At 43.0% G+C, this 144,179-nt stretch overlaps 1 protein-coding gene and 2 long non-coding RNA genes across 5 annotated transcripts; 2 read left to right on the top strand and 1 right to left on the bottom strand.

Moving 5' to 3' along the window:
- The first annotated feature begins 37,473 nt into the window (after positions 1-37,473).
- GADL1 (glutamate decarboxylase like 1) lies at positions 37,474-141,007 on the top strand. Of its 3 annotated transcripts, none has more exons than XM_079947345.1 (15): positions 37,474-37,681; positions 53,608-53,783; positions 54,300-54,426; positions 57,614-57,704; positions 58,607-58,713; positions 59,799-59,914; positions 64,656-64,735; positions 64,850-64,904; positions 75,036-75,152; positions 79,749-79,813; positions 80,067-80,148; positions 93,699-93,898; positions 100,903-100,954; positions 102,381-102,470; positions 139,253-141,007. In XM_079947345.1, exons 1-15 carry the CDS (start codon positions 37,633-37,635, stop codon positions 139,424-139,426), a joined length of 1,581 nt encoding a protein of 526 aa, XP_079803471.1. In that variant the 5' UTR covers positions 37,474-37,632; the 3' UTR covers positions 139,427-141,007. The 3 variants fall into 3 exon arrangements, with proteins under 3 accessions (XP_079803471.1, XP_079803470.1, XP_079803472.1); XM_079947344.1 differs by lacking the exon at positions 37,474-37,681 and adding an exon at positions 49,750-49,792; XM_079947346.1 differs by lacking the exon at positions 37,474-37,681 and adding an exon at positions 52,138-52,260.
- Positions 64,912-71,397, top strand: LOC307199579. The gene is made up of 3 exons (XR_013832079.1): positions 64,912-66,634; positions 66,668-69,801; positions 70,416-71,397. It is a non-coding gene; the product is annotated as an uncharacterized lncRNA (long non-coding RNA).
- Positions 75,606-87,082, bottom strand: LOC307199562. The gene is made up of 3 exons (XR_013832061.1): positions 86,317-87,082; positions 79,927-79,980; positions 75,606-76,239 (listed from the first exon to the last, which is right to left on the bottom strand). It is a non-coding gene; the product is annotated as an uncharacterized lncRNA (long non-coding RNA).
- Positions 141,008-144,179: the final 3,172 nt, after the last annotated feature.

The following is a 144,179-nucleotide window of genomic DNA, read 5'->3' as shown; positions in this document are numbered from 1 at the left end:
TGGCACCTCTTTTTCTAGAAAAATAAAACTGGTACCAGCACTGTATATCCCAGAGCCAGCCAAAACGCCCAGGGAAGTTTAGGCCAACAGAGAAGTGCAGTCCTTGAACTAGCATTGCGTTAGAAAAAGAGCAAAGAACACAGATTCTGCTCACTCAAAGGAGAAACTTTCCCAGAACTGATAAGTTCTGAGTCACTTGTAGCATTTTTATGCCATTTGGCATTCAGGCAGGGTCAAATCCAAAACTGGTGAGCTGTACAAACTAGCAAAGGACTTCAAAGAGATAGAATGTGACCTTGCTTTTTTCTTTGGAGAAAGTTTAGCCTTTTGAGAGACTGCTCTTCACTTCTGAAAAGGCCTCCCATTTAATGAATCACCAGGAAGCTGTGAATATCTCAAGTGACTAGATGCAAACTCATAATTCATCAAAGGCATGGAGCCCTGTACTTGGATAACACAAAAAGAGGCAGGTGTAGAAAGGGCAGGGACTCAGCATAAAGTATATAAGGCAGCCTGAGTGCAAAAATGTTCATCAGCAACAAATAATAATAATAATAATAATAATAATAATAATAATAATAATTTTATTTATACCCCGTCCTCCCCAGCCAGGGCCGGGCTTAGGGCAGCTAACACCAAATATGAATTACAATAAATGTAATGGGGGGCTGGGGACAACAACAACAACCAGTTAATTAAAATACGGCTTAAAATGCAGCCTCATTTTAGTAGTAGCCCATAAATCAAGACCATAAAGGGAGGAAACATCAGATATTCACCCAAGCCAGCTATCCATGCTGGTCCTACATGGGCCAGCAAAAAAGCCAAGGGAAAATTTATATACCAAATAAGGGTTCAGAGTGAGTCTAAGCTGAAGGCCAGGCAGAACAGCTCCGTCTTGCAGGCCCTGTGGAAAGATGTCAAATACCTATATGCAGAATTTGACTCTCTTCTCCCATAAATTGGGAACTTGATTGGCAGGAGGTGAGGTGCAGGAAAAGGAAACAGGCGAGGTGGAATAATATTGATAGCAAAGTAACAAAGACAAAAGGTTCTAAAGAGCAGTGAGGCTGACTTGCTGGAGCTTAACTGTTATCACCAATGTTCATGGGAAACAGTAGTATAGCATGTTCTGGAGGACAGAGGTGGAGGTGGAAGTAGGCAACTTTAAACTCTGAACTGAATGGTCTTACTGAATGAGGCATCTTAACTGGTAACGTATATTACTTCACATATTCCTTCAGCTTATTGCATGCCAGATCCATGCTGTGTCTTGGGTGAAAACTATTTCCTGGATCCATTTCATTTGGGGCTTAGATCCAGTTTTGGTAATGCTGCATGATAACCTTTGTTGGGAGAGAGACAGAGGAGTGTGTCCTCCTTAATTCTCCTTGAACTCTTACCTGCTCTCAATCTCAATGACCACGGTATTCTTCTGGAGTAGCACCCTTTGGTGGTTTCCACACCTCATCAGATGGTCATTTTCAGAGTGTGGTGCTTATAGAATATTGTTTGATCCCATAGAGCCTTCAGTGAGGTGTTCCACAGGGTTCAATTTTATCACCCATGCTGTTTTAACATCTACAGTGGTACCTTGGTTCTCAAACGCCTTGGTTCTCAAATGCCTTGGTTCCCAAACGCCGAAAACCTGGAAGTAAGTGTTCTGGTTTTCGAACATTTTTCGGAAGCCAAACATCCAATGTGGCTGTCAACTATTGTTTCTGGGGCGCCTGCACCACTCAGAAGTGTGCCTTAGTTTTCGAACATTTCGGAAGTCAAACGGACTTCTGGAACTGATTAAGTTTGGTGCTTTTGTTTTTGCTATTTATTTTGCGTTTTTGTTTTTGATGCTTTTTCGGTTAATTTGTTTTTGTGACTGTGTGAAACCCAGTTCAGTTAGTGATTAATTGATTGTGTGACTGTGGAAATGGATAAAAGCCCCCACCCATCCAAACAATGACTATCATCAGTGCAGGTAAGAAAAAAAATTATTTTAATTTTTATCATCTACAATACTGTCTTATTTATTTTATAGTATAGTACATTGATTATTGCTATCATTTTATGGATTAATGGTCTTGTTAGGAAAATTCATGTTAAATTGTTGTTTTAGGGGTTGTTTTTAAAAGTCTGGAGTGGATTAATCCATTTTGCATTACTTGGGAAAGCACACCTTGGTTTTGGAACGCTTTGGTTTTGGAATGGACTTCCGGAACAGATTAAGTTTGAGAACCAAGGTACCACTGTACATGATACCACTGAGTAGGGTAATCTGAACAACTGATTGGTTCAAAATTGGGAAAGGAGTACGGCAAGGCTGTATATTGTCTCCCTGCTTATTTAACTTATATGCAGAATTCATCATGCGAAAGGCTGGGCTGGATGAATCCCAAGCCGGAAGAAATATCAACAACCTCAGATATGCAGATGATACAACCTTGATGGCAGAAAGTGAAGAGGAATTAAAGAACCTTTTAATGAGGGTGAAAGAGGAGAGCGCAAAATATGGTCTGAAGCTCAACATCAAAAAAATGAAGATCATGGCCACTGGGCCCATCACCTCCTGGCAAATAGAAGGGGAAGAAATGGAGGCAGTGAGAGATTTTACTTTCTTGGGCTCCATGATCACTGCAGATGGTGACAGCAGTCACAAAATTAAAAGACGCCTGTTCCTTGGGAGAAAGGCGATGGCAAACGGACTGCAAGAAGATCAAACACATCCATTCTTAAGGAAATCAGCCCTGAGTGGTCACTGGAAGGACAAATCCTGAAGCTGAGGCTCCAATACTTTGGCCACCTCATGAGAAGAGAAGACTCCCTGGAAAAGACCCTGATGTTGGGAAAGATTGAGGGCACAAGGAGAAGGGGACAACAGAGGACGAGATGGTTGGACAGTGTTCTCAAAGCCACAAACATGAGTCTGACCAAACTGTGGGAGGCAGTGGAAGACAGGAGTGCCTGGTATGCTCTGGTCCATGGGGTCACGAAGAGTCGGACACGACTAAACAACTAAACAACATGTGTAAGACCTGCCTTCATCTGCATAGATATGTTTTAAGGTTTTTATTAGTTTTGTTTGTTATAATTGGCTTTAATGTTTTCATAATTCACTTTGGGTTACTTTTGTGAGGAATAAAACTAATAAATATAATGAGGAAGAAGAAGAAGAAGAAGAAGAAGAAGAAGAAGAAGAAGAAGAAGAAAGAAGTAATAAAAAATCACCACACATGAGTGTAACAAGAAATGGACATAAAAATCCTTGATCCTTAATCAATGGGGGGTCACCAGGAATGGAGAATGTCTTTACACTCGATGTCAATGGTGACTCAAGTGCCCGTCTTCTGTGGGAATGAGAGTGCTGCGCATGGCTTTGTGGGACGGAGGGGAATGCAGGGGAATATTTAAGAAAGGACAAAAAATACCTAGATTTTCCCATGTATTGAATTTCACGTGCTTTTAGTTTGTGGACTATAATCCTCAACACCCTTCCTAAGGAATTCGATGGGATTTTCTTCTGATGATACCTGCTCTGTGAAACAAATGCCACTGCAATTGTGCTCCTTGATTAATTACTGGTCGTGAGAACTAGCTCTTGAATATTTGCTTGTTTCATGCACCAGTGGGTGCTTCTCTTTCAGCTTGCAAGTGATATTGCTTGCTCCCCTCCCTTTCGCAGTACAGTGGTACCTCTAGTTACGAACTTAATTCACTCCAGAGGTCCATTCGTAACCTGAAACTGTTCTTAACTAGAGGCATGATTTCGCTAATGGGGCCTCTTGCTGCTGCAGCGCCGCCGGCACACAATTTCCATTCTCATCCTGGGGCAAAGTTCTCCCCAAATACATTTTTATTGAGGTTATACACATAACAAACATACAAACAGATACAAAAGAAAAAATTATAACCAAAAAAAAAAAAAAAAAGCGTCAAGATATACAAGCCAACTTTTTCCTCTCTCTAACTATACAAAGATAGATTAATCTGGCTGTTTCACAAAACAGTAAACGATTAAAAAAAAACAAACACACACAAACGCAAAAACCACCTCCTGGACTTCCTTCCATCCTTTTGGTAAGTATCGAATATCTGCTTCCATTACGTATTTGATTTTTAATCTATAGGCCTAAATTCACACACTGGTAGTATTGTTCTTACCCCGCCAATCACATTAAGCATTTATTCCAATATAGTTCCAGTATTTACTCCAATTTTTCAGTGTATTTAAATATTCTTTTAAGCTCATTGTAAACCGATTCCCAAAAGCCTTTCACCTTTTTGCATGTCCACCATAGATGATATAGGTCACCCTCCACCTCCCCACATTTCCAGCATTTCTTATCTTTTAGTCTATACATTTTGGCCAACTTCACAGGGGTGTGGTACCACCTATATAGCATCTTCCAAACATTTTCTCTCAGAGACATACATGCTGTAAACTTTATATTACAATTCCACACTTCCAGCCACCTTTCAAAATCGATATTATAACCAAAGTCAATTGCCCATTTAATCATTGCCTCCTTCACCTCCTCGTCCTTTGTATACCACTCTAAAAGTATGTCATAGATTCTAGATAGGGTTTTGTTTTTACCTTCTATTACTTCTACATTGAATTTTGATTTTTTGTCATCAAAACCCAACTTCTTCTTGTCCTCTTTTAGCAAATCATTCACCTGGTGGTATTGCAACCACCCAGTGAATAGATTTTTTATCTCTTCATAAGGTCTAAGTCTTGGCCCTTGGTCTGTTTTTCTTAACATTTCCTCATAGGTGGCGTTTTTTTCCTCCATGTTTGTTTTCTTCACCGTTAAAGCCTCAATTGGTGAGATCCACCATGGGGTCTTTCTTTCAAGGAGATTTTTATTCCTTTCCCATGATTGGTATAAAGGTCCTCTAAAAATATGATTTAGAAAGCTCTTGTGGACCTTCACTTTCCCATACCAAAGGTACGAATGCCATCCGTACCAATTATTAAAGCCTTCTAAATCCAGTAGATCTCTATAAAACTGGAGAATAGAGATCCTGGGGCAAAGTTCTCAACTCGAGGGAACTCTTCCAGGTTAGCGGAGTTTGTAACCTGAAGCGTTTGTAACCTGAGGCGTTTGTAACTTGAGGTACCACTGTATTGAAATGTGGACAATTCTCTTGTCTTCAAGGCAGAGCTCCAAGTTCAAGTGAGCTTTTGACTTCTAGTTTTCAAAGCTGTCTATTCTTCTTTCCTGAGATTTCCCTTCAGCCCAGCTGCCAGAAAAGAGCTGTGTTTAACTTTCTCTTTCCTCCCTCCTCTCTCTCTCTCTCTCTCTCTCTCTCTCTCTCTCTCAGATTTACCGGGACTGCAGTTTGATTCTCCCCACTGTTAAGGTCGCACAGGTCTCAACAAATGGGATTTTTGTAAACCCCCGGCCCTTTCAAGACTTCTTTCCTTTTTTTGCATTTTCCAAATGGAGGATCCCATGTCTCTTAGTAACCTTGACATTTTCATGAGCCCGCATCTGCTCACTAGTTCCTGGTGATTCACTAAACGTAGGGCCTTCCAAGCAGTCAATTATCTTTTTAAAAATATGATAAATGTGCTGTTGCTTCTCAATTGCTGCAGGCAAATGCAATTTACACATAACTCCAAATGCAATATTCTATCACTGGGCGAAATTCAATTCCCTTCTCCGTCTGGGTGTTGATTGCAATAGTTTATTCAGTTCAAGGCCAAACTAGGCAGCACTTTCAATGCATCTTTGCATCTAGCTTGCAGGTTTTAAAAATGCAATTTGCATCTACTGTGGGGGGTGATAATTAATGGGATTTTTAGCTAGCACAGAGAGGGAATCCCGAGGAATATCCTTCCTCTGAAGCTAGGATTTGCATATATATTTTTAATTATTTTTTTCCAACACTTAACAGAATCAAAAATGAAAATATAATCTCATACAACATTAAAGGGTATTCCAGGTGGAACACAACAGAGATGGGCACATAACACTGACAATTTCTGACTGCACAGAAATCGCAGTCATACATTCCAAATGCCTATATATGCTTTCTGAACCTCCCTGCTGTTGCTAGATTTGTATACAATAAAGTCATACCAGTGAATGTGTTTCTGTGTTTCTTTCTGTTCAGTATGGGAAACTTTAGGGTGAGTATTTCATTCAAGGCAATGTGCCATAATTTGACAGATTGCATATTAGCTACCTTTAGGCTACCATCATTCTCACTGTTTTTAACACATACCTTATTAAATTATTAAAGAGGAAGCTTTTCTTTTCCTGCATATATGTTCAGTAAAGCTAGCTGAGGCATTTTCGCAATGGCTTTTACATATTCTAATCATTTCCAGAAATATGGTGTCCTAGAATTCTGATACCTTAACACATGGCCACCACATGTGTTGGCATGGCCCTCTTTTTTTGCACACTTTTCAGCATCATTTTGAGTATGTTTTACTTATATATAAAAGCATCAGGAAGCCCAATCTCCCTTGCCCCCAACCTTTGCTGAAATTTATAGACTCCTGTGGTTTGGTTTAAAAAGAAATTGGATAAAACAAAACAACAACATCTGTAATTGACAGCTGTGTTTAGTTTGGGCCTCAGAATTGTAAGCACTTTCCTCTGGTCACAACCATTATTTATTTAGTCAATTTATATCCCGTTCTTCCATCCAAAGGAACCCAGGATGCTACAGGTGAAAGCCTTATTTCCCCCTCTGTGTCTCTGTGTGCCAATATATAAATTGTAGATTTTGAAGCAAGGAAGTAAAAATGGACCGTGACAATTTGGTTCCCTGCATAGACACCCCCCCCCAAAGACATTGCAAAAAGGGAGTGTGCACCTTCCTCAATTTTAACCTATTTTGGTGCTATCTATACAAGTTCAAACTAAAGGTTTTCAATTGTTATTTACAGGAAATATTGTGGGTTATAGCAAGCTAAGTTATACGCAGAGCAGACCCACTGAAATCAATGAACTCAACTTAGATGAATAGCATCCTTTATTTTTATTTTTATTTTCAGCATCTCTTAGTTCCCACTGCTGACAAGTGACCCTGTGAGAGTGGCTTTGCTGTTGCCTGCTTGGAATCAAGGCCATCATTTTTTGTGGGGAAGCCACTACCACATAAATAGATATGGATTAAGTGTAAGGTATTGGTTGTGTTTTTTTAAAGGGATGCAGGTGGCACTGTGGGTTAAACCACAGAGCCTAGGATTTGCCGATCAGAAGGTCGGCGGTTCAAATCCCCGCGACGGGGTGAGCTCCCATTGTTTAGTCCCTGCTCCTGCTAACCTAGCAGTTCAAAAGCACGTCAAAGTGCAAGTAGATAAATAGGGACCACTCCGGCGGGAAGGTAAACGGCATTTCCGTGCGCTGCGCTGCTTCGGCAGATGCTGGCCACATGACCCGGAAGCTGTACGCCGGCTCCCTCGGCCTATAGAGCGAGATGAGCGCGCAACCCCAGAATCGGTCACAACTGGACCTAATGGTCAGGGGTCCCTTTACCTTTTTATTGGTTGTGTTTAGAATAGATTTATGAAAGATTTAGAAAACTTATTGATTAGAATATATGTATGAGATTGTATGGAGAAAATACGGAATAACAGATACAAATTTGCTTAAAATGTTTATAGGAAGTGCAGTGTAAGCGATGGAAGTCAATCAATGAAATTTTATTATTGCGATATTTGTAGAATGAACTTGGAAGAAATTCTTCCAATTTTTCTTCTTATTTTTTCATTTTCTTTTTTCTTTTCTTCCTTTTTTCTTTTTCTTTTTATGTGTGTGCTTATCTGAAAAATATATGCATATACGTATTTTGCTTGTATTTTGTAATAATTATGTTAAATAAAATTTAATAATTAAAAAAAAAAAAGATATGAAGTTTCTGGTGGTAGGCTGGAAGACAAGCTGAGGTTTAAAGGGAATAATACTGAATAAAGAAAAAAAATGTATTGTGACCCAAATGTCAATTCAGAACCACACATTTCATCCTGGAACGGACTCTTCCAAATCCAAAGGACAGCTTGCGTGGTTCTGAACTTGGAGCCCTTTCAAGTATTAAGACTCCCCAGCATAAACAACCGACAGAAGTACATGGCATTTCCAGAGACTATTAAGCAGTGAATACCTACAGTAAACCTGCAGGGGAATATTTAAGAAGTCTGTGGTGCGTTCAGAAACAGTCATCAGTTTGACAGCTGCAGCTGCCCTGGAGACATACTTGCAAGAAGAACTAATCTGAGGCCTCCTCAGATAAAACTATGCCAGTCGTTAAAGTAAAGAGCTCATCTAAAACACAACAATTACCCAACTTCAAAGGCACTCAAGGAACTTAAAACCACAGTGTGGAACGTACCTACATATGACCTGCGCAAATCGTGCCAGACCTAGGGAGACTTTATGTCATGCTTGGTAGGATTAAGAAAGACCTTCTCCCCACTGCTCGACAGTTTGATGGCAAGGAGATCACCAGTGGAAACAAGTACGTCATGCTGGGTGGTGCACTGTTTTGAATTTTATTCTTGTGGAACAAACGTTTCCAGATAGCACTTGATGTACTGCTGTGTGGACGTGAAATGGAGCCCAGGGCTGGCCCATGATATATTGCTGCCTGAGGCAAACGTCAAATTGGATCCTTTCCTTTACAATACATATAGGGAACTGATGGTTGAATCTTACTTCAAAATGGATGGTGCATTCTCCACGGCAAGCTGAGGGACACATACAGCTCAGACTGAGGGCTTTTCAGCCCTCAGAATCTGCCACCTGATCTGGCTGCCTCATTCTGTCTAATAGTAGGGCTAGCCTTGATGGAGTCCACATTACAACAGCCGAGCCGAGCTATGTTTTTTTGCTTGTATGTTACATTTATGCCCCACCTGCAGTGCAGGGGGGTGGACCCTCGTGGTTGTGCTGTGGGTTAAACCACAGAGCCTAGGACTTGCCGATCAGAAGGTTGGCGGTTCAAATCCCCGTGACGGGGTGAGCTCCTGTTGCTCGGTCCCTGCTCCTGCCAACCTAGCAGTTCGAAAGCATGTCAAAGTGCAAGTAGATAAATTGGTATCGCTCTGGCGGGAAGGTAAATGGCGTTTCCGTGCACTGCTCTGGTTTGCCAGAAGCGGCTTAGTCATGCTGGCCACATGACCCAGAAGCTGTACGCCGGCTCCCTCGGCCAATAAAGCGAGATGAGTGCCGCAACCCCAGAGTCGGCCACGACTGGACCTAATGGTCAGGGGTCCCTTTATCTTTACCTTTTTATTATTCTTTCCACACACAAAAAATGCCTGGGGTGACTGACGATAATATCTCATACATAATAAACAAGCAGTATTGCAACAAATATCACAAAATTAGAATTTTTAAAATTTAAAAAGAGGCAGCCAGTTAAAAACACAAAGCAGGAATATGGAACACATGGAACAGCAGAGAAAAATAAATCACCTCAGTGGTCCATGGCTTGTTTAAAGAAAAAGAGCTGAGGGCCGTTGATATCCCCTCAGCCGGGAGCTCCAAAGGCAGCGGGAAGAAACCTAGAAGGATGGCGCTGCAGCTGAAATGCTTAAATCTGGAATGTCTAGCCAGTATGTACACCTCTATTACCTTCTTCCAACTGGAAGGGAAGAGAGATAGTATAGGATGTACATAAACATGACACAGACAACTGGAGACTATAACAGCTATTGTGGAAGAATCCCCCTTCTGGCACCATTAGAGACGGCATTTGCCTGGGTATTTTGGTTGATGTCCAATTGAGTAGACCCTGAAACGCTGTGTAGCTTTAGAGTGGAGAGATTCAACAGTGGGTATGATTTTTTCTCTCAGTGCCAATATGCCCTGCAGAGAGTAGAGCAAGCTGGTTGGGAATTCCAGGAGCTTCAGGCAAAGATTCAGCCTGTGTGCTCCTGCCAAGTTCTGGTCAGAGCAGTGGATTACAGCAAAGAAGCCTCTTGCAGATTAATATTAAGAAAGAGCATGTAATATGGTAAAGCAGAGCCACAGCTTCTGGAGGCAGGCTTTCTCTTTAATCTAAGTATGGGGAACTTGGTTTCAGTTGCTGCTGATATTTGGCTAGAGACACCTAGAAATCTGCCACCCCTCATGGAAGATCCATGTACCACACTTGCAACAATGAGGAATGAAATTCCGAGATAAGGGTGTGGTCATGCATCCTATTTTGCAGAGGACAGTCCTCTGTCTGAAGAGCTTTCCGAGGGCAGTCACCCTTTGGAAGATGTATTCTCTGTGAAGGGCTGTCTGGACCAATGCTGGTTTAAAGAGCCATTAGAAGGGAGATAAGGAGCGCCCTTGACGTTGTCCATTGACAGTGAGCAGCAGCTGGAGAGCAGACTGAGCAGATCATCTGGCCACCATCTTCTACAGCATGGTGGCAAAATGTACTGTATTTTTCCATGTATAAGATGCCCCCATGTATAAGACAACCCCTACTTTTTGAGCCCAAAATTAAGAAATAATTACAGTGGTACCTCGGGTTACAGACGCTTCAGGTTACAGATGCTTCAGATTACAGACTCCGCTAACCCAGAAATAGTGCTTCAGGTTAAGAACTTTGCTTCAGGATGAGAACAGAAATCATGCTCCGGCGGCGCGACAGCAGCAGGACGCCCCATTAGCTAAAGTGGTGCTTCAGGTTAAGAACAGTTTCAGGTTAAGAACGGACCTCCGGAAAGAATTAAGTACTTAACCCGAGGTACCACTGTAATTGCAACATTCTGTGTATAAGACGACCCCCAATTTTAAACTTCAAAAAAAATTGGGGAAAACTATAGTCTAACACGGAAAAATACTGTATTTCTATTTAAATAATAGCAATTCTTTATGAATATGTATCTATATACATAAATTAGCACATATGTGTGTTATGCAAACCAGTATCCTCTATTGTCCTCTTCTAAAGCGATGCGTTTCCTCCCTTTGGGCAATGTGCGATTGGCCACTCGTATTGCTGATCCACCAGACCTTTCTTCTCGTTTCCTTGCCATATGACACTGAGCCATGACTCATACTTAACCGCTTCAGAGTTCATGCCACACCCTTGCCACTTGCTGGCAAGGTAAGTTCACTGCTGTGGATGTCCTTGCATCAAACCAGCCTACTCAGCACTGGGACAAATTTTCAAACAGAAACAGCTGCGTTCGCCTGGATACGTGCACAAGATGCAAAATGGATCCATCCCAAAAAGTGAAATAGCCAATTCTAGGAGACCCAGAGGTCGCTCAAAGCTCTGATGTAAGAATGTTTGAGTAAGAGGCTTTGACGTGAATGAGTGGAAAACTCTGGCAAATGATAGGAACATCTGGTGCCACAGAATGTAGGCTGGCACAACACTGTGATGAGATATGGCCCCTACAGCTCCAGAACAAACACAACCATCAGATGCAAAGAGTCAACTAAGACCTTCCTACTGAAGCCTTGCCAATCTGGTATTGGCCTCTTCACACAACAGAGGGAATTTAATTCAAATCATCCATAGAGGTGCTGCAAGACTTTCATCTTGCAAAGATGGACAGCTGCAACAGGAGTATCTCACAGAGTTGATTTGAGAAGAAGCAAGTGCTAGATAATTTACCCTTAATAATATTACAATAAGCAAGCTGGTATTGCAAACTACTGCTATGGCTGGTTATTGGTTCCAGTTATGTCAAATATATGAAGCTGGCTTTGAACTACAGTACCAGGTAATGAAGGTTATACCTTGAGTTTTTGTTGAGGATGCAAAAATCATATTGTGATCTGCTCAGTTGTGTGTGTGTGTGTGTGTGTGTTTTCATATGGAAATAACAATTTGGGACCGGGCCATTGCAACTGATCATAATGTGCCTCTTTGCACCAGATCAAATGTATTTATGCAAACTACAAAATTGAAATCCAAGAAAATTGCCTTCATTAAGTTATAAATGAAACCATTTGCTGTACTGACAAAGACATTTCCAACCTGCTTTTGGCATAAAAATTTGTCTTTTATAGCCCATATTGGCATGCATGACTCCTGCCTTTCAATTATGAATGCCTTGGGGTGACCAGCAAGCAATAACTCCAGCTGCTGCTGACAGAAGACACCGCTGCTCTGCTGCATTATATTGCTCTGATGGATGTATATTCCCAATATGCTAAACACCCTGTGTGTCAGTGGCATCTGCAACAGCAGGGATTTTGAAATTAGGTCAGGTATATTGATGGGCTGCAGGATAAAAATGATGGATTAAGTAATATGTAAATACGCATTAGCGTATGTATGCAAGAACAGGCCTCAGTACTTCCAGGGTATGTGAAGTCTGTCGCAGCAAAAAACAAACAAACAACCCAAAGGTGCTACAATAATCCTAATTTTTTGATTAATACCGCACTGCTGTTATCATTTGGACACTGGGCTGTGCCTGAATATGCAGATTTTTCAAACATTTGATTCTTTTAAGATATGCATTGGACTTACGGAAGGTTAGTCCCTTACACATATTGTATCATTATGAACAATCCAGGGTTGGATCTACACAGACCTGTTTCAGGTTATTTCCCCCTCTTAGAACGATATTAGAGACATTGTTCTAAAACGTCACAGGGCATAACTGTTAGTTAAAACATTTTTTACCTTGGTTTCCCCCCCCCCATCAAATGTGAGTACAGTGGTACCTCAGGTTAAGAACTTAATTCGTTCCGGAGGTCCGTTCTTAACCTGAAACTGTTCTTAACCTGAGGTAACACTTTAGCTAATGGGGCCTCCTGCTGCCGCCGCCGCCACGTGATTTCTGTTCTCATCCTGAAGCAAAGTTCTTAACCCAAGGTACTATTTCTGGGTTAGCGGAGTCTGTAACCTGAAGCGTCTGTAACCTGAAGTGTCTGTAACCCGAGGTACCACTGTACCTGGCCACACCATTTTCCAAGATGCTGTTGCTTCCACTGCTGCTGGTTGCTTTGCTCTCCCCTCTGGTGTCACATTTTAGCTCTTCCTCCCTCCCTCTCCTTTGTTATCTGCCCCTCAAGTACCATTGGAGGGGAGTCGGAGCTTGAATGCAGTAAAAAAAAGGGAGGGGACAACACTACATAAGGACATATGAGCAGTGTTTCACCAGCAAAGCAGCATAAAATGATTAAAAATTAAGTGATGACAAAGACAAGGTAATAATGCATTATGAACGTAAAGAGTAGGACGTCATGTGTTTATCAACGATATCAAAACCATACCTTAATCCAGGCATAGGCAAACTCTGCCCTCCAGATGTTTTGGCCTCGGTCCAGTATATCTGAAGGAGCGTCTCCACCCCTATCGTTCTACCCGGGCGCTGAGGTCCAGCTTCAAGGGCCTTCTGGCAGTTCCCTCACTGCAAGAAGCCAAGTTACAGGGAACCAGGCAGAGGGCCTTCTCGGTAGTGGCACCCACCCTGTGGAACGCCCTCCCACCAGATGTCAAAGAGGAGAACAACTACCAGACTTTTAGAAGACATCTGAAGGCAGCCCTCTTTAGGGAAGCTTTTAATGTTTGATGCATTACTGTATTTTAATACTTTGTTGGAAGCCGCCCAGAGTGGCTGGGGAAGCCCAGCCAGATGGATGGGGTATAAATAATAAATTATTATTATTATTATTATTATTATTATTATTATTGGGACTACAACTCCTGTCATACCTAGCTAACAGGACCAGTGGTCAGGGATGATGGGAGTTGTAGTCCCAAAACATCTGGAGGGCCGAGTTTGCCTATGCCCGCCTTAATCCTTCCTTAACATTTAAAAACTATGAGTCTAGAGGACCATTAAGGTAAAGGTAAAGGGACCCCTGACCATTAGGTCTAGTCATGGCCGACTCTGGGGTTGCGACGTTCATCTCGCTTTATTGGCCGAGGGAGCCGGCGTACAGCTCGTCCGGGTCATGTGACCAGCACGACTAAGCTGCTTCTGGCGAACCAGAGCAGCGCACGGAAACGCCGTTTACCTTCCCACCGCAATGGTACCTATTTATCTACTTGCACTTTGACGTGCTTTCGAACTGCTAGGTTGGCAGGAGCAGGGATCGAGCAACGGGAGCTCACCCTGTCACAGGGATTCGAACCGCTGACCTTCTGATCAGCAAGTCCTAGGCTCTGTGGTTTAACCCACAGCGCCACCATTAAAGGGCAGCAAATGGCCTGTTGGTTATTGCCACCACAGTCAGGAGATCTGTTTGTGTTCTGTGTCCCAGGCATCGCAATGTTGGGCTTGTCTTTGACCTGATGCCCGTTTCATTTATTGCAGTGTTTCTCAGAATTTAAAACATTAATGTGTGTGGTTTTCTGGGGGTTTTCTTTTTCTTTTCTTTTTCTTTGGCATGTTCAGGATGCTGACTTTGTTTCTAATTCCAAGCCTACAAATGAAACCACTTGGCATTTATCATTTCTTAATCCTTATTCCCAGCTTCCAGCACCCTAGAAAAACCATGGAAATGCTTATCTCCTTCCCACCCAAACCCTGGAAGAGCTCCAACTCACCACTTTCGAAATAGCTTGGTTTTGGAAAACTCGAATAATGATCCTTTCCCAAACTGGCTCATCCATCTTGCTCTGATATCATGCATTGTTGCTTTTTTGCTAATTGCAATGCTACTGTGGAAATTGGTTTGGTGCCTGTTATCCATAAGAAAGCAATGGGCTAAAAACCATCAGATAACTTATTTTCTTAATGGTCCTACATGTCGGAGCTTCAACCCATGCTGTCACCCAACTGTCCCCACTGCCACACAGCTGCCATTCTGCGTGGCGAGACATTTTGCTGCCTGGGGTGAAGGACAAGAGGGAACCCCCAATCGTTTCAGGTTCAGACTGGACTGGCAATTGAATCTTCTCCACCACTCTCAGAGGCAGAAGGCTAGTACTGAGGGTATAAAGATTTACATCGAGATCAGCCGCCCCTGTGGGTCCTGCCGCCTGAGGTGGTCACCTCACCTTGCCTCATGGGTGGACCAGCCCTGAATAAAGACCATGAAGGATATGGAGCTTTGTTCTTCAACAGAAAGGTACAAGAAGACCAGCCCTCTGCTGCACCCCAGCTTCTACTGCCTAATGATAGGGCTGGTCCCATGCTCAGTGGTTAGGTTACTGACAGCATCTAATCAGGTTTGTGAGCAGCTGCTCTCTAGATGTTACTGCTGTCCCTTGCTTTATTTTGGAAGCGTTGTAAACGTGTAAGCCCTTTATGTTTGGGCTGGCTTTTGGAAAATCAGGGGCATAGTACATAGGAGATTTGTTATAATTCCCTTAATTCAGATATATATAGATGATAGATAGATAGATGATAGAGATAGATAGATGATAGATAGATAGATAGATAGATAGATAGATAGATAGATGATAGATAGATAGATGATAGATAGATAGATAGATAGATAGATAGATAGATAGATAGATAGATATAGATGATAGATTAGATACCAGTTTGCAGAATACTATTACCTTCCATCAACATGTGAAATGGGACTCCTAGAATAAATCGCCTAGAATATGTAAATCTGTAGACATTTTGGTTCAAAAATTGGGCTGGGTGGTTATAGGGAGAGGCAAAATGTGCCCTATTCTGTGCGACTGCCATAAAACCTAGGGAACAAGCTGCACTACCAAAATGATTAAGGTTTTAAATGACAATTTTAGGTTATATTTTAGTGATCAAGATTTAATATATATTTTTAACTGCCGCTATATCTGAATTTTCTGTGTTATGCCCAATTGCAATTCAATGTATTCCTGTTGTGTTTTGTGATTTTCCTGATATTGTAAGTGAGCCGGAACTGGTCTGTGACCGTAATAATAAAATTCATTCAATGTGCCCTGAAAGTGTTCTCAGATCTCCACTGGTTTGAATCAGCATGTCAACTTCCCATGCTCCTAAATGGAGGGTTGGGATTTTGACTCAAACTACAATTTGCAATCCTATGGACACACACCTGGGAGTAATTCTTGCTGAACTGACGAGGCTTACTTCTGAATAGACATAGGTACATACCTTCCTATTTAAGTTAATTGGTGTCTGAATTGAGCCCAGCAAGATACAAATCCAGCACTGCTTTCCCTTCCAATCATGTCCGATGTAGCTTATTAAGTAAAATCTTTGACTACCTATGGCTTTCAGAAATGTTTAATCCATGTTGGGGAGGTTGATATAAATCCCTTAACATTTCCCACTTCAGCAATAACGTTCAGGTTAAATAAATCACACACACACACGGAAACTAGAAAGTAAGATCGTAATGATCAGTTTTTTCTCCAGTTTGCTAGCTTCTCTTATAAACCTAATTAGCATCAGCCTCTTCTTGCTGCCGTAATAATTAGAATATTACTTTGGAAAATCCCTTGGAGGAACGAAATTGTGAGTATTATTTTTTTAATTACTATTCTGTGTCAGGTTGCTTATATGAGGATGCATTTCTGCCACTAAACTTCCTCCCTTCATTGGAGTCTATTTAATACTCTTCTCTGGAGGGTGAAAACAGATAACCACTTAATGCATGGTTAATGTTTCGAAATGTTCTGAACTCAGCATTTCAGTGCTCCCGCAATTGTAGGTAGCTATGGACATAGTAATGGTAAACTCAGCACATGACTAGAGTCTGCTGGCGAATTATTCCTCATACAGTTAGAGCTTCCATATGGAATGTTTTGGGGCCATGATCCTATGGGGTAAACAGCATTCTGTTTTCATACCAAGGACCTGTGGGAACGAGATACTTTCAATTCCTACATCATTAATGAGCATAGCAGTTATCATGAGCTCTTACCCTTGAGGGCTAATTGCAATGAGGAGACTGGAAATTTCCAAACAGCTATTTGGAAGGTCTGTTCTTGGTTCTGATGGACTCTTATATTCTTGAAATCTGTTTGTTTAGGGCAGGTTCTAGCTCTAGGTTCAAGCAGTAAGCGGAGAGGTTGCTCAGGCTATATATATCTATTGTCCTACAGAATCTGAACCAGACCCTGTGATTGTCCTCTGAGGCCCTTCCTCATGGGCAAAAGGTTTGGAGGATGGCAACACAAGGAATGGCCTTTTCAGTGGTGGCTTCCCACTTGTGGGATGCTCTCCCTAGGGAGGCTCCCCTGGCACCTTCATTACAGTACATATATTTAGGTGCCCAGGCAAAACTTTCCTCTTCTCCCAGGTCTTTGGCTAATTAAACAAAGCCTTTTAAATTGTGTGTGTGGTGGTGGAAGGTTACCGTATTGTTTTGTTTGCTACTATCTTGTGTATTTTCATGTTTTTATGTTGCAAACCACCCTGTGATCCTCTGATGAAGGACAGGATAGGGATTTAATAACTAACAATAATAAGTAATACACCGCTTGTATGCCAAAATGGCTTCTAAGCGCTTTACAACTATAAAATCAATACATAACTAAAATGGACTGACCCCTGAGTGCTTAATACATCCTTAATCAAAATATACAACAAAGCAATCTATAACAATGAAAACCAATAAAAAACAGTTAAAACAATAGGATCAGAAATTCAGTCTAGGAGGTGTTCATTCCCAGAAGCCCATGAGAAAATTCTGACCATGTATTTTCTTTCTTTCCTTCCTTTCCCTGCCTCCACCTTTCCTAGTTTTATCTGATTCAACTTTTAGAGAGACCTGCCTGTCTTATATTAATGTTTTCACTTGGTGGTTTGTCTGACGGTTGGCAAAAGTTCCAGTTACAGATAGGTAGCCGTGTTGGTCTGCCATAGTCAAAACAAAAAAAATTCCTTCCAGTAGCACCTTAAAGACCAACTAAGTTAGTTCTTGGTATGAGCTTTCGTGTGCATGCACACTTCTTCAGATACACAAAAGGTTGGCAAAAGTGTGTGTCTTTTGTAGAATGGAGCTGTGCGTTTTCATTTTTCACCAGTTTCCAGTGCTCTTCCCTGTTGTATATGGACGAGAATGCGATTCCACAGAAAAGGGGCAGCCACACAAAAGGCGCTGCTGCAATATACTGCAGAGCAGGCTTCTGATATCTTTGCAAGAGAAACTCTCTCCCAGAAGACTGGTCTGTCTGTCTGTCTGTCTGTCTGTCTGTCTCTCTCTCTCTCTCTCTGTGTGTGTGTGTGTGTGTGTGTTAGTTAATGTGACCTTTCAGTATACTTTAACATATTATAACAATACAGTGGTACCTCGGGTTACATACGCTTCAGGTTACAAACGCTTCAGGTTACAGACTCCGCTAACCCAGAAATAGTACCTCAGGTTAAGAACTTTGTTTCAGGATGAGAACAGAAATCCTGCAGCAGTGGCGCAGCAGCAGCAGCAGGAGGCCCCATTAGCTAAAGTGGTGCTTCAGGTTAAGAACAGTTTCAGTTTAAGAACAGACCTCCGGAACGAATTAAGTACTTAACCTGAGATACCACTGTATACTTATGTACTTGTCCTAAGGTAAGTATTGTGCACTTTGACCTGGGCAGGGTGGTGTCCTGCTTTCCCCTTTCCAGCTAATAGTCCTGATGCAAATCACTCCATCCCTAGTGGTTTTTAGGCACCCATTTACTCTAACGTCAAATCTAATTTGGCATTTTGGGCATTGTTCCAACACAAGGGCACTTAAACTCAGACCTCTCACATTCCTGTCATCCTTGGCTGAGAACTGGATTGTTCCATTACACGTATTGATACATTTTTCATGCATTTTAAGTTATTTTAACACACGTACAATATCTTCCCTCCGTTTGAGTTTGCTTTACAGAACGATGCCAGCAACCGTGTTACTCTGAATGTTTATTGCATCCCTGGCAAGCTCTGCTCTTAAGTAATCAGCACTTTCCTTCCTCATTTGTTGTGCAGAGTAATTGTGTTTATTCTGCCTACACTGATTCTCTGACCTGTGGACATAGTTATCAGTTTTACCTCCTTGTAAATAAGCCTAGTTCAGTTGGTGATGAATGATTGTGTCTTTCGCTCTGTGCTTATTCAATCCAGAGTGTCCCAAAGAGCAACAAAGCGGTAGAATTCTTTAAACTCTGAATCGCAAGCCCCCCTGGAGCGAAACAAAGAGATTGCAGAACTGAAGTCACTTCGAGTTTTTGATCTATGGAAAAGCACATTTTTTTGAATACTACGTTCTGCCCTGGCCCTACTATTCCCATTACACTTTATCAGAAAGAATCTGCATAATTCATCTGAAAGATGCTATAATTTGAACTGCAGCTTTCAAGTCTTAATTGTTAGCACGCAAGTGGCTATTAGCAGCTGTCTAATTTTCTGCGGAAAGGTGGTGTTACTTGGGTGGTGGTTGTATTTTTTAAAAAGTTTAAAAGATTGGAATAAAGATGTGATGCATTTCTTTTTATTTATTTATTTCCAGCATTTATAAACTGCACACACGCACACACGCGCACACACACACACACACACACACACACACGAAGCTACAAAGATATTTCCAGCACAATCAACAAAATGGTTTTGCTGGTTTATTTATTCTTGATTAAATCATGTTGTAAGCTGCGTTGAGCATGGTTTTAACTATGGAAAGGCGGCATACAAATATAATTTTGTACGTATATATATGAAATATACTCGGTCGAGTGTGAATTTCATGCTCTTTATTCAGCTCATAGTAGCAATGAATAAATTTTTCCCCAAAACGTCTAGCTATATATACATTATTTACACAATGGGCCCCGCATGATTGGCTAATTCCGGGCTGCTCCTGTAGGCCAATCAGGTTGCTGGTTCACTTCATCCAGGAGCCTGATTGGCTGTTTCTGCAGGCCAATCAGGTCGCTGATTCACTTCCACCTGGAGCTGGATTGGGTAGCTCCTGTGGACCAATCAGACTGCTGCATTCTGGATCCTATTGTTCTAGGATTCAGCTCAGTACATAACAATATATGATAACAAATATTCAAATGTCTAAAGGGCTATCACAAGGAAGATGGAGCAAGCTTGTTTTCTCCTGCTCCTGAGGCTAGGACCTGAACCTATGGGTTCAAGTTACAAGAAACGAGATTCCTACTAAACATCAGGAAGAATGGTAAAAGCTGATGGTAAGAGCTGTTGGATAGTTGAATAGTCTCGCTCGGAAGGTAGTGGCCTATCCTTCCTTGAAGATTTTTAGGCCAGAGATTGGATGGCCATCTGTCATGGATGCTTTAGTTTGGATTCTGCGTTGCAGGCTGTTGGACCCCCTCGGGGTCATTTTCAACTCTACAATTCTATGATTGTATGTCTGTATGCAAAATGACATGACATTTAAGACAATAAAACACAATTAAGAGCACCGTAGTTTAAACAGCAACAATGCAGAAATACAAGCCAATCTAGAGATCCAGAGCAGGCTTAATCAAATCCACCGTAAGATTAGATTAAGAGGGCTTTTTTATTTAAGAAAAGCACAATAGTTCTGTGTGAAATAATGCTCTTTAGGCAGATGTAGAAGTTGGAAAAGGAAAACAGAGATTCTCCTGAATGTGCTCTTCACTGTGAGGCTTGCTCAATGTATCTGCTTCTGTGTGTCCACCTCTTGTTGTAGCACTGTGACAAGCCAGGGTAGGAAATTCTGTTGTTTGTACTGAAGCGCCTCTCCTTTTGCCATGACCTTAAGGCAGACCTGATCAACTTGTGACCGTCAAGTCAAGAACTGTCTATCAACCATGTATGGCTAAGTACACCTCTCCACCTGGTTTCATAGTTTGGGAGAATTATTGAGAGCTTACATGGCCAATGGGCTGTCTTTGTACAAAGGTCTGGTTTAATGACACAACATAACTCTGTTCCTTTTGCCCTGCTTAACTCTCTCGGGTCAGGACACGGCCTGAGAAACATGTCTCAGCTGTGCGTTACTGAATCTTAGACCCTTACTGTTTTAACTTACGGAGTCTCACTAAGGCAGTTTGAGAATCCCTGGTCTAGCTACAACAATAATGTGAAAACAAACTGACGGCCTGATGCAGAAAGCAAATAAACTTCTCGGACTCTCATTCCTAGTGCTAAAATATACATTAGATTGTGAATGGAAGATTCTAGGCACACCTGTTTTCCCCTAATGTATTACAACACTTTGCCCCCTAGAGAATTGTGACTGCAGAAGTCTCTATAATATTCTTTGGAACAGAGCTGCTACAACAGAGCCTGATTATTATTTGCATAAATAACACATCTAAATCTCGTGAATGAAACCTTCCATTATGTATTTCAAAAAGGGCATAACAATGTATTCTTGGTCTATTTTTCTCCTGCAGATCCAAATAAATAATGTGTTGTTTTTGATCAGCTTCTGTAGGTTAAAGAATTGCCATTTATCTAAATAATGCATTTTGCATTTACACAATGGAATAATTAACCAGCTTTTCTTCTGCTACTGGTTTTTATTTTATCACAGTGGCACCTACTGACTCAAAATATGATTATTTTCTACAACGTACCCAAGTGCAAACACCCCCATCTGGAGTCTCATGTGCGCTCAAGTGATTATATCCAGCTTTTACAAATGCAAATGTGCCCATTCATCTCAGTAGAGAATGTGGATGATTCTAAAGGAATGTGTTCATGGCATTGCCAACTTCCATTGAGGTTAATGGAGCTTTGTTGGTCTGATAGAGATGAGAGAGAGGTGGGGTATTGGAGGTGCTGTAGCTGTAAATTTGCTTACTTTTTTATTACTGTTCTTCATTTGCCATCATAATTAGGATGGTTTTCTTATGTTGTAAAGGGGTGATCGACAGATGAGCAAAATATACTTTGAATTTTAGCTGGCTCCAGCTATCGCCTCACTTACTGAATGTGGCAGCACTTCAGTTTTGAATCTTTCATCCCAAGGAAGTGAGCCGCAACCCATAGTTTGGAAACGGGATAAGACATTTTATTTGGACTGGCTTTTGATAATTAGGGGTAAAGGTAAAGGTAAAGGGACCCCTGACTATTAGGTCCAGTTGTGGCCCACTCTGGGGTTGCAGCGCTCATCTCGTTTTATTGGCCGAGGGAGCCGGCGTACAGCTTCCGGGACATGTGGCCAGCATGACTAAGCCGCTTCTGGTGAACCAGAGCAGCACACGGAAACGCCGTTTACCTTCCCGCTGGGGCGGTACCTATTTATCTACTTGCACTTTGATGTGCTTTCAAACTGCTAGGTTGGTAGTATTGGAAGACACAAGAGTTACCCACGCTGGAGGAATGGCAGGCGAAAGTGATTGACTTTATGGGACTGGCAGAAATGACCGGCAGAATCCGCGACCAAGAGAAAGAGACTGTGGAAGAAGACTGGAAGAAGTTTAAGACGTATCTTAAGAATCATTATAAAATTGAGGAGTGCTAAAATGCCGTGGGAAAGGAAGACGTAGAATTGCAGCGGTAAACTGTGTTTGATTTTAGGGTGGAATTGAAAAGGAGAATGAATTTATATTTAATTGGCTAAGAAGGGTTGCTGAATAATTGTTTAAAATTAAGGATGCAAAAAGGGGAAGGTATGGGGAAGTCCGGGAAAAGAGGTTTATGGAAATAAGGTAAAGAAAATATGACTTTTTGTGTTTGTTTTTATGTTGTTTTTGTGTATGTTAAAAATTTGGAAATTAATAAAAAAATTATTTTAAAAAAAACAACAAACTGCTAGGTTGGCAGGAGCAGGGACTGAGCAACGGGAGCTCACCCCGTCGCGGGGATTCAAACCGCCAACCTTCTGATCGGCAAATCCTAGGCTCTGTGGTTTAACCCACAGTGCCACCTGCGTCCCATAATTAGGGGTATGACTGGTCTAATGTTTTAATATAAATAATAATAATAATAATAATAATAATAATAATAATAATATGCCATATCCAAAAAGGTGCTTCTGCTAATGCAAGAATAGTGGCTTGTGTAATGGGACTTCTCCTCCCCACGAAACAATATGCCTTGGAGGGTTGGGCAAACCCTCAGAACAAATTTAAGGAGCATGCAATGACCAGAGAGAGAAGGGAAGTTCTGTTGAACAGCCCAAAGTCCTGGTGCTCGGCAAGGCACTTCTCTAGACCAATCAACACCATCACCTTAATTTGTATAGCGCTCTGTTTGTAATATACTGTTAACCTGTCCCAAGTCTGTGAAATGAAGCTGCTAAGATGAACAGTTTCTTTTCCAAACGGAATGTATTGAAAATAAGACATCTTGCTTATGAATGGGTGTGGCGTATACCCTCCTAGGTGACATCATGCTGGGTCATAAGGAAAGGGTTAAATGAGTGTGAAGTGATTGGCAAGTGGGAACCCAAGGGGAGGAGTTAGAGTTAGAGTTGTTGATGAGTCAGTCGGGTGTTAGAGAAGAGAGAGGGAGGATAAGTCTGTGGGTTGGGATAGTTTGATGTGAGAGAGTGAGAGAATCTGTTAAGAGGAGTCAGATAGACAGTTGGGATAATCAGTTAGAAGTTATTAGGAAGGTATAGGCCAGTAAAGAAACTAAGATTAAGAAACTGACAAGAAAAATTATCTGAAACCATAAACTTGTTAATGCTTATAAAATAAACTTGTTTATTTGGTTTAATGTTAACAACTGTCTGGACTCCGTGTGTGCCCAAGAGAAACGGGTTGGTGGCAGCGGGGAAGCAATCACAGTGGCGGCACAGGGATCAGTAGACCGTCAAACGTCCGGGGACCCTGTATGTTCGCTACAACGGGTATTTAGGATTGGGCCCTATATAGGTGCGGCAGACGAAGCTGAATAATTTTAAAATGTGCCCTCAGGAGTAAGCCCGTCCACAGAGCACTCCCAATTTGTAAACCCAGATTGCTGCTTTGAAATGCACCGAATTTTGCATTGCTTAAGTTGCATGCATTAACTGGGAAAATACAGCCATGTACCAGCATACCATAAACTGGTTAAGTTGGCTATTGCCATTGTTCTACTCGTCTGCTAATGGAATTTTTTAAACCAGACATCTATGACCAACAGAAGTCCAGGGAATCAGATATGGTGAAGTTCTCATCGCTTGTGACACGTGACCAGCTTGCCAAGTGTTTATGCTCACACCATGATAAGTGTACCTGGAGCAACCAGATACCCACATCCCATGCTCTAATAGGCAATTGGGAACACAGTGCTCATCATGTTAACTCGTGGCATTCAGATCAGTATATGTGATCTCCGCTGTTCTTGAGGCACAAGCTTCCTGGTACTTTTCCGACAGCTTCCTGGTACTTTTCCGACAGAGATGCGCTCTTTCAGATTCAACAGCAGAAGTAAGTAAGAGGAACCAAAGGTGCCAAAGGAACTTGATAGCCATTTATTCGGTTTACGGTGCACCGTGAGCTACCTTCACCTTTAGTTGACCTTCATTGTCATAACAACACAGCTGCTTTTGGCACAAGAAGATACTCCTATCCTTGGCTCTCTCTGGCTTGTCCTCTTTCTGTTACTTGCTTTCGTCTGTGAACTTCGTACAGGATGATTTGTTGGAGAAAATTACAGTGAGCAAATATCTGAGACGTGACAAAATAAGGTATTATGGCCAGATATGAAAAGTGATTGTTACAAGGTGCCTTTACTGTAGGAATCCTAGAATCGTTTCACACATGACACTTTCCCTGTCTGCTCAGATAATCTCCACAAAAAGGACGAACAATCTTATTACACATCATTTGTGAAAACAATAAAGGGTCTTGTGGCACCTTAAAGCAAGCTTGTGCCATAATAAATTTGCTCCTCTCTAAGCAGGGGTTGCCCATGCAACATCTGTGGATACCAATGTTTCTGCTGGGACCTCCTGTGGTACCTGGGAAAGTAAATGTATTCTAAAATATCCACAATGCATGAGACATTGTTTGCTCTTCCTCCTTCACCTCCTCTTTGTACTGCTTCACTCTCCCTCATTGAACAGGCTTCCTTAAAAATGCCCACATTTCACTGAGTGTGTTAAACACCCTCACATATGTTTTGAGGAGATGTACAAATACAGTAGAACCTTGGCTTACAGACGCTTCAGGTTACAGACCCTTCAGGTTACAGACTCCGCTAACCCAGAAATAGCACCTCGGGTTAAGAACTTTGCTTCAGGGTGAGAACATAAATTGTGTGCCAGCGGCATGGCGGCAATGGGAGGCCCTATTAGCTAAAGTGGTACCTCAGGTTAAGAACAGTTTCAGGTTAAGAATGGACCTCCAGAACAAATTAAGTTCTTAACCCAAGGTACCACTGTAATTCCTTCCTTCCTTCTTTCCTTCCTTTCTTCTTTTAAATTAATCTTTATCAAAATTTAAAATACATAAAAAGAAAAAATATATAATGGCTGTCAAAACAAATATTATACACTACGTCCAAGCCTCATCTTATTTGTTAATTTTTCTAATAGCACCATTTCCAGGGCTTTTTTTCAGCCGGAACTCACTGGCACCTCTCAGGTAGGCACCATTGCCATTATAAGAGAACAAAGGAGGCATTCATGGTGAGTTCTGGCACCTCTTTTTTCTGGAAAAATAGCACTGACCATATCTCATACCACTTGGTAGTGCAGCAGTGGCTGGTGCAGATAACCTTTCCCCAACTGATGGTGGGCCCAGGGCTTCTTTTTCAGCCAGAAACTCAGTTCCGGCACCTCTCAGGTAGGTGCCATTGTCCTTATAAGAGAACGAGGGAGGTGTTCATGGAGAGTTCAAGCACCTCTTTTTCTGGAAAAACAGCGCTGGGTGGGCCCATGTCTTATTTTCTGACATTTTAGGTAAACCAGCTACTTTGTGTCATGCCACTCCTGCATGGCAGTCATTTAGCAACTGGTACCCATGGCATTGGGGACGCAGGTGGCGCTGTGGGTTAAAGCCTCAGCGCCTAGGACTTGCCGATCGAAAGGTCGGCGGTTCGAATCCCTGCGGCGGGGTGCGCTCCCGCTGCTCGGTCCCAGCGCCTGCCAACCTAGCAGTTCGAAAGCACCTCCGGGTGCAAGTAGATAAATAGGGACCGCTTAGCAGCGGGAAGGTAAACGGCGTTTCCGTGTGCGGCTCTGGCTCGCCAGAGCAGCGATGTCACGCTGGCCACGTGACCCGGAAGTGTCTCCGGACAGCGCTGGCCCCTGGCCTCTTAAGTGAGATGGGCGCACAACCCCAGAGTCTGTCAAGACTGGCCCGTACGGGCAGGGGTACCTTTACCTTTACCTTTACCCATGGCATTATGGGACACGGGTGGCACTGTGGGTTAAACCACAGAGCCTAGGACTTGCCGATCAGAAGGTTGGCGGTTCAAATCCCTGCGACGGGGTGAGCTCCCGTTGCTCGGTGCCTGCTCCTGCCAATCTAGCAGTTCAAAAGCATGAAGTGCAAGTAGATAAATAGGTACCGCTCGGGCGGGAAGGTAAATGTCGTTTCCGTGTGCTGCTCTGGTTCGCCAGAAGCGGCTTAGTCATGCTGGCCACATGACCCAGAAGCTGTATGCCGGCTCCCTAAGCCAATAAAGCGAGATGAGTGCTGCAATCCCAGAGTCGGTCACGACTGGACCTAATGGTCAGGGGTCCCTTTACCTTTACCTTTACCTATGGCATTTCCCCCGAATCCCACCAGCCCCCCCCCCCCAAGGTGGCCAATGCCTGCTTTTAAAAGTACTACAGGATTCCTTCTTGCTTTTAGTGCAACAGATTAGCTCAGCTACCGCCTTGGAAATAAATTGCCAAGTGCAGCCGGAGTGTTTATTATTTTGCCAGCGTTATTTTACATAGCAGCAACATAATTCAGCTGGGCAGCGCCGTTTGTTTCCCAGCAGTAAGGTATTACTTCTCAGAGTCAACCCCTGTTAAGTCTCTGTTGCATAGCTGATCTCATTATGCAGGATCACAGCTAAAGCAGCAGCAGTAACTCAATCCATTAATGCACAAGTTAAGCAAGCTGCACATAAATATTTTAAATAGGTGCTTATTTGCTTGTGTAATATTGCATTATAGAATTAACTATCAGCTTCTGTCTAGCAGCACTCGTGAAGGTTGGGGCTGCATCTCCTTAATTCTGCTTTGTGCTACCAACCACCTCCTACAGCTCCTCCTTAAGCTCTTCCAGCCAAAGTGAAATCCAGCCAGCTTAGCATAATGAGACAAAACTACGCGATTGTCTTGACTCGGGTTTCGTAATAGTAATTTTAAAAGTCCGCAACAACACTCCATTTATTCCTTAATGTTCTTAATTGGCCCTTGATTCTAGTGCTTTAACCCTATTTTAATATGTGCTCACAGTGAAGATTTATTCTAAACGCCTTTTCAGAAAAGAATTAACAATTGCTATAGTATCTTTAAAGCGCAGCATCTGGCTGCAAGGATTCTGACTCTAGATGGAGCTTGTTATGTCAGTTCCAAAGGAACAACGTTGACTGCCTATACACTGTCAAGCCCAGTTCAAGGTGCTTTAAAGCCATAAATGGTTTGGACGCCACATATCTGAAAGACTGTGCCGTTCCACATCAATCTTCCCGTATAGTATGATGAAGGGAGTCCTTTCTCTATGCTTTATCTATTGGAAAATTGCATTGTACGTGCACAAAATAGGCTCTTCTCTGGGCTGGAACCTGATCTGTGGAACGCCCTTCCAAGGAAATTACGCATTACACTAATGTTGTGTATTATTATTAATAATAATAATAATAATAATAATAATAATACCCCGCCCATCTGGTTTCCCCAGCCACTCTGGGCAGCTCCCAACAGAATATTAAAAATACGATAAAACATCAAACATTAAAAACTTCCCTAAACAGGGCTGCCTTCAGATGTCTTCTAAAAGTCAGATAGTTGTTTATTTCCTTGACATCTAATGGGAGGGTGTTCCACAGGGTGGGCGCCACTACCGAGAAGGCCCTCTGCCTGGTTTCCTGTAACCTCACTCCTCACGGTAAGGGAACCACCAGAACGTCCTCAGAGCTGGACCTCAGTGTCTGGGCTGAACAATGGGGGTGGAGATGCTTTTTCAGGCACCAGGTTAAAACTTTTTTAAAAAAACAACAACACCTCCAGGCATTTTAAATTATTGTATTTTTAACTAATTAACTAGCTTTATTCCTCTCATTTTTACCGTATGCTTGCATAATCTTTTGTATTGCTTCAAAATTACTTTGTAGATTTTAAATTCTTGAGCATACCGCCCTGAAATCCATTTTTGGATGAAGGAACAGTCTGTACATTTTCTAAATAAATAAAATGTAAGGTATTTACAGCCTTCCAGTCTTTCATAGATCAAAATGGTGAGATAATTATTATTTCCATTTTACAGATATAAAACTAATGTTCATAATGTACAAAATTTAGCCTCGGCAATGACAGCAGCAGCAGCAGAATGTAGCTATTATTCCTGGGTGCCACTGGGAAGTGAAAGGCACGGATGGAGTTAATAGTGTGCAGCTACCTTGGGTGGTAGAATGCCTTAGGGTAGGGGCTCCATGCCACCTGCCACCCCTTCCACCTCTGGGGTTGTGTGGCTGCAGCAGTGGTAGCTTCCAAGGAGATCTTGCAGAATTTTCACACGATTTTTTTCCTTTAAAAATGGATTTTTGCATTTTTATATTCATCACAATCTTATCATCTCAAATATACACACAGACCCAATTACCCCCTACGACTTCCCTCAACTTCCTCTTCTAGTTTGTTGTATAGTGATTTCCCTGCTTTTTAGTTATACCTTAATACTGTATTCTCTAAACTGAGTCCTTTCTCTTTTCTGTTTTGTAATTGTAAGTGTCAAATCCTGCTAGTGAGTTCATTTCTTTACAATATTTCTGTAAATACATCATAAATGGTTCCCATTCTTTTTTAAAGTCCCTGTTGTCTTTAACTCTTAGTCTCTCAGTCAATTTGGCCATTTCGGCGTAGTCCATCAATTTGTCTTGCCATTACAGGTCAAGATCTCCCAAAAGAGGAGAAGAAAAATTTCATGTATGCTACAATGGCGGCCAGGATACTTGTAGCCCAAAAGTGAAAAAGTGACAAGACACCAACTAGAGAACTTTCGCATGGTTTAACTGGAAGCCATCACCGCACAAGCCTGGTAAGTGAGTCTTCAGTGAGGGCGTCCCCTTCCCATTTCATCTCAGGCAGCGAAAATAGGACAGGCCACCCCAGAAGGAAATGTCCCATTTGCCCTCAGGGTCACCTAGCCTTGAATATGATTATTAGTTCTGAAATATACTCGTAGTCGAGAGTGAATTTCATGCTCTTTACTCAGCTCATAGTGGTGAGGAGGAATGGAAGTTCCCCCAGAATGTCTGCTTTATATACATTATTTACACAATGGGCCCCACGTGATTGGCTTATTCCGGGATACTCCTGCAGGCCAATCAGATTGCGGATTCACTTCCACCTGGAGCTGGATTGGGTGGCTCCTGTGGACCAATCAGACTGCTGCATTCTAGATCCTATTGTTCTAGGACCAATCAGACTGCTGCATTCTGAATCCTATTGTTCTAGGACCAATCAGACTGCTGCATTTTGGATCCTATTCAGCTCAGTACATAAGTTCTTTCATGCTCAACCTATTTTGTAATGATAAAAAGTAAGAACCCCTGCTGATGGAATATAATACTATTATAAAAGGCGTCGCACACAAGAATTATGTACAACCTGAATAGCAGAAGATTGATCAGGTAGCCAGATGGATTTGGTTGTTTTTTTCCTTACTATACTTTCACATGGTGGAGGCTGTCTGTTTTTGATTACTCCAGAAAGGTAGCAACTGCCTGGGAGTAAATGCTGCAGACTCAATACTAGCATGTGAGAAAATAAAATGAGGGGGGGAAATGTGGCTAATTGCTTAGAAAGAACTACAGAGGCCAGAACATAGCTGTCAATGTTTTCCTTTTTTTAAGGGAAATTCACTTATTCCGAATAGGATTACTCGCAAGAAAAGGGAAAAGTTGACAGCTATGGGCCAGAGACACTCATCCTGTAACCAATCTATCCTAAATAGCCCTTTCTCCTGTTTACAGGCCAGTATGGCAACTTTCCCTTCTCTCTTGTCTGTAGACATTTTGCTAAAGCGTATCCGTATTTATCTCACTCTGCTATAAAATAATACAATAGCGCTGTTCACACTAAACCCACTCTTTATTTTAAATTCCATTTCTTTGATTCCACTGCCAAGCTACCGTTATAAAAGAATGTTTTCATAAAGTATCTTCTGCCTTCAAAACACCATCAACACCCACGTCCGGTTATCTTCATCCCCTGCTAGCAAAATACAGTAATCTCCGAATGCTTTGGCACTGTAATTCCCTAACATTTTACCAACAGGTCTTCACTAACATTATCATCGTTTGTTTAGGACCCAGCTGCTAGCCATTATTCCTTCTCTCTGTCCCCCTCGTTCTGCACTGCCCTCCCTCCACCCTCTAGCAATAACGGCTATAGAGTTCAGAACACTCTCACTGCTGAAGGGGATACGGAAATGTTGTTGGCAACCTTTATGAGGGAAGTGCATTGTCGGCTTTGCTGGGAGAAAACCTCTCACCATAGCTGTCAAGCATCCCTTATTTGGCGGGACAGTCCCTTATCCCAACGCCATGTCCCGCTGCTGTCCCTTATTGATGATGTCCCTTAAATTTCCCGAGTTTCAAAGGAAGCAGCTCCTCTCCCTCCCCCCTTGCCGGTCAGGGAGGAGGGAGGCTCCAACTGTGTTGCTTGGCTGCTTTGCTCACCCAATAAGAAGTCTAAGAACGACTGGGGGGTGGAGCTTGCATACCTTGTGCTGATCAAATCGGCTGCGTTGCCTGGGAACTCGCCTTTGCTCAGCGCTTCCCAGCGGAGAGGTGACGGCGTTTTTCCTTGAGGCTTGTGGCTTCGTTTGGCTGCTGGCTGGGCTTTTTGCCTTTGGCTCAGAGGGGCTCAGAAGTTGAACATACCTGTGCTTGGAAAATCCCTTATTTTGGCTGCTGATCCCTTATTTTTGAGGCTGCTGGTCCCTTATTTTCAAATCTGTAAGTTGACAGCTATGCCTCTCACACAGGATCGAAGTGCAATCGGGGTGATATACTGCAGGAGTGCTAGGCCTGCGTGCCATGATCTGGGGAGAGATCTTGGGGAGTAGGGAGTGGAAGAGGCAATGAAGATAAATTTCAACACAGAATAGGGACAGGAGGCAATATATGATCAGTGAAGGAGGCTGAGCGCTAGGGAACTGAGGAGGCAGACGAAGGATGGGGAAATATCTTCCCCAATGCCTAAGGAAAGAATGGAATGTATCCTTCATAGGCTAGGTGGGTGGGGAGATTGAGTTGTTCGAATAGGGAAGGGACGAAAGAAACTTGTGTAGATTCGAAGGCTGTGTTCTGTTGATGAGAAAGGATTAGAAGAGTGAGCAAGAGAACCCGATTTCCTTTGTGACATTAAACAGTCCACTAAATGTTCAGCCCAGGGCTTTTTTCCAGCCGGCGCCTGCAGGAGCTCAGCTCTGGCACCTCTCAAGTGGGCGCCATTGCCATCCTAAGAGAACAAAGGAGAAGTTTGTGGTGAGCTCCAGCATCTCTTTTACTAGAGAAGCAGCACTGGTTTGGCCAAAGATGGCTGCTTAAGAACATTTGTCTCTGAAATAGGAGCCAACTCTTAGAGTCTGAGGTGTCTTCACGTGCGCCCCCTAACATAATTGAGGGACCTGAGGAGCCCTAAAAGTTGGTGGGCATTGCCATTTAAATGGTGTGTGTGCTCTGCATCTTGTGGTCAGTTATGTGGGGTGGCGCTCACCAGCCTCCCTGTCAATATTTTATTCAAGTTGACCCCCTTGGCTCTGATACAGGGAACATAACCCATAGTGTCATTGCCTTATTTTAATTAAACTTTGGACTGGCGGAACTAATCATAGTTTTTTTAAAATAAACAAACAAACAAACATAAACATATAAACCTGGTTCAGCCTGGTATGTTGTTATGTGTGGATGAACTGTAGCAAGCCTTGGGCTCATGTGCCCCTTGTTCTGCATGTAGGGGTGCCATGACTAGCAGGTGCAGGTATGGGGCCTTATGAAGCTGAGGTCTTTGGGCTGGCCAGTGCTGTATTGAACACCCCAGCAGTGCCACGACCGAGGAGGTCTTCGTTATATAAAAGCACCATGCTCACTTGCAGCATGGAGTGTTCATGCAAGCTTCCCAGCTCAGAAGCGTTTTTCCTGAGATGCCTTTAGGACTGCACAACATTGCACAGTCCCATGGGCATCCCAGGAAGTGCTGCTGCGCTGGAAGCTTGCATGACTGCTGTGTATAAAAAAGAAAATGAACCCCCTATTGTGCGGTGAAATAAAGTAAGTAGCGTAGGCCCTCCCTCACCTTAGCTGCAAGGAGGGAGAAGAGTAGAGCAGCTGGTGTATATACGAATGGGGGACTCCAATAAGGGGTCTGAAGACCTCCTCCCCACCACAACCTGGCAAAGGCATAAGGCAAGTACAATCGTACCTCGGAACTCGTCCTCGTATGTTTTGGCTCCCAAACAATCAAAAACCAGAAGTGATTGTTCCTGTTTTCAAACGTTCTTTGGAACCCGAACACCCGATGTGGCTTCCGCAGCTTCCGATTGCCAATCGGAAGCCACACCTTGGTTTCTGAACATTTTGGAAGTCAAATGGACTTCTGGAACGGATTCCGTTTGACTTCCGAGGTACCGCTGTATATTGACTGTTTTCATTTGCAGTTTGTAACAAGGTGCAATTTAGTTTGTCAAGCTGGTGGCGCTGTAGGTTAAACCACAGAGCCTACGACTTGCCGATCAGAAGGTTGGCGGTTCGAATCCCCACGATGGGGTGAGCTCCCGTTGCTCAGTTCCTGCTCCTGCCAACCTAGCAGTTCGAAAGCACGTCAAAGTGCAAGTAGATAAATAGGTACTGCTCTGGCGGGAAGGAAAACGGCGTTTCCGTGTGCTGCTCTGGTTTGCCAGAAGCGGCTTAGCCATGCTGGCCACATGACCCAGAAGCTTGTATGCCGGCTCCCTCGGCCAATAAAGCGAGATGGGCGCCACAACCCCAGAGTCGGTCACGACTGGACCTAATGGTCAGGGGTCCCTTTACCTTTACCATAATTTGTCAATAGCTTCTCCCCTATTTGTTTGCAAAACAACAACAGAGAATCTTCTAATTTCCTGGCCTTAAAAGAAAAGGAGGTGGAGAGAGAACATGTTTCAAAGGCTTGCCATGGCTTGTATATGTAACACAAACCATGGTTTATTGTTATGTCCAAAAGGACCAGAGTGTTAAAAATGTGGCAAGCAAGCATTTAGTATACACATAAAAGCAACTCAGAGTTCTTTTGTTACATATTAGTGAAATGAGTTGACTGAGGGGGAGTCAGTAAAATTAAGGAAGAAGGCATTTTCTGAAATATTTGGTGAATCAATCAGCAGGGAAGAACTAAGTACTTTGGGGTAAGAAACCGTTGGCAAAGAACTTTCTAGCCTAGATCAGTGTGCTTGCCTCCCAAAGCCGTAAAATCCTCAACCCCTTTCTCTGATAAGAAAAGAGCAATATCTATAATCTGCAATGTGGTTTTTTAAGCTGGTTTAAGAGGGAAAACAGCATCAGTTATGCTGAAGGATGTTGCTGCTGCATTTTCCTGAGGCAGTTACCAGCTAGCTCAGAGGGAGGTAGAATGTCTCATCTGGGATTAATTTAAAGGCAAGCTTTCTTCCCTGGTGATGAAGGACTTTTGCTTTGTGTGTGTTTTCAATCACTCAGCTGCAATCACACTCTTTGTCCCCCCCCCTTCTTCTTCTTCTTTCATTTCCACAGGCCCTCATTTAAGTTGCTTTGAGACTGTTGTTACCTACTAATTTAGCTGCAAATTCTACAAACATCCTCGCAAAGAATGCCACACTTGTTTCTTCAATGCCCACTCACAAAAGGGTGGAATGCAAACTGCCCCCTCCAGAATATTTGTTTGAAGAGCTCATGGAGGATCAGTGGGCGGGGGGGGGGGGGGCAAGTGTCTGTGAACAATTGCTGTTTGGTCACAGAGTGCCCGACACTGAAATCTCATGTATGTCTACTCAGACATACTGAATTCAGTGGGATTTGCTCATGTGTAGGAGACTGCAGCTCTGCCATTGTTACTACGGAAGGAAAATAGTATCGGGCAGGCATCTTGAGCAAGTCATTCCAGTTCAATCTCAGTTTCCGAGCCATAAAATGAGATTAGTGACTTAAACCTTACTTTATATTTGATTGAGCCATTGTTATTATAAGATTTGGACTTGCAATATTTTTTTGCTTGCAGCGGCAAAAGTTTACACACATGCGGAACATTAAAGGAGTAGCATGCTGTGGTAAGATGCTCCGAACCACTATAGTCCACAAATGAAAGATCACATTAATGCCAGCCCCTGTGTCAGGGGTGAGGAACCTGTAGTCCGCCACATGTGATTGGACTCCATTTCCCATCAGTCCATGCCACTAGGGTCAAATTTTCAGGGGTGGTGGGAGTTGCAGTTTAGCCCTGCATTAACTCCATCACAACAAACAGCCTGCACAGTAGTAGTAATAATAATAATAAATAATAATAATAATTTCTTATTTATATCCCGCCCTTCCTGGTTCAGAAAACCGGGCTCAGGGCAGCTAAGAACAAATTTAAAACACTTAATTGTAGAAGCAGCATAAAATACAGTATAAAAACATGAATAACAATAAAATTCAAAGTGCAGAAATCAATTTGGGGGAAATCCATCTAATAAGCATTAGATAGTCACCAGGGCTAGCTGGCTGAATTAGTCCTACTTGGGCCAGCGAGGAGGCCAGGGGAGAATTAGCTGTGGGGTCTCAGAGCGGGTAATCTTTGTAAAAGGGGAAGGGGAGGGAAGGGAAATAAAAGATCAGGCTGAATTCAAATTAAAGGCCAGGCGGAATAGCTCTGTCTCACAGGCCTGACAGAAGGAGGTTAAATCCTGAAGGGCCCTAGTCTCATGGGATAGAGCATTCCACCAGGTCGGATCCAGTGAAGTGCTGGCTTGCAACCTTTCTCTCGGACGTTAATTTTTTCTGTTTGCAGGGATTTAAAGCAAACAAACATGGAGGAGCATTAGGGGTTATCCTACGTCTTCTGCCTGAAGAGTTATGGTCCATTTCACCATCTCAGCATTCTTCCACCTAATTTATCTGCATGTGTGCACCCAGCCTTGAGGGGAAAAATACTGGTTGGCGGATCAGTCACACTTATTTAGTCTTGACAATCTTATCCACTCAAAAGAGACAAGTGGGGTACATCTCCCCATCACATTTCCTTGAGTGTTAAGATAGTAATCATTCTTACCCACATGGCAGTTCTGCAACAGGGGGACTGGACGGCTTTGAGCAAGTTACTATTTTAGCATTTTAGGCCCCTGCCTCTAAAATATAAATGAGAGCAATTCATCTTTTAGGATTCAAGTTCACCCCATCCCACCAACTGAGCTGCACGGCAGAACTTGCAGCTTCAGAAGCAATCAGGTTGTTCCACACACCCCAGCTCTGTTTCAATTTGCATTTGCACATTGCTGTACACACCAGAAAAGGGCAGCGGTGTATTCATGCAAAGCATGTTACCTGTTGGTTTCCCTGCACCTGCAACCCTCTCTCTCCTTATTTGTGAAATTACCATCTAAACATGTGTTGTCATCAAGGCCGGCCCAATACATTTTGGCACCTGAGGCGAACCACAAAATGGCATTCCCTCCCTGCCAGGAAAGAAGGGATGAGTGAGGATTTACATCAGTAACAAGGGTGTGTGTGTGTGTGTGTGGTAAAGATCTACATCAGGATCTGCTGCCCTTGTGGATCCTGCTGCCTGAGGTGGTCTCCTCAGCTTGCCTCATGTGGGGGCTGGCCCCGGTTGTCATTTGCGCATGCGCAGCAGCTGTCTGAAATGTATACACCCCACCTTAACTGCAAAGTGAATGTGGCTTACATCTTCAAATTGAATGGAAGGTGGTTTCAGGTGTATGTTTCCAACAGGTTGATATGGATTGTGGCTAACATCATGTGTGCATGGCTTCCAACACTAGGAGTGGGAGTGCACTGGAGCTGGAGTAAATGATAATGTGCACACAACCTTCATTTCTAGTCACAGGGGTCATGCTGCAAACAACAACAACAACCAGTGAAAGCCTTTGGTTATAAAACAAATCTATTAAAATACAGATAGTAAAATGAAGCTGTAGCAGGCAAGAAGTGCTTCATTTCAGAAGTGGCATTCTGTGCTCTGGTAACCTCTAGGTTAGATTACAGTACTGCAATGCGTTATACAGTAGGGTTGCCCTCTGAAGATGATTTGGAAACTTCAGCTAATGCAGAATTCAGCAGCCAGGTTGCTCACCGGGCAAGATGGTTTGAGCATATTAGACCAATCCTGGTCTGACTGCACTGGCTACCAATTAGTTTCCTGGCCCAATTCAAATTGCTGGTTTGGACCTATAAAGCCTTAAATGGCTTGGGACTGCAAGGACTGCCTCTCTCCGTATGAACCTAGCCGGTCTCTAAGATCATCCTCTGAGGCCCTTCTTCGGGTGCCTCCTCCACGAGAGATCCAGAGGGTGGCAACACGAGACCAGGCCTTTTCTGCAGTGGCCCCCCCATTTGTGGAATGCTCTCCCTGGGGAGGTTCAATTAGTGCCTTCATTATACACATTTAGGCCTTTGGCGGATTGACATCTGATGTCCTTTTAAATGTGTTGGGGGGGGGTTATTGGTTGTTTTTTCTTATTTGTACTCTCCGTTTTGTAGTTTTTTATATTGCAATTTTGTGTTGTGAACTGCCCTAAGATATAAATAAATAAATAAATAAATAAATGCACACACAAATATAGACTTATACCTACAAATGTAAGGTAGCCCCCCCCCCCAAGGAGGGGGAATAAACACGTAGTAGTATTGCAGCAGGCACCAAATGAAACCGCTGGTTTTCAAACAAAAAAAGCCAGCAAAATGTTACTTTCCAGAGGCAGCTGGTGTTAGCACATACTTTTCGAAAGGGAGCTAGGGGGCGTCAATCAATTATAGGCCTGTTAACCTAATATATAGCCAAGATAAATAGATGAAAAGCATTTCTTAACAAAACCCTGTTAGAATCCACCCTGGACACATTGCAGACTTCATACAGAAGACCTGCAGCATAGTCCTTAGGATAGTGTCACCTGCATAATGCACTTTCATTATGTCTCCAAATTTCAACCACTTCAGGGGTTTGCCCCCATCCCCCTGTAGTTTTCTTGCAAAAAAATGTTTTTTTGGGGGGGAAATAGTCCCCCAAATTTGACGTGAGGGGGACACCTGGCCCTCTCCATGCAACTTTTCCTTTTTGGGTATTTGCACGTGAGACACGGAAGAGGGGTTAAAAATGTATTTGTTGAGAGGGCTAGTTCCTGCCTCTGGGGACAGGTCAAAGTTCCGAAGAAAATAATGGAAATCTCTCTCTCTCTCGTGGCGCCCCCTGAATTCTGCCCTCAGCTCAACGCGCCCGCCCCGGCCAGGCAGCAGGCAGGAGGGTCTCCTCGCCTTCGTGTGAGGTATTTATAGCCGGCCTCGCTCGGCAATCCGGCGGCGGCGGCACCAGGAGTCCAGCCGAGCGCCTGAGGGCGGAGCCGAGCGCAGCTCCGGGGCGGGCACGGCGCGCCGAGGAGCCCGGCTATAATTCCACCTGCAGCCATTTGCGTCGCGGCTTCGGCGGCTAGGCGACAGCGCGGAGCCCCGGCGACAGCGGCCGCCACCACCACCGCCGCGCCTCTCTTTCCCTGACCAAAAGGAGTGGCGGCGCCCAATGAACGGCAACGAAGGCGGGATGATGATGGAGGAGGAGGAGGAGGAGGGTAAAGAAGCAAACTGGCCCCGAGGCTTTATTTCTCGTAATGTGGAGGTTCAAAAAAGCTCCTTTTTGAGGGATACAGCAGGAGCGAAGTCGTGCGCGCTTGGAGTCGCGTTTGTGCGCTCCTGAGGCGGACGGTGCCTTTTGGCGGCAGGCAGAACTGCGCCGGCCCAGGGACGCTTCTTTGTTCTGGGTGCTTTATTATTTGTGTGGTTGTGTGTGTGTGTGTGTGTGTGGCGCTTTTGGTGTGCGTGGTTGTGTGTGTGGCGCTTTTGGTGTTCCTTCTCCCCGCCAACCTGCGCCTCCCTTGGGCAGCAGCATCCTCGGTGGCGCGCGAGCAAAGTTAAATGGGCAGCTTGAGGTGAAACGGGGCAGACTTTTCCCAAGAACTCCTCCAGGCGGGCGGGGGGGGGGGAGTGTGCGTGTGTGGGAGTCAGGCATGCGTGGGGCGGGGGGGGGGGGGGAGAGAAGCAGGCATCTCTCCCCAGCAGCAAGTGACTAATGGTGCTCCTGCGCTTATCAGTCGCCACCATTAACTTCTGGCTTTGCAAGGGCGTTTGGGAGGGGAAACCCAAACACGCCGTCCACCCACTTAGTATAAACAAACGCACATCCTCAGAGGCGGGGGGGGGGGGAGGAGTGGGGGGGGGAGAGAACCCAGCAACCCAAAACTTTGCCCACAATTCACCCAGTTTTTAGCAAGTGGGCGTGTCCTTTTTAAATAATGAGCAGCAGCAGCAATAATATTTTTTTTTAATAAATATTTATTAAGAATTTTTTGAATACAAATGCAAAAATAATCAACAATATAGCATATATCATGACGTATTTTCAAAACCTCTTTGGACTCCCTCACATCTCCCGCTCCCACTTGCATCTTCTTAAATTTTAACCAGCAAATTATCATCTTATTTATATTCCTAAGTCCCATTCTTTTAAACATAATCTAATCTTTCTCCAAATGGTTTATATTTTCCTCGATCTACTTATCAGCAGCAGCAATAATAATGATGATGTAGTGCAATGAAACGTATTCACATTGCTATGGGCACAAAAATGAAGTTCTTAAACGCCCCAGAGGAGATGGTTAAAAAAGAAAAGAAAAGTCCAGTGCTTTTATCAGAATGCAACTGGCATTGAAGCCTGGCAGATCCAAAGTTCTTGCAATTTTTATTTTTAGATTGAGGCAGGTATCTGTGTTGGTCTGACGCAGTCGAAATAAAAATAAAAGAAATGAAATGAAAAATTGTCCAGTAGCCCCTTATAGACCAACTAAGTTTGTTGTGATATAAGCTTTCATGTGCATGCACACTTCTTCGGATATTTTTATTTTTCTTATTTTATACATTACAGTCGCAGCAAAGAGAAGACCGCAGCATAAAGTTTATGGCGTCATTTTATACGGAACCTATATGGACTGCCAATGTTTTAAGGCCATGTAAATAGTTCTTGCATTTAACCACACTGGCATCCTCAAGAGTTGAGCAGCGATCCTAGTCACAATCGACTTAAGTGTAAGCCTCTTTAAAATTTTGTGGGGCTTGCTTGAGTTTAGCTGCCAGGTAGCTCCATCCAGTTCTTTTTTAATATTATTAAAATACATTTAAAAAGTTTTTAAAAGGAGGGGAGGGAAAAGGGGAGAGTAGGGTATAGTATATTGCTATAACAATTGATCACATTTTTAACCTACTGTATTTTGCAAAAATGAGTTCCAGATTCCATTATACTTGTCCATGCAATAAGCATACTTGTCCATCTATAAGCAACCTGCTTACAGGTAGCAAGTGTAGTCAGGTCTTTGATCCACTGGAGAAATGGAGAGCTCCATCTAGTTTTTAGCAGCTTTGCCTGACTGTTGGTAGGATTGGCCCAAAAGTTGACGTGTAGTGTGAGGTTGAAACCTGTTTGAGGAAATGTATTATAAGGGGTGAACACACTTGCAGGTGTAGGCTGCAGTCTTACGTAGAGTTGGGTGTGCCCAAGCCATCGGTTTCCATGGACTTGGAGCACCTAATTCAATATAACATTGTATTGCTCATACTGCACACATAGGAAGATTAAGCTTTCAAAAGGTTAGAGATAGTGAAAAACTGAGAAATACAAATGAGTTTTCCAGGTATTTCCCAGAGTGTGGAGCTTTCAGCATTGTGAACGTTTTCCTTTACTAACTTTAATTTTGGTAAACAGCTTTTCAAAAACGTTGCTAATGGAAGCCCTTATTGCTAGTTTAGCAGCATGCTTTATTTTCGTGTTCTTCCTTTAAGGAACTTATTCCGTGATTCTCCTCTTTCTCCACGCACCCGTGTTCTCAATTTAGTAGCTTGCTCTGAGACATAATGATAAAGCACAGGTCATCCAGCGAGTTTCGTAAAAATTCAAACCCAGGTATTTCATATGCAAACCATAGGCCAAGGTTTACCCTATGGTTTGAGGTGCATGGTTTGTTTGGGAGCGCTGAACTTCGAATCCAGTTCAGACAACCCACTGTCCTTCATTGGCTTAGCTCAGTATGGTGCAGCAGAATGACCACGGAGGAGTAAAAGCAGATGTGATCCTGGTCATGCATGTAAAGCATTCTTGCGCCACTGTAACAGTCATGGTGTATCCCAAAGATTTTTGGGACCCCTCACAGAACTGCAATTCTTAGCACCCTTAGCAAACAACAGTTCCCAGGATTCTTTGTGGGAAGACATGATGATATACATGCATGGGGTGGGTGTGTTCCTCCTCTTCAGGAGCCTGTAAATTTGTTCTGAGCCATGGTGTGGCTCAGTGTGGTTGTGCAAACCAGGCCACTATGGCAATAGCTCTCCAGGGTTTCAGATGAAAATCTTTCCTACCCTGCATGGTGTTTCCAGGCACGCGGGTGGCGCTGTGGGTTAAACCACAGAGCCTAGGACTTGCTGATCAGAAGGTCGGCGGTTTGAATCCCTGCGATGGGGTGAGCTCCCGTTGCTCGGTCCGTGCTCCTGCCAATCTAGCAGTCTGAAAGCATGCCAGTGCAAGTAGATAAATAGGTACCGCTCTGGCGGGAAGGTAAACGGTGTTTCCGTGCGCTGCTCTGGTTCGCCAGAAGTGGCTTAGTCATGCTGGCCACATGACCCGGAAACTGTACGCCAGCTCCCTCAGCCAATAAACCGAGATGAGCCCCGCAACCCCAGAGTCGGCCACAACTGGACCTAATGGTCAGGGGTCTCTTTACCTTTACCTTTATGGCGTTTCCAGGGATTGAACTCAAAGCATGTGCCTTGTTTAGGGTTGCCATATTTCAGAAAGGGAAGATCCAGACACAAAAGATGTTGAGCTTTTTTTTTTGGCAAAGTTATAGGTCGAATTGGTTGGAGTTTTTTTTGCAAAATATCTTTAAAAAATGAAGTTTTTGCCATAATCTACACTTCATGGGTTGCCAAGCGTCCAGATTTTCCTGGTCATTTTGGCGATTTTCGCCCGGACACTATTTTTTATAGCTGTATTCTTGCTATGTCCAGGAACCTTGGCCTTGTCAATACAGTCGTACCTTGGTTCTCGAACGTAATCCATTCTGGAAGTCCGGTTGACATCTGAAACATTCAAAAAACAAAGCGCGGCTTCCGATTGGCTGCAGGAGCTTCCTGCACTCAAGTGGAAGCTGCGTCAGACATTTGGCTTCCGAAAAATGTTAGAAAACCGGAACACTTACTTCCGGGTTTTCAGCGTTCGGGAGCCAAAACCTAAGAGTACCACAGCGTTTGAGAACCAAGTTATGACTGTACTGTTGAGTTGTGTCCCCTCCCTTGAATATTGCATGTCCAGTTTCATGGCATATCTCTTGCACAAGTGCTCCCTGTTGTTGCCAAGGTGCCATCCTTTGTGTTTACAAAATAAATAACCCATTTTGGGGGTTTTGGATTTTTTTGTCCATGCACGAAAACTTAATCTCTTTTACGTACAGCTGGAAAAGTTACTATCTTGGCGTCTCTTACTGTACACTCAGGAGTCTTGTTTGAACACAAATGTAGTTAAAATATCAGTTTAGCTTTGCTTTTAATGTTTGTTAAACATATAACAAGTAAATTAAATCATATTGCCTGGCACAGCATGCCCCTTTAATATATTACAGTTCTGTGTGCCAGTGAAGAATGAATTAGCCCAGATAGATCTATTTAATGTTCCTGCTGATGTCAGCTTTCTTTGATGGAAAAATATGAATGCAAAGTAATAATCTTATAAAATTAAGTTCCGTTTAGTCCATGCTGGTGTCCAAGGTACTTACTTTGCTTCTTTCAACTGACTAGGTTACGCCCAGATAAAAAGCAGTAGGCAAGGAAACTATCACCTTTCCGATGTATGGGATTCGACCACTTTCTGGCAATTAAGATTGCACAAGTCACCGGGGAGTCTTGCAAAAAAAAAAAAAAATCCTTTCCCCCAAAAGACCAGACTTTTTCTGATAGGAGTGTGATGCGGAAATGCATTGGGAAGGGTGAGATAAAACTTGTGACCCTCTTTTTAGATTCAGCATCATTTAACCCCCCTTCAAACAAACTGAGATGAATGCTTAATAAAACAGTGTGTGGGGTCCCACTGCTTGAAAATACTGAGTTGAATCCAATTAAGTCTTACTATAGACAGGCCAATAAAATCAATGGACTTAAGTTAATTATGCAGTCCTAACTGCTCCTGGAGGGAGTCAGGGACCCGAGAGGTGGGTTCCTCTGCTGATAGTGAACTCTGCTACACCTGCTGAAAATGTGGGTGGTTGCAGTAACTAACACAAGGTTCCCAAAAGGGAGTGTTAAACGTCTTGTGGAGGAGCAGGGCCAGTTATTGATTCATTGGCTTAAAAACCTGCCAATTTCTAGGTGAAAAAGCCCAATCTGGCTCCCTCCACTGCGCTAACTTCAAGCTGGTGCAGCAAAAGAGAATTAGAAGCAAACACAAAGGTAGCTCCACCCTGGCTCCTCATTAGTTTGTACAGTAAAGGTAAAGGGACCCCTGACCATTAGGTCCAGTCGTGGCCGACTCTGGGTTTGCGGTGCTCATCTCGCTTTATTGGCCGAGGGAGCCGGCATACAGCTTCCGGGTCATGTGGCCAGCATGACTAAGCCACTTCTGGCGAACTAGAGCAGCCCACGGAGACGCCGTTTACCTTCCCGCCGGAGTGGTACCTATTTATCTACTTGCACTTTGATGTGCTTTCAAACAGCTAGGTTGGCAGGAGTAGGGACCGAGCAACGGAAGCTCACCCCATCGCGGGGATTCGAACCGCCAACCTTCTGATCGGCAAACCCTAGGCTCTGTGGTTTAACTCACAGCACCACCCGCGTCCCTCTTATAATCCATATATCGTATCTATTTTCTAACAATGTATATTAAATCTGTTTCCTGTACTGAAGCATTCTTCCCAGCTGTTTTAGTCGTAGGAGTATTTAAATAATCTAACCACGATGATCATATATGACTCAAATAGCTATGGACACAATGACATTGATGGCTAATTTATTCGGCACATCAAACTGTAAAGGTAGAAAATAACTTAAAACTGTGCTTCCGTGATACCTAAGAAAGCACTTAAACTTCATAAAAGGTTGACAGGCAAAGTAATTCTATGCAGGGTTATTTGGAAGCAAACTTAACTTGCATTTGATGGGGCTCACTCCCGAATAAGTTTATTTGGATAGGTTTGCAGTCTAAACTATGTACCAGAAGATGTGGATGCTGTGTGTTGAACACGGGCAAAGTGTGCACTGCTAGAAGAGTTAGGCTATATAGTTTGTAATGGAAAATGTTAAATTTTAGGTTGGGTTCAGTTGAAATATATATATTTTTTAAAAATGCTTTATTGGTTTTAAAAACAAATACAGAACAAAACAATATGCAATGATCAACAAAAGGCAATCCAAGAACAACCCTCATTACAAAAAAAGAAAAGATTGAATTCACATGTCACAAATTCCACACACACTCCCGTTGTGATTCCTAATTTACATTACAACTGCACACTTAACTTTATCTCTCCTAGGTTATTCGGTTGTGTTAATTTTGTAAATTTCTCTTTATTTCATGCAGGAACCAATCCAGGCCTACCAAAGAATTTAGATTATTACAATGTTCTTTTAAGCATTCTCTGTAAATATTCCACTCTCTGTTAAGTATTTGATCTGTGTGGTCTCAAAACCTTTCTGTCAATCTTGCTATTTCTGCATACTCTAACATTTGATTCTTCCAGTCTAGTTTTGAGGGAGTAGAATCTCCTTTCCATACCTTAGCAATTAAATCAAGTCTTTATAGTGTGGTTCGGTTGAAGGCCCTCCTTGCTTTCCTGCAGTGGTGATGGGATAGCAAAGACTACCCTCCATTTCTTGGAGGTGTTAAGAAACATGCTGCGTAGGGCAAATGGAAATTTTAACACTACTAGCATTGTGATTAGGGACATGGGTGGTGCTGTGGGTTAAACCACAGAGCCTAGGACTTGCCGATCAGAAGGTCGGCGGTTCAAATCCCCGCGACCGGGTGAGCTCCCGTTGCTCGGTCCCTACTCCTGCTAACTTAGCAGTTCGAAAGCACATCAAAGTGCAAGTAGATAAATAGGTACCGCTCCGGCAGGAAGGTAAACGGTGTTTCCGTGCGCTGCTCTGGTTCGCCAGAAGCGGCTTAGTCATGCTGGCCGCATGACCCGGACGAGCTGTACGCCGGCTCCCTCGGCCAATAAAGCGAGATGAGCACCGCAACCCCAGAGTCGGTCATGACTGGACCTAATGGTCAGGGGTCCCTTTACCTTTAGCACTGTGATTACTAGTATTGTACCAAGGAGGCTCTACTCAGAGCCCTGCTCCATCATGAAGATTCTCATTGGCTTTTGGCTAGCCTCTCTTTCAGTCTAGCCTACCTCTCAGCGTTGTGGGAGGATAAGTAGAGGAAAACTATCAACCCTGCTCCAGACGAGTGATATAAAAATGTAAGAAGCGCCATTTACCACAGGAATGGGAAACTCTTGATGGGGGGGGGGAGGGTTCACATCCCAGTAAACAATGGATGTGATTCTTACCTTTGTATAGTACACTATGCATCAGAGCCAGCGGTTTCTATACTTGCCCACGCATCTCTCCATTGTCCCATCAGTGAGCAAGATCAATTTATCACAGAGACTCATTCCAGCCAAGCAATGCTTTTGAGGTGGGTGCAAGAAAAGGTCAGCTAGGGCCATTTGCGTCCTCGGGGCCAGTTGCGTTTGACTCTTTGGTATGCCAGCCTTGCCCTATCCTGTAAGGTAAAGGGTAAAGGGACCCCTGACCATTAGGTCCAGTCGTGTCCGACTCTGGGGTTACGGTGCTCATCTTGCTTTATTGGCCAAGGCCAGCATGACTAAGTCGCTTCTGGCGAACCAGAGCAGCGCACGGAAACACCGTTTACCTTCCTGCCGGAGCGGTACCTATTTATCTACTTGCACTTGACGTGCTTTCGAATTGCTAGGTCGGCAGGAGCAGGGACTGAGCAACGGGAGCTCACCCCGTTGCGGGGATTCGAACTGCCGACCTTCTGATCGTCATGTCCTAGGCTCTGGTTTAACCCACAGTCTAGGGTTTAACCCCCCTAGGCTCTGTGGTTTAACCCTGCGTCCCACGCCCTATCCTGTGCCCAGCCCCCAATTAAATTTATAAGACACTTGTAATATCGCTTTTCCTCTTTTTCTTTTTGCAGAGTTTCCAACAGGGCAAAGCGTTTTTCTTTGGGTTAACTTAAGTTGCGTCGGGTAACAGCTTCTGTTCAGAATGTTACTGTTTTTGGAAACTCAGTGCTGCAAGATAACCAGGCCCTGTGCTTACTCAAGCAGTGCCCATATTTAATTTCAACACAAATGCTTGAATGCCCAGTGACTCTGACAAGGGGCCTTTTGTCACAGAAAGCTCACACTTGCCCTGAAGTGTGAGCTCCAAGTATGGGTCAGTCTGTAAAAGTGACCTTTTCTATATAAGCTAAATATAGATGCAGACATAACAGGGACATAGTCTGAGAGAGGCAAGTGTAATTTGGAAAGTGATTTATTGTTCCTAAAAGGGCAAATCAATGGGCATAACCCTCCAGAGAGCTTCAGAGAGCTTTAAAAAACAAACACCCATCCCACAAACGTTCTGATCCCTAATAATTATAATAACAACAACAACAACAACAACAACAATAATAATAATTTTATTTATATCCCACCTATCGGACTGCATTGCCCTAGCCCAGGGGTCTGCAACCCGTGGCTCTGGAGCCGCATGTGGCTCTTACACCTTTGCCGCGGCTCCGGGGCGGATACTAGCGAGGGGAGGAGGCGCATCGTGCGCCCCGACACTCCCCACTGTGGTGGGCGCTGTACTGGCTGTGACGTCGCATGGGGGCGGTGTGTGCGTTAGTCACGCACCGTCCCGACGTCACCTTCCCGCCCGCCCGCCCGCCCGCTACATTGTAAGGGGCATGTACGCTGGTCACTGCATTGAAAGGGGGCATGTATGCTGGTCACTGTTTTGAAGGGGAGTGAAGAACACACACACACAAAAAGGTAACTTGTTAATTTAACGTTTATTTCTATGAGGAGGAGTAATTCTGATGGGTCAAACAAAGAAATAATAAGAAAGTGACAAAAAAGTTATTTTTATAAGGATGAGTTTTGCGGCTCCCAGTTTTTTTTCCTTCGGAAACGGGTCCAAGTGGCTCTTTTTGTCTTAAAGGTTGCAGACCCCTGCCCTAGCCACTATGGGTGAGTTCCAGCATAGTATAAAAACACAGCTAGACATCAAACATTAAAAACTTCCCGATACAGGGTTGCCTTTAGATGTCTTCAGATGGTTGTGTAATTGTTTATCTCTTTGACATCTGATAGGAGGGTGTTACACAGGGCGGGTGCCACCACCGAGAAGGCCCTCTGCCTGGTTCCTTGTAACTTCACTTCTCGCAGTGAGGGATAAGTCATTGAAGGAACTTACTGGATTTTACTATGGGTTTATCTTTGGACTAGATCAGCTGTACAGGTGTATAAAATTTGCCACGTAATCGCTTCCGTCGAGTAATGATGGAGAGGTGAGCTGCTTACAGCATAGTAAATAAAACAGAACACTTTAAAACACACACAAAAAAGAACTTTACATAATGAACAGAAGCAGCACAACACCAGTACCAGAATGAGTAAAAGTATTTGATGGCCTGGGAAAATAAATATGGCGAAGTACATGCCAAAGGAGCTCATTTTACAAGTGGGCCACCACTGGTATGATCTGCCGCCTCGCTTCAGATGTTGGGGGGGGCACCTGGAGGTGAACCTCAAAAAAGATCGTAACAGACAGGCAGGCTGACATGAAGGGAAATTATCGTTCAGCATAACTGGTCCCAAGGCATATAGGGCAAAGCTTTAAAAAGCAGCACCGACTCCTTGTGCCCTGAAACAAGGAATGTAGCTTTATAAGGACTGGTGAGGTATGGCCTCAATGTTTATTTCTAGTTAGCAGGCCGCACCAGCATCCTTAACTAGCTGCAATTTCCAGGAAGTCTTAAAACACGCCCCACTTGGCTGTGAGGTTCACCCATGGCAAGAGTGAACGGCTTCCCTCCATCAAATAGTTGCTACCATGAACAAAGCCTTGAGTGCTGCAACCAGTTTGAGCCGTGAACTTTACCATAGGTTTATGTGTCTTTGTTACAGAGAACCCAGAATCAAGGATATTAGGTGGCATTTCCAGAAAGGAGAAATGTGTGCAGGGAGTCATGGTTCTAGCCACAGGGCTACAGAACTGTGAGCTGCCGAACTGAACCTTGCTAAATCTCTTGCTTTTTTAATGCACGTCAAGACCACAGAACAGGGTTGTTGTGTCCAGTGCTAGCCATATGCAAGAGTTAGGCCCATTGAAATGAATGGACTAACTTGCATTCGTTAATTTGGGTGGGTCTTTCCTGAGCAGAGCTTCATTGCCTACAAGCGTGAGTTTGTCATGGCTTCGCTATACATGGGTCTTACCTACTTCTTATACCTAGGAAGTATAGCTAATGGTGTCCATCTGTCATACCTTGGATCCCAAACGCCTTGGTACTCGGACATTTTGGCTCCCAAATGCCGCTGTTCTGGTTTGCGAACGTTCTTTGGAACTCGAATGTCCAACGTAGCTTCCGCAGCTTCTGAACGTTTTGGAAGTCGAAAGGACTCCCGTAACGGATTCTGTTCGACTTCCAAGGTATGACTGTACCAGCTGAACAGTGGACAAAGAAATGTATATGGGGGGGGGGGAATCAAGAATGTGTATAATGGGGGGAAATCCTCCATTTCACATTTTTCTAGTCAATGTTAGTGAGATGGTATTAAGGAAAACTTACGACGAATGACAAATTAACATCCTATACTTCATTAAACTATCTTGTCAATTAAGCTTCCGAAATTGCTATCACATTAATGCATTGGGATCGTTGTTGCACATTAACTCAATTTTTCATGCTTATTAGACAAGCTGTATTTTATGTGCCAGATTTTTCTCTCTCTTCTGCTTTAAGTAATTCAAGCTAATTTCCCCTCCCCTTTGTGTGTCTGTGTGTAGGATTTGTGTCTTGGTAAAAGTCAGTGGTATGTGTGGAACACCAAGCACTAAAGTATGGAAAACTACAGCAGTTCATTTAAAAGTAATCCAAAACAGGGATCGGCAGCAAATGGCTTCCAGGCCTCTCCTGAAGAAAAGCTTTATGCCTGAATGATTAATTATCCTGTGGGTGGCAGCCAGATAACAGCACCCTGGCTGTTGCTGGGAAAGAGATATGTGCCTGGTATAAGGCAACTTTCTGTGATATATTTGGCCATTAAAATGTCAGAAGAAGTCACGGTTCAGTTTTTAATTTTTCAAATTATATCTTAAATAACTGAGAATATTAAAACAACCAGAGTAGTTCATTTCCTGTTTTGCTTACGATTTCTTCTTGCCTCTGGCAGTTTCCCTTGTATTATGTCCCACACTTTTCTGCTTTCAGGGAACTCTTCCCATATTGATTTGTCTGCCAAAGAATCTCGGTGCATCTGCCACAAAATTCTTGCCCGTTACAAAAGTCCTGGGGAATGTTTTAGGTTGCATGCCTGAGTAGCCCAAAAACTGCAAGATGCACGCAAGCATCATGACTTTGGGCGAGATTATTCTGTTCGGGTCGCTGGCCAGGATTCTTAGGCCACGTTGCAGCCCAGTGTGAACTCAGAATGCATTGAATGCAGCAAAACCTCTCTCCAACGCTAAACACTGCAGGGCAAGATCAGGGGTGGCAGGCTGCCTTGAGAGAGAAGCACTGCCATTACAGTGGTATCTTGGTTCTCAAATTTAATCCGTTCCGGAAGTCCGTTCGAAAACCAAAGCGTTCCAAAACCAAGATGCGCTTTCCCATAGAAAGTAATGCAAAACGGATTAATCCATTCCAGACTTTTAAAAACAATTCCTAAAACAGCAATTTAACATGAATTTTACTTTCTAACAGGACCATTGATCCATAAAATGAAAGCAATAAACAATGTACTGCAGTCACAAAATCAATCAATGAATCAGTAGCTGACCTGGGTTCCACACAGTCACAAAAAAGAGCCACAAAAACGCAAAATAAATAGCAAAAACAGACAGTCCTCAGCATAAAGCTCAAAACAGAAGTGTGGCACTCAGATTGGAAGTGTAACACTCAAAACGGAGCACGTTTGGCTTCTGAAAAAAGTTTGCAAACCGGAACACTTTCTTCCGGGTTTGCAATGTTTGGGTTCCAAGTTGTTTGAGTACCAAGGCGCTTGAGAACCAAGGAACCACTGTATTTAATTTCTTATTGAAGAACTCCTGAAAAATTTCTAGAGCTCCAGAAGCTCAGTTTGAAAAATTGACTCCCCAAAGCAGTGATACCAAAACTTATTTTTTCACTTGTGCATATTTTTTCATGTTGCACTATGTGCTTGTTCAAGCATTGACCTGTTGCATAATCTGCTTGTGCAAGCAGTGATGTCACATAAGTCTGAAGTTTGTAGATTGAGGTCGGGGAAACATGCCACAGGGATTGATAAATGCAGATTCTTGGAACACAGTATTATGGCTTCTTACTATATTATGGCTGCTTATGATGTTAATGAAGTTAAAATGGATTTATTTGAAAGGTAGCCAAGAGCTTACATTTGTAGCTGCTGCTGTTTGTTAGGATTGACTTGTTTTGACATGTGTGTTATCTGAATTGTGTAGGCTTGTAAGCTCTGCAGTGGAAATACGCTATATAAATATTTTAAATAAATAAAAAAAGATGATTTGCACGCATCTGAATGGGATCTAATATTTACTGGGGAGTATACCCCATTGAACAGAGTTGGACTTCCTTCAGAGTAAACATGCATAGAATTGTGCTAAAACGCTGCGGTTCCATGTATACTTTCATGGGGGGCGGTACCTGAAATTTTAGTTGGTTATTTCTGAGTAAAAATGTTTAGTATTGCATTGCATGTTTTGGAAGTCTCTAAAATCCCGTTGGTGACAGCTAAACAAAGCAATTGTTTTAAACATTTTTTTTAGCTACTCTTGTATTTGTGAGTTCTCTAGCATCAAGAGCTTGCAGTTTTATTGAAATTCCATTTTACAGTGGATGCATGAGGATTACCTGGTATTTATTCTTAGGACTTTTATGACGTGTTATGTAAGAGGCGAATCAACCTCTACTGTTGCTTGTAATTTTAGACATTCTTGTTTTTTAAATGTGTGCACTTGCGCGCTGCAGTTTGTTGTGGTATCACTGCTGATTGTGCGTGTTTTAGTTTTGCGCAGCAGCCACATAACACTCTTAACCAAAATGCCTTCCCAGATTATCCCATTTTAATCTGATTTACAACCACCACTACCCTATGACCCTATACTGGTAATGTGGACTAAGTTGGGTTTGTATCGGAATATGCATGCCAGGGTAAACCTAGCCATGGTTTTCTGGGACCGTGATGCTGCCCACTCCCACCAGAGCAAAGCGGGGCTGCACTGAGCTGCCTGCCCACCCACGTAGAGGGAGCCCACCTGGCCGAGCGGCCCTTGGCAGGTGGAGAGGAGGGCCGGGCCGGGGTCACCTATGTGGAGGTGCCTGGTTCACGCCCCCACAAAAATTGTGTGTCTGGGGCCGTGGCCACCCCAGACACTATGCCCCTGGCATTCAGACACATTTAGATGGAGCATGTCAGCCTGGGAAGGTGGTCCATCTGGGAGAAGAAAAACTCTGATCCTAAGCCTCTGCGACCTTGCAGGAATATCTTTGGGAGGTAAAGGGGCCCCTGACCTTTAGGTCCAGTTGTGACGGACTCTGGGGTTGCGGCGCTCATCTCGCTTTATTGGCCGAGGGAGCCGGCGTACAGCTTCATGTGGCCAGCATGACTAAACTGCTTCTGGCGAACCAGAGCAGCGCACGGAAACGCCGTTTACCTTCCCACTGGAGCGGTACCTATTTATCTACTTGCACTTTGATGTGCTTTCGAACTGCTAGGTTGGCAGAAGCAGGGACCCAGCAATGGGAGCTCACCCCGTCGCGGGGATTTGAACCACTGACCTTTTGATCGGCAAGTCCTAGGCTCTGTGGCTCTCCGCTGACCTTCCCACAGTGCCACCTGCATCTTTGGGAGAAGGGTCCCTAAAATGGTTGAATGGCGCCCTGTGCTCCTCCTTCCAGTAACTCCTGCAGCAAGCTGGTACCAAACGTCTTGCTTCTTACCTTTGGACCGCATCAGCAAAGCTGGGTCTTGACATCTGGGCAAGGACCCTGCCCAGGCTTATGCCCCAGGGAGGTCCCTTCTGTGCTGCTAACACAGTAGTTTGACTTTACCCCTGGAGGCACACTCCATTGTCTCCCGAGACAGACAGATATCAACAACAATTCAGACACATAATTTCTCACCAGTAAAACAATGTAGTCTGGAAAAAGAAGTATTTCATCTGCTATTTCTGTGCAAATGGAATCTTAACTTTTCTGCATTGCAAATTTCTGACCACGTTAGAAAACTTCAGAGCGCTGCATGCTGGGAGCCATACGGCCGCCGACAAAACTTTCTTTTTGTAGCTCGGCAAATACACAAAATAGATTTACTGCAGAGAAATGTATTTGTTTCATCTTGAGACTGACCATTATTTTAATAGTGTGAATTCACAGAGTGGCGACTATACGAAATCAGCATGAGAAGTGAATTCCCTGCCATTCATAAATAATGATATAAACTTTTGAACACAATGCACGGTACGATGGCAACAAACCAATATTCCTTGTAGGGCATTCAGCTTAAAATCATTGTGGTTCGTCTTTAAAATTTAATTGGTACAACAGGAGATCTATTCTGAAGCGCTGTCTGTTTCTCTTGGCAGTTACCATGAATAAGTAATGAAGGATAGTGATATTTTAAGAGATGTTGATGCTCTAAATATGCATAGTTCTAATACCACTGCATTCAATTATTTATTTACTATTTTTTACCCCTCTTTGCAGACAATTGCTGTTTCTCAAAGCAGCTCATATCAATAGAGAGAGAGAGACAAAGAGAGAATTCTGCCACCAGGCTTACAAACTAAAAAAAAAATGACAAGATGCACAAGGAAAGGGGAGTAACAGGTAGCGGTGGGAAACCAGCTCTTTAAAGCCAGAACAAAGTGCTGAGCTAAAAGCGCTTATGCCCAGTTTGAGCCAGCCTGATTTTCCTTGATTGGTAGTCTGTCAACTGGTGCCATTGTCTCTTCAGCAGAGAGCCATTTTCCCTTGCTTCTGCCAGCCGCAGGGTCCCCTGGAAGCTAGTGTCCTTTCAGGCAGGGAAGGAGAAGCCAGCTTTTTGGCTGATGGATGGGACCAGATTGGTCTCCTGTTTGCCATGATGCTCTCACTGGGAGGCAGGGAGTACAGCTGCCCAGTGACTATTGGTCCCCTGGCTGATGGCAGAGGCCAGGGTGTGCTGATCAAATGACTGATCTGTTTGCTGAGCCTCTCTTGCATCAGTTTGCAATTCATGTACCCATCTGACTAAGCGAGTGAAGTTTGGTCTTCTGTATGGAGGGACAGTTTGTCTAGCACCAAGCTCCTATTCCCTTCTTATGAGTTACTGCTCTATTTTTATTGTGAAACACCAGACGGTGCTCTTTCTTAATTTTTTATTTTACAGTACACAATCAGTCTCTTTCACACACACACACACACACACACACACACACACACACACTGACTCTGCATGTATGCACTGTTTATGTATGTATGCACATACACATGCACACACATCCTTATTCATGCTCTGCTGCCTAAGAGGATGAGAAAAATCCAGATGTTTTGCATATTTGGACGTTCACATGAGTAACACACACATTTTATTGATCACAACGCTCCACACACCCCAATAGTAGTTTTAAACCATTTTGAATAATGTGAGAAATATTATTCCTTGCAAAAATGGACTGCCTGCAGCCTCCCTCCCCGCTGTAGGGCGAACAGAGTGGGAGGAGGCAAGCAGAGTGGGAGGAGGCTCCGCGGTAAAGGAGAAAAGTGCTAAAAGTAATTTTTAAAAAGCTTCACCACTCTTCCCCCCCCCAAAGCTCAACTCTGCCCCCACCCACCTCAGCGATTGCCAGCGAGAGAACAGCTGATAGGCGGCCTGTTAGACACATGGGGATGTTAGCCTCTGGGCAATCCTCCCCCCCCCCAAAAAAAAAAAATTCCAACAAGTCAGGGCAATTTCCCCCCACTTTCTTAATTTGGAGTCCTCAAAAATGGGCGTTGTATACATGAGGGCATCTAATACACTGAAAAATATGGTATATAAAAAAGGATCAGCAAATACTTATAAGGCTGTCATCTTTCTCGCAGAGCTTTGCCTGCCATTTTGCAATTATAGTTGTGACAGTCTTATATATAGTTTAATTCAGTGCACGATGCAATTGTCACTGTTTTTTCCCATTTTATCTTACTAATTTACAGCTAAAATGAATAACCAGCGGGAAGCACTGCAGAGAAAGAAGAACGCAATCTTAGTGGATGGCGTAATTTTAAATGGCCCAGTGGCAGATGCAAAAGCAGGAGAGAAATTCGTGGAAGAGGCCAGTAAGATCATAATGGAGGAAGTGATAAAGAAAGCTGCGGATGTAACAGAAAAGGTAGTGATCTCAAATGTAATACTTTTCAGTACATAATTCACAATAAACTGTCACTTTCCTCGTCCCCCACATGCCATTATCCTAAATGAGAAGCCAGTTTTTTCCTAGTATGGTCGTACCTTGGTTTTCGAACAGCTTAGTTCTTGAATGTTTTGACTCTCGAACTCCGCAAACCTGGAAGTGACTGTTCCGGTTTGCAAACTATTTTTGGAAGCCGAATGTCTGACGGGGCTTCCGTGGCTTCCGATTGGCTGCAGGAGCTTCCTGCAGCCAATCAGAAGCCGTGCTTTGGTTTCCAAATGTTTTGGAAGTCGAAAGGACTTTCAATACGGATTCCGTTGGACTTCCAAGGTACGACTGTATGTGATTAAAAATTGGCACAGTTCTTCTTTAAAGACTTATTTTCAGTTATTTACATTTGTGTATTTAACTGAGGGTCGGTAGTCGGAGATAATATATGAATGCTGTGTCCTTGGCAAGTTTATTTCCACTAACCTGATATTTTCCCCAAATTAGGTGTGTGAGTGGCACCCTCCTGAAAAGCTGAAAACACTGCTTGATTTGGAATTGAAAGACACCGGAGAGACCCATCAGAGACTCCTGCAGTTTTGCCAGGATATTATACGTTTCAGTGTCAAAACCAGTACGGATCCTATGTCTATTATCTACTGTTTTTATTCCATTAAATACTATGATGCTCTTTGAAATAGGTTTTCGGAACGTCAGGCTGTTCTTGCTTTTGCTGTCTGACAAACAAGGTGACAGTTTGACAGATTCTTCATTTTCTGCTATGTCAAGCCAGAAAGACCCATAAGGCCCATTTTGGATGTACAACACCAGCTTCATAAGCCATGGTTTATGAAGCTGTGATTGAGCGTCAAGGCTGTGTGCTTGTCCATCACCTCCTGATGCTCACCCCTGCGGCGTAATATTCTGGTTGGTTAACCAACATTAAACCAGAGTTCTCTGGTTTAAACAAAGCAGCATCCTAATGCTAAAGTTGGTGTGTAAACGGAAAACAGGAAGAAGGGCATGACTCAAGTATTCGTTCTTGACTCCATAAACTGTGGTTTATGAAGCCAGGAACCTAAGTTTGTAAGAGTTTATTTTACTGTTGCTCTGGGGCAGTTCCTGAAAACTGACATCTGTGGGTGAGTTTCCTATGTCTTGCTTTAATGTGATGCTGCACTCACTGTATGAATTGGGAACATCATGAAATGAGTTTCCCTGCCAATATGCAATTGGCGGTCAGCTGTTGTGGCAGAAAAAATCAGTACATGATGGCCCTGGTTCATATAATTATATAATATCGTCACAGACTGAGGATATTTTTCCCCTCAAGATGTCAAGACTTATCGGTAAGGAATATATTGGACAACATTCCTGTAAAATGCAAATGCAAATCATGGTATAATTAAGTTTAAACCTAACTTTATGAAGAAATGAATATTACGGCTTCTTCTAAAGCTTTTATTATGTAGGGGTGTGGGAGGAAAATAAATGTGCAGACAGAGGCCACAGTAAATGTTAATCTATTGCTATTATTATTATTTTCATTTTTATATCACTTTATATTTTTTAGGAGGGGGGTGAATCTCAAGGTGGTTTACAACCTACATTAAAACATCAAATAAAACTATCCAGAATTAAACATTACTGAAGAAAGCCAAATATAAAGTATACATTCAAAGCAACATAACTAAATGGAAACTAAAATATTAAAGATTTCAAAATAAAACATTACAAAGGAGGTCAACTACAGAATGCACATATAGAGCAGCAAAGATAACACAAATTTTTTTTTAAGCATTTCAAAAGAAAACATTACTAAAGGAATATAAAATGCACATTTAAAACAGTATAGTTAGCAAGAAAATCAAGTACTGATTGATTTTGTAGCTGGAGTCAATCCAGGCCCCGCCTTCCCAGGCCAGGTGGAAAAAGACCAGCAATTCAGGGAACAGGTCTTCTAGGACTTCCAGCCAGTTCTTTATTTCAGGGCATACTTAAGGATACGCAGAACTGGCACCTCTTTTTGTTGTTGTTAAAAAGTGTGGCACTTACTATAACAATTTCATGGTGAATACTAGCACCTATTTTTCTAGAAGAAGAAGAATAGCACTGGTTGTAGCTAATCAATACTTAGGAAAGCTTCAGAGGTAAAATTCCCAAGTGTGCATTAATGTTCTAACATCCCGTATGATGGATCTAATTCTAACTCTTTTTATCACAGAATGCTAGATAGCTTTAATATGCTCTTTTTCATTATTGATGCTGTTTACCTATTGCTTATGCAGCTTGAACTATTCCCATGTAAGATAACAAACTCTGATAAGCTTTTAATTATTCGCCTTTTAACAGAGCCTCTTGTGTGTCTCTTAAAAGGGACAGCATAAGTTAAAAAGTATAGATAAAGAGGGAAAATACCTTTCTGAAACTTTTGGAGAATTCCTCCCCCCCCCCTCTAAATTATGGGCAGTGTAATAATATATTTATTTGCAAAAAATATATACTGCCTACATTAAGAAAAAAATACGCTGGCTGTGAAGAGCATAAACATCAGTGATAAAACTGCAACAACAACAATATAATATTGAAATTTATATCCCACCCTTCCTCTCCAGTGATGAAACAATTCATCACTGATATAAAAACAATTCTAGTACAGATGGAAACTAGGGGAGACCACTCCTTCAGAGGTTTGTTAAAAGGGGAAGATCTTCACTAAGTCGCCATAATTTTCCATGCGGATTTTTTAAACCCTATGTGCTCTATATATCCACTATTCCTATTGGGTAAACTTGTCCTCATTGTATATAGAAAGTGAGGGCAGATATTTCAAATGCTTATTTTTTTTTCAAAGACCCCTGCAATTAGGCGTGGAGAGGTTTACCTTCTTAGCAACGAAACGGAGACAACCCCCCACCCCCTAAAAAATACAGTGGTGCCCCGCAAGACGAACACCTCGCAAGATGGAAAACCCGCTAGACGAAAGGGTTTTCCGTTTTGGAGGCGCTTCGCAAAACGAATTTCCCTATGGGCTTGCTTCGCAAGACGAAAATGTCTTGCGAGTTCCTGCGGGTTCCCCCCCCCTTTTTCCCCCTTTTCCTAAGCCGCTAAGCCGCTTATCAGCTGATCCGCTAAAAGCTGATCGCTAAAAGCCGCTAAACCGCTAATAGCGCTAATCCGCTAAGCTGTCAATGGGTTTGCTTCGCAAGACAAAAAAACCGCTATACGAAGAGCCTCACGGAACAGATTAATTTCGTCTTGCGAGGCACCACTGTACTAAAACAAGAAACTATAGTTTTGTCTTTATGCCACCCAGTTTCAATTTAGAGATCTCTCTACTTCTGTAGTTAGAAGTAGAGTTGGGGTTATTCTTTAATTTGTAGAGGCCTTCCACCTCATCAAATAGATCAGACCCAATTCTAAGGGGACACAGGTGTATCAATAAGCAGGTGTGCCTTGAAGAGGGCCGGCTCAAATTCAGCTTTGCAGTGGTCCTATGCGCTACGTTTGTCCCTCCCTGACGGTCCATCACTCAGGCAGAGGAAAAAGCCTGGAGCAGGGGGGAAAGGATTAACGGGCAGCACAGAGCTTCTGTCTGTTCAGAAGAGGCTGCAAGTGATACACAGTGTATCTCTTCCTGCAGGTACTTGTGGGACTTAAAAATCCTCCCTTTTCAAGCAAGTGATACGAACGTCCTCTGCCCTCTGATATTTATCAGGAAGGGCTGAGCATCATCTCTAGCTGAAACTGAGAAGAGGGATTGTGCATTGGTTTTCCTGCAGCACTTATGCTAACCAGATTTATGTCTTTTTAATTTACAGATCACCCAAGATTTTTTAATCAGTTGTACGCTGGTATTGATTATTACTCTTTAGCAGCGCGTTTCATTACTGAAGCATTAAACCCGAGTGTGTAAGTGCCTTTTATTTTTAATTGATCTGCTGGGTCTGCCATGCTGTTTCAGTGTAACAAATTCTGATTTCCTGCAGATTTCCATGTGCGTTAACGGCATTGATGATAGGGGTGTGGTTTTTCAGATGTCGGATGAGTTAAAGCAATTGGTATTATGCTGCCTCTAATGGCAGCCCTGTTTAGGGAAGTTTTTAATATTTAATGCTGTATTGTTTTTAACGCTCTATTGGAAGCCGCCCAGAGTGGCTGGGGAAATTCAGCCAGATGGGCAGGGTATAAATAATAAATTATTATTATTATTATTATTATTATTATTAAGGCTATGGATGGGAAAGGGAAAGGGTAAGGACCCCTGGAAGGTTAAGTCCTGTCAAAGGTGACTATGGGGTGCAGCGCTCATCTCATTTTCAGACCAAGGGAGCCAGCGTTTGTCCACAGACAACTTTCCGGGTCATGTGGCCAGCATGAACAAAACGCTTTTGGTGCAGAACCAGAGCAGCGCACAGAAACGCCATGTATACCTTCCCGCTGGAGCAGTACCTATTTATCTACTTGCACTTTGACATGCTTTCGAACTGCTAGGTTGGCAGGAACAGGGACCAAGCAATGGGAGCTCACCCTGTCGCAGGGATTCGAACTGCCGACCTTCTGATCGGCAAGCCCTAGGCTCTGTGGTTTAATCCACAGCGCCACCCACGTCCACTATAAAACCTCACATGGGCTTGACTGCTGTTATCCCTGGTACCCTGGACTACACTCAAGGAAGGGATCCATCATTTAGCTCGTATTCTTCTTTGTTCAGCTATTCATGATCTCTACCTTTTCATTCAATTTTCTTCAACACATTTTGTCAAAGCATTGTTCAGACAGTTGCCTTTTATGTCACGTTTATATATATTCAGATATACCTATGAAGTGTCCCCAGTGTTTTTGTTAGTGGAAGAAGCAGTCCTAAAGAAAATGATTGAATTCATTGGGTGGGAAGAAGGTGACGGTATATTCAACCCAGGTAAGAAAGTATTCCTCCCCTTTTCTTCTTGCATGCAATCTAATTTAAAGTGATATTTTACTGCTTTTGCCAGTGCTGTGTATTGGAGTAAAGCCTTCGTTAGGTCACGAGTGGTTCTTAGGCAATGTCCATACTTTAGGCAAGTACATTCCCCTGCTTGGGCAACCTGGTTTTTACAGAGGGATAGAAGCAATTTATGTTACATAGTTCATGGTGCTTCCTCCTGCTGTGTGAACAGCAGTGAAATATGAGGCCAGATCCGTACCATTTCTGTGTACTCTGAGGTTCAAATGTGCTACCAATGTTCAAATGATCTTCCAAATATGATCCTCACTGCGAGAAGTGAGGTTACAGGGAACCAGGCAAGTGAGGTTACAGGGCCTTCTCGGTAGTGGCGCCCACCCTGTGGAACGCCCTCCCATCAGATGGCAAAGAGATAAGCAACTATACAACCTTTAGAAGACATTTGAAAGCAGCCCTGTATAGGGAAGTTTTAGTATATACTGGAAGCTGCCCAGAGTGGCTGGGACAACCCAGTCAGATGGGTGGGGCTCAAATAATTTATTATTATTATTATTATTATTATTATTATTATTATTATTCACCCATATCCTTGAAAGCATTTTTTGACAAGGTTACCATTGGAACCTCATGGTAACCAAAAGCCCAGATATATTTATTTTAATTTTAAAATGTTTTTAAACTTTTTTTTCATGCACTGTTAAAAGCTTTTATCCTTTAAATGTATTACTGTGTATATATTTTTAAAACTTCAGATTTTATTTACCTTACAAAAATTAGGTCAACTTGTTTTAACACCTGATTTTATTGATAATTTAAATGCATATTTCATATGGTTTCATGTGAGCAGCTTAGAGGGCTTTTTTAATCATATGTGGTATATAAATCCTGTTAAACATTCAGAAAGTTGTACCTTGATGTGGCTAATTTTTGCTGGTAACCCTTTGCTGACATGGCAAATGTCCACGCCTGAACATTGGGCACTTCAATGCTTAGAAATTGGAAATGCGAAGTATTAACGAATATGAGTGTTGCATGAATCTTTTCCTTTTCCTTTTTTAAAGGTGGCTCTGTTTCTAATATGTATGCGATGAACTTAGCAAGATACAGATACTGCCCTGACATAAAGGAAAGGGGCCTTTCAGGGATGCCTCGGCTGGTGGTATTTACGTCAGAAGAGGTAACCAACCTTCCTCCTTTGTAATTATTCAGAAAGTACATTATGCTGGAGGGCAGATTCAGTGCCGGATTTACTTACAGTGGTACCTCTGGTTAAGTACTTAATTCATTCCGGAGGTCTGTTCTTAACATGAAACTGTTCTTAACCTGAAGCACCACTTTAGCTAATGGGGCCTCCTGCTGCTGCCGCACTGCTAGAGCACGATTTCTGTTCTCATTCTGAAGCAAAGTTCTTAACCCAAGGTACTCTCTCTGGGTTAGCAGAGTCTGTAACCTGTAGCGTATGTAACCTGAAGCGTATGTAACCTGAGGTACCACTGTATAAGCTAAACAAGCTATAGCTTAGGGCCCCACTCTCTTGGGGCCCCCAAAAAAATTTAAAGGAAAAAAAACACCTGGATGTACATTTCCAAAATATAAGATAAAAAACAAATAAAATAAAACCTACATACAGCAACAGATTTTTGTGTTGTGTAGGCTCCTATGATGTAAGTAACGGGCCCTGCCTGCTAGCCTGCTCCCTAAAATATCACTGGTTTGCTCATTTCTATATATAGGGTGCCTACAATCTGCAGGGCAACATGTGCAAATGGCTTTAGATACCTATTAGGTCCATAAATGACCATATAGCATATATTCAACACAAAAAACAGCGACAATTTGTTGCTGACAAAGGACAGCTGGACATATAAAGGGCCCCATTACCTTCAGTAGCTTAGGGCCTCATCAAACCTAAATCCGGCCCTGTTCGAGAAAACGTATTTGTTATCGCAAGCATAAAAGGCTTACCACTAGCATAGAGAATCAACGCTGGTCTAGGATCCAGGCTTGAACTGGTTCTGTCCGCTTCTGAATCTATGAGGCTGTGTACACAGCTCGGTTCTTCTTTTTCTCAATTCGGATGGAAAGTTAGTTGAGGGGGAAATGCGTGGAAACACAGCATTTCATAAGAAACGGCAGGATTGATATGGATTGGGTTGGTGGGATCAGGGCCGGATTTAGGTTTGATGAGGCCCTAAGCTACTGAAGGTAATGGGGCCCTTTATATAGCAGGCGGGGCCCATTACTTACATCAACAGGAGCCTGTTGTTGTTATTTAGTCGTTTAGTCGTGTCCGACTCTTCATGACCCCATGGACCAGAGCACGCCAGGCACTTCTGTCTTCCACTGCCCCCCACAGTTTGGTCAAACTCATGCTGGTAGCTTCGAGAACACTGTCCAACCATCTCATCCTCTGTCGTCCCCTTCTCCTTGTGCCCTCCATCTTTCCCAACATCAGGGTCTTTTCCAGGGCATCTTCTCTTCTCATGAGGTGGCCAAAGTATTGGAGCCTCACCTTCAGGATCTGTCCTTCCAGTGAGCACACAGGGCTGATTTCCTTAAGAATGGAGAGGTTTGATCTTCTTGCAGTCCATGGGACTCTCAAGAGTCTCCTCCAGCACCAGAATTCAAAAGCATCAATTCTTCGGCGATCAGCCTTCTTTATGGTCCAGCTCTCACGTCCATACATCACTACTGGGAAAACCATAGCTTTAACTATAGGAGCCTTCACAACACAAAACACTGTTGCTGTATGTAGGTTTTATTTTATTTTATTATTTTATATTTTGGAAATATACACCCAGGTTTTTTTTCCTTTAATTTTTTTTGGGGCCCCCAAGAGAGTGGGGCCCTAAGCTATAGCTTGTTTAGCTTATATGTAAATCTGGCATTGGGTGGGATAACACTGGTTGCAGAGTAAATGGAGGTGTGTGCATAGTCCAGTTAGCAAAAAAAAAAAAAAAAAGTGTAAGAAGTCTCATTGGAAATCCTTCCAGAACTGTTTCTCTTCTGCTCTTTTCTAAGCTCATGTAGTAGACAATATGCTGTTTCAGCACCACTTCACTTTCTTCTCTCTTGCTCCCTACAAGTTTTGCCCACAGTGAGAAGCCTATTGATAGACTTTATTTACATTGTGGGTGGGGGACACACAGGTCTGCTTACCTTGAGTATTTCTGTTCCTTGCTGTATTCCTCTCCCTGGGAGATAGCTTTCCTACAGTGAGTTAAGAGACAAAACATTCGTTTATTTCCACCCACTGCTCCAGTGTTGGGAGTAGAGAGATACTGTTTTAAATTAAAGCAGAACGGTTTCATGCTCATTTCTCAGTTAAAATAAAAAATAACAACAGCATAACAAAAACATCTGTTTTTTACTTCAAGGGGCTTTCTTTACTTGATTATTACATGCTACTCAACTGATAATGACAAATCACATCTCCCTAAAAGTGACCAAAAAAACCTGTTCTTAATGGTTTGTCAAGAGGGAACAATCTAGTCCAGGAACAAATTGAAATGCATTGTTTGGAATTTATTATTTCAAGCTGATGTAAATGGAGTGTTGTGTTCTTCAGTGATTGTACTTTAACAGCAATTTGCAGTAATCTGCATTCTCCCCCCCCCCCATGGAAAAACAATTTAAAAACTGGACGAAATGTTTCCCCCACTTTTGTGGGACCATTTATCCTCTGTAGAAGCGTGTCTGGGATATTCAATGTCTTTTTGCAGGGAAGATGTGTTCTAAGAATTTGTGGGTGGGAAGGAGGTTGAATCTTTTACCTTTCATGTAAGAGGTGGTCAAGGGTTTGTTTTGTTACTGGGAAGAACAATGCTATATTATGGGGGCAGCCACCTTTTGCCCTCAAGGATGCCCTTGGCAAACACTATGGCATTGCCTCATTCTCAGGGACATTTTGTCCCAGGAACAGATAAGGCTGCTGTCAGCTACCCAACTGATTTCTGTTCAATGAGAGAACAACCTTTTCCCACCTCATATGTACAGGTAGTTTCATCAGATCAAAACGTAAGAAAAATGCCGGACTGAATACTTCATTGAAACACTTCTATTAACTGCCTACTTTGGTCTGCTTAGTAAATCATGGGAGTAAATTTGGGGGGACTTTGACCAGATATGGATGTAATGACAAGCCATGGTTGGTTGTTGTGGGAATGTGGCTACACAATAATAATAATAATAATATTAATTATTATTATTATTATTTATACCCCGCCCTCCCCAGCCAAGGCTGGGCTCAGGGCAGCTAACAAGCAATAATAAAAAAAAGTTGAATGAATACAACTTAAAAACAAGATTAAAATACAACAATTAAAATATTGAAACATTAAAATAATAAAATGCAGCGTCATCACAGGAGGAGAAAAGAAAAAGGAAAAAGAAAGAGGGGGAGGGAATCTAATTGGCTTCAAGCCAAAGGCCAGGCGGAACAACTCTGTCTTACAGGCCCTGCGGAAAGAAATCAGATCCTGCAGGGCCCTGGTCTCATGAGGCAGAGCGTTCCACCAGGCTGGAGCCAGTGTTGAAAAGGCCCTGGCTCTGGTTGAAGCTAATCTAACTTCCTTAGGGCCCGGGACCACTAGGGGGTTGCCATTTATGGACTTTGAGGCTCTCCGTGGGGCATACTGGGAGAGGCGATCCCGTAGGTCCCAAAGGTTGCATGCCCTTCCTCTCTTGAAAGCTTCCACTTTTGGACCAACCACAGTTCTCCATTATTTCTGTACTCTTAAGAACTCCATTGTTTGTTTTAGCTAACTGAAATTAGAACAAAGTCGGGACCAAATTATCGTGGGCCCTTAATTGTGACCTTCTCATACTTCTATACTGTTCATAACAAGAGCTGTGATTCATTGTGCTGCCTTTGTTCCCCATCCCCCTGCCCACTTTGGAGATTTTGCTGATCTATTATTTTCTGAGCCCGGAGTGGTTTGACATTTTCTAGTAATTCAATGTCACACTCCCTTTGATTGAGCTTAATAGGTGACTCATAGCTTACTAATAAGGAGCTGTTTTGTGAGAATCACTCGCAATTCGAATGAAACCTTGCTGCTTAAGAGTCCAAATCTCTAGTGAGTGCCACATTGTAGCTTTGCACACGTATTTCATTATTGATGTAATTCAATGTAACAGAAGATTAATTATCTACCTATGTATGTTATTATTCACACAACACTCTGAGTGAATGGATTCTAAAGCCTTTGTGAATGTGCCATGTTAGAAAAGATTGGCTGGTGGTAGCTGATGATATCTTCTGTGCATTTAGTTAAAAATTGGGGCGGGGGGCCGGGGGGGGGGAAGAAGTCCTGTCAAAAAGGTGGGGCGATCCATCTCATCAGAAAAAGTGTGACAGGATTGAATACCTTTAATATATTCATACCCACACATTAAAGTGCAGTATTTTTCATAATTATGTTCCTCCTTAACTGCATTTGTGTGAACACTCTTGAAGAAAGCTGAATTAATTAACCACCTGGTTTCACCTGCTGTATGCGAAGGAACAATTTAAGGCGTTTTCAGGGTGGTTGGCAAATATATTAATTTAACCCTTAAATAACTTAACAATTTGCTCCAGTTTCTTATTCCTCCCTATTTTATTATTATTATTCTACTAAAACAAATAAGCCGCCCTAAATTTTTCTAGATAGCTCAGTCAGTAGAACAATTACTTTGAGCTATGAAACCAGAGGTTTATGTCCAGTGCTTAACTAAATTTAAGGTTCAAAAAGCTCAGAATTCCCCCCTCCCCTACTTTGAGAGGGGAGGATAATGCTCACCTATTTTGCAATTCTGTGGCTGTCGTTGGTTTTGTGAAGCCTTGATTTTTGCCTAAAATCTGCAACGTGTGTGCCTCAGGAAAATTATTTGGCGATATGTCTGCCATTAATTGTTTGATTTTTACCCTTACTCAGTGTCATTATTCCGTGAAGAAGGCAGCATCGTTCTTGGGGATCGGCACACAAAACGTTTACTTCGTCAAAAGTGACGAAAGGTAAGGCGACCAAAGCCGTCGAGGCCGTCTGATGATCCTTTTAAAATGCTGAAGTAGTGCTGAAAGCGAGTAACCTATTACATAACTGAAAAGTTTTAAATCTGTGTCCCATAGAGGTAAGATGATACCTGAGGAACTGGAGAAACAAGTCCAGCGGGCAAGGAAAGAGGTGAGAGGGGGAGAGAGAGTGAGAGAGCAAGAGAGAGTCTGTGTGCCCTGTGACAGGCATACCTTATGTGCATTTGTGTATGGCAGTCTGCTCCAATGGGGGGCAGTGTTGCGCCCGGACCACGGGAGTGATCTGGCGAATGGCTGGGCTGGATGGCTGCCAGCTGGCGATTGACCAATGCTGGCTGGTTTCGGGCAGGTGCTTCCTGGGGGATGGGGTGGGCCCAGCCGGCCAATGAGTGCCACCCTGGCCCACTCCCAGGGGGATAAATCGTGGCCTGTCCCGGCTCTCCTCCTCAGCCTCTTTCGTCGGATCATGCACGTGAATCTTGCAACACATCGTTGCGAGACTTGCAGCTGCAGCTGCTGCTCAAAAATTGAGAAGAAGGTGCATTAAGGATAATATGATGGGCTGTAAAGATCTGATCAGAAATGAATTTTGGAAGCTTATACACACACACACATATACACACACACACAATTATATATATATATATACAATACATATATATATGTACAATTAGGGTGATACTACATTATAATGGTGTATATTTTGTATAGTATGCATATATTTCTTTTTTAGTGGTGGTTGAAAGGCCGTGATGGTCACAGCAACAACAAAAATCATAAATTCAATTTTTGGTGGCGTTGTTAGAATGGAAGAAGGGTGAATGAACGTGAATGAAAGTTAAAACAGGGTAGTTTCATGTGTTGCAAATGTTTCAGGTCCAGTCTGCTTTGCCACAGATTGCACGGTAAGTCGTGAACGGGCAATGTGATCCCCAAGTATTTTAGTTCATCGCTTAAAAAATAATAACGCTAGAACTCACAAAATGACATGAAAGAATAACTCTTGCACTGCAAACCTGAGCCATTCTCATTATGCTTCTCACTGAGATTATATCTATAATTGTGCTCAAAATTAAGGAACACCCCAGCTTTAGTAGGCCAATAGTATCTTCAGGATACAGTATATGCTTAATGACTATGGCATTTTATCAGACATTTCATTCAGTTTGGGCAGATAGGAGAAATGTGGAATAGAATTAAAATAAATCTGTTCATGAATAAAAGATCAGCTGCTATTTTCTGGGCAAAACAACTATTGACAAGCAAACAGCATTCCCTTCATTGTTTAAATGGATTATTGATGATAAAATCTCCTTTGATTTTAAAGTGTTTTGCTGTGAAAACAGTACTTGGCTATAGCTTCTCGTCCTGCACTCTTCTTTTAAAAACTATCCTTGCGGATGCATCTATCTGTGCTTAATATGGTTTCATTTCCTTGAAGTGAAGACTATAAGCATTTGAAATGTTCTCTTATCTCATTTCATGTTTGCAAGTGTCTCTGCTGAATGCCATTCGATAACAGTGTTTGGTGTGGGAGGCGTCCTATCTTCTCTGCTTTGCTGTGCATTGCTTCACAGATTGCAGAAAAAGATTGGTGCCTGTGTTTTCATAGGGTATTCACAGAACAGATTCTAATGTTTGAAAGGAGATCCATAGATGCAAAGACATGGGAAACATATTTTCGGTTCCTCACCTCATGATAGTCTCAAGGGCAAGTTCCTGAATGTAACTTCCTCTTCAAACATTAGAGAAAATACAAGATGGATGCACGGTCCAGTTATGGATACCTTGCCCCATGAAAACAAAATTTGTTATGGTGTATAATTTGTTCAACAGGTCTTCCTATAAATGCAAATTTTGTGAGGGGTTTTTTCCCCTCAGGTGCTTTTATATACCAAATAATATTTTTTAAAGTTGCTTTTATATACCAAATAATATTTTTTAAAGTTGCAAAACGGTAGAAACAAAATGAGTATGATACACACAATCTTGGTCTGGCAGAAATAGAGGCTTTAAAATAGTAAAAGAAGCAAACTGAAATAGTTTTTATTTTGATCCTATCCTTTTCATATTGATTGGGCTTGATGGTTGTAATATCTATCTAACCCCACCCCCACCCCAAAAAGGTTGTAGTGTCATTACCATTTTTTGTTGTGGGATTGGGTAGAAAAGAACTATGCTGTGTGTATCTTCATGATGGGGTATTCTGTCCATGTTGTGATGGGTTAGGGTTGCTCCCTATCACGGTTCCAGAGTTCTTCATTGGTTGCAATGCGCACACAGAGCTCCCTGCTTTCTCATTCACTTCAATGGAGGAACAGCATTTTCTTTCCTTTTCTTTAAGGTATGTGTACCCCCTCCTTTCCCAAAAGAGCCTCAAGGCAGCTTGCAGTAAAAAAAGCAAATTATAATAAGCCACAATAAATAGAACAGGTAAGAAGCAATTTGCAGGAGCCAGTGAAGCGAGCTGAGAAAATAGGAATAGCTGAGACTCCAGCACCATTAAAAGCGTCTGAGAATAGCATAGACTTTGACAGGCACCTAAAGGACAACAGTGGTGGTGCCAAGTGAATTTGGGTGCCACCACTGAAAAGGCCTTCTTGAGTCACCTCCAACTTTCGAAGACAGGGACATCCAGGGGAGGATTTCTGAAGAGGATCTGAGTTGGTAGAAAGATCCCTCTGGAAGAAGTTGGGTTTTTTGATATCCAGATCCAGGTCAGCCACTTACCTTTAGTGGTGAACATGACAGACCCTCCAAGTTTCCCTATTTTCCAGGGACATCCCTGATTTGGAGAACGCCCTGCTTTTCTTTAGGATGTCCCTATTTTCACTGGAGAAATGTTGGAAGGTATGGAGTTATCCAACTTCCGAGCTGTCTGAAGGCAATCCTGTCAGTGGTACCTTGGTTTACGAACTTAATCCGTTCCGGAAGTCCGTTCTTAAACCAAAGCGTTCTTAAACCAAGGTGTGCTTTCCCATAGCAGAGGGGGACTCAATTTACAAACGGAACACACTCAACAGGAAGCGAAACATGTTCTTATTCCAAGGCAAAGTTCACAAACCAAAACACCTACTTCCGGGTTTGCAGCGTTCTTAATCCAAGTTGTTCATAAACTAATCTGTTCTTAAGCCAAGTTTCCACTTTATGGGGAAGGTTTTTTTTTTTAATGTTTAAAGTTTTATAATGTTTTTATATATGTTGGAAGCTGCCCAGAGTGGCTGGGGCAACCCAGGAAAATGTGGTGGGGAGGTATAAATAATAAAATTATCATTATGGAACGGAACGTCCCTATTTTCCTCAGAGAAATGTTGGAGGGTATGGCATGAGCACTTTGGTTTGGGTCCAGAAGCAAACTGTTCAATCTGTGAAAACTAGACGCTGGCTGTGGTGATCAGCCCCTGTTAATAACTGGGCCATTATACTCTGCACCAGTTGAAACTTATAGGTGCTTTTCAAAGGCAATGTGTCATTCTCTCTACGAATCCTTCTGTCTGTTTGAATAAAGCTGCTGGTGAAGCTACCTTTCCCCAGAAGAAATCACTGGACTGCAGCAAGTATGATTTTATTTTAGCCTGACATTCATGGAAGATTATGGTTTTAAATTCACATTTAAATTATCCAGAATGAAGTGTGGAAAGAAGGAAGGAGGGGGGGGGAGCCTGTTTAATGCACAGGATGTCTCCCCTTCCATTCCTTCTGCCCGAATGCATGTCAATATCATTGAAGCATTAAAAAAATATTTCCCATTGAAAATGCGTTTGGCAATCATTTCAGCTAGCTCCAGAGTCTCATGGCAAAGTGAAAAGACAATTTCTGAGAAGTACTCCTCCTTTCCCCCCAATGTTAAGCTAAAAACCTATTTAAAGTCTCATCAAAGCCAAAAGAATCCAGTTTAGTGGGATTTATGAGGCTGTTCCATTGGCTGCAGGAGAAATTATTTGGGGGTTTTTTGTTCAGCGTTTTAAGTTCGTAACCTGAAAGTCACTTTAATCAATAGTTCAGCGTAATGAAAACTTACAGCTGTTGCTTTGGGAGGAAAATGTTACTTACCGGGTTTTTTTGTGTTTGGCTTTTCAGGAGATAGTGTTTCTTAAGATATTATTGCAGTGAGAAGAATTTAAAAGAAAGGTACTAAGTACTGCAGATGGTTAGGTTGTTAGCTCCATAGCTTCAGGATATGTATAAACGCAATATAAGGCTCCACCCACTCCTGTTCACAAACAGCTGCATATAATGACCTAGCTTGCACAGTACAGTAAATGAAACTTTGACTTTCTGGGACCGCAGAAATGTGCAGGCTCCCAGATAAGAGTTTGCAGCTTCTTTGTTTCTCCCCATACCTTCTTGCTCCTTCACAACACGGAGGTAAGCCAAAAATGTGGCTTACTGCAAGTGTGGGGAATCTTTGACTTTCCAGATGTTGTTTAACTATATCTCTAGCAAGCATGGCCAATAGCCAGGGAAGATGAGATTTAGAGTTCAGCAAAAGGTTCCCCATGCCTGGCATAGTATTGTCACCTGAAGAAACCTTGCTACAGCTCATGATTAGTGAGGAGAGAGCTTAAATACGAGACTCGGTTCAGGTGGCACACTAAACTGTGGTTTGCATGATCCCTGTAAACCATAGTTTGGCTTACTGTGTTGTGCAAACCAGGCTATAGTGTGCACTTTGAGATTTTAGTTTTAGTGCTATACGGCAATTGAGACTCATGCCTTTGGAAACAAATAACACAAATCCTACTTCCTGTTGTAAGTTTAATATTTTGGGTGGAAAGTCTTTTCCAGCAGATCGATGAAGACTTGCGTGATAACGATGCCAATGTTGAGACCGAGACCCAACGAGTTTATGCACATCAGTATTATCTGATTTTTGCTTTCCAAACTGCAGCCCCTAACGTTTTGTCTGCTGCTGCTCCTGAAGTTTGGAGAGAGTTGGGTTATGGCACACAATGGTCAAAAGGGGCCACTTCATAGCCCTGCTACGTATTTCTTGTGTGACCATTTGGACCATAGGATGCAGCTTGTTGTTGTTTAGTCGTTTAGTCGTGTCCAACTCTTTGTGACCCCATGGACCAGAGCATGCCAGGCACTCCTGTCTTCCACTGCCTCCCACAGTTTGGTCAAACTCATGTTGGTAGCTTCGAGAACACTGTCCAACCATCTCGTCCTCTGTCGTCCCCTTCTCCTTGTGCCCTCCATCTTTCCCAGCATCAGGGTCATTTCCAGGGAGTCTTCTCTTCTCATGAGGTGGGCAAAGTATTGGAGCCTCAGGTTCACGATCTGTCCTTCCAGTGAGCACTCAGGGCTGATTTCCTTCAGAATGGATCGGTTTGATCTTCTTGCAGTCCATGGGACTCTCAAGAGTCTCCTCCAGCACCATAATTCAAAAGCATCAATTTTTCGGCAATCAGCCTTCTTTATGGTCCAGCTCTCGCTTCCATACATCACTACTGGGAAAACCATAGCTTTAACTATATGGACCTTTGTTGGCAAGGTGATGTTGTTAAAAGGCGTCTTTTAATTTCATGGCTGCTGTCACCATCTGCAGTGATCATGGAGCCCAAGAAAGTAAAATTTCTCACTGCCTCCATTTCTTGCCCTTCTATTTGCCAAGAGGTGATAGGATGCAGCTATCTGTCTACAAATCCTACCTTTGTAGTTGCAGGGCTTTCCCTCCCTCAAGATCCCACCCATTGTGATTAATATGTCATTGGGTCAGGGCTCATTCATAACTGTAGTTCTGGAGGGGTTTGCATCTGAAGTTGCCACACATCCAATCCCTGCAGTCTACTCATCCCAGTAGCTTCAGTCTATGGTGGTTCCACGCCTGGTGCCTGGTGGGTTATGTGCTTTTGGTGTGCCCTGCCTCTCTGGGCCTGTCTTGTCCACTTTTCATGCGCATGGTCTCCTGCTACTGCATGGGAAATTGCCGCACAGACATCCTGTCCTTTGGTAGAACTTCTATTCACATTTGGTGGCAGATTCAGATTGTTGATGGCAGGAAAAATAAGCACTAATTATGTAATGCAGGTAAGATCCCCCGAGAGGTGAGGAATCTCTTCCTTGCATGAGTAGCCTCCTAGCTGAGCTAATTAGTACTATCATCAACTGAATGTTGTTATTAGCATTTAATACCAGGGACTCTTCTTACTCTTAGTTCAGAAGTAAGTAACAGGGAAGGGAGAAAGATAGCTATGCTATAGAAAGGCGTGGCTATGGCGAGGTGGTAGTAGTAGCACCCTACCTAGTTACGCTGTCATCTGCTCATGTTATGGTCTCTGAAAACGGTGAAATTCGAGGCTACACTGTGCATTCTTTAAATGTGTTAATAGTCAAAAGGTGCTTATAACAGTGAGTGCTTCTGGTTCATTATTTGAGAAAAGGTCTGTATACATCTTGAACCCATACCACTCCTTCCTTTGCTGCTCCCATCGAGCTTCCAAATTTTCGTGGAGAAAGAGAAGAGGAAGGGGAGAGCAGCAGCAGCAGGGGCAATGGAGCTTTGTTGTTGTTGTTTAGTCGTGTCCGACTCTTCGTGACCCCATGGACCAGAGCACGCCAGGCACTCCTGTCTTCCACTGCCTCCCGCAGTTTGGTCAAACTCATGCTGGTAGCTTTGAGAACACTGTCCAACCATCTCATCTTCTGTAGTCCCTTCTCCTTGTGCCCTCAATCTTTCCCAACATCAGGGTCTTTTCCAGGAAGTCTTCTCTTCTCATGAGGTGGGCAAAATATTGGAGCCTCAGCTTCAGGATCTGTCCTTCCAGTGAGCACTCAGGGCTGATTTCCTTCAGAATGGATCGGTTTGATCTTCTTGCAGTCCATGGGACTCTCAAGAGTCTCCTCCAGCACCAGAATTCAAAAGCATCAATTCTTCGGCGATCAGCCTTCTTTATGGTCCAACTCTCACTTCCATATATCACTACTGGGAAAACCATATGTTTCTGCAAAACAGGGCACAAAGACTACATTCCCCAGTGCACCATTTGTGCACCAGGTCCATTTGTGCTAAGGAGTTATCCTTCATACAATCATAGTTAGAAGGGTCACCTAAGTGCCAACACCCAGCAATGCAGGAATCTCAACTAAAGCATATGTAACAGATGGCCACCCAACCTTTTCTCAAAAATTTCCAAGGAAGGCGAGTCCGCCACCACCCAAGGAAGACCGTTCCACTGTCAAATGGCTCTTACTGTCAGAAAGTTCTTCCTGAAGTTGAGTTGGAATCTCCTTTCTTCTAACTCGAATCCATTGGTTCAGATCCTAGCCTCCAGAGCAGGAGGAAACAAACTTGTTCCATCTTCCGTGTGACATCCCTTTAGATATTTGAAGATGGCTATCATATCTCTCCCCTCCACCAGTCTCCTCTTTTCCAGGCTCAACATACCCAACACCCCCAACTGTTCCTCATAAGGCTTGGTTTCCAGGCCCTTGGTCATCTTGGTCACCCTCCTCTGCACATGTTCAGCTTGTTGACATTCTTCTTAAATTGTAGTACCCCAAACTGGACACAGCACTCCAGGCATAATCTGAACAAGGCAGATTGGGGCGTTACTGTGACTCCCCTTGATCAGGACACTGTACTTCTGTCCCCGCAGCCCAGAATATCATTGGCTTTTTTTTGCTTCTGCATCAGACTGTTGACTCGTGTTAAGCTTGTGGTCTACTAAGACCCCTAGATCCTTTTCATCTGTACTACTGGCAAGCCAGGTGTCCCCCACCTTATATTTATGCAGCTGGTTCTTCCTGTCTAAGTGTAGAACCTGACATTTCTCTCTGTTGAAATTCATTTTGTTAGTTTGGGCCCAGTTCTGCAGTCTGTTAAGGTCCTCTTCAATCCCAATTTTGTTATCTGTGGCATTAGCTACCACTCCCAGTTTGATATCATCTGCAAATTTTATTAGCATCCCCCCCAATACCTTTATTCGGGACGCGGATGGCGCTGTGGGTTAAACCACTGAGCCTAGGACTTGCCGATCAGAAGGTCGGCGGTTTGAATCCCCGCGACGGGGTGAGCTCCTGTTGCTCGGTCCCTGCTCCTGCCAACCTATCAGTTCGAAAGCACGTCAAAAGTGCAAGTAGATAAATAGGTACTGCTCCGGCGGGAAGGTAAACGGCATTTCTGTGCGCTTCTCTGGTTTGCCAGAAGCGGCTTAGTCATGCTGGCCACATGACCCGGAAGCTGTCTGCGGACAAATGCCAGCTCCCTCAGCCAATAAAGCGAGATGAGCCCAGAGTCGGTCACGACTGGACCTAATGGACAGGGGTCCCTTTACCTTTAATACCTTTATTCAAGTGCATTATCAGGCATAGGCAAACTCGGTCCTTTAGATGTTTTGGGACTACAACTCCCATCATCCCTAGCTAACAGGACCAGTGGTCAGGGATGATGTTGTAGTCCCAAAACATCTGGAGGGCCGAGTTTGCCTATGCCTGACTTTATAAAGACGTTGAACAACAACGGGTCCAGGACAGAACCCTGTGGCACCCCACTTGTCACAGGATGACGAGGAACCATTAGTGTGCACTCCTGGGGTTTGGTCTATCAACCAGCACTGGGACCCATACTGAATCTCCCTCCTTGGTGGGAATGTGATATTCTCTTGAGTAGCTGGAGGGCACTCTCCCCTTATAGTGGACAAATCCCTTTTTGTGCTCACTTGCTTAGAATGGCTAGTCCATTTGTGTTTGGAGTGCTCACAAAGAATCAAGGCTCTTTTGGGACATGCACCCCCTAGTTACTGCATGCAATGTGACCTTTGGGGGGGGGGAATCTGAAATAGCCCCTCGGATTTCTGATCCAGATCAGGATCGTGGCACACAGGAAGGGGATGGTTTATTATTTTTACATTTAAAAGCAATTGACCCTTGTCTCCCATGCGGTGAGCTTGCTGAATATCACTCTCCCCCCCCTGAAGCAAATTGCAATCTGGAATGGGGGGCAGGTTTATTAGGACCATAGCATTGGAGGAAAGGTTTGGATACTCCCCCCCCCCACATGCCTCAGTTGCTGGTTTTGATTCACATTAAATTCAGAAAGGCATGAGTTCTTTGTGGTGTAAATGGGCATTGTTGTCTTGGAAGATGTTTAGTAGGGCCAATTCTGGGGTGAAGTCTAATACTTGCTTAGTTATTTTACATATTTCTTGTATGGCTGTTGTCCAGAATAGTTGGATCCTTTATCACATACACAGCCCAACAGGACAATGACAATAATCCACCAACAGCATACAAATCAATATGGCTAACCTGATCCAAAACACCCACTCACACATGAAAACAAAGACCACCACAGCCAATCACAAACAAACAATCACACCCTAGGCCAACCCCAACCTCTCTCACCACCAAAGGAACACAAGTGAACAACACAAGCACGCTGACACCAAACTCTACATACATTAAGCATAATAGAAACACCGCTACCCGACCCCATCCCCATCCATCTCCCCTCCCTCCACCCCCTTTCTTTTTTTCTTTTTTTCTTCTCCCCCTAATGCCTCAACAAATGAAACGGATTTGTAAAAATGTTACATGGAGAAAAAAAATACGAGGCATTACACTCACACTGTAAAACAAGAAAACCCTTAATAAAATATTATTCCAAACAAAACAAAACAAAAAAATAAAATTCAGAAAGGCATAAATGCCAGGCACAACTTGTCCCTTACAGAAGAACCCACTTCTCCTTTAAAGTTGACCCAACCAATCAGTTGAAATATCTGAAATATCGCAGTAGTCTTGTGCAGGGCTGGGCTGGCCTTGCCGCAAAGCAGAACATGCCAGCACCATCAGGTTATTTTCTGGGAGCGGGTTTTCTTTGGTAGCATCTGAAAGGCAGGAAATTGTCCGTTGTTTATTTGGTTATATTTTCCACTGCTTGGGAGGGTGAACCATTGCTTAGGCTGCAGTTTGGATTTTTCCCTTCAGGTACCGCAAATGTCTTAAGCTAGCCCTGCCATAACAGAAATCTTTCCAACCTGAATTTGAGAAAGAAAGAGAATCAGTTTGCTTCCAGTGACATATGTGTAAAGATTTTGGGACCAGACCGCGAGAGAGCATTGATCATTGACAGTCGATGTTTGACATTCTGGCACTTAAGTAACCCAGGTTTTTCCAATGTTTCGGATAGAATACTTTTAAAAGACCTGCTGAGAATGTAAAATGTAGACATTGTTAGTCTTGTCCTAGATTCCCAGACCTTATTGTATTTAGCGTGTCACCCTCACTGGAGAATTTGAACAGTGCAAACAATCTTTTGTTTTGGATCATTCCACAGGGTTCAGCACCATTTTTTGTCAGCGCTACAGCTGGCACCACAGTTCTGGGAGCGTTTGATCCTCTGGATGAAATTGCCGACATCTGCGATAAACATGACCTTTGGCTGCATGTTGATGTAAGTTAGTTTTATTAACATTTGTGCTTTGTTTCACTTTATTAATCCTTCTTTTTAACCGCGGAGCCGTTCTCACACGTGCTGGGGGGGGGGGGGGTGCAGCCGATTTTGCAAACCCAACTAATGGTGTTCTAAAAACCGAACTACATTTTGTTTAATGAATAGATCTGTGGACTGTCTCTCTCTGAAGAGTTCAGAGTATCTTTATTTTGATGTAGCTTAGCTTGAGAGGTTGTTTTGCTCAGACATATTTAGTAACTTTCACTATCTAAGCCCTGTACCACATTACATTAGTTTTCATGGTGTAATATTAACAGCTTACCTGCATAATAATAATAATAATAATAATAATAATAATAATAATAATAATAATTTATTTGTATCCCGGCCAGAGCCGGGCTCAGAGCGGCTAACATCATATAAATAATACAATAAAATCAATCAATCAATCAATCAATCAATCAACTAAAATGCATCCCAAAATTAATTCAAATAAATTAAAATTAAAACTGGACAAATGACAATCCTCAGGTTAAAACTGAAAGCGGTTAATACTCGCCAGGACCAACTATTTCCACTGATATTATAAGGTCCTGTGAGCGGGCTGGGAACCCTCCTGCGTGCTTATTCTTATACAAAGAGAAATGTGTCAGACTGAACCCTGACCAAAGGCCTGGCGGAACAGCTCTGTCTTGCAAGCCCTGAGGAAGGATGTCAAATCTCGCAGGGCCCTGGTTTCTTGTGAGAGAGCGTTCCACCAGGCTGGGGCCACGGCCAAAAAGGCCCTGTCTCTGGTTGAGGTCAGTCTAATCTCTGTGGGGCCCGGAATCTTCAGGGTGTTCATTTTTGTAGACTTGGACTTTTCCTCAAAGGTTGTGTATGACATAACACAACCTTTTGTTTTATTATTCCTCCAAGGTGCTCGCGGTTCTTTCATAGGCTCTTCAGTGGGAGAAGGGGAGTTTGAGGGGGACTTCATCCAGGCACTGTGTTCCCCTAACTCTGAGAGGATTAGGGGAAAGCTCTGAAGCCTGAAGACTGCTTGCAATCTCCCAGTGAGAGCAATTCCCCATATCTGTTTGAACTCCTGAAAAAATTAGTCAGAAAATATTAGTCTGGTTGGCTGAGCCATTGGTCTCCTGAGTCCAGGACGATGGTGTTTAGGATGTTATTATCCTATTGTTTCGTGAATGTTGAGTTATTTATCCTAAATATCTAGAATGACTCCTAGATTTCCATTTCTTTGCCAGTGGCGCTATCCTTTAACAATACATTGTTTCTCTGTGGGAATTCCTTTAAAAAAAAGAGGGACGCGGGTGGCGCTGTGGGCAAAACCTCAGCGCCTAGGACTTGCCAATCGCATGGTCGGCGGTTCAAATCCCCGCGGCGGAGTGAGCTCCCCTCGTTTGGTCCCAGCTCCTGCCCACCTAGCAGTTCGAAAGCACCCCTAAGTGCAAGTAGATAAATAGGTACCGCTTTCTAGCGGGAAGGTAAACAGCGTTTCCATGTGCTGCTCTGGTGCCAGTTCGCCAGAGCAGCTTCGTCACGCTGGCCACGTGACCCGGAAGTGTCTGCAGACAGCGCTGGCTCCCGGCCTATAGAGTGAGATGAGCGCACAACCCTAGAGTCTGTCAAGACTGGCCCGTACGGGCAGGGGTACCTTTACCTTTACCTTTATACTTTTCAGATATATACTTTTCACTGATTTTAATTTTAAAACTTGACTTCCTTCCCCCTCTTTCTGAGGTTCCTTAAATTTATTTTTAATATCTTCTGCATATCCAAATTAACTTACTCATTTATTTATCTTCTCTTTATACACACACACACACACACACACACACACACACACACACATATACACACACATACATACACACCCTTATATAGCTGCAGGTTATTATAGTAATCCTGCCAGTGTTTTTATCCGTTTACAATTTATCTGTAAATATCCAACAAACCATTTCCATCCTTTTATATATATAAAAAGTTTGTTATCATGATTTCTTCCAGTAGGTTTCGCTATGGGAATTCCAGCACAGTTCTGTTTGCTTAACACCTAAACATTCCAAAACTGTCTGACTTGCAGAAGTATCCATTCATGGGGAATGACTAAATAATTTTCAAATTACCTAAGTGGTATTACTGTAGGCTTTCAGTAAAGCAGTTTTTGCAAACACAGCTAAGGAGGATTAACATAACCTGAAAGTTTGGTAAGCTCCCCCCCCCCCCCAAAAAAAAAAAAACCTGTATTTGAGAGTTTTTGCTATTTTCCTGATCTTCTTGCAGATGGGTTATTGGAAATATGCAAATCCTTTTGTTGTTAAAAGTGGCTTCTTTCGGAATCAGTGAGCTGTTGATTGCTTGGCAATAATGCCTTTGATAAGGCTCTTTATTTCTTCAGAGTAAATCATCTGGAGAAGCTAAAAATAAATTGCTTCCCTAGTATTACGTTTCATGCCATCGGCTGATGTAGCTGTCTTAGGGATGTTATTTGATTCCCTTGGGAAGAAGTGGTGGGAAGATTTCTCTGCAGAGTTTGCCCAAGTAGTCTCTTTGTGTGTTTAAGGATGTGGAAAAATGTCTTCCAGGTATGAGCTGATCCCAGAGGGATGCATGCAGAGTCTTATCAAGGGCATGTCTGCTGTAATTTATCATTCTCTTCTGTCCAGGCCTCCTGAGAAAAAGCTATATATAAAATGTGCTAAATTTGCAGTGGCTTGGGAGCAGATTCAGATCACCAAATATAGGCTGTTATTTATGACCCAAGGTTATATACAGCATGATCCTATATGTGTCTGCTCTCTTGTTCCTAAATCCCATGAAACAACCTTTTCTGCTGAAACGGCCTTTCACCTTCCACATGTTCTAAATTCTCCCTGCGCAAGTAGAATGCTTATGAGTATTCCACAACTTCAGAACATATTCCATGATGGCATAGCAGCTTCAGTAGTGGCTGTGTGTGTCATCTGGTTATTTTATCATTTAGTAAATTTATTTATTAAATTTTAATTCTTCCCTTCCTCCTAAAGCAGTCCAGCGTCACAATTATTCCTGAAACTGACAATAATTCAAGAACCTCCAAGTGTCCCTATTTTCCAGGGACAGTCCTGGATATAAAGAAGCCGTCCCAGTTTCTGATTTGATCCCAGAATGTCCCACTTTTCCTTAGTTTAAGGTAAAGGTACCCCTGACCATTAGGTCCAATCATGACCGACTTGGGTTGTGGAGCTCATCTGGCTTTATTGGCCGAGGGAGCCGGCGTACTGTGTCAGAGGCTTAGTGCTGTCCAGCTGGCCATAGATAAGACTCTGGGCTCCCAGCCAGTTCCAAACAATTGATTTATTTGACAAAGTTCAAACGTACATCTCCAGCGTTTCCATTAGCCTCCTTCCCCTTGTGCGCAGTTGCTCCCTCTAATCTTACTTCCTCCTTTTCCGCACCCAGCATGCAAGTCGGCGAAAACTCCTCCCCTTACTTCCTCTGTGTACAGCATGACTTGTCCCCGGCTCATCCTCCTCCCCCTCTACGTCAGACTGACTGTCAGATGACAAGCTGCTGATAATCTCTTTAGGCTCTCTATAACTGCTGGTTTCCGTCCCTTCATCTTTTCCCGTTTGCCTCTCCCTGATATACTGCTTCTGGGTCATGTGGCCAGCATGACTAAGCCGCTTCCGGAGAACCAGAGCAGCGCACAGAAATGCCGTTTACCTTCCCGCCGGAGCGGTTCCTATTTATCTATTTGCACTTTGACCTGCTTTTGAACTGCTAGGTTGGCAGGAGCAGGGACCGAGCAACGGGAGCTCACCCCGTTGTGGGGATTTGAACCGCCAACCTTCTGATGGGCGAGTCCTAGGCTCTGTGGTTTAACCCACAGTGCCACTCGCGTCCCTTTTCATTAGGACGTCGCTATTTTCATGTTGGAAGGGTATGGGGTTATGCAACCCCTGAGCCAAAGAGATAACTAACTAACTAACTATCTAACTTCCCTGCTTAGGGATGTTTTTAAATGTTTAATGTTTCGTTATGTTTTTACATGAGTTGGCAGCCGCCCATTTTCATTGAAAGAATGTTGGAGGATATGTAATATCAAGTTAGATAGAATAATTGCTGGATAATAATTCATTCTGCTTGAATGTATGCAACAGATAAAGAGATGGGAATATAACTCTTCCAGAATTCATTTTGAAGATTCTCACTAGTTATGGTTAGTTTCCATGATTACTCATGTAAACAAACACCTTTGGTTTTATTCAGCTGTTCAGTGTTCTGTAACTTATTCTGCTGGCAGAACAATAGTATAATATTTCTGAAGAATTTCGAACAAACTTTAGACTGATTGATCCATGCCATGTACGTACGTATATAGCTCAGAGAAGGTACTTACGTCGACATACTGTCCTTGTGTAAGTGAGGCCTTATTCAAGCCAGTATATATATCTTCTTTTGGATTGTTTGAAATGAGTGGCATAATCAAGAGAATCCAGTCCGTACCGTCCCTGCCATCTAAACTTTTAAAACCCTATAATGAGAGTAATAATAAAATTATACAGTGCTGAACTAACACTTTATAACTTTTAATAAATATCTCCACAGGCATCGTGGGGAGGCTCAGCTTTGCTGTCAAGGAAGCACCGCAAACTTCTGCAAGGCATCCACAGGTAGATGACATTTAATTTGGAAAGGGGATAATTAAAGTCAAATGCAAGCATTTTTGAAGTCTCATTGGCTTCAGGGAGACCATCATTTCCTCATTGAAACCACAGACACTCACGTTTCATTTTGGATAGATTGTGTCATGGTCACTATGAGGATGTTGATTGGAAACCTGGAGAAAAAGTCTGCTATATCATATGCAATCACACTGCAATTGCAAAGTAATTTTCTGCTTTTGTCCATTTATCACTTTCATAGAGCCAATTCGGTGGCATGGAATCCTCATAAGATGCTAATGGCAGGGATCCAGTGTTGCGCCCTTCTGGTGAAAGACAGTTCCGTAAGTCTTCTTTTTTTAATTTCCCAAATGCAACTGAAGTGTGTTTCTGCTGCATTGAGAAAATAGATAAATTAACTTAGGTTTTCCAGTACAAAAGCATAACATTGCAGACAGTGCAAACAGTGCATGAGGGGCTGATAAGGGGTGACGGGAAATACCTGATTTCTGCATGTGAATGACACTCAAACTTCTACTTATTTGCCAGTACAGTGGTACCTCAGGTTAAGTACTTAATTTGTTCTGGAGGTCAGTACTTAACCTGAAACTGTTCTTAACCTGAAGCACCACTTTAGCTAATGGGGCCTCCTGCTGCTGCCGCGCCGCTGGAGCGCGATTTCTGTTCTCATCCTGAAGCAAAGTTCTTAACCTGAGGTAATATTTCTGGGTTAGCAGAGTGCATAACCTGAAGCGTATGTAACCTGAGGTACCACTGTATTTTAAAATTAGCAGCTCTGATTAGCTAATTTAGGACTGTGCGTATGCCCATTTCAAGTAGCAATAGATTAAGGTAAAGGTAAAAGGACCCCTGACCATTAGGTCCAGTCGTGGCCGACTCTGGGGTTGTGGCGCTCATCTCGCTTTACTGGCCGAGGGAGCCGGCGTACAGCTTCCGGGTCATGTGGCCAGCATGACTAAGCCGCTTCTGGCGAACCAGAGCAGCGCACAGAAACGGCATTTACCTGCCCGCCGGAGAGGTACCTATTTATCTACTTGCACTTTGACGTGCTTTTGAACTGCTAGGTTGGCAGGAGCAGGGACCGAACAACGGGAGCTCACCCCGTCGTGGGGATTCAAACTGCTGACCTTCTGAACGGCAAGTCCTAGGCTCTGTGTTTCAACCCACAGCCCCACCTGTGTCCCTTAGCAATAGATTGCATGACTTTAAATAGGTTTGAATTTGGATCAAATTTAAGAAATTTATATTGGAGTCTACAAATATAGATACAGTTAACGTTTTATCATTCTATTTGATATATATATATATATATATATATATATATATATATATTCATTCTTTTCTGAATCAATGTGATTAGGAAGTGTTTAGAAGTTAAATGCATTTGTGGCAAAATAATGACTTAAATGAATAAGGTAAAGGTAAAGGTACCCCTGCCCGTACGTGCCAGTCTTGACAGACTCTGGGGTTGTGCGCCCATCTCACTTAAGAGGCCAGGGGCCAGCGCTGTCCGGAGACACTTCCGGGTCACGTGGCCAGCGTGACATCGCTGCTCTGGCCAGAGCCAGAGCCAGAGCCGCACACGGAAACGCCGTTTACCTTCCCACTGGTAAGCGGTCCCTATTTATCTACTTGCACCCGGAGGTGCTTTCGAACTGCTAGGTTGGCAGGCGCTGGGACCGAGCAGCGGGAGTGCACCCCGCCGCAGGGATTCGAACTGCCGACCTTTCGATCGGCAAGCCCTAGGCGCTTAGGAAAATATGGGAAGGCATGTTGGACTGTCACTGAATTAACAAAAAAGGTGAAAGGGTTTTTAAATTGATTGAAATGGGAAAGCGCTTGGGATGCAGAGGCAGTGAAATGCAGAGATTAGTAAATCCATTGTAAAAGCACAGATCAATCAAAGCAATTGCTGGGTGTCTTACGTTGACAGGAAGCGTTGGGGAAGATCACAATGTCTCCCAGGATGTCCTGTTAAAATAAACCTTTCCCTAAAGGAACCCTGTCACCACAAGCTTGCATTTAAGTGTCTACCTGTTTAGCTAGGAGAATCATAACCAAGTAGGCTGGCACTCAACCTTTAAATGTTTGAGATCCTTTAGAAAATAAAATGTTCACTGTACTGAAAAAACATGGTATAGATGTATTGTCATTTAAAAATTTATACCAAAAGTTGATGCTTGACTGCCTCTCCAAATCACAATATTGTTCATCATAGGGTGGATTTGACTTAAATCAAATCGATTTAAATCATGATTTAAATCACTAGTCAGTAAGACTTGATTTAAATCTCTCTTTTTTTACAGAATGACTCATTCTTGCTGGTATAATCTTAATATTTACAACCAGATGAAGGTTTCATTTTTGGAATGATAAATTTTCAAAGTAGTTTTTACAGTTATGTCAAAAATTACTGATTTGGTTATACTATTAGAAATACATTGACAGAAAATTATGAAATTATTGTGAGGTTTAGCATGTTAACTGTTTATATTTGGACAACTTTTCTGCTGTACTTTAATGGAAGGAGAAAAATAATCATTTCTTTAATAACAATTTAAACAATTTATTTAACTAAAACAATAACAGTATAGCATATGTATCCATGTTTGTTAACTGATGTGGTAAAACAATTATTTAAAAAAACCTTACTAAGTTTTAGCACACTTGAAAAACTTAAATCATTTCTTGATGAATAGCTTTTGGACTATAACATAAATAGAAAACTATCTTTAGAAAGATTTTTCCTCCAAAAGCATTTTATTTTAAAAATTTGATTTAAATAAAAAAAATCTGATTTAAATAAAAAAAAATCTGATTTAAATAAAAAAAATTCAATTTAAATTAAAAAAAATCTGATTAAAAAAAATAATAATCATTGATTTTTATCCACCCTGGTTCATCAAATATATAAAGGTTCCAGATTTCTGTAAATTCAGCGACCAGGTTATTTTTTCATATGATTTGGTAATTATTTTGGATCCAGTAGATCTGTGCTGGCATAGAGCAGAATGTACATATAGAAATACTGCATGAGTTCCCTGTTCACTGTGGCAGGGAAAGATGTTTCATGCACATAGTTCATAATGTACATGAATTGTTCATCAGCATTGTAAGGAACGTTGAGAGCCCCTGTTTCAGCAGGCTTTGGGTAGCACGTTAGAATTGCTGAGTTTTCATTTGCATCTTAACTCTACGTCCGTATACCCATATACCAGTGGCTAGGCAGATGTGAGATACTCGTGCATTGGTGGGCAGATATAAAAGAACAAAAAGCATTACATGGAAAAAGAAAATATGGTTATGTATCAAAGCACAATGTGGCTCAAGCTTAGCTGACAAGGGTGACAGAAATTGCATCAGGAAGTCTGCTCCACAACTTTGAAAGGCCGCATTCCACACCGGAGAATAATGTTTGCAAACCGGGAAACCTTTCCAATTCCCATGTTGCATAATTAGTATTCCGAGACACAGTTTCTCAGAGAACTGCTAATTTAGTTTTCTGCAGTGTTGAGGTCATGGGGGGGGGGGGATGAAGGGAGTGATGGCAGGTGGGCAGCAATAGCCATGGAATCAAAACAAGAAGATACATCCATGGCCACTGTAAGGCTGGGTTCATACGTATACCCCCAATTCTTCATTCTTCATCCAAAGTTGCTAACAACCAAGACACTTGCAAAGGAAAGATGGGAAGAACTTTAAGGTATACAGTATTTTGAAAAGATACCTGTTTCCATACTTGGAACTGGTTGAAAGTACACACATGTTGAATTCCTGCAGTTTTGAGATATTATCCAAGTCAGCGGCGTTGCGTATTTAGCAGATTAATTGCGCTGCAGAAAGCGTGCTGGGGAGACCACACGTTCAGGAAACAATGAAGAAACGCAAAAATATATTTTGCTTGGCTTTAATTACAAAAACAAAAACTCCTCTTACATTAAATCTATGAGTATGACCCATCCATCGACCCATTCACCAGGGTACTGAGAGAGGCACACACTGCTCTTTATATACTATACCCAATTGCTGACACAGCTTAATTAACACAATTTAACAGCATCTGCTATACAACGAACCTTAATATTTAAATAAACCATTCAACAAGTGATGTCCAAATTTTTTTCAAAGAGGGCAAGATTTGATGAAATGAAGGGCCGTGAGAGGCGACCAAAGGGCCAACCAGTTAGTGACCTGTTTTTAGGATTGAAGTTGTTGAGCTTTTTTTAGGGTTTTACCCCAGGAAGTAAACTGCCACAGGGGCTGGATTAAACCAACCGGCAGGCCGGATTAGGCCCCTGAAATGGACTATGGACATGCCTGATCATAATGATATATTCGCCGTTTCACCATTCAATCTGCAGGCTCCATTTCCTGAGTCAATGTTTCGATTTCTTCGTTTATTTCCTCTTGGGTTAAGGCTAAGGGGTTAGGGCTTGCCTCAGGCCGCCATGAGGTCACTGCTGAAGTGAGATTTCAGCCAGAGGACTTGCTGGCTCCAAGCTCATTTCCTGATACTGCAACCCACAATCATAATAGGGAGCCAGACACATTGAATACATGAAGCCTTAACTTCCAGGTGACATGTCTAGGATTGCATTGTTAATCACTCTACTGCAGCCATCCGTCTTCATGAGGAAGATTAGTCGCTTCTTGCTGGCAAAGTGTTGCTCATTCTTAATTTCCATGTATAATTATTTGTCAGTTTGATGGGATGGGCTGCAATGTTTAGTCAGTTAATTGGTTAGGTGAATTGTTTGAAAACAATTTGATTGACTGAAAAAAAAGGTCCTCAGTTAACCTGGCAGCAAATCTCGTAATACTACTATAATAATACTATAAAAAAAAACCCTGTAGATGAAAAGGCCCACCTGTCAGCTCTAAAAAGTGTAGATAAAGAGAGGCATTGCTTCCTGGGTGAGAGAGAAGAGAGAAGTTCTTCCAAGATGCTACCTGCTGTGATACATCATCTGAAAACAGAGAATGTGTCTTGTTTTTTCGTTAGAACTATTTTTCAAATACAGTGGTACCTCAGGTTAAGTACTTAATTCGTCCGTACTTAACCTGAAACTGTTCGTAACCTGAAGCACCACTTTAGCTAATGGGGCCTCCTGCTGTTGCTGCGCCGCTGGAGCCCGATTTCTGTTCTCATCCTGAAGCAAGGTTCTTAACCTGAAGCACTATTTCTGGGTTAGCGGAGTCTGTAACCTGAAGCGTATGTAACCTGAGATACCACTGTAACGCAAACTTATATGCATCAAGGTCTAAAATCCTTGCTTAATCAGCAGAGATTTCTTCCATCTTATGACAACCCTGGTTAAAATCACAGGATCAGGGAGGTTGTCACACAAATTGCTTAGAATTGTGGTGCCCGTGGAGTCTCTGCAAGCCACCCATTTGTGAGATGTCAAACTGCACATTGATATTAAGTGTCTGCTGAAAACCTTCCTGTTCTGCTAGGCAATTAAGAGTACACCCCCACAATGGTCAGTTGGTGTTTGTTTTTAATTTATTTCTGCTGTTAACTTTTTAGGATTTTATCGACCGGTTTTTATGTTTTCATACTGCTGTAAACGGCTGTGATTTTTCCCCCTGATACAGTGGTACCTCAGGTTACATATGTTTCAGGTTGCATACGCTTCAGGTTACAGACTCTACTAACCCAGAAATATTACCTCGGGTTAAGAACTTTGCTTCAGGATGAGAATAGAAATCTTCTAGCAAAGTATTGGAAGACACAAGAGCTACCCACGCTGGAGGAATGGCAGGCGAAAGTGATTGACTTTATGGGATTGGCAGAAATGACCGGCAGAATCCGCGACCAAGAGAAAGAGACTGTGGAAGAAGATTGGAAGAAATTTAAGATGTATCTTAAGAACTATTATAAAATTGAGGAGTGCTAAAATGCTGAGGGAAAAGAAGACGTAGAATTGCAGCGGAAAATTGTGTTTAATTTTAGGGTGGAATTGAAAAAGAGAATGAATTTACATTTAATTGGTTAAGAAGGGTTGCTGAATAATGGTTTAAAATTAAGGATGCAAAAAGGGAAAGGTATGGGGAAGTCCGGGAAAAGAGGGTTATGGAAATAAGGTTAAGAAAATATGAGTTTTTGTGTTTGTTTTTATGTTGTTTTTGTTTATGTTAAAAAATTTGGAAATTAATAAAAATTTTATTTAAAAAAAAAAAAAGGATGAGAATAGAAATCGTGCAGCGGTAGCACAGTGGCAGCAGGAGGCCCCATTAGCTAAAGTGGTGCTTGAGGTTAAGAACAATTTCAGGTTAAGAACAGACCTCCAGAACGAATTAAGTACTTAACCTGAGGTACCACTGTACAGTGGTATATAAATATTATTATTTTAAAATCAATAGATATATAAATATTATCCTAGAGACTTCCATTGATCTATCTATATTGTTCAATGTCAGGCTTCGGGGAATTCTATCCTTCCTCCAATCACAGCAAAAAGCATAGAAAAACAAAGAAGAGTTCTTACTTAATGAGTTTATTCAATCATCACAGTGAGAGACGAAGGAAGGCAGTCCGTCTCCCATTAATGGCGTCTCTCCAACTGAGCTCCTCCCCCTCCCTTCCTAGCAACAGCACTTCCCCTTACAGTGGCTGCCAGGGGCTAATTTTCTCTGAGTCTTTTGCTCTTGCACTCTCAACGAACGCTGAGTTCTGGGGAAAAGGGGTTCAGAAATACTCTCCAGTGAGAACGTGTCAGCTGGCTGCTCTGCCTCCCCTGGCTCTGTCTTCCCCCTCCTTTCTTCCAACTCTTCTGTCCGTCTGTCTGTGAGCTGTGACCTTCCTCCAACCACTGCTGTAATTCAACACTGCCTTCCTCTTCTCTAGAAGCTTCAGGAGAAGTGGGGCGGCGATCTCCACCATTCCTGCTCCATCTCGTCCCCTTCAGTCCAGTCCCTGACATTCAAGCACATAGTTAAACTGGTGGAATTTGCTTCCATGTGATGTAGTGATAGGTGGATAGATGGATTTTAAAAGGGCCAAGAAGACAAACCCGTGGAAGTTAAGGTTATCAATGGCTGCTGGTCACAATGGCTAGATGCTGCCTCCAGGATGGGAAGAATGCCTCTGAACGCCACTTTCTGCGGAACTGTCGGAGAGGGATATTGCTATCATGTGCTGTGTTTGGGTCAACAAAGGCAACTGGTTGGCCACAGTAGAATCGGGATGCTGATTTAGAATAGGGGGTGGGCAGGTTCTTTTGTTACATTGGGTATGGGTGTTTTGCATCTTTTAAACCTTTTCCCTTAGTGATGCTGAATTTAGAAGAAGACCGATTGACATCTAGTCTTCTCTCTCCAATGGCCTCCCTAAAGGATTGTTAAAACTTTCCCTTTTAGGACTATAAATGGCTCCTCTCTTCCTTAAAGTAAAGGTAAAGGGACCCCTGACCATTAGGTTCAGTCGTGGCCGACTCGGGTTGCAGCGCTCATCTCGTTTTATTGGCCAAGGGAGCCGGCGTACAGCTTCCAGGTCATGTGGCCAGCATGACTAAGCCACTTCTGGTGAACCAGAGCAATGCACGGAAACACCGTCTACCTTCCTGCCAGAGCGGTACCTATTTACCTACTTGCATTTTGACGTGCTTTCGAACTGCTAGGTTGGCAGGAGCAGGGACCTAGCAACGGGAGCTCACCCCATCGCGGGGATTCGAACCGCCGACCTTCTGATAGGCAAGTCCTAGGCTCTGTGGTTTAGACCACAGCGCTACCCACACACCCCTCTCTTCCTTAAGTACTGTAGCTTTAATTGTCAGAAGCTGTCTGGCTAAAAAAATTTTAAAAGCTGTTTCTACTTTTACTATTGTGTGCTGTTTTAGTGCTTTATAACTGCTTTAGGTAATTATTATTATTGTGAATGGTTTTAAAAATGCTTAAGTTATTGTTTTAATTCACTCTGCTTCCTTGTTGAGGAAATGCAGGGTATAAATGTTTTAGTAGATGAATATTGAAAAGATAGATACACAGAGAGGAAGCCTGTTCCAACCTGTCAGTACCCATAGATGAGAAAATTGGCTCCTTTTCAATCCAGGACTTGTGTTTTGTACATGATGCTGAATAGCTTGTGTCTGGTATGCATATGTTTTAGGTTTTGCCTTGACATATTCCCCCCTCTGTTTTATTATAAGCTTGACAGAGCTATCTGTGCTATATTGTAATGCAGATTAAAGGCTGTACATTCAGTTATAGAAATACAGACACTTTCATTAGGCGTAATGTCAGAGTCCTTGTAAACCCTTTCGTGCAGCAGACAGGCAAGAAGAGGTGCCAAGAAGTGCCATCAAATACTAAACTTATTTTCTGTCTGTTCACAGTGGACATCTTCTATATTCAATTTTAAAGTGGATTGTGTGCTCCGTTGTGAGATGATATTCGGCAATATCATTATGAATCGGTGTGCGGTTCTATAGCCTTCACGCTCTGCTGGGAAATTGGGCAGGATATCTTTAACCTGAACACTGGCTTGCAGGCCAATTATATTTCCAAAAGCAACTTATTGGACAGAGCTGAATCAGAATTGAAATCGCCCCCATTACTGGCTTTAATTCTCTTTTCTAGCTCTTCTGTTTCTCCCCAGCGCCTTCTGACTACATGCTTCCAGTGACTTTTTTGCTCAGCGCCTCTTGCCCAGTTATCAATCTGTATCCTTCTCCCACAACTTTCCATTCTGACCTGTGCGCCTCTAATGCATTTCCAAATATTTCCATACTTCCATATGTGTGCAGGATTTCGTAGTCAAAACATTTGGTGTTCCTTGGTGCAGAATTGGTACCTGATTGATGCAGAGACTTTGCTTCTCCTCATCCTATTACTCTTTCAAGCCCTTCTCTGTATCATTTTTCACAATTTTTCACAATTTTGTGACTCAGTGGTCAGAACATAGCATCTTGGGAAACATGGGGTGTCTACCAGTAGCTCCCTGAGTGATCTTCTTCTTTGGTGATCACTCGTAGCCAAGTAAGATTGTCTTCCATAAACACAGTTTTAACAATGAGTCCGTAAGTGACTGTGGAGGCCAATTCTGGATTCACATGTCCTTCCACATTGGTTTTTTTTCTTTATTTTCCTTTTACAGTATCTCGCTTTCTCTTTCTTTCAGTTTCTCCTTTCTATGTTGTCAGGGAACTGCCATCGGAGCCAGAGGCGGAGGGAAGGCTCCAAAGCGATGCCGGAGAGGGTCCCAGCAGGGAGAGAGGCAGCCCATCTGCTGGGGAAGGAAATCAGTGTAACACCAGGGGTGAAGGGGGGCAGATGGGGGAATCGGAGAAAAGGCTCCAGGACTCTTCACCGGAGACCAGTGGGGAGAGCACGGGTACTCCGCTGCCCACACCCTCCCTGCGCAGAAGACTTCCGCGCAGGGAGAGTAGGAGGAGACTTGGCGTCAAAGAACTTCTTTGCTGGAAGAAGTTTAAGAAACGCCCACTGACGGATTCTGCCAGCGACTGAGACAGCCACGAGTGCAAGGCTGTCCAGAGAGAAAGGGTTCAACCAGGCAACCTAGCCAGGAGTGGCGGCAACTTACGCACGAGCAACCCCCTTAGAACCATTACACTTGTCTTTTTCTCCCTTCTGGCTTTGTTCTCTTTTAGACGAAGTATCTGTTTTATCTTAGTGTGTTATAAAAAAGATACTTTGTAATGGGCATGTATTTTTGTATATCTTTCAATAAGTATCAATAAACTTTTTTTTTAATTTATTTTTTCAAGGATAGTTCGGTGAAGATGTAAACTCAGTGTCAGGCTGCTGTGAAAAAGGCAGATTCTATGCTAGGGATCAGATATTCAGAGCTGGTGTAGTTTGGTGGCTAAGATGTGAGATTTGAATCTGGCCCATAGTTCACATCTGTCAGAAGCTACCTGTAATTATTATTATTTATTGAATTTATATACCGCCCTATACCCAGAGGTCTCATCGATTTGATATTTTTTTTGGGGGGGGGGTACATTTTCTGTGCACAAAAATGATAGTAGCATTAAATATTCCTCTGCTGACATCTCAGTTGAGGTTCTCTGCTGAAAAGGTTTTTGTACCAGCCCACAACAGTTATTAGAATGTTATCTGTGGATCCCTAAACCTAATTGTTAAGTTCAAGACGTAGTCTTAGAAATCCTAGGTTAATAAAATGTTATAGTTTGAGGCTGGGGGTGGGAGGGCCTTTCTTTTTTCTTCTTCCAACAATCTTCTGTACAACCATGCGAGAAAATACCAAAGGTTAGACTGTCAGAATCCTAAGAAAGCTTCCGAAACCAATAAAAATTGCATAGCAATTGAGACATCTCACCTTTTAATCTGAGCAGCTTATTTTTAGCCCTGTGTTTCTCATTCCTTCAGCTTGCTCTTTACATACCTATATTGGGTGATTTTGCTGTCCTTGAAATTCATTTTCAAGACACATTCATTGTGGTTTACTACTACAGTGCTCATCACTACTCAGGTGTTTTGCATTAGGAGATGAGAAATAAAGAGGCAAAGACACAGGTTGTGGGATAAACTAGAGCCACTTTCACACAATTGGAGAATTGTAGAGTTGCAAGAGACCCTGGCGGCCATCTAGTCCAACCTCTTGCGATGCAGCAATCTCAACTTAAGCATCCCTGACAGATGGTCATCCCAACTTCTTCTTAGAAACCTTCAAGGAAGGAGAGTCCACCACCTCCCAAGGGAGTCCGTACTACTGTCAAACACAGGTTTCCTCAAACTTGGCCCTCCAGATGTTTTTGGCCTACACCTCCCATGATGCCTAAGCTAGCAGGACCAGTGGTCAGGGACGATGGGAATTGTAGTCTCAAAACATCTGGAGGACTGAGTTTGAGGAAGCCTGGTCAAACAGATCTTACTGTCAGAAAGTTCTTTCTGATGTTTAGTCGGAATCGCCTTTCTTGTAACTTGAATCCATTGGTTTGGGTCCTGTCCTTCAGAGCAGAAGAAAACAAGTTTGCTCCCTCTTCCATGTGACAGCCCTTTTATAACTTTAGTATTTAAGAACTTATTAAACTTTCTGAACTGCATCAGGGGAATCGCCGCATCTTTCGCTCTATAAGACGCACCAGACCATAAGACGCACCTAGTTTTTGGAGGAAGAAAACAAGAAAAAAAAAAATATTCTGAATCCCAGAAGCCAGAACAGCAAGAGGGATCGCTGCTTTCACTGCGCAGCGATCCCTCTTGCTGTTCTAGCTTCTGGGATAGCTGCACAGCCTGCATTCGCTCCATAAGTCGCACACACATTTATCCTTTTTAGGAGGGGGAAAAGTGTGTCTTACAGAGCGAAAAATATGGTAGACCATGTGTAGGAAAATGCCGAAAGTTTCTTAAGCTCCTAAGCCTGCTGGCCATGGGCTAGCCCGCCCCACATAGTGTCTAGCTGGTCTTAAACCCGACTCTTTCCCCTCTTCCGCACCCTTAAAGGCAGATGTTCCCCATCCATGGCCTCTCCAAGCTGCACAACCTGGAGTGAGTGACCCAGGTTCCCCTCAAAAGTGGTTCATATCGTGTACCACAAGGCCACAAAGCCCTGTGTGCGAGTCTCTGGAATCGCTATTCGCCTGAAAGTGCCTCAGGATACTTAATATTTTTTCCACCTCTTACCTTTCCTTTCCCTCCCCACCACACAGGCCTTCTGAAACCAATAAAAATTGCACAGCAAGTATCTGCTATCCACAGGCTTTATATTGACTGTTTAATGAGAGACCTCACATTTACATTTCAATTTCTTACTTTTAGTCCTGTGTTTCCCATTCCTTCTGCATTCTGTTTGCAGGTGTTGTTCCTGAAATTCATTTTCAAGGCACATTCATTGCAGTTTTAAGATTCCAGTGCTCTAGATGTTTTGCAATGGCATTTTCTATGGAATTAATTTGGAGAGTAAAAAGCCAATGCATCGCTGAGTGAAATAATTTCATTTTAAAGCTGGAATCATCATGTAATAAAATGGTCTCCCTGCTGCCTGGTTTTAAATGTGAAGCACTATAGAATTTTAGAGAGAGATCAGAGTTGATGCTCTTCTTGAGTGTATCTTTATGGTGCGGAGTGAGAGAGTTATATGATAACATTTAGAAGCTGCGCATGGTAATAATGAAACATTTCACTGCCCAGCGGTGCAGGTGCTAATGTGGAAAACCTTCGAGCATGTGGCTGTCATTTGTCTCTGAAGCCCATAAACCACTGAGAATTCTGAAAGAAACATCATGCAGCCTTGAACAAGATTCAGCAACAATTTACTTAACAGTGCAATCCTATACACGTCTACTCAGAAATAAGGCCTACTGAGTTCAATGGGGCCTGCTCTCAAATAAGTGAGGATAGGATTACGAGGGAGGGGGGGACAAACATAAAAAGATCCTGGCCTGAGATAGTAGTAGTAGTAGTAGTAGTAATAATAATAATAATAATAATAATAATAATAATAATTTATTATTTATACCCCGCCCATCTGGCTGGGTTTCCCCAGCCACTCTGGGCGGCTTCCAACAGAATATTAAAATACAATAGTCTATTGTAGTCTCCATTGTTCTGCCCGGACACTGAGGTCCAGTGCCGAGGGCCTTCTGGCGGTTCCCTCACTGCGAGAAGCCAAGTTACAGGGAACCAGGCAGAGGGCCTTCTCGGTAGTGGCACCTGCCCTGTGGAATGCCCTCCCACCATTGTCAAAGAGAAAAATAACTACCAAACTTTTAGAAGACATCTGAAGGCAGCTTTTAATGTTTACAGTGGTGCCTCGCAAGACGAAAAGAATCCGTTCCGCGAGTCTCTTCGTCTAGCGGTTTTTTCGTCTTGCGAAGCAAGCCCATTGACGGCTTAGCGGATTAGCGCTATTAGCGGTTTAGCGGCTTAGCAGATAAGCGGCTTAGCGGCTTAGAAAAAGGGGGGAAAGGGAAAAAAACCCGAAGGAACTCGCAAGACATTTTCGTCTTGCGAAGCAAGCCCATAGGAAATTTGTTTTGCGAAGCACCTCCAAAACGGAAAACTCTTTCGTCTAGCGAGTTTTCCGTCTTGCGAGGCATTCGTCTTGCGGGGCACCACTGTAATAGGTTATTGTATTTTAGTCTTTTGTTGGAAGCCTCCCAGAGTGGCTGGGCAAACCCAGCCAGATGGGCGGGGTATAAATATATTATTATTATTATTATTATTATTATTATTATTATTATTATTATTTAAACATTAAAAGCTTCCCTAAACAGGGCTGCCTTCAGATGTCTTCTAAAAGTCTGGTAGTTGTTTTTCTCTTTGACATTTGATGGGGGGGGGGCGTTCCACAGGGTGGGTGCCACTACCGAGAAGGCCCTTTGCCTGGTTCCCTGTAACTTGGAGATGTTGTGTGTCTGTGTTTTAAATACAAATTCCTGGAGCTCCTTGGCTATTGTTGAGTCAGTTTCTGGAAAGAGTTTACAGCAGTTATTCCGAGCTATAGGACAGATGCAGAATTGGATAGTGCAGTTCAAGCACAAGGTTTGTAGGGACTGAATGTGCCAAGTAATTACACCCATCGCCCTGCATTAAATTTAAATTACGGCAAATCTGTTTTGTGAATAAAATCAAGGCCCTAATACAGATGGAGATGGAGATAAGTTAGCCACCAGCTACCCAAATTCATTTCCCTTCAATCTTCCTCCTTTTTCCAAAGAAGTTTGGAATTGCTGAGCTCATCATTTTGCTGGTATCTTGGTAGCCATGGCTCCAATTTTGAAACTGTAGCTCCCACAGCAAAGCCAGAACTTAAAAGGGTTTGTGCTGCACACAAGAAAAGGAAACATCAACTGCATTATTGCATTCCAGTATTTTTAATTACCTGTCGTGAATACTGTAGAGGTAAGACTCATGCTGTTTCATCTCATGTTGCCTCTTATAACAGGACTTGCTTAAGCGATGCTACTCTGCCAACGCGTCCTACCTGTTCCAGCAAGACAAGTTCTATGACGTCAGCTACGACACAGGTGACAAATCGATCCAGTGTAGCAGAAGAGCAGATGCCTTCAAGTTCTGGATGACCTGGAAGGCCCTGGGCACAACTGGCCTGGAGGAGAGAGTAAACAGAGCCCTTGCATTAGCCAGGTAAAGGGACCCCTGACCATTAGGTCCAGTCATGACGAACTCTGGGGTTGCGGCGCTCATCTCGCTTTATTGGCCGAGGGAGCCAGCGTTTGTCAGCAGACAGCTTCCAGGTCACGTGGCCAGCATGACTAAGCTGCTTCTGGCGAACCAGAGCAGTGCACAGAAACGCTGTTTACCTTCCCGCCGGAGCAGCACCTATTTATCTCCTTGCACTGGTGTGCTTTCGAACTGCTAAGTTGGCAGGAGTAGGGACCGAGCAACGGGAGCTCACCCCGTTGCAGGGATTCGAACCGCCGACCTTCTGATCAGCAAGTCCTAGGTTCTGTGGTTTAACCCACAGCACCACCCGCGTCCAGGCGTTAGCCTTTCAATTCTGAAGGTTTTGACACCAAGTGTATAAAATCATGTCAAGTTAAGGAATGATGAGTTGTTGCGATAAGATCCATCTATTAAGCTTAACGTGTATTTTTACTAAGTGCCCTAACGTAGGCTTGCCGGAAAATTCTGGACATGTACGGGAATTGGACGCCTAAAATGGCATCCGCGGGGAATATTTTTCCGGGGGCTTTTCATGGAGTGCACTGTGAGGGCTCCATCCAGCCATGGCGCCACTGCTGTTGACACTGGCTGCTGCCTCCCTCGCTTGGGCGTGCGCGGCTGCCCTGTTGGGGAACCACTTTAGCATGAGGCAGCAGCACTGTGTCCTGAGCATGGAGGCCTCCTGCAGTGCCATCACCTGGCATGCCTTTCCCTGGGCCCTGAACCCACCGTTTACATCTATGAGCCTGCCCACCCAGCCAACAAGGTGCAAGCGCTCCTGCCCGACGGTTCCCACCGTCTCCTGCAGGTAAATGGGAGGCAGCGTGGGCTCGTGTGCAAGTGTGTGTGAGTCTGTGTGCGTGTCATTCCAGAAACTGGAAGCGAGAGCATTGGTTTCACTCTCCATCAGCTCTGTGATCCAGGGAGGTTGGGTGGCCTCTAGCCTTAGCGGAATAGGCTCTCCCCCACCCTCCCCTCTCAGCCTGAGGCAACTCTATGGTTGCAGGAGGCTGGGTGGGTCCTTGCAGGCATCGGTGGGAAAGGAGAGCGTATTTGAAGGGGAGCCGCAGAGAGAGCAGGGCAGCAATGGCCAGAGGTGCCCGTCCAGGAAAGCAGGAAGGCAGAGGGTCCAGGGTGGGTATTGGGCTTTGGGGAAACGAGGGGCACCAGTTACGGCAGCTGCATTATTTCACGGAAAGGGTTAACTGTGATGGTGGGGCGGGCAGTGGACACTGCCTCACCACCTCTGCCTTCTTGCAGGGGTCAGTTGTGGATTTTTTGGCGTTTTCCTTAAAAAAAGGTCAATGATTTTGGTGTTTCCCTTTTTGAAATATGGCAAGCCTACCTAATGTGAAAGTATAGCTGGGAAAATGAGAGACCCTGAAACGAATTGTCACGGTTCAGTTATTATAATATTAGTATTATAAACCATGATTCTAATTATTAATTATTATTATTATTATTATTATTATTATTAATACCTCGCCCATCTGGCTGGGTTTCCCCAGCCACTCTGGGCGCCTTCCAACAAAGTATTAAAATACAGTGGTCTATTCAACATTAAAAGCTTCCCTAAACGTTCCCTAAAATGTAACCTCCTGGAAGTTTCAGAGGGCACAGAACGCTATGCCTAGATTTTTTTTAGTGCTTCATTGTGTGGGGGGTTACAGGGTGGAGAGTATCAGAGTTGTGTTTAGAAGTCTGGATTTGTACCATCACTTCCATTGCACTAAACTGGTCCTGGTGTGTGTGTGTGTGTGTGTGTGTGTGTGTGTGTGTGTCTATCAATTTGTGGTTTGCCTCAAGGCCCCAAGATGTATTTCCCCAGGACATTCACAGAATTACAGAAGCAATCCTGTGGTTTCTGATTTCATCTGGGAATACCCTGGTTTCCCCCCTCCAGGATTACAACTGCAGAAAAGACTCCGCTATGTAGAATGTTACCATGAACTCGGCCAGAAATGAAGTTCTATAGAGGCAAATACTCTGAAAAACAAAGCCGTTGTGGTTTTGCTGGATAGATGTCCTTGAAGCCTGCTGAACAAACCATTTGAGGCACATCCTATTATCCTGTGTATATTCAGAGTCTGTTGGTTGATTCCCCCTACCAGCAAAAGAATTTCTCATCAGGGTCACTCTCCCCAAGTTCACTTTGCTAAGAATATACAGATTAATGATCTTGTTGAGATCAATACTTCCCTTTGATGGTTAGCATTTAGCCAGTGGTGTATCTAAGCAAAAGTGGCATTGTTTTCCAAAGAAGAAAATTGCCTTCATCTGATAATGACCGGCAGTGATATTCAGCAAGGGAGCTAGCTCTGGAGCATTAGGCACCAAGACTTTACAGCTGAAACATCAGTTTCTCCGGGCAATAAGCCAGGTTGGTTAGCTACATGACCAACTGTACTGCATGTTTCCGGATATGTTACAGTAAGCTTCACTCTGATGCTGCAGAGATAATATTTCAAGGTCCCTGAATATAGACTTCTCTTCATTCTGGAGCTAGCCTACTGACCTTATATTTTGAGGTCAAGAATTTTTTCCATTGCCAGACTGAACTGCAAAGGTTTTTGTTGTTATTTTTTTTTAACTCGTGCTGCAGTGTGGTTTGTGTCTTGCCCCATTGGTGCACCTTAACCTTTTATTAGCATTTCCCCCTGCTTTCTGGGCAGTATTGGGCTCCATAGCTTCTTATTAGACGGAAGATCCGAGACTTGTGTTGAGCCATTTTCCTTACAAGACCTTAGCTTTTGAGATAAGTGCTACAGAGGGCTCAGCCGATCCCTAAAGAGACACATTTTGTGAGCTTTGTAGCAGTGCTGCAGAAACCTTCTTGTTAATTTGAGCTTAGAGCAATATGTTCCAAAGATATGTTTGCCTCCCTGCTTGTGGCACAGCTTCGCCGCTGCGCACTCCTTGGTTGTCTTCTTTTCTTGGTCTACACAATGTGAATAATAGCAACCTTCTGTGCAGCGTGTTTTGAGAAGGAATGAAAAAGAACATTCCAGGCAATTGAAGGTTATAATGATACTAATGCAATGATAAGCATGAGTTGAAATTATCGTTTTTGTTACAGCGCATTCATTTAGACAGTGTTGGTGCTAGTGGCAACAGTTCACCATGGCAATCTTGGTTGCATGGATATGCGTTGAAGAGAAAGAAGTCACATGCGCAAGTCTTGTTAACAATAAACATCTTGTCAACTCCCTATGCTCTGACATAAACACTCTGTAGAGTGTTCCTTTCATTAACTCATAAAAATCTCGTGGCTGCTGTATGCATGGATTGTTCTGAAAGTGCAGAACCGTTTAAAACTAGGTTGTATTTCATTTTACTTATTTGCCTCAGACCTCATCCTTTGCTCCTTGTGCTTGAGGGTTTGCTGTGAAAGCCAGGCCACCAAAGAACAGTAAAAGGAAAGGCTATTGTGGAAATCGGCTCACCTGGTTCTGTGCAGCCTTTGATCAAGCTCGGGGGGGAATGGTTTCTGTATGTTTACTGCGGAAAACGGCTGTGCTCAGTGCTGATAGGCTGGGACGTGTGATGTCATAAACACACCTCCCTGCAGGGAAGGCAGGCTGTCTGTTTCTTTAAATATTTGAAGCGCTACACATAGAAACATATTGCTCTGCTTTCCTTTGGACCGCATAAGCGAGGCTGAGAGGGAGGGTCTTGTCATCTGGGCAACCCAGGACCTCCATGCATACCACGCAGGGTTGCACACCGTGGAACATCACAAAAGCAACAACATGAACATTATTCCACTGAATATTTCTTCTGTCCTCCACAAATTGAAAGTCCCATATTTTTCGCTCTATAAGACGCACCAGACCATAAGACGCACCTAGTTTTGGGAGGAGGAAAACAAGAAAAAAAAATACTCGGAATCCCAGAAGCCAGAACAGCAAGCGGGATCTGGCTTCTGGGATAGCCTCTTGCTGTTCTGGCTTCTGGGATAGCTGCGCGAAGCCTCTTCAGGTCAGCGGGATGAAGGCTCCCCCAAGAGCCGCGCTCCCTTTAAAGAGCATGCGGAGCATGTGTGCGGCTCTTGGGGGCTTTTCGCCGAGGCGGGAGAAGGGCAGCCCTTCTCCCTCCTCAGGGGAAAAGCCCCCAAGGGCCGCACACACGCTCCACACGGCTCTTTAAAGGGAGCACTGAGCAGAGCCTCCCACACACATTTCCCCTTATTTTTTAGGAGGGGAGAAGTGTGTCTTATAGAGCAAAAAATACGGTAGTTCAAAATGCACATTTAGTCAAATAATGTGCATGCAGTAGTTTAAAACACACACACAAACCAGACTCCCTGCTTGCAGCATGGGGAAAGGGCAAGACAAATGACTGAATCAGCAACTGAATCACTGCTAAGTATTTCTACCATTCATCTGATGGCAGGAAGAAGTCCTCCAGGGGAAACTGCAGTGGATCCTTTTTCATACTATGTTTCTGCACAGTCTTAGTTTAACACTAGTCAGAGAACAGGAATACTATAATGAATTTTTTATATATATAAAAAATCATACTGCAAAAGTACAGTGGAACAGAAATGGTGCCAGTCCCCTCCCTATTAAAAAAATACCAGTGGTTATAGAGTTTTGCATGGGCTTAATATTGACTGTGCCTCACTGCTTGCTTCCCCTCCGATTATTCATCAAATTTATCGTGGCCAATTATGGTTGTTTAAAAATTATATTTCGTAATCCACCCGTCTTTCCGTGGCAAACTTAGGCCCCATTGTGGGTTGCTGCTGGCACAGCAAAAGGTGGTTAAGCGGTATGGGAATTGGGGAAGGTGAAAAGAAGGGTAGCATAAGTTTGGAGAGAGGAATCAAGGCGATATCACCTAGCGCAGGAGGGAGATACAGAACTGGTCAGAGTGGGATGGAATACCCAGCCAGGCTATTCTTGGTCCTATAGGCAGTAAATCTACTTAGGTGTTAAGAGTTACTTCAAAGAAAAGGGGGGGGGGGAGGCTGAGTCAGAGGCCCTATATAGGCAATTAGACATAGTGTCTGTTAGACTTGTTACCAAGCAATATTCCTGCTATTAAGCCTTAGCTAGAATACGAAAACAACCATTCAGGAACAGTGGGCTGATACGATTAATTCTTGTTAGAAGAGATTGTTCTTTCCCCAACTTTGGTGGAAATACATCTCCCTGGAAATGCTCTGAATATAGCCATCATAGGAATTTCAGTTTTTGCTTTGTGAGTCTTGTTCTTTGGCTAATGTGGGGCTGTATTTTGATTTTTTTTTTTAAAAAAAAAAAACAGTTTCTGCCATGATATGAAGAACAGACCACATACTGGGGCCATCCATTTTTAACATACTTTGCTTCGTGGGTTACCCAAAACAATAAATTATGATAAAATAATTATCACACACACACATTCTTTTAGCTCTTCTCCCCAGGTTGAGATCAGTTGGGGTATGTGCAGGTAATAGTTAGCAGTTTGGGATGAGCAATTTTGGGTGGGGTGACACACAAAGCAGCAGAAAATGAAATACAGGTCTTGTGAATAAATAGGTTGTTTTAATTCATTAAATGTTAACCAAATAAACATCTTGTTAATACTAAAAGGGAAATTGCCAGGTGCTTGCCCATCACTGGAGCGCCTTTGCAGTCATTTGTTGCAACACTCAATACCAGGAGCATTTTTACTTCTAGTAGAAGAATGTGATAGAATACTCCATGCACCCTTTCCCTTCTTTCCCCTTAAATAAAATGCACCTTCTCATGACTGTAGACTTTGGGTACCTTGGAAAGCGTGTTCTCCCTCATGGAGAGCACGTGTTGCGGTGGGGGCTGACGAGACACATCACTGTTGCTAGGCAAAAGGTTTGGCCATTCTTTTAAGCAGGGGCGGGCTGTTACTAGGGAAATTTATATGTTGCCATTTATTGATTGACAACCCTGTTTGTTAAATATATTGCACACAGCGACAAACTTCCTCTTTTCACTGCGTGCTTCGGATCACCTGCCCTCCCTTCCCTAATGTTAGGCTGTTTGCTTGACCTTGCTATTCCTGTCATGGGGTCGTCTGCCTTGGGGCAGGGGCCTGGTAGGAATTTTGTCCATTTGGCCGATTGGCTGGTGCCATTTGGTTTTTGCCTACTGCGTAGCAAATCGTCACAACTTGTAAGGTTGCGGTTAGGCATTGGCTTGGGAATTGGTTGGTGGAGGGGTATGGATTTGGCTGTGCCTGCCCCTCCAAAATGCTGCTGCTGCTTCAAGGGTTTTCCGTTAAAGGAACCCAGGGGCTCCCCATGCTTTTGTCCGAAACCCCCTGGGAAGGGGCTAGGGCCACGCAAGAGCCCCTGGGAGCATTCTGGGGAGAGGTGAGGCATGGTTCCCAGTCCCGTCTCTCTCCCCAGGTGACTTACCCTTGCTGACTTCGCGGGGGGTGCGAATGTCAGAGCTGTCCCCGTGCGGGGTCAGTTAGTGCTACCAATGCCTAAGCAACCACTCACATTGCTGTAATTTAATAAAGTTGTGGCCAAAATTATGCCAAAAACCTTAAACAAAAATTAAGTGTTGTGTTTTTATTTGGGGTGTCTTGGGGACCTCGACACGCAATTAATATTAAGTTATTCTGCAGAAATGTTCAATCACCATTGCATCATTTTGAGTTCCATCACTGATATTCCATTTGCAAACCCCACCAAGCATACAGTAGTCATTTTAGGCAAATAAATTCTCTCTGATTCTTGGACCAGTTTTGTGTTGGTATGGTGAGTAGAATTGGAGAATTCCGTGTCTTTCAGCCCAAAGGAAATGTATATTCTTTAGATATGATTGTAAACATTGAGCAAGGCATGGTAAATTTTGTAGCTAAGGATCAGGCTTAGTAATTTACACCAACCGCGTGTTTAACAATGCATCATCTCATATTCAGAAATGTAGGCAGTTGACAGGATCTTAAAACTCAAAAGTTAGTGTATTCATGTATATCTTTATGTTTAATTGCAGATACCTAGTGGATGAGATTAAGAAGAGAGAAGGATTCCAGCTGCTGTTGGAGGTTTGTGCCAAGTGCTGTACAAATATTGTATATGTCCAATCATTTTGAAACTGGTGGTGCAAAGCTAGTTGATGCAGGCAGTATTTATTATTATTATAATGGTTTTTGTTATTTATTGAATTCATATTTCATATCGTCATCCTGATTGCTTCTGGGAGTGAAGAATGTAAGTTCTACAGATAACTGAGCTGCTGTCCGAGAATTAAAAAAACAAAATAAAACTTTAACAACATAAATTGACAGTGTGAATTCTTCTTGAATGAATAGGCCCAGATTGCTTGCTCCATAAGGAACAAGCTTTACTTAGTATGCCAGGAAATATGAGTCTAAATGACCCAGTGGCTTATCTGTGGCTAGCAAAATAGTCAGGCAATAGGGCTCTCCCTTTTTCTCCCTGAAAACTAAATTCAGTATTCAGCAAGAGCAAGTCTCTGCATAGCATACCTGGGCCCAGTTCGTGCTAGAGGAAAAGCTTAACTTCATCTCATTTCATAGCAGCAGGTGGCATGCTTGCTGATCTCTTCCTGCTGACAACTGTATTCTCCTTGATGATTAAACTGTATTTAATACATTCTTTGAAGGAAGGCAGAAAATGATATTATGAAAAGAACCAGTGCCCTTTCATGAAAGAATTTAGCACAGCTGGTAGTTTCTACCCACTTGGGAGGAAGATTAGAACTGTAATTGAGGTAGTGTTCACACTGGGGGGAAATGACAATGCGCTGTAGATACTGCCCTCCCTCACCCATTATGGTCTCTCTCTCTCCCCCCTCCCCGCCCCCGCCAACTTTTATTAATCGGAAGTGTTCAGAAAGAACTGACTATGTGCGGAAGGAAATGTGCTGCAGCTGCCATTGTTCCTTTACAAAATATTTCCAGCCAAAATGTTGATAGAGGACTCGGCTAGACTGGTGAAGAAAAAGCGATTTATATCCGTTGTTTGTGCGATATAACGTTGTGCCAGCAGATGGCGATGCGGAGTCCTGTTTTTCTCTACCTGTTTTCCCTGTTTAAATTTACAACGATTTAAACTGAAACGCTTCTTTGATGTGTCTAGATCCAGCCAGAGAGGGGAATTTCATTCTTTAATTCTTGTGTGGGTGGGTGGGTTTGGGTTTTTTTAAGTATATGCACATATACACACATATTACTTGAAAGAATGGAATCCCACGCTGCAATTACAGGTGAATGAAGGACCTGGAATAAGTAAAAGGTCAACCTTTGTGTTGCTGTAAAGAAATATTAAACGAGGTTGGCAGTTAATGACATTTAATGAGATTGGCAGGCCAGGCTGATTAATTAAGATCATGGGTGTGGTGGAATTTGCCCTCTTCCTATATTGACTCTCGTATATGTACAAAATGAGTAGATTTGGCAACTTTCTTCGTATGCAACTTGAAAACTTTAAATTGCTTCTCTCCTTTAGCCGGAGTATGCAAATATTTGCTTCTGGTACATTCCACCTAGTCTGAGAAACATGGAAAAGGGGCAGGAGTTCTGGGAGAAGCTCAATCACGTGAGTACCGTATTTTGTTCATGGGATTTCTGACTTGGATATTGTGCTTTAAACAGTTGCATGCAGCACTAGGTTTCTAGAGAAAGAGGTTCTGGAACTCTCCATGAACACCTCCCTTGTTCTCTTATAATGGCAATGGCGCCCAACTGAGAGGTGCTGGAACTGAGTTCCAGTGAGTTCCGGCTGAAAGAATAATAATAATAAGAGTTTGGATTTGATATCCCACTTTATCACTACCCGAAGGAGTCTCAAAGCGGCTAACATTCTCCTTTCCCTTCCTTCCCCACAACAAACACTCTGTGAGGTGAGTGAGGCTCAGAGACTTCAGAGAAGTGTGACTGGCCCAAGGTCACCCAGCAGCTGCATGTGGAGGAGCGGGGAAGCGAACCCGGTTCACCAGATTACGAGTCTATCGCTCTTAACCGCTCCACAGGTGGTGCTTTTCCCAGTATGCAGTGTGTTGATAATAACTTTATCTGTTGGATGTCTGCTTGTCCTCTGGCTCTTAAAGGCATAGGAGCCCTATCAGGAGGGAAGAAGTTGGCAATCACAGTTCTGTACACTGGTTGGTCCTGATACGCTTCGGAATAAAAGTGAAACTTGCTTCTGCCACGTGCTCACAAGCCTGGTTCACCTTCAGAGCGTTATTTCGAACCTAGATAGGTATCTGCAGGATTCTAAAGTTTGCCGCGATCTCAGTTTAGACAAGGCTAATTAAGTTTCCCCCTTAATATAATAGATGCAGACATTATACAAGCTTTCCGCTTGCTATCAAAGCTGCTAACAGATGGCAGACCTGAGCGAAGATGAACAACTGTGCCTGCATCCATTGTCTAGACAGAGCATTCATTACCTGTTTTAGACATTTAACATTGTCCTTGGAACTTGCTCTGCATTATCAATGGATAATACGAGGGGGTGGCGGGGGAATCTTAAGTCTGAAATCCCAACCCCACTTACCTGTGAGTAAGCGCCATTAAATTCAATAGGACTTATTAGTAAGCGTGGTTAGGTGGTACAGCCTGTAAATGGAATTAGAAATCAGAATGGGGTAGAATTCATAGCAAAGGGTTTTTTGGGTAACCTTTATAAATGATGGAAAATGCCTGAACTTGAGGAAAAAGGGGAGGGGACATTTAATAACTGGTTCTTTTGATAAAAGGTGTTGAACGTCAAGTTAATTGAAGAAAAACATCTGCAATAAGCAGGATACGGAATAGATTGTACTGCTTACCGTGCCTTGTTCCAGCCACCCCCCCTCCTCCTGCCGTCTTTAATATTTGCTGTATAAACACTTGGAATATAGGAGTGGAAGAAGAACAACGTAGCTGAAATTCAACAGCAGAGCACATGTGTAGTTAATTCTGGTCCTATATTACTGGATATTAGATTCTGCTGTGGCTGGATTAATCTCTCATTATCCCTGACGGTTGGTCATGCTGACTAGGACAGGTGCGAGTGGATATCACAACAACATCTTGAAGGACTAGAGATGTAAAAGGAATCCATTGGGAATGGATTAGCAAGTGAATTTCCTTCAGGCTGCCCATTCACCCCCTGTTGCAGCATGGAAAGCTTTTGAATGTAGGTCTGTACAATTAAGGTTACTTTTTACCATGAACACATTATGTGTAAATTGATACAAAGATGGCTTTGCAGTATACATTATTTACATATTAAATGATGTGTATAGGTGCTTCTCTGCTGTTCTTGTTTCTGAAGTGTTGTTTAAAGGCAGCCTTTATACACTAATACTCCAATCCTAGCCATGTCTATGCAGAAGCAAATCCTATTGAATTCAGTGAGACGTGCACCTAGGTAAATGGGATTAGGACTTCAGACTTAATCTACTACCTGTTCTAAAGTTTTCTTAAAATGATGGAATGCATTGCTTATCGTTGTTCTTTTCACATGGAAAGAAGTGATCTCTGTTGCTGCTTGTGGATTTTACCTGCACTCCTCAATTAAAGTCCTAGCTTCTTTGTCAAACTGGGGAGAACCAACTGGATTTAGCTGCCTGTTTTTTGGCTACCCTGAGGCCAAGATGGATGAGCCTATTCCCTGTCTCCCTCTTGATATCATACAGAGCAAATCTGTACAATTTGCAGCTTCACATTTAACTTAAACTGGCTGTCTCAGGTTGATTCAAAAGGAACCAATACCATATTTTTCCTTCTATAACACGCAGATTTTTTCTCCTAAAAAGGAAGGGGAAATGTCTGTGCGTGTTATTGAGCGAATGTGTGGTCCCTGGAGCCAAATAGTGCAAGGGGAGGCAAAAAAAAGCAGGCAAAAATCAAACCGCGCGTCTCCTAGAAGGGAAACCTGAAAGAGGAAGCGGCTGCTTTCCGGCATTCTGCCTCAGGGTCTTACTGCCCACCCACCTCTGTTTCCTTGCTGTGTTTGCTCAAACGGAACAAAGAGCAGGGAAAGCCCCTCCCCTCCAGGCAAGCAGAGGGGAAAGCTGAAAACATGCAGGAGGTAGAGAGAGAGAGAGAGAGAGAGAGAGAGAGAGAGAGCGCGCGCGAGCTGGCTGGCTTGGGTGGGTAGGTGAGGGAAAACTTTTGCCTTCCTTTCCTCCCTACCCCTCTCCTGCATTCTTAGCCAGCTGCTTCTCTGCACACCCCTCTCCTGCTCCTTGTCCCTTCTGTGTTTTTCCTTCCCTCCCCACTTAAAATGTGGTTAAAAAGCATGGATCCACATGGATCCTCAGGATCTTTGCATTGGGTCAGCCCAAATTCACCATCAGATCACATAGCATGTCCATGGCTACAGCCTGCCCCCCAAAAATCACGCACCCACTGTTGCCTGGGACTGCAATGGTGCAAAAACGTGGTTAAAAAGCATGGATCTACATGGATCCTCAGGATCTTTGCATTGGGTCAGCCCAAATTCACCATCAGATCACATAACATGTCCATGGCTACAGCCTGCCCCCCAAAAACCACACACCCACTGTTGCCTGGGGCTGCAATGGTGCAAAAACCTGGTTACAAAACATGGATCCACATGGATCCTCAGGATCTTTGCATTGGGTCAGCCCAAATTCACCATCAGAGCACATAGCATGTCCATGGCTACAGCCTGCCCCCCAAAAATCACGCACCCACTGTTGCCTGGGGCTGCAATGGTGCAAAAACGTGGTTACAAAGCATGGATCCACAGGGATTCTCAGGATTTTTGCATTGGGTCACCCCAAATTCACCATCAGATCACATGTCTGTGGCCACAGCATGAAGCACAAAAATGATACATTCACTGTTTCATTCAGAATGTTTTTTCCCTTGTTTTCCTCCTCTAAAAACGATGTGCGTGTTATGGTCAGGTGCGTGTTATAGAGCGAAAAATACGGTAATTTTATGAATGTCTAATCCCAGTAGATGGTTCAGTTCCCTTAAAAGATGTTAAGTGCTTAAAGCACTGATTCATACACTTGAGCTCAGCGCGTCTATTATATATGCTGGTTTACCTTATGAAACAAATATGGTGACTATGATAAAGCCTAGATGTAATCAGTATTTGCCCTTAAGAGCTTATGTCACTTGTAATTAGCTGTGAGCAATTAGATGGCTGTGATCGTGAATCCCTTTGCTAAACAGGGCTCATTGAATAAGCGTGATTATACAGGTGTAAGAAACAAGGAAAGCATTTCTGTCTGTGCAAAAATATAACCTGTCAAATGGAAACCCAGTGTTACAAACAGCTAGCAGTTTATAGATAGGACAGTAATTTTTGCTAACCTTATGATGAAAACTACTGTTGAATTGAAACTTCTGTAGCTTTGTAGATAGTGGGATAAACCTTGAGCTGCTTTTGCTAGTACTGTACATGCCCCCTGGTGGAATTTCCGCTTTTTCTCACTTACAAGAATTATGCAATTAAACACAACAGGAAGGGAAGTTTGTGACTTTTGGGAGCTATAAAGGTGGTGTTTTGCTCTGTCATGCATTTCTGGGTCTGGGGCTGAAATTCAAACATTGCTTTCTTTCATCCGTGAAATGCTATCCATTTGAAATACGTGCTTTCATGCACTTTATGAAGACAAATCCTGCACAATGGAGATGGATTGTAGAAGTGACTCAGCCCCATATAAATTGCCATTAGAGTGTGTGACCCGTTCCTGTCTTTGGCCTGAAGACCAATGTTTTGTGAAATATTTCATCAAGGCATTTGACAAGGTGCCCCATGATATTCTTGTAAATAAGCTGGTTAAATGCGGTCTTGACTATGCTACCACTCAGTGGATTTGTAACTGGCTGACTGACCGAACCCAAAGGGTGCGCATCAATGGTTCCTCTTCATCCTGGAGAAGAGTGACTAGTGGGGTGCTACAGGGTTCTGTCTTGGGCCCAGTCTTATTCAACATCTTTATCAACAACTTGGATGATGGACTCAAGGGCATCCTGATCAAATTTGCAGATGATACCAAACTGGGAGGGATGGCTAACACCCCAGAGGACAGGATCACACTCCAAAACGACCTTGACAGATTAGAGAACTGGGCCAAAACAAACAAGATGAATTTTAACAGGGAGAAATGTAAAGTATTGCACTTGGGCAAAAAAAATGAGAGGCACAAATACAAGATGGGTGACACCTGGCTTGAGAGCAGTACATGTGAAAAGGATCTAGGAGTCTTGGTTGACCACAAACTTGACATGAGCCAACAGTGTGACGCGGCAGCTAAAAAAGCCAATGCAGTTCTGGGCTGCATCAATAGGAGTATAGCATCTAGATCAAGGGAAGTAATAGTGCCACTGTATTCTGCTCTGGTCAGACCTCACCTGGAGTACTGTGTCCAGTTCTGGGCACCACAGTTCAAGAAGGACACTGACAAACTGGAACGTGTCCAGAGGAGGGCAACCAAAATGGTCAAAGGCCTGGAAACGATGCCTTATGAGGAACGGCTAAGGGAGCTGGGCATGTTTAGCCTGGAGAAGAGGAGGTTAAGGGGTGATATGATAGCCATGTTCAAATATATGAAAGGTTGTCACATAGAGGAGGGAGAAAGGTTGTTTTCTGCTGCTCCAGAGAAGCGGACACGGAGCAATGGATCCAAACTACAAGAAAGAAGATTCCACCTAAACATTAGGAAGAACTTCCTGACAGTAAGAGCTGTTCGACAGTGGAATTTGCTGCCAAAGAGTGTGGTGGAGTCTCCTTCTTGGGAGGTCTTTAAGCAGAGGCTTGACAACCATATGTCAGGAGTGCTCTGATGGTGTTTCCTGCTTGGCAGGGGGTTGGACTCGATCGCCCTTGTGGTCTCTTCCAACTCTATGATTCTATACTGTGTGTTGAGGTATTTCAGTACAGTGGTACCTCGGATTAAGTACTTAATTCGTTCCGGAGGTCCGTTCTTAACCTGAAACTGTTCTTAACCTGAAGCACCACTTTAACCTGAAGCACCACTTTAGCTAATGGGGCCTCCTGCTGCCGCTGTACCGCTGCTGCATGATTTCTGTTCTCATCCTGAAGCAAATTTCTTAACCAGAGGTTATATTTCTGGGTTAGCGGAGTCTGTAACCTGAAGCGTATGTAACCTGAAGCGTATGTAACCCGAGGTACCACTGTGCAGTGGAACTTTGTGTTACATACCACCCTCCTTACGACTGCTTCGGGTTACGAGCTCCGCTAACCCGGAAGTAGATGCTCCCGGTTGCGAACTTTGCCCCGGGATGCGAGCGGAAGTCGCTCGCTGGCAGCGCGGCAGCAGCGGGAGGCGCCATTAGCGAAAGCGCGCCTCATGTTAAGAACGGTTTCAGGTTACAAACGGACCTCCAGAATGAATTAAGTTCGTAACCGGAGGTACCACTGTACAGATCTAGGTGCCTCAGAAAGACCACACATGCCGTGAGAGTTCATTCCTATATTGCTCTATTGTATATGATAAAAGATGTTTTCAAGTGTTCTGTCGTACTTTTACCAAGGAAGAGGTTGGGGTTCTCCTGACAGAGACCAGCTTGATTATCAGTGAGTAGTGGACAGTTTTTATCTCCTCCCCAATAATGTCCCTAAGGAGACTTCTCTACTTTGCCCCATCAGAAAGAAAAGCAAAACATTCACTGATGTTCTAGAAAATAAAGTGCTTTACGTTGGGACACTTTTGCAAGGATGGTCAGTTTGGCTTCCATCATCCACCAACACAAGGAGTCCCTTGTATGCTGACTACAGACACAACCAGGGGCCGGGATATACCGTATTTTTCGCCCCATAGGACGCACTTTTTCCCCTCCAAAAATGAAGGGGAAATCCGTGTGCGTCCTATGGGGTGAATGCAGGCTTTCGCTGAAGCTTGGAGAGCGAGAGGGGTCGGTGCGCACCGACCCCTCTCGCTCTCCAGGCTTCAGGAAGACATCCGCAGCCTAGGCAGCCCTGCGGGAGTTCCTGCAGGGCTTTCTAGGCTACGGATAGCAGCCTGTTTCCCGGAGCGCCGGGCGCGCCGAAAGCAGAGCGCCCGGCGCTTCGGGAACACATCCGCAGCCTGGGCAGCCCTGTGGCAGCCCTGAAGCAGAGCGCCGGGCAGACATCCATAGCGTGGGGAGCACTGCGGGAGTTCCCACAGAGCTCCGCAGGCTGCGAATAGCAGCCCGGCGCACGGGGCGCCCTGAAGCAGAGCGCCCCTCGCGCTGGGCAGACATCGGCCAGCCCCACAAGCTTGGGGGACAGCGGGGAGGCGCAGCGCCGCCATCCCACTGTTCCCCGACCTGGTTTTGGGGGAGAAATAAAGGAAAACATTTTTTCCTTTATTTCCCCCCCCCAAAAAAAAAACCTAGGGGCGTCCCATGGGACGGAGCGTCCTATGGGACGAAAAATACGGTATAATATTATTATTGAAATCAAGTTGTGGCTAGTAAGGAAAACCGAGGAGCACACTCAAAAGTATATTCCTAATTATTCCTTTGCAGGAACCGCCCCCCCCCCAATGCTTTGTGGGTGAAATTCACCATTTTCTGCCAGTTGACAGCCACAAAATTTAAAAGCACCGCATTTTGCCTACAAATGTACACTCCTGTTTCTTCCTTTGCAGCAGTTGCAGCTTGAACTTTCTTGTACCTAGTATATGTATTTGACATCAGGCATAAGAAAGGTGGCCGTCACTCGTCAAAAGTGGCTCCCTAGACAGAGTCCCCATCAGCCCCAGCCACCATGGCCAATTGTCAACAAAGACACAAGTTGTACTCCAGAACATCTGGATTATTTGCTCAGTCTGTCATAGCAGCATTACCAGTAACATGTGAAATTAAGCGTTCATTGTTAGACGCCAGTTCATAATTGTTACTTCATGAAAACAGAGCATCTTGCATTCTGACCTTAATTCTTGATACAGTGGTACCTTGGTTCTCAAATTTAAGCCATTCCAGAAGTCCATTCCAAAACCAAAGCATTCAAAAACCAAGGCACAGCTTCTGATTGGTGCAGGTGCACTGGAAACAATTGCTGACAGCCGCATCGGATGTTCAGCTTCTGAAAAACATTTGAAAACCAGAACACTTACTTCCGGGTTTTCGGATTTGGAGAACCAAAGCGTTTGAGAATCAAGTCGTTTGAGAACCAAGGTACCACTGTAATGAATTCCAGCCATTTCCTTTATATATATATAATAGATTTTATTAAAATTTTGAAGGTTACAGAAAGAAAAGTAGAAAAAGTTAAACAAACAAAGCACAAAAACAAACAAACAAAAACCCCCCACAAATCCAACCTTTACATAACTTTGTTTCCTTTGCTTATTTCCTTGACCTCCTCACACCTCCCTATTTTGTATTCTAGTTCAATTAGATATTTCAGCAAGTCCTTTCCATCTTTGTTTTTATCCTAAAAATTTATCTTGATAGACTATAATTTTACATTCTCCTCTTTCACTAATTACCAATCCATTTTTACTTAATCCTTTATAACATTTCTGCTAAAACCACATAGCTTCATTCCAACATCCTTCTAACATTCCTTAATTTTACAGTGTTTCTGTAGATAAACTTTAAATTTTTTCCAATCTTCTTCCACCGACTCTTCTCCCTGGTCTCGGATTCTGCCAATCATTTCCGCCAGTTCCATGTAGTCCATCACCTTCATCTCCCATTCTTCCCGGGTGGGTAAATCTTGTGTTTTCCAATACTTTGCAATAAGTATTCTTGCTGCTGTTGTGGCATACATAAAGAAAGTTCTATCCTTCTTTAACACCAATTGGCCAACCATGCCCAGGAGAAAGGCCTCTGGTTTCTTCAGAAAGGTATATTTAAATACCTTTTTCATTTCGTTATAGATCATCTCCCAGAAAGTCTTAATCCTTGGGCATGTCCACCAAAGGTGAAAGAATGTACCTTCAGTCTCTTTGCATTTCCAACATTTATTTTCGGGCAAATGATAAATTTTTGCAAGCTTGACTGGTGTCATGTACCACCTATAGATCATTTTCATTATATTCTCTCTTAAGGCATTATATGCCGTAAACTTCATACCTGTGGTCCATAACTGTTCCCAGTCAGCCATCATAATATTATGTCCAACATCTTGTACCCATTTAATCATAACCGATTTTACCGTTTCATCCTGAGTGCCCCATTTCAACAGCAAGTTATACATTCTTGACAAGTTCTTAGTTTTGGGATCTAACAGTTCTATTTCCAATTTTGATTTTTCCACCTGGAAGCCAATTTTCTTGTCCAAATTGTAAACCTCCATTATTTGGTAATAATGAAGCCAATCTCGCACTTTGTTTTTTAGTTTTTCAAAACTCTGCAGTGAATTCCAGCCATTTCCTAACCATAAGCACTTTGTGTTATGACATAGAAATGAGCACTCTTTAGTTATCATTGATATTTCTTCTTTAAGCCTAAGGAAAATATTTTTACACCACCAACTGCAGGGGCAGATTTACAGTCCTAAGGACCCTGTGCTCATCTAAATAGACATGACTATGTCCAAACCTTTTGACAGAGCTAAGAATTAGTTAATTTTTTATAAAAGAACAAAACGAATGAAAATTAAAGATTTGGGTCAAATATTCCTATGTATCCCTAAAATGTTTACATGTTATCGTTGACATTTGCACAAAATCAGTGATTAGCTTGTCGTAATTTAAATCATGCAGTACAAAACTTTTGATTGCTAAATCTGTTGAACTTGTTAAATGCTCTTGAGATACAGTAGAAAGTAAGTAATTTTTTTTAGCCTTTCACCAGTTGCATTTGATGTGAATAATGTTAAAAAAAGATATAAATTGTCTCTACATTTGGAAATTTGGCACTCAAATCACCAATAACGAGCTTGTAAAGTGCCATGGGAAGATATAAAGCCTATATAGTGGTACCTTGGCTTAAGTACTTAATTCGTTCCGGAGGTCCGTTCTTAACCTGAAACTGTTCTTAACCTGAAGCACCACTTTAGCTAATGGGGCCTCCTGCTGCTGCCGCACCGCTAGAGCACGATTTCTGCTTTCATCCTGAAGCAAAGTTCTTAATCCGAAGTACTATTTCTGGGTTAGCGGAGTCTGTAACCTGAAGCGTCTGTAACCCAAGGTACCACTGTACTGTTGACAAAATGCAGGAAGTGTTGCAATTCATCTTTAAAAACAACAGGATCAATGTCCTCTGAGTACATATTCAGTAATTTTTGGATGCTGTCGTCTTTCTTTGCCTTGTCAATGTTCTTTACCAAAAGCTCCTGGAACAAATCCAAAGCTGATTTTGTAGGATCTCTCTCTCTCTCTCTCTCTCTCTCTCTCTCTCTCTCTCTCTCTCTCTCCCCCCCCCCCCCCCCGTTCTACAACAAAATCATCACAAACTTTTGTTTACCTTCTAAATCTGTTTCGTTCGCCTCAGCATCATCAGAATGTTTTCATTTTCCTTAAACATTTCTCACTTGAGGCTTCATTAGGATTGACTATATATTCTGTTAGAGAAAATGGTTCCTTTTCAAGGGACGGATTTCTTATTTCAGTGATGAAAGCGTTAAGAGCAATCCACAATTCTGCAACCATCGATACATGACCATCTCTCAACTGCAGTGATTTGTTAACAAAGTTCATTCTTTGCAACAAACTGTTCCACAAAAATATGAGGACAGTATTTTCACCCTCCTTAAACCTTTCATGCTAAGGATTTTGCTTCAACCTTTTGCAAGAAACTTCTCATTCTCTGCTGTAGCAATATGAAGGAGGGAATTCTTCATTCCTTAATCATAACGTTTATTCTAAGCCAAAATAGCGCTGGCTCTTGCAGGTCACCATGTATCCAATGCTAGTCCTACTCAAAGTTGACCCTCTGAATTTAATGACTATGACTGTGAAAGATTGAGGACACAAGGAGAAGGGGACGACAGAGGACGAGATGGCTGGACAGTGTTCTCGAAGCTACCAACACAAGTTTGACCAAACTGCGGGAGGCAGTGGAAGACAGGAGTGCCTGGCATGCTCTGGTCCATGGGGTCACGAAGACTCGGACATGACTAAACAACTAAACAATAACAACAATTTAGGTCCATCCATTTCAATGGGTCTGCAATGAGTAGGACTAACGTTGGCTACAACAACCCTTCATTGCAAGTCAGCTATATATATGAAGCATGGAACCACTGCTGTTCTTTTACCAAAATGCCAGGGAAAATAAAACCAGAGGCAAGTGGCTTTCGCACCAACCGATAGCAATCACTGTAATCCAGTCCGTGTGTTTCAGAATTGTTCCACTTTACCAGAGCCTAAAGCAGTTGCAGCTCAGGTTTTATTAAAAAAAATAATAATTGCAAGGCACATAGTATCCATTGCTGGCAAAAAAGGAATACAGTGGTACCTTGGTTCTCAAATGTTTCGGTACTCAAACAACTTGGAACCCAAACACTGCAAACCTGGAAGTAAGTGTTCTGGTTTGTGAACTTTTTTGTGGAAGCCAAACATGCTCCATTTTGAGTGTTACGCTGAGGTCTGTTTTGCTATTTATTTTGCGTTTTTGTAGCTCTTTTTCTGTTTTGTTTTTGTCACTGTGTGGAACCCAGTTCAGCTACTAATTGATTGATTATGTGACTGCAGTACATTGTTTATTGCTTACATTTTATAGATCAGTGGTCTCATTAGATAGCAAAATGCATGTTAAATTGTTGTTTTAGGGGTTGTTATTAAAAGTCTAGAACGGATAATCCATTTTGCATTACTTTCTATGTGAAAGCGCACCTTGGTTTTGGAACGCTTTAGTTTTGGAACAGAATTCCGGAACGGATTAAGTTTGAGAACTAAGGTATCAGTGTATATATCCCAGCATGTCTTTGATGAAAGAAAGCCTGTCTCCATCCGTCCCCCCCTTCTTCCTTCTACTTTCCTCATCACATAATTATCTTAATTCCATCAGCTTTAAATGAGGGTGAACTGTTACAGGAAATATACAAAAAAAAATATTTTTTATTTTTATCCAAATCACCCCATCTTTTAATAAAAAAAGACAAACACACACACACAAAAACCACTTCATATATCAAACCAGTCTTGACCAGTAGTGAAAGAATAGGCCATCAGGGGGCACCAGTGCAACAGAAATGTATTTAAACTTCTAATTAGTGTGCATGTTGTTAATCTCTTCTTGGTGCAATCATGCAAATCTTAATCTAAAAGAAAAGCCTGCTCCAGTTTTTAATATATATTTTTAAACATCAGCATATTTCCCCTCTGATGCATTTATAGGATGATCTGTTTTTCTGGGGAGCTAAGCTACTACCAGGCAATAACTCACAGCTTGTTAGTATTGTCTTCCGCCTTCCATCAGGCAAAAAATCTCTTCTTCTTTCTTATATGAGACTTCATGTACTGGGTTATATTTTTTGGAGCATTCTGAATCTTTAATTCATATCTTTTTTAAAAAAGAGAGAGAGAATTTGCTTCCAAGTAAGGGTGCTTAGGAGTCAAGTGATGGGACACAAATCCCTGTGTAAGAATAGGGGTTTTTTATGGATGGCTTTGGTAAACTAGGAAAGGTCTGTTTATTGAAGCTGAGAAAAGCACCTACAAATATTGGTTGTTAGCAGGTATAAATTCAGTAAGTGTATCATAAACTTCTCATTTTGCAGGAAAGATTGCCCAGCACATTAATAAATTTGATCTGACTATATTTGAGTACAAGTATTATTTATTGGAAAGTATAGTATTTACAAGGGACACAGGTGGCGCTGTGGGTTAAACCACTGAGCCTAGGACTTGCCGATCAGAAGGTTGGCGGTTCAAATCCCCGCGACGGGGTGAGCTCCCGTTGCTCGGTCCCTGCTCCTGCCAACCTAGCAGTTCGAAAGCACGTCAGAGTGCAAGTAGATAAATAGGTACCGCTCCGGCGGGAAGGTAAATGGCGTTTCCGTGCGCTGCTCTGGTTCACCAGAAGCAGCTTAGTCATGCTGGCCACATGACCCAGAAGCTGTACGCCGGCTCCCTCGGCCAATAAAGTGAGATGAGCGCCGCAACCCCAGAGTCAGTCACAACTGGACCTAATGTTCAGGGGTCCCTTTACCTTTACCTTTTAAGGGTGCTTAGGAGTCAAGTGATGGGACACAAATCCCTATGTAAGAATAGGTTTTTTACGGAGGGCTTTGGTAAAATAGGAAAGGTCTATTTATTGAATCTGAGAAAAGCGCCTACAAATATTGGTTGTTAGCAGGTATAAATACAGTAAGTGTATCATAAACTTTTCATTTTGCAGGAAAGATTGCCCCAGGACATTAGTAAATTTGATCTGACTATATCTGAGTAAAAGTATTATTTGTTGGAAAGTATAGTATTTACAAGATGGGGGCCAGCAGGATGACAGAAGTTGTTAAAAGAGGATCAGAAGACATCAGTTAGGGCCTAATTTCGCCAAATGTGTGAGAACCATTAGTGGGCTACAAAGAAAAAAATACCCAGAAGCTGTACGCCGGCTCCCTCGGCCAATAAAGTGAGATGAGCGCCACAACCCCAGAGTCATCCGCGACTGGACCTAATGTTCAGGGGTCCCTTTACCTCTACTTTATAGGATGTACTGGGATGCAGCTAACCCATTTCTAACTAGGCATTTCTTTACAAATCCATCATTTTTCAAATGGTGGAAATAACATTAGCCAGCATAGCCTTTTTACTGACTGACTTGGGGGGCGGGGGAGTTAAGCCCTAAAGCATGGGTAGGCAAACTAGAGCCTGGGGGCTGGATCCAGCCCAATCGCCTTCTAAATCTGGTCTGCAGACGGTCCGGGGATCAGTGCATTTTTACATGAGTCGAATGTGTCCTTTTATTTAAAATGCATCTCTGGGTTATTTGTGGGGCTTGCCTGGTGTTTTTACAGGAGTAGAATGTGTGCTTTTATTTAAGATGCACCTCTGGGTTATTTGTGGGGCAGAGGAATTCATTCACCCCCCCCCCATATAGTCCTGCCCCCCACAAGATCTGAGGGATGGTGGACCGACCCCCTGCTTGAAAGTTTGCTGACTCCTGCCCTAGAGAGCTAGTTGCTTTCTCCTTCCCCATACAGACACATAGTTTGCCTATTGATCTCTCCATCACACCTGACCAGCCACCCCCTCAACTGAAAAATTTTGCAGCAGGGTTTTTTCTTTTTATATGAAAAAGAATGTTATAACACACTCATACTCAGCTTTTTAAAAAAATAATAATTAAAAATTCACCTCGTCTTCTATGAATGAAAGCTTGGTCATTTTTGGACCACAGTGTTTGGAGTAGCAAGCCCTTGGGTTGCACTGAAATGTCCAGGAACATGCCACAAAATCTTAGCAAGATTTACAGGAGTGTTATTTTCCTGAAAGGAAGAAAGAGCGAGAATATATAATGGATTGAATAAGGGGTTAATAGCTGTCACCCATGAATAGTCTCCAATTGGTATTTGGAAAAGAGGTGCAAGTCCTGTATATCTGAAGAACTATAATGTTATTTACATAATGGCTTGTGTTCATTTAATGGCTTGGCTTGTATTGTTTGAAGTCCATTGTATTCTTCTTCTGCCTCATATGCGTCTCTGTCAATAATTGCTTTTACTTTTGCTAAATTGTGTTCCTGTGATTTTGTCTTCTGTTACCCAAAATATCTTGGACATCTGATACTTGAAGATACTGGCTTTCACATTTAAAACATCCAGTCTTTCAAGGGAGCCCGCTGGACGTGCTGAAAAATGATCCCAATCCTGTTGTAGAGATGACAGTCCATTGTGAAATTATCTCCGCCATGTGCGCAGTTCCTTAATTCGCTCGCTAGATGGAGATCAAAAGCAACATAAATGATATCCCCCTCCTTCTTTCCCTCAGTCACCCAGCAGAAAATGAAAACGTATCGACTACCTCCTTTGCCAAGCATTTAAACTTTTTCTTTCCACTTCCAGAAAGATTAATCTTTTCCCCCCACAATCCTTTTGGCGATTAAGCTAGGAAGGGAAGGTTTGGAAGGATGGTGAACTGTTAAATCGTTACATGCTATTGTTACAGCAATTATTGTGCTGTTTATTTTACAGCATAAAGGAAGCCATTTCTCTCCCTATCGTTATCAGCTGACCATAATAAAGCGACTCATAACTGCGGGATAAAATTAGATTGTTATTCTTGTAACAGAGGAATTAATCTATAGCAGCAAGGCCAAACTATCTTGGAAGCTATGTGTGGTTCCCAAGGCAATTAAGAGAGCAACTCTTGGTTGGCTTATCTCCTTTTACAAGGTTCTCTCTCGTTTTCTTGTCAGAACCAGGAACCAAGGATATGGAAGCAGCAAAACCGGGGGAGAAAAGTTTTATAGTTGTTGCAGTAGCAGCCTGGGCTATGGGGAGATGGACAGTCTTGGGGTAGCGTGATTCTCAGATACATGAAGATAAAGGTAAAGGGACCCCTGACCATTAGGTCCAGTTGTGACGGACTCTGGGGTTGCGGTGCTCATCTTGCTTTATTGGCCAAGGGAGCTGGTGTACAGCTTCCAGGTCATGTGGCCAGCATGACTAAGCCGCTTCTGGTGAACCAGAGCAGCGCAAGGAAACGCTGTTTACCTTCCCCCCGGAGCGCTACCTATTTATCTACTTGCACTTTGACGTGCCTTCGAACTGCTAGGTTGGCAGGAGCAGGGACCGAGCAACGGGAGCTCACCCCGTTGCGGGGATTTGAACTGCCAACCTTCTGATCAACAAGTCCTAGGTGTTATGTACTGAAGTTCTCACCCTGGGCCAGCAGGGGGATACTGTAGATAGTTTTCACTCAGGTCCACGTCAGTTATTTTAGGCGGGAAACCCTGGGGTGTTGTTGCTACAATGTTGACAGCCGGCTGCCTATAAAAGCAGGCCGGCTGAGCTGTTTGCTGTTCAGTTCTGTCCAGCTTACAAATAAAGAGCTGCTCTGGAGAAATCGCTGTGTCATCTGCTATGTTCGCCCACAACCTAACACTAAGCTCTGTGGTTTAACCCACAGCGCCACCCGCGTCCCTTATACATGAAGATATTTATTATGTAAATACCTCCTTAGCTTTCAGAATTCCTGAATTATAACTACATATGTGAAAAGGGATTTGCCCTATCTTTGGCTAACCTTCCTTGCTTAGTTGTATGCTTGCTAGGAAGGAACTGTTGTAGAAAACATAGGAAGAGCTGCTTTTTCATATAATTGTGGAGTTGGAAGGAACCACGAGGGTCATCTAGTCCAACCCCTGCTTTTCGGCAGGCATCCTTCCCTGGGTTCAAGGGTTGAACCGGACACCTTCTGCTTTCAAAGCAGATGTCCACCACTGAGCTATGGCCTTCCCTCAATCTGTGTTAAAACGGATAACCAAAAGTGGTCCTTTATGCAACTCACCTAGCAATAGATTTTTCTGCTCATTTCACCAGTCAGGTGACTTCAAAATTAGATGGTCGTTGGCTGGGGTTTGTACTTGTTACCAATTGGGTAATAATATACATTAGCAGCAATGACCAACCTAGACAGCAGCTTAAAAAGTAGAAACATCACCTTACCTACAAAGGTCCGTATAGTAAAAGCTATGGTTTTCCCAGTAGTGATGTATGGAAGTGAGAGCTGGACCATAAAAAAGGCTGATCGCCGAAGAATGGATGTTTTTGAATTATGGTGCTGGAGGAGACTCTTGAGAGTCCCATGGACTGCAAGAAGATCAAACCTCTCCATTCTGAAGGAAATCAGCCCTGAGTGCTCACCGGAAGGACAGATCCTGAAGCTGAGGCTCCAATACTTTGGCCACCTCATGAGAAGAGAAGACTCCCTGGAAAAGACCCTGATGTTGGGAAAGATGGAGGGCACAAGGAGAAGGGGACGACAGAGGACGAGATGGTTGGACAGTGTTCTCGAAGCTACCAGCATGAGTTTGACCAAACTGCAGGAGGCAGTGGAAGACAGGAGTGCCTGGCGTGCTCTGGTCCATGGGGTCACGAAGAGTCGGACACGACTAAACGACTAAACAACAACAACATACATTAGCAGTAAGACAATTATGGGCTACCCTTTTTGGCCACAAACAGTGCTGATTTGCCAAGATGCATTTTTGAATCTAAACGATTCTGGGAACTTTGCATTGCATTTTAACTTACTACATTTGGGTTATCTTGTTTGTTGTTGTGGGGGTTTTTTTGTGAGTCACATTGTACTGGCCATTGCGCACAAACAATAAAAATCTGTCTGGCTGACTCATAAACTTTATATGGTAATATTTCACAGGAACTAAATGAAATGGAGCAGTTTTACAATGTAGCTATTTATTTCGTATTGACTGTAGGTCATAAAAAACAACAACAACAAGTTTTTATATACTTGGAAACGCCAGCCTAGCATGTCTTCACAGCACATGTAACATGGAGCTCAGTAGGGCAGGGCAACATTTTTTAAAAAAACTTTCAAAATTCAAAATTAAAACAAAACATATTACCCAGAAATATATCATCCTTATTCCCACCCCCATTTTTTCCTCGCTCCCCCCACTCTCCACACATATCCCATCCACACCCACCCCCCGGCTTCCCTCAGTTCCAGTCTTTGATTTCTCTAAGAATGCTGTTTTCTGCATGTTACACAGTTGTATAGATCCTCAAACTATTTAGCTGATTATCATCAATAAAAAAAGTTTGTGAATGTTTATTCAAAGCCAGCCAAGGAGTCCGGTTTGCTTCGTTGCGTCTTCAAATACTTTGTAAAGGGTTCCCATTCATCTTTAAAGTCACAGTTATCCTTGTCCCGTAGCTTGTATGTCAATTTTGCCAGTTCTAAATAGTCCATCATTTTTTCTTGCCATGATTCTTTAGTTGGAGTTTCTTCAGTCTTCCATCCTTGTGCTAGTAGAACTCTTGCGGCCATTGTCGCATACATGAAGATGTTTTTCAGCTTTTTTGGCAGATCTTTCCCTACAATCCCTAACAAAAATGCTTCAGGTTTTTTAACAAATGTTAAATGGAACATTTTCTTCAATTCATTGTATATCATTTCCCAAATTTTTTTTTAATTACATTACAATCCCACCACATATGATAAAATGTCCCTTCCTTTTCCTTACACTTCCAACATATATTTGAACTAGTTTTGTACATTTTCCCTAACTGCACTGGTGTCGTGTACCATATGTACATCATCTTCATGTAATTCTCCTTCAGTAGGGAACAATCTGTAAATTTTAAATCAGTTTTCCATAATTTTTCCCAATCTTCCATCATAATGTTGTGACCTACTTCTTGTGCCCATTTAATCATAACTGATTTTACCTCTTCATCTTTTGTCTCCCATTCTATTAATATGCTGTATGTGGCCTTCAGTAATTTCACTTTCCCTTCGATCACTTCCATTTAAAAGCTAGATTGTGTGTAACTGAATCGTTTCTTGCTGTCTTCTTTATGTGTTTCATATAGTTGTCGATAATGCAACCGACTTTTAACCGATAATTAATACGGTGGCAGGGCACAACCGCAACAGGAGTAATGGAATAATTTTATGCAATAATCTTGACAATGGAGATCTCAAAACATCATTGACTGATGCATTCTGTGCAGCAGAGCATCACTGTGCTATTGGAGGAGCATTTCGCCCCTTGATTCCGGATGCGTTCACACCCGCCTTTGCAAACAGCAGTATTTTAATAATGATAATAATAATAATTATTATTTATTTATTTATACCCACCCATCTGGCTGTGTTTCCCTAGCCACTCTGGGCGGCTTCCAGCAAAATATTAAAAATACATTAAAACATCAAATATTAAAAGCTTCCCTAAACAGGGCTGCCTTCAGATGTCTTCTAAAAGTCAGATAGTTGTTTATTTCCTTGACATCTGATGGGAGGGCGTTCCACAGGGCAGGTGCCACTACCAAGAAGGCCCTCTGCCTGGTTCCCTGTAACCTCACATCTCGCAGTGAGGGAACCGCCAGAAAGCCCTTGGAGCTGGACCTCAGTGTCCGGGCAGTATTTTACTCCCATATTGTCTTCAGAAGGAGAATACGTCACTCCAGCACTGTTCGCCTTTGAGCAAAGAGCAGCTATCCCTTGTCATAAGAGAACTTGGCTCATACTGTTCTCCCCTATCATCGGTGTCCAGGAAAGCCAAAGCAATTTCACTCTACCACTGAACCACTTGTATTGTCCAAAATAGCAAGGGAGGTCACAGTACTTTTGTCTCGAAATACTGTGGGCCACTGAATACACGATTCTGCACCTGTATGTATGTACAGCTGTGGCACCCGTAATGGAACCGGGCGTGCTAAATACAACCACCGGTTTGCTAAAAGACACACGAGAAAGTCACAAGAAGACTACACTGTGGCACGAGAGGCCATTGGAATGGAAGCCATAATGAATGGCCAGGGCAGCTCCAAACCCCAGAGCCAGGCAAGGAATTTCAGTTCCTCATCTGAAGCTTTGACAAACTTATTCTACATATCAAATTCCCATTTACTTGGCAGAGTCTTGGGCTGCATTATTATAGGTGGTGAAAGGCGTCCAACGTAATGGCTGTGGAAAGGCTTTTGTAAGCCATTAAGCCCAATACCTTTTAGGTTTCTGAATTTCTGAAACATGGAAGAACAAGCAGAATTAAACACCTTTCTTTGCTGTTACCTCTCTCTGCCATGTCATTCATTTCACCCCTGTCAAAACCCTAGTGATAGTATAGCTGCTATATTAAGGCATGGCTTTCTGCATCAGAATTACCCAAAACTGTCAGAACGTTATGAACAGCTAGCTTAAAAAAAGGGGGGGGGGGAGAATGAGCCTAACGTTCATTCTAGGTGTGAAAGTAAACTAAAATAATTTAGGGCGAAGCTAGCTGCTACTTGTACATTAGCGATATTTGCTGCCGTCAGGGAATGCACCCAGACTACTAAACAGTAGAGAAGATTAATATGCCATCTTCCTAATTCAGTTTGGAATGCATCTGATGGTGTAGAAGAATAACGCTTCTGATTCCCAGGTATTTCCATAAAAGTAATAATGCAGCAATGTAAAACTGAATGTGTATACAGTATAATAAGATGTAAGAAATTGTGCTTGCTTGTGACAACTGTTTGGTATGGATCCTGGAGTCATGGGAGCAGGAGACCGTATTGTAACCACAGTATCTCAAAGAAAGGAATCATTTGGTTTCAGGTCCAGAGACCGAAGTGATTTCTCATTATTTTATTTTTAACACCATTCTAATTCTCAACGTGTGCTTATAGATGCCTGCGTTCTTAACTTTCCACATCTGTCTTGTTAATGCTATATTCTTCTCAGGCCGAGGTGGATATAAGGAAAATCTAAACCCACAAAGTATAAATACAGTTAGTTTCAGAAATGCAAGTGATGGCATTTAAAAAAACAGCAACAACTATTTAACATTTTGATATATTGAATATTATTAGATTTAATAATCAGGACTACGGTAATTGCAACTTGCGTTGTGGTAATGAATATTGACACATGACTCACAAGTGTACTGAATTTAATTAGCACTAATAGAACGGATTGAATAATAGGAGGATTAACATCTGTTAGAGAGCCAAAACAGCGAGATTTATAGCTCTTTGAATAAATATTGGCCTCTAGAATATGAGGTCAATAAATCTTATGTCTGACCTTCTCTTAAACTGGCACCTGAATCCATATAGAGGACTCTGTAAGTGTTTGTGAAGTTCAGCTCCCCATCTCCTTTACTTCTCCCTGTTTGAAAAATCAGTGAGAAGATTAGGAGTCTTCTTACTGATTACAAAACAGAAACACTCTAGTCCTTTCCTTCAAAAATCAGATTTTTCAAGCGAGATTACTAAATTGACAGGGGGGAATCAGCATAAAGAAACATTATTAAAAATGACCCTACTCAGATGTGACACTAAGCCATGGTCTTCATCTCCATTTCCCTTCCTTCCACCACCTCATATGTGGTGATTAAAGAGTTCCCAATCCTAGTTTAGGAGCAAACCATAGTTTGCTGTTTCATCCAAATTTATGTGTGCAATAATTTGCCTGCAAACCTATTGTTATGTACTGAGTTGAATAGGATCCAAAATGCAGCAGTCTGATTGGTCCGCAGGAGCCATCCAATCCAACTCCAGGTGGAAGTGAATCCACAATCTGATTGGCCTACAGGAGAATCCCAGAATTAGCCAATCACATGGGGGCCATTGTGTAAATAATTTATATAAGGCAGACATTTTGGGGGAACTTCCATTCCTCACTACTATGAGCTGAATAAAGAGCATGAAATCCACACTCGACTCCGAGTAGATTTCACCAGAGTATATTTCACCCTGGACCAGAACTTATGTACTCTGCATGCAAGGGGAGCCTGAGGCTCATGACTATAATTCTAAACCTTGATTTCATGTGATACCAGCACCCAATATTATTATGGTTACTAATTTGTTCTTTAATTCACTGTAGATAGCTTGCACTCCTCTCCAGCAAATAGACTGGCATGGGATTCTGGACTAGCTGTGCTCTAAATCACCATGTTTTGGGGGACCTTCCACTGTAATAGTGGAAATAGTTTGCGAGACACTTCAGCTCAGTTGTAATTTTTCTATGTTTCTCGACTTCTTCTATCCTCTAAGCTGGCTCTCCACCGGTTTCAAGACTTTTGTATTAAGCAGCGTATTAAAATGTGACATGTGGAAACCACTAAACACACAGCTGGAAAACACTGTTTGAAAATTGACTTTGAATAAAGCTCACAGCATTTTATTAATTTTGCTATAAAGAGCAGCATCTATACAGAGGGAGCACGTAATGTGGCAGATTGTGACCCTGTGCTCACTTTTTAAAGCATTGGTTGTGGTTACGATAAGGCTGAAAGGCCAGAAATTCTTCATGGTGCATCCACCACAACAAATTATTACAGCATCATTTGTTTCTGATTGTGACTACGCTAACAAAACATTCCTGTCTGAAGAAGAGTACGCAGTGGTTAAAACTTTTTTTAAAAGAAATTATTTTAAGGACCATAAATAATAACCATAGGTAAAGGTAAAGGGACCCCTGACCGACAGGTCCAGTCATGGCCAACTCTGGAGGTGCGGCGCTCATCTCGCTTTACTGGCCAAGGGAGCCATTGTACAGCTTCCGGGTCATATGGCCAGCATGACTTAAGACGCTTCTGGCGAACCAGAGCAGTGCACGGAAACGCCTTTTACCTTCCCGCTGGAGTGGTACCTATTTATCTACTTGCACTTTGACGTGCTTTCAAACTGCTAGGTTGGCAGGAGCTGGGACTGAGCAATGGGAGCTCACCCCGTTGCGGGGATTTGAACTGCCGACCTTCTGATCGACAAGCCCTGGGCTCTCTGGTTTAGACCACAGCGCCACCCGCGTCCCTAATAACCATATTCCAAACAAAAAATTCAGGATCCATATTCTCATCACTGTGTGTCCTCCCCCCTCATTTGTTTTCAAAGTCATTTGTAAAATGCAATACTAATAATAAAGATGTCCTTTTACATTAGCAGATATCTAAAGCCCCTGCAAACTGTTTCAACTGTTAATTCCCTTGGGCTTTCTGGAAAAAGTGAAGAGACTCTAGATTTAAAATTTCTGAATTAATGTGCTGTAAGGTGAACTCTTAACTCTGCTTAAAATATTAATCAGTAATTAATCAATGGTGAAGGCTTATTGCTATTCATTTTTAATTATAATATTTGGATTGGGATGTTCTCACATAACAAAGGTTACTACTCTTTTGCGTTTTAGGGCAAGCATTAATTTTAAAGTTTTTATTGGAGCACTTGTAAAATATTTAATGAGAACCATATAACTGCATTTAATAAAATTGTTTATTGGCAATATAGCTATAAAGAGAATTAGAATTCCAACTGGTGAACAGCTTTTGCCTTTTAGCAAAGAAAGAAAGAAAGAGCAGAAATATTCTGTGGACATCGGATATGGTTATTTTCTCTTAATTTAGAACTTATTCTAATGTAATATTTGATATTCCCAGGAAGATTTTATTGGGGAAAAGTGGGGAAAATTACACTGTGATTATCTACACAGCTTTTGCAGGACTAATCCTAAAAACACATGGCAGCTAGAATTATGAAACTGACATGAGACTATCCCAGGAAAATATGCATAGATAACCTCTCATTTTAAATAATGTGAATGCTCCTGGGATCACTTAAAAAAGGCATATTGTGAGAAATACCTGTGTTAAGAACTATTTTGGATCTTAAGCTGCCAACAAACCATAGAATCGTAGAATTGCAGAGTTGGAAAGGAATCATCTAGTTGAAAGTGTCATCTAGTCGCCGTCTCCCCTGCAATGTAGAAATCACAGCTAAATAAACCCTGAGAGATGGCTAACCAATCTCTGTTTAAAAGCGGGTAATTCCACGTCATTTCAAAGAGGTCATGTCACCCTCTGTCTCGGATATTGATGAAATTTGGTGTACACCCTTCCCTTATGGTTGAAAGAAACCCCCTTAAATTTCCCCCCTCTATCTCACACGGTTTTACTTTTATAGCACTTCGAAGTTTCGTTAAATCTGCGTTGTCTATCCCTCTTGAGACCCTTGGCACAAGATACGCTTGTGCACATTTTAATTTTTTTTCTCCATAACCAATGATCAGATCTCTTTGAAAGTTTACACAGAGCTCAATAAAATGATGAGGATTTCAAAGGGGGGGGGGATACACCAGCACTCAAAAGATTTTATAAATGCCTAAAAAAATTATAAATGCACTTGAAGCCTAGTTTTTTTGGTGGAAAAACTAGGTTTAGAAAACCTGATTTACAGTGTGTCAGATTGCTTACCGGGGCAAGACAGTTTGAGCATGTTGCACTGATCCTGGTCCAACTATGCTGGCTGCCCGTTGGTTTCCAGGCCCAACCCAAAGTGCTGTTTCTGACCTATAAAGCCTTAAATGGCTCAGGAACACAATACCTCATGGACTGCCACCGCCCAACCTCTCCCCATATGAACCGACCCAGACCCTGTGATCATCATTGTGTGCATCCTCCATGAGAGGTATGGGGCAACACAAAAACAGGGTCTCTTTTGTGGTGACTACCCATTTGTGGAATCCTCTCCCTGGGGAGGCTCGCCTGGTGCCTTCATTACATATCTTTAGGCATCAGGGAAAGACATTTCTCTTTAACCAGGCCTTTGGCTGATTAACATTCTATGTCATGTTAAATGTGTCTGTGGAAGTGGGAGTTGTGGTTCGAGGACCCGACCCCCGCGAAGTAAAATGAAGACACAGGGACACGTGATATAAGGTTAATGGGCTAGAAAAGGCCACAACTTTATTGATTACAGCAATGAAAAGGTATTGGCTTAGGCATTGGATCGCGAAACAAGTGGGTTTATTCACCAGGGGTTCATCACCTGTTGATGCTAATCCAACTATAGGCTCACCCCTGATGTCACCGAGGGTCGTGCCATGGCCTCCCGCCAAGCAGTCTTTGGACGGAATACACGACCGCCAGATTCCATTAACGGAATACCCCTAGAAATTGAAGGCATAGGCGATGGCCACACCTAGCACTTCGACACACCACAACACATTATTCCAATGCCTAACCTACCCACCAATACCACCAAAAAGTTGTGACGATTGCTATGAGGTAGGCGAAAAAACCAAAAAGCCTAATGCCAAATGGAAAAACTCCTACCAGGCCCCCTGGGCAACCGGGGCGACCAACCTAAGGTCCATAGCAAGGCCAATGACCTAAGCCCTAACTCAAAGGGAGTGGAAGGTGGGTGACTCGCCCAGGACGACAAAGAGAAATGAGGCCGGGGGGGAGGCTGGCACTGCAGCATAAAGGCTGCTGGACACGCCCCCCCATGGCACCTGGTTGGACGGCCACCGGGGGGGGGCGTGAGTGCCAGTCAGGTGAGCTGGAGGCAGGGGGCAACGCCCCCTGCTAGGAGCGGTGCTCGGGCTCCCGTCCACAACCACTCCCCTCTCTTTCAGGGAGGAGAGTCTTTACTGGTTTGTTCTTGTTCTTGTTTTTATTATGTACTTTGTGTTCTCATTTTGTATTTTTATGCTGTGATCATAGTCTAACCCCCTTCAGTGCATAAATCTCAACATGTGGTCCCCCGCAATGAGGTTTTCCAGAAATGTGGGCACCTAGGGAGGCTGCATAATGTAGACCTTTGGAAAGATGCTTTGGAGAATGAAAGGAAGGACATTCCGAAACATCCCCTGCCACCTTGAAAGCGAAATAAGCAATATACCTTGCCCAGGAACTTTCTGCAAAATGTTATCCTGTCTTTCATGATATTTCAGATGTTCTTTTCTCATAAATTGATAGAGAATGGTAAGGGGAAAAAATATATGCAAGAGAAATTTTCAGCACAGCCTAGGTCCATACATGACTGCTACATGCAAGTTACTTGCAATAATATCTGCTTGGCTCAATATGCAGAGATGGGAAAGGCCGATTTTAAACAACCCCGAGAAAGGCATAGAAATAAAGAACATGGATAATAGATTTTTTTAAATAGAGGTTTCCCCTAATTCTTTTTAATAAGGTTGTATGGCCACGCAGCACTGTATATTTTGCTGATTCTTTCACTTTCCTTGGAGTTGATCTGAAGGTCATTGCAATGATTTTGTGCTAAACCATATACAAGAGTTTGGGCTTTCTTAAATGTTAATGCTTCCCTTTAGATCTACCTAAAACAGAGGCACAACTATCATTATAACTCTTTAATCCCTACTGCAATGCAAATCTGGAGGTTGCTACACATGCTAGCTCAGATAACGGTAATATTAGGTGTGAATAATAGGGAGCCATTCCAAATCTCTCATGAGACATTTATTTTTCTACAGTACTGTACAACTCTCTCTCTCTCTCTCCTTTTAATAGCCAATGATCAAATAATGCATCCTTTCCCACTGAACGTACATTTGTACTGTGATTATTTTTTTTTGTTCCCCTAGAGGAAGAGAGCAACAAAAAACAAAACTCATCCCAGTGCACACAAACTATGAAAAGATCTTTAAAATATTCTTTTGAGATGACTTGCTGCAATTTCTTTACTCTGGGGGGCGGGGGAATCACTTTGCAGGAGGTTGGGGGCTGTTCTCTGAACAATATTTTAATGACATGCTTTATAGATGAGTATTAAGTAAATGACCTGGTTGTGTGTAAGCAAGTAACTATAGATAGATATTGATATAGATGTTAACACCGTAGCTCTTGTACTTTTGATATGACCAACCAGGACTCACTACAATGATAAGGATAAAAAGGTAAAGGTAAAGGTACCCCTGCCCGTCCGGGCCAGTCTTGACAGACTCTGGGGTTGTGCGCCCATCTCACTTAAGAGGCCAGGGGCCAGCGCTGTCCGGAGACACTTCCGGGTCACGTGGCCAGCGTGACATCGCTGCTCTGGCGAGCCAGAGCCGCACACGGAAACGCCGTTTACCTTCCCGCTGGTAAGCGGTCCCTATTTATCTACTTGCACCCGGAGGTGCTTTCGAACTGCTAGGTTGGCAGGCGCTGGGACCGAGCAGCGGGAGCGCACCCCGCTGCAGGGATTCGAACCGCCGACCTTTCGATCGGCAAGCCCTAGGCGCTGAGGCTTTAACCCACAGCGCCACCTGCGTCCCTTATGAGTGACTAAGTGGTATATAAATCCCGATAACTGCTAAATGCTACTCGTATTATAGGAAGAGTGATTGTGGCATGAAAACCAGTGTGTGGAAGAAGTAGATAGAGGTTAGAGCTTGTATTCAAGCTCCTCCTTCACGCAGAAGGAGATGTTGGCCAGTAGCTAATATCTACACCATGGATAAGCAAACTAAGGCCCGGGGGCTGGATCTGGCCCAGTCGCCTTCTAAATCCGGCCTGCGGAACGTCCGGGAATCAGCGTGTTTTTACATGAGTAGAATGTGTGCTTTTATTTACAATGCATCTCTGGGTTATTTGTGGGGCATAGGAATTCGTTCATTATTTTTTTAAAAAATATAGTCCAGCCCCCCACAAGGTCTGAGGGACAGTGGACTGGACCCCTGCTGAAAAAGTTTGCTGACCCCTGATGTATACACCTTCTTTTCTGCATGTAGGAGGAGAAGGGAGCAAGCCCCCTCTTGCCCAATTGCCTCTGTCACTCTCCATCAGTTGGACGCCATCTGTGTGCAGCAAGGAGCCTTCTCTACTTTGTAGGCTCGCTTTGTAAGCCTGGAGGACCGTGGTTCTAAAATGCACAAGCTCCCTTCTCTCCCTGCAGTCATCTCATGGGGGCTGGACAAGAGGGTCATGCCAGCAGGGTAGCAAGATCTCTCTTCTCCCCTTCCTCCTCCTTGGGACGACTAAAAGAATGCTTGAAGCAGCCTTGTCTCCCAGCTTTATTTACTTGGAAGAGCAATCATATCCTTCTAAACGTGTGTGGGACGCGGGTGGCGCTGTGGGTTAAACCACAGAACCTAGGACTTGCCGATCAGAAGGTCAGCGGTTCGAATCCCTGAGACAGGGTGAGCTCCCGTTGCTCAGTCCCTGCTCCTGCCAACCTAGCAGTTTGAAAGCACGTCAAAGTGCAATTAGATAAATAGGTACCACTGGTGGGAAGGTAAGCGGCGTTTCCGCGCGCAGCTCTGGTTCGCCAGAAGCGGCTTAGTCATGCTGGCCACATGACCCGGAAGCTGTACACCGGCTCCCTCAGCCAATAAAGCGAGATGAGCGCTGCAACCCCAGTCAGTTATGACTGGACCTAATGGTCAGGGATCCCTTCACCTTTATTTATTATTATTTTTTAAAAATATGTTTATTTATTTTTACAAAAAAAGAAGAAACATCAAAGAAATACAAAACAGCAAAAACAGTCACCGATATACATCCCCCCCAAAAAAAGAAAAAGAAAAAAAATTAAAAATAAAAACTCCAATTATGTATTTTGTGTTTTTAAGCTTGTATCTTTATGCTGAGATCTACGGATGAAAAGCGGTATACAAATCAAATAGATAAATAGCATGAAACAAGCTACTTCCACATGTGCTTCCCAGAGCTTTCTTCAGAAAGAACTGGAAGCACACAAAATGGAACAGAGATGCCACCAGAATTTGAACCTTCCGTAGCCAAGCCCAGCACAATGTTCATTATATCTACAAATGAGGAAAAGGCTTCATAACTTCTTAAAAGCTGTTTAAACAAGTTGTTTTAAAACCATTAGTTCCATGTCATCGGTTAAGCTTTGAGGACTGGGAAGGATCCATAGCTCAGTAGTAGAGCACATGTGAATTTAGTCCCTGGTATCTGTAATAGTCTCCTGCCAACCTAGCATTTCGAAAGCACGTCAAAGTGCAAGTAGATAAATAGGTACTACTCTGGCGGGAAGGTAAACGGCGTTTCCGTGCGCTGCTCTGGTTCGCCAGAAGCGGCTTAGTCATGCTGGCCACATGACCCAGAAGCTGTACGCCGGCTCCCTCGGCCAGTAAAGTGAGATGAGCGCCACCACCCCAGAGTCGGCCACGACTGGACCTAATGGTCAGGGGTCCCTTTACCCTTACCTTTATCTGTAATAGTCAAGCTAGGGAGGTCTTCTGCTCCCAGAAAGCCCTGGGCTGCTTGATCTTATTCCATATATACAGAACACATTGAAACTCATCGGTGCACCTAATGGGGCTTTGCTAATTTCCTTTCCTTTCCCAAGCCCTACTGCTGACTTTTGGCAGCTGCTTTTGGGGCCCACAGGTGAATACAGCAGGATGGGCGCTCCTATTCAGCCCTAGCGTTTCACAACCTGGATTTCCTACATAGTTTTTGTTTATCTAATCGCAGTATTTCTCAAGTCTGCTTTCGGGTCACAATGTTTCATGGCCGCAATTCCCCATATCGTAGCTGACAGAAACCAATGACATTTGACTGGTCATCTGGCTTATGTGCCTGGTGGTGAAGTCAATGAGGTGAACCTGCCATCTTTGGAATTATGACTAAACATGTCTAAGCCAGAAACGCCCCCAAATAAATGAAACGGGTTGGGCAAATACGGAGGCATCTGTTTCTTCCTCTTCATAACATCCAGTAGCTCTGAGGAATGTGGAAGCGGCTACAATTATTTTGACAAATGCCTTTATCTCTCCATTTTGTTGTACGATGCAGTGCAAGGGAAACTCTGGTGCACTCATGCGCAGCAATAATTTATTAGTGGTTTAGGGATGTGGGCCCAGAACAAATTCTAGACAAAAGAAAAACATGTTTGGGTTTTTACAGACTGCTTTGGCAAAAGGACCAAAGCTGCAATTGGGAGTGCCAACATTTGGTATTTCGTTTATCCCAGTCGGGGTGACAGCTGACAAATGACCTGGGTTTGGTTTTAATTACCGCTGGAGATGAGAGGGGGGAAAAAAGCCTTTGCATTCATCTGCAACCAATTTCACAATACAAAGCAATAAACAAGCAAAGTATTTGTGGCATTTCACTGATTTTTATTTTTTTTAACGCCAGTAAATGAAGGGTGCAGTTTTAACACCGTGAAACAATGGCCTGTTTGGGGGTTGTGATGAGTTCCTAGGAATGAAATCAAGACCCAATATTTGGTATTTTGCACCTGATTCACTAATGTGCTCTGGGGGCTGCAGCTCTTTCTGAAACCTTGCTGCCCTTCATTTCAATTAAATTTATCTCTCTTTTAAAAAAAAGTATTCAGAAGTTATTAACAGAATCTGCTCTCCTTTCAGCCATGAGAGGATGATGACTGGTGAAAGGGAGTGGGTAGCTGAATTTTGCTGACACATGATGGTAGTGGTATTATGGGTTGCATTTCAGCATAGAAAAGCCTATGGCAGGAATTCCCACATATGATTTGCAGAATGTGCAGCAGGGATGGAGAATCTGTGGCCCTCCAGATGTGGCTAGACTCCCAAGTCCCATCATCCCTGCCACTTGGCCATGCTGGCTGAGGGTGACCAGAGTCCAGCCACGCTATCCACAAAGCATACTGTACAAAGTCAGAATTATCCACAGAATGGCAATGCTAATCATGGAAAAAGTCATTACTTCTAGAAAGCCATTGTCTGCACAGACATGCACCTTCCCCAACCCAAATGTGCAGATGTTTTGAACTACAACTCCCATCATGCCTCCTGCCAGCTAGAGGGCATGAGGTTGCCATGGTTTAGCAGTGTCAATCGCCACATTTCAATTACATCCTCACACACTGAAAGACACAATGCAAGCAAAGCACAAATAAGTTGTTGTTGTTGTTTATCTGGCTGAGTTTCCCCAGCCACTGAGGGCAGCTCCCAGTCGAGTGTTAAAAACAATAGAGCATTAAATATTAAAAACTTCCCTAAACAGGGCTGCCTTCAGATGTCTTTTAAAAATAGGATAGCTGCTTATTTCCTTGACATCTGCTGGGAGGACATTCCACAGGGTAAGTGCCACTACTGAGAAGGCCCTCTGTCTGGTTCTCTGTAACCTCACTTCTCACAGTGAGGGAACCGCCAGAAGGTCCTTGGCGCTGGATCTCAGTGTTTGGGCTGAACAATGAGGGTGGAGACGCTCCTTCAGGTATACAGGACCAAGGCCGTTTAGGGCTTTAAAGGTTACCACCAACACTTTGAATTGTGCTGTGTAATATATGTGTAATATCACTTTCATGAAGACATCCTGAGAAAGGCAAAGCCCAGAAATCTAAAGAGGATGCCTTTTTTTTTCCTTTTTTTTTTTTACAGACCCTCAGAGGTCAATGAAAGCTCAGTAAACGCAAGAAATCATTTGCAAATTTCATTGACCCATTTACTACAGGATTTGTTTCGGTGTTTTTGTCTTGGACTTGGGAATGTCCTTATGACTGGCATCTATCCACAGTCTGTTTCACAACTGCAAAGTCTGCTATGAGATCATAGAATCAATAGAATTGTAGAGTTGGAAGGGACCCCCAAGGATTATCTGACACCTTGCAAGGCAGGAATCTCAGCTGAAGCATCCATGACAGATGGCCATCCAACCTCTGCTTAAAAACCTCCAAGGAAGGAGAGCCCACCACCTCCTGAGGGAGACCGTTCCACTGCCAAACAGCTCTTACTGTCAGAAAGTTCTTCCTGGTGTTCAGTCGGAATCTCCTTTCTTGGAGCTTGAAGCCATTGGTTCAAGTCCTACCTTTCAGAGCAGGAGAAAACAAGCTTGCTCTTTCCTCCATGTGAGGTAAGAGCAGGCTTACTCAACCTTTGCCCTCCAGATGTTTTGAGACTACAATTCCCATCATCCCTGACCACTGGTCCTGCTAGCTAGGGATCATGGGAGTTGTAGGCCAAAAACATCTGGAGGGCCGAGGTGGAGGAAGCCTGGGCCAGAGACTTGGGTATTGAAGTGACAGCCTCCAGAACTTGTAAGGTCTCAAACACAATGTTTAAAAATCATGTTACAGAGCCTACAATTTTTGAATCACATTAGTGATACATATATTGAGAGAGAAAACCCAATGCATGCAACAAGTGAATAGTACGAGAACCCATACAAGTAACACTGACACATACTAAGTAGAATAGTAGAAGCATAACCACCCGACCCCCCGCCACTCCCCCTCTCCCTTTTTTCCCTTTTTTCTTCTTCCTAATTGTTTAAACCAATTCATAAACCAAGAACTCATACACTGTCCACTAATAATGAAACATATGTTGTAGATATTTTTCCACATTTATTTTGCTATTTTTGTGATATACAAATGACATTGGGGAGGGACAAAGCATAAGACTGAGGAAAGCCAAGTTATACTTTTTCATTGCTCTTATGTAAAAACATAAATAAATACTGGCAATCTCCCAAACATTTCCATCTTTTCACTTTGCAAAGTTCCCGAGCACATCCTACAAGATGAGCATTTATCTCCTGAGAATCTCACTAAGCCACAGGGTTGTCCTCAAGCACTAGACAGAATATTGGCATGTAGGCCAGCGAAATGTCCCCAAATTCAAATTAATTTAAGCTTCTGCTCCAAAATAGGTCAAGAATAAATTACTGTTCCTGGACCTAGGTCAAGTAGGTCACTAGGCCAAGTTCCTATAAATTTCGAAACAAGGACACGGGAAAGAAACTTAGCTAAGCCACTTCAATTTTTACATGGGTTTTATTTAAAGTACTGCAGTATTTAGGTTGTGCAACAACATTGCTTTATGCAAATCCCCATTCTTCTGTATAGGAACGTCTTTTACGAAGAAAGCAAGCTATTGATGAGATTATGAACTGAGCAGCAACATTATGAACATGTCTGGGATAAAACACAAAAACAAGGTTTAGGTTACATTCATCATCTGCAGAGAGAATGTTATAGCTATTCTTATTCCTTTTAGAGATGTAGCTTACCAGTTCAAACAGCCCAGCGACATATCTGGCTGCACAGAAAAATGGTAGGAAAATTCTTTTTCCAGTCTAGTGAATTTTTCTACAAGGCTGGTTAAGGGGGCGAAAGGAATTCCATTAGGTATCAACAATTCTAATTATCATTTTCACTTGTCCATATATTTTCCAAATTTATCCCTAGTTCTTTTGCAGCACACGTCTTATTAACAATATCTGCTTTCTCTCTCTCTCGTATTTTTCCTTACTTTTGAAATTGAAATGAATATTCGGGCCGTGTATCACATTCTGTATTTTGTGTTCATTGATTCGTGCTTGTGTCATGTTGTGATGTGTAATTAATATCCAGAGAGTGGGTTGTCCTATAATAAAAAAAAAGCAGGACTTACCGCACAAGCAAATCGAAATGAGCAGAGGCAGGTTCAGGTGAAAACATGCCATCTTTTGAATCTAACATTGATTTCAAGCCAACATTCACTTGCACATTAGATATTAAAATAGCGAGGGATGTGTGTATAATAGGTTGGGAAATATATTGAGTAATTTTCTGACATTTATATTAAAATTAATTACCTGGGCTTTATCAAGTGAAGTGTTTCTTTGTTGCAGGAGAAATAATGCTATTAAGTAAAGGTAGGCATCATCATATTTATTGTATCGATCGATCGGCAGATTCTGACACTGCCTTTTTGAGGTTGAGCAAATGAGTTTCAAAATCAGAACGTAGTATATTTGCTCATAGGAAGGAGCCCAGAGCAGGTTGAATGGAGGCTGTATTTTTTAGGGTTATATGGCATGTATTTATTTTCTAAATAAGTACTTGTCAGGCCAAGATTTCCAGCATAGTCTGGGAAGACCTAGATGTGGCTACTCTTGGGTGAATTTCTGTGCTATGATTATTCGTGGAACACCTATGTTATCAACAACATGCCTGAGATCACATGCTGAAGCTGCAATCCTAAAAGCACACTCACTTGGAAGTGTTCCCAACAAACTCAGTATCCTCTGAGTAAACCTGAGCATGTGTAAGATGGCGCTACGTGTCATTTTGGACTTAATTTGCAAAATGGAAGAGGCTGTGTCCTCTCCTTTCATGAAATCCTTCCTCCTTATCAGAAATATTTATATCTGAAGGTTGTGCCACGAAGAGAGAAAGGTTTGAGTGTATCAGAAGAATTTACCACCAGCTTGTTGCCTTCGTAAAGTGAATTGGGTTGTGTGTGTAAACCTGGTGAAGAACAAGGGAGAGGTTGAGTTATATACTAGTTTTAGTTTGTGGGGCGTTGTATCCAGTGGAATGGGTGTTCACCATGTCGCAAGACACTAGACAGGAACAAAGACTTGTGGGAAATAGGCTAAACCCTCAGTTTTTCCTCCTATCTAGATGCAGACAGTCCATTCCTCCCAGCTCTCCTGACTCACCTAAGTTTTTTACTAGTTTCTGAACCCTCCTTTTTTTCTTTAGATTTCCCTTATTCCCGTTTTAGTTTTACAGTTCTTTGTCTGCGCGTTGTGTTTCCCCCCACAAACAAACAAACCCCTTCATTTGCTCTCAACGTTTGGTCGTTCCGCTTATTTGCCACCCTTCTTTTATTCCTTCGTTGTTTACTTCCATTGATAAATTCTCCAGAACTGGTGCCCTTGCTGCAGTGCCAACAGCCGTTCCCGCCTTCAGGAGCGCCAGCCCTCTGTTGGCGCGCTCTTTTTCTTTACCTCAACGGCTGCCACCATTTTTCTGGGGTCACAACTGTATTTATTTATTTCGTTTTGGTGTGTGTGCTACTTGTGTGACTGCTGGTGTGGCATTTGCGTTCTCTTGCTCTGATTTAAAAACGACTTGGCCACCTCCTTCCAGTTTGCTGTTTTAACATGGGCAACGGAGCGAGCATTCCTATTACATTTGCCTTTGAAATTGAGCCCTGAGTGCCTCCCGGTTTGCTTTGGCGGTGACGGAGTGCCTGCCCTTATCCTCCTGGTTGGTAGCTGTGACGGGGAGTGTGTGTCTAGCTTCTGTTTCCCCCCACTCCTGGTCCACGATGTGGCAATCGGAGTTGAGTGGTTTGGTGTGAGGTTTTTGGGTCTGAATTTCTATAATCCTCCTCCCGGTCCACGGTGTGACAAAAGGAGTTGAGTGTTTATTTGGTGAAAATCAGAGGCTGTGTGTTTATGTGTGTGCCTCTTTGCCGTTTTAATGGCCGCCATGGAGGAAAACTGATATTTGTATCCTTTCACCCGTCTACCTTAGGGGTTAAAGTTTCCAAAGCAACCTTAGTGAGGTGGATTAAGGCCTATATTTTCATGGCTTTACGATTCCCTTAAATTACCCCGTCCATCTCACGTTCTGGCGCATGTTGGACATTTGTAGGGCAGCCACCTGGTCGTCATCTTCCACCTTTACCAGACATTACAAATTGGACCAGCTGTCCACAGCTGAGGCAGCCTTTGGCTGTACAGTGCTCCAGCAGGCATCATAGTCAGCGTATTGCAGAGATGGGACCCGCCCAAATTGGTGACTCCACTATGGAATGTCCCATTCCATTGGATACGACACCCAACTCCCAAAACTACACTTCTTGTAAGGCCAGTTGTTCTTTTTCATTGACAACACGCACACATAAATCTAAAGCAGCATTGCTTGTTTTGAAGAGAGACTGTATCAGGGAGCAGAATCTAACCCTTGTAGTTCTCATTTTCAAGTGATACGTTTTAATCCAACATTTCTTTCTTGATACATTAACTAATTGAGTAGCTTGTGTGTATTCTTTTGACTGAGAAAAACAAAGGTAATAACAAAATAAGCGGTGCGCCAGAAATTTTGTTATTCTATTTCTATTTGCATTTTCAAAAATGGGAACAGAGCATATTTAACCCCCTACCCTACCCTACCCCTATCCCTATCCCACTTACAACTTCATACCAAATACAGCATGTATACATATACCATATGACTGCCCTTCCACGCTTCCCCTGATTCCTTTGCTTTTGTACTACTCCGCATAATCCACATCTTTTTAATCATCCAGTTTGTTATCTATTAAATACTCCATCTATTTCAACTCTGGTGGATTTACTAGAGACCTGCCAAGCTATGCATTTGTCTATACTGGTACTTAAAATATTCAATAAACATGCATTCCTCCTTATCCATTCCTCCTTATATTCCTTATCTTTGTTTTCTCTTATCCTGTTCATCAGACCAGCTAGTTTAGCATATTCAAACATTTTACACCGCCATCCTTCCTTAGGGGGCACTGTACAGTGGTGCCTCGCAAGACGAAATTAATCCGTTCCGCGATTCTCTTCGTCTAGCGGTTTTTTCGTCTTGCAAAGCAAGCCCATTGACAGCTTAGCGGATTAGCGCTATTAGTGGTTTAGCGGCTTTTAGCGGATCAGCTGATAAGCGGCTTAGGGCTTAGGAAAAGGGGGGGGCGGAGAAAAACCCGCAGGAACTCGCAAGACATTTTCGTCTTGCGAAGCAAGCCCATAGGGAAATTCGTTTTGCGAAGCGCCTCCAAAACGGAAAACCCTTTCGTCTAGCGGGTTTTCCGTCTTGCGAGGCGTTCGTCTTGCGGGGCACCACTGTACTCGTTCTCCACCTTGGTGCCAGTAAGGTTCTACCTGCTCATTGCAAAACTGTCATTTTCTGCCAATGACAATGCAGATCCACAGTGAACTGTTTTGAGTTTTGTAACGTAATGGCTTTGGGTATTAAACAGTGAGCGCCTCTTGCTTTTGAACATGTATGCTACCACCCATAAAGAGGCACCATGTATATTTTATCATGCTTGTTTTATCATGTTAATTTTAGCTGCTTTGTTGCATTTCCCCCGTCTCCCTTTATCTAAACCAGGGGTCTGCAACCTTTAAGACAAAAAGAGCCACTTGGACCCGTTTCCAAAGGAAAAAAACTGGGAGCCGCAAAACTCGTCATTATAAAAATAACTTTTTTGTCACTTTTTTATTATTTCTTTATTTGACCCCTCAGAATTACTCCTCCTCATAGAAATAAACGTTAAATTAACAAGTTACCTTTTGTGTGTGTGTGTGTGTGTGTGTGTGTTCTTCACTCCCCTTCAAAACAGTGACCAGCGTACATGCCCCTTACAATGTGGCAGGCGGGAAGGTGACGTCGGGACAGTGCGTGACTAACGCACGCACCGCCCCCATGCGACGTCACAGCCAGTACAGCGCCCACCACAGTGGGGAGTGTCGGGGCGCACGATGCGCCTCCTCCCCTCGTTAGTATCCGCCCCGGAGCCGCGGCAAAGGTGTAAAAGAGCCACATGCGGCTCCGGAGCCGCAGGTTGCAGACCCCTGATCTAAACCATAGTTTTTAATTCTGCTAACTGATATAAGGCATGATCCTGCCAATGTGGTGTTGTGCGCACATCTCCCTGTGTGGGAGGGAGGTCAGTTTCTGGGTTCAGCAGCCAGCCAGGATGTGTTTGTGGGACAGAATGCCATATGTAGAAGCAGTGTGGAAGGGGGAGATTTGGTGGAGCAAAGAAGCAGAGCCTAAGGTTTTAAGGAGGCCAGTACAAACTTGCAGGTTCTTATCAAACCAAGCATATGTAAGGTTTGATACATACATGTGGATTCTTCCCTGTGAACCACCCTGAGACCTCTAGGTATAGGGCAGTATTCTATTATTACTACTACTACTATTATTATTATTATTAATTCTCCCCCTTCTTATTTCATTTCTTTTAAAGGATTTCGACCCTTTCTTGCCTACTTGAGCCCCTTTACAGACTGTTGCTTTGTACTACTTTGCAGGAGAGCCAGTGTGGTGTAGTGGTTAAGAGCAGTGGACTCGTAATCTGGTGAACCGGGTTCGCGTCTCTGCTCCTCCACATGCAACTGCTGGGTGACCTTGGGCCAGTCACACTTCTCTGAAGTCTCTCAGCCTCACTCACCTCACAGAGTGTTTGTTGTGGGGGAGGAAGGGAAAGGAGAATGTTAGCCACTTTGAGACTCCTTCGGGTAGTGATAAAGCGGGATATCAAATCCAAACTCTTCTCCTCTTCTTAATATATGACTCCCTTCCTTCCTTCCTTCCTTCCTTCCTTCCTTCCTTCCTTCCTTCAGGTTGCACCCATCATTAAAGAGAGATTGATGAAGAAAGGCAGCATGATGTTGGGCTACCAGCCGCATCGTGGCAAAGTCAACTTCTTCCGCCAGGTCATTATCAGCCCCCAGGTGAGCCGAGAGGACATGGACTTCCTGCTCGACGAGATTGACTCACTAGGCAAAGACTTGTAGTTGATGTTTCACAGTGCTAGGCTTTCCTTAGTTGTGCAGAGTTTACGGCATTGTCGCCCAACCTGTGGCCTTCCAAAATGTTGCTGGACTACAACTCCCATAATCTACGACCATTGGCCATGCTGACCGGGGCTGATCAGAGATGGGGTCCGACAATATCTGGAAGGCCAAAGGTTAGCCACCCCTCTACCCAGTTTTCTGGGAGTAAGCCTCCTTGAACTCTAGGGGACTGACCTTTGAGTAGACATGTCTAGGGTTCTACTGTAAGAATGTTTGCGACATGAATGGTATTAGACCATGTAATCCATAGATAAATGCCCAGCTGGCTGAAGCCACTGCCAGGAACGCCTGGAGAAGTGGTGGTCATTTCTTTGTAGCTTTGCTTGTAATAAAGAGCCGGTGCTTTTCAAAGCTAGACATTTTGTGTCTAACATTGATATGTCATTGGCTGATAACTGAATGCTAAAAATGGGCCCCCATTAACTGCTAACATATATTGTTATAAATTAGTTAAAGTGAATGGAGTTAAGCCATCGCTGTAGTAGGGCCAGGTTTAGATCAGTGGGTATTAAGTAAAAAAGTACCTTTATATGCATTGTGAAGATTAGATGTTCAGGATTGGTGGGCTCTACTTATGCAAGAGTTTTTTCTTCTTCTTATGAACTAGGAAATTAAGTGTTGTGCACTAATTACCATCCACCATTTTTTCCTGAAGCATCCAAAATGTTACATACAAAATACTGGGTTGGGGGCAAGACTAAGTTAATTTTACTTAGGTACCATTAAAATGGAGGGGAAAGTGGGTGATGATTTCAATGGGATCTAAATTCATCAAGTGTGATTTAGTCTGAATCCATCCTATTGTAATTTACATGTCATTCTTTTCTCTTTTTATCTTGGGTCAGAGGGATTGTACACAGTTTCTAAGACAGTTTGTATTAAATTTCTACTGCTAAAACATCAGCAAGGTATTTCTTAAGCATTTTAGAGGCCTATTGAAGTTAAATAATTTCCACATGTGTATGAGTGTGTATATATCTCTTAGAGTTGTATTTTTTTATGCTGTGTGGCTATTTAAGGTAAGGATTACTGTATTGATTCATCCACTGGCGTGTTTCTAAAGATGTAAAAACTATCAAATTTCACTTGAGCAGAGTATAAATGGAGGGATTACACTAAAAAAATAATATAGGTGTGTAATAAGTTGAAATTTGTCCATAATATTTAGAGACATAGTTTTACAGTAAAATACTTTTTGTGAAGCTGAAAAGACCCATACTAGGTTTAATCCATTCTATTTAATTTGTTTATTACAGTGTGTTTTAACCAATTGCTTTGTAATTCATGGTCTTGTTCTTCCATTGCTGTATGTAGAAGTTTTGCTATATTTGCAGGCATGGTGTAATGATTAATTTATTAGAGATCTGTATTTTACCTTCTTCTGTGAGATCTATGTGATGATACGTATAGTGCATAACAAATTGCCTAGAAGTGCTTTTGTAGCAGCACATTATGTGCAAAATATGTGTGTTCTTAGTTGAATCTTTGAATAAAAAGGCATTGATAACTCTTAAAAACCAATCCAGACTATTTCTTCTTTTTTAAAAAATAAAAATGGAGCTTGTTAAAGAGGGACCTCACGTATCTCTCAGCTTCCCAGAATTAGTTTTAGGCCTGAGTAAGCCCTGGGGGAAGTTTCCTTCTGATGGACCCCTTCTTACCATTTAATTATTAAATCAATTTATATTTACTGCCCTGGGGTGCTGGTGGGGAGCCTGCTGTTCTCACTTACCTACTCAGAAGCTATTTTGTTGTCTTGTTTTGCAGTCCCCACTCAGACAGGAAGCTCAATGAGTTGTTGTGATGATAAAACAGGGAGATGGAAGACCATGTTTTCCACCTTGAGCTCCTCGCAGGAAAGGTGGGATGGAAATATATCAGCAAATTCTGCTCAGTCCCTTTGTCAGCTGGTTTTCCGTCATTCGCTGCAGGGGGGAGAGTGCATTCTTCACCCCTTGGTTGTACCTCCATTTAAATGTCTGGAACAGTCCTTACGGACAAGCATGGATGCTCTATACCCACAGTTCAGATCTTGCGTGCTTCCAAGGAATTGCTATGCCTGCTTTTGCTGCCCTTTCTGTTGCCAGACTTTAACCCACCAACATGTAGTCCTATGAGCAAGGAAATGATGTGTAGCTTAAAAGGTAAAGGACCACGGTTACGTCCAGGCAGAGGTGACAATGGGGTTGCTATGCTCATCTCGCTTTCAGGCCGAGGGAGCCAGCTTTTGTCCACAGACAGCTTTCCGGGTCATGTGGCTAGCATGACTAAACCACTTCTGGCAAAACGGAACACCGTGACGGAAACCAGAGCACACAGAAACACCATTTACCTTCCCACTGCAGTGGTACCTATTTATCTACTTGCACTGGCGTGCTTTCGAACTGCTAGGTTGGCAGGAGCTGGGACCGAGGATTGGGAGCTCACCCCGTCGCGGGGATTCGAACCGCCAACCTTCTGAGCAGCAAGCCCAAGAGGCTCAGTGGTTTAGACCACAGCGCCACCCGTAGAGGATTCTGTCATGAGCAGGAGTTAAAAAAAACATTAGAATGACTGAGAAACCAAACTGCTTTGGTCTCTCATTGGCAGCTAGGATAATAAGCTTATGCTACATTCAATTTTTATTTCTGAATTAGCACACAATGTGTTATTGCAACTGCTCCAGCTGGCCAAATTCTTTTCCCTTCTTACTTATCGCTGTGGATCTGAAATAATCTTATTCCTTAATTTTGTCAGCAAATCCAGGCAGGTTATCAAGTGCCTGGAAAGTATCCACTCTATTTATTTACACCTGCAGGTTGGCCACTATCCTATGCAAAAATGTTATTACTACATGCTGAAACATTGTAATTGTACAAATAATGTAATTGCACACAAATTCACTATGTCATGATTAAACACGCTAATTGCAGGTTGGATGAACTTGAAGCTGTTCTGGTTGGCAAATGCATTGTGTAACGTGGGGAAAATATATTTTTTTTAAAAAATAAATTAAACCAATACGTACAAAATTAGATCCTTTTGCTTCAAATGTTAAATTACCCGCTGCACTAATTTTGTTACTTGAAAATAATTAAGCAGGAATACTATTAAGATGAAACAGAAAAATACAGCAATTTTGCTCAGCAGCAAGAAAATTAAAACCAGTCTCGACAACTGATTTCCGTGGAGGAAGTCACTTAAAATCTATGGCCTTGCTAGACTCCAACTCCCACCAAATTCAGCCACCTTGGCCACAGGCTAGGGAAGATGGGAGGGCAAGTCCAACAACATCTGGGAGGCCACATCTGGGAGGTTCCCCAGCAACACTGCAGAGCATAGTGGATGAATCATCTCTCTTAACATTGCATATCCACACCGGGGGCTGGCAACTTAAATAAAATGTGGGGGGCAGGGCAGGTAAGCCCCACCCTGCATAATCAACCACATGGCGCAGTGCACACCCACCATTTGAATGGGAATGCCCAAATATTTTACTGGGGAGGCCAAGGACCCCTCAGCCCCTAATAGTTGGCTCCTATGTTCACACCTCTAAAGTCTCAGCGTAGCATCTTGTGTGGAAGAAAAAGTTAAGGGGATTCCGAATTTAATAAACAGTGGCAGTGCTCATTATAATAAGGAAATGTTAGTACAGTGGTACCTCTGGTTACAGACGCTTCAGGTTACAGACGCTTCAAGTTACAGACTCCGCTAACCAGGACGTAGTACCTCGGGTTAAGAACTTTGCTTCAGGATGAGAACAGAAATCGTGCTCCGGCGGTGCGGCGGCAGCAGGAGGCCCCATTAGCTAAAGTGGTGCTTCAGGTTAAGAACAGTTTCAGGTTAAGAACGGACCTCCAGAACGAATTAAGTTCTTAACCCGAGGTACCACTGTAGCTGCTTTTTAATCCCATTTCTGTAATAGCCAACACCTCCAAAACATAGTTGCATCCTCAGTTAGTTTGCTTTTATCACTTAACATAAGAGAGATTTGGCTGATTAATGTAGCTGAGTGCAGGTAAAGAGATGATCATGCAACGATAATTCAGAAGTCTATTAGAAGGCTATTACAATCAATGCTCTCCACCCCTCTGCCCAGTCTCAATCAAAGCTTTCGTTGCTTAATCTCACTGAGCCATTTTGCAGTAAATACAGGAGCAGGTGTAAGGGGCTATGGCACCCAATTTTCCTGATTTTCTCAGCAACAACTGCTCAGGCTGAGAGAGGAAGACTACACCCAGTTCCCCGAAGCTCTTCTTCCTATGCTGTGCCAATATCTGCCCCCTTCCCCCAGTTCTCAAAAAGTTTTTCTCACCCGTGAACGTGACTTCATTTCTTCCTCCTGCTTCTTGCAAATGCTTTGGCATTTCTTTAAACCTTTGGTGAGTGCAGAACCTGATTGCACAGGGTCACAGGGGCAATATCGATTTGCTAAGTTCATGCAAGACCAAATTAACAGTGGGTGACAGGACAACGGGAAAGTCATTTTATAAGTTGTTTCCTCTGTGTTTTGTTCTCGCTGTAAATGAGCGATACAGAGGAGGAGTTAAGAGATGGAAAAACTCAGCAAATGGAAAGTTAATAGCCTCTGGCCTCCATTCAACAAAGCACTTGTAGAAGGGAAGAAGAAGAGTTTGGATTTGATATCCCACCTTATCACTACCCTAAGGAGTCTTAAAGTGGCTAACACTCTCCTTTCCCTTCCTCCACCACA

This window comes from Podarcis cretensis, assembly GCF_951804945.1.
Source record: "Podarcis cretensis genome assembly, chromosome: 12".
NCBI lineage: Eukaryota > Metazoa > Chordata > Lepidosauria > Squamata > Lacertidae > Podarcis > Podarcis cretensis.
The sequence above is the reverse complement of the archived record's forward strand: the minus strand, read 5'-3'. Positions and strand labels throughout refer to the sequence as shown.

Bases quoted from the DNA above. Each gene is read 5' to 3' on its own strand.
- GADL1 (XM_079947345.1), top strand. From the start codon at position 37,633: ATGAACGGCAACGAAGGCGGGATGATGATGGAGGAGGAGGAGGAGGAG. The intron at 64,905-75,035 runs GTGAGAGGGGGA...ATCATTCCACAG, and splicing joins TCCAGCGGGCAAGGAAAGAG to GGTTCAGCACCATTTTTTGT. The intron at 100,955-102,380 runs GTTTGTGCCAAG...TCTCTCCTTTAG, and splicing joins GATTCCAGCTGCTGTTGGAG to CCGGAGTATGCAAATATTTG.